General features: G+C 40.2%; 5 protein-coding genes across 9 annotated transcripts; 2 read left to right on the forward strand and 3 right to left on the reverse strand.

Moving 5' to 3' along the window:
- The first annotated feature begins 640 nt into the window (after positions 1-640).
- On the forward strand, positions 641-42699 carry LOC118778792 (transcriptional enhancer factor TEF-5-like). Of its 5 annotated transcripts, none has more exons than XM_036530511.1 (13): positions 641-803; positions 16112-16363; positions 27255-27319; positions 29021-29083; positions 31587-31598; positions 34504-34626; positions 35139-35182; positions 35435-35499; positions 35956-36092; positions 36997-37170; positions 38146-38289; positions 40067-40219; positions 40811-42699. In XM_036530511.1, the coding sequence occupies exons 2-13, from the start codon at positions 16240-16242 to the stop codon at positions 40922-40924; spliced, it is 1218 nt and encodes a 405-aa protein (XP_036386404.1). In that variant the 5' UTR covers positions 641-803; positions 16112-16239; the 3' UTR covers positions 40925-42699. The 5 variants fall into 5 exon arrangements, with proteins under 5 accessions (XP_036386404.1, XP_036386405.1, XP_036386407.1 ...); XM_036530512.1 differs by lacking the exon at positions 29021-29083 and adding an exon at positions 29212-29274; XM_036530513.1 differs by lacking the exon at positions 641-803 and adding an exon at positions 4438-4480.
- An 18129-nt stretch (positions 42700-60828) lies between these two features.
- LOC118778821 (plakophilin-1-like) lies at positions 60829-75257 on the forward strand. Its single transcript, XM_036530567.1, has 14 exons — positions 60829-61090; positions 66191-66309; positions 66761-67200; positions 67323-67464; positions 68062-68269; positions 68949-69117; positions 70293-70410; positions 70549-70728; positions 71759-71929; positions 72098-72251; positions 72597-72783; positions 72898-72982; positions 74177-74277; positions 74539-75257. Exons 1-13 carry the CDS (start codon positions 60910-60912, stop codon positions 74246-74248), a joined length of 2226 nt encoding a protein of 741 aa, XP_036386460.1. The 5' UTR covers positions 60829-60909; the 3' UTR covers positions 74249-74277; positions 74539-75257.
- Positions 75258-81177: 5920 nt separating this feature from the next.
- tnnt2b (troponin T type 2b (cardiac)) lies at positions 81178-92925 on the reverse strand. Its single transcript, XM_036530783.1, has 13 exons — positions 92897-92925; positions 92467-92477; positions 89671-89721; positions 88748-88774; positions 87819-87840; positions 87425-87488; positions 86867-86983; positions 86427-86504; positions 86011-86118; positions 85802-85911; positions 85626-85716; positions 83754-83794; positions 81178-81422 (listed from the first exon to the last, which is right to left on the reverse strand). Exons 1-13 carry the CDS (start codon positions 92923-92925, stop codon positions 81383-81385), a joined length of 789 nt encoding a protein of 262 aa, XP_036386676.1. The 3' UTR covers positions 81178-81382.
- A 4702-nt stretch (positions 92926-97627) lies between these two features.
- On the reverse strand, positions 97628-103944 carry LOC118778825 (troponin I, slow skeletal muscle-like). Its single transcript, XM_036530570.1, has 8 exons — positions 103913-103944; positions 101549-101582; positions 101149-101155; positions 100807-100848; positions 100154-100285; positions 99484-99573; positions 98849-99025; positions 97628-97747 (listed from the first exon to the last, which is right to left on the reverse strand). The coding sequence occupies exons 2-8, from the start codon at positions 101560-101562 to the stop codon at positions 97643-97645; spliced, it is 567 nt and encodes a 188-aa protein (XP_036386463.1). The 5' UTR covers positions 101563-101582; positions 103913-103944; the 3' UTR covers positions 97628-97642.
- An 8402-nt stretch (positions 103945-112346) lies between these two features.
- LOC118778824 (cysteine and glycine-rich protein 1) lies at positions 112347-118486 on the reverse strand. The gene is made up of 6 exons (XM_036530569.1): positions 118416-118486; positions 115794-115903; positions 114687-114855; positions 114205-114334; positions 113847-113940; positions 112347-113179 (listed from the first exon to the last, which is right to left on the reverse strand). Exons 2-6 carry the CDS (start codon positions 115900-115902, stop codon positions 113103-113105), a joined length of 579 nt encoding a protein of 192 aa, XP_036386462.1. The 5' UTR covers position 115903; positions 118416-118486; the 3' UTR covers positions 112347-113102.
- Between the last annotated feature and the right edge of the window lie 4498 nt (positions 118487-122984).

Consider the following 122984-nt stretch of genomic DNA (forward strand, 5'->3'; position numbering starts at 1 on the left):
ATTTCCTGTAGTAGGTAGGGAACAAGTTTCGTTTTCGTCTACATGAGAAAATATTATACTGTCAAAATAATAATTACAATCATAGTTTTAAGAACTACCAGACCACCAGGTTCAGTTTAAGTATTCTCAGTACAAGGTCTTTGGGCTCACTTCAAATGGCAGATACTTGAGTATGTTCATGTGAGCCCACCAACAGGAGTTGCTATTTCTGAGGTACTGTATCTAAATACTTTCGTGGTGTTCTATTGCGTTTGACCTTTGTGGTCATCACTACCAACACAAACGGTCAAATTTTAAACCTGAAGTAGAGCTGTATACATGACTAAACCTGACAGATTAAAACATACGAAAGGTAATGCAACAGCCCAGCATAATAGCCTAAATAGCAGTTTTATTCATTTTTATTTTAATGTATGGATTTATTTATTTATTATCTGCCGCAAATCCATCCAATATACTATTCTAGCTATTTAATAAGTGTTTGTAATTGTGGCAGAGCTCCTCCGCAGACCCTTTACTATTTACAGTATACCGAATATGAGTGGGTGGGGATTTCAAAAATGTTTCAACCCCCAGCTTTGTTGATTGACGTTTACCCGTAGCTCCGCCTTCAAAGTTTTTTTTCCTCGTTTTCCAGTGTCCTGCGTTGATTTCATACCAAACTCATACTTTACATTCCACCTTTACTGTCAAACCGGGAGAAATATTTATTTAAAATAATAAAGGAACCTTAAAAATAAGAGGCTGAAATAAGTTAACTTTTAACTTGAGCCTGACGCGGGAAAGTGAATACCCAACTAAAGGTGAGTGTTTGTAAGAACGTTTTCTTTGTCTAAAGAGGTTTTGGTGAAGTTTTCATTCAGCGCGCATGGTGAAGTATTCAGATCTTTGTCATATTTTGAATTTTTCCGTACAACTCCAATGGTCGGGAGGGAAGACAAGAAATTGGTATTCATCGTTTGTGTGCGCCGTTCTCTCTGTGTAAAGGGGGATGTTAATAAGGCGATGAACTAAATATAAAACATTGAATATTCATTCCTTAGTTTTGTCGGCAGTTTCCTCCTTTGTCAGTTGTAAAAGATGTTGAGCATTTGTCAGTTTCCATGCAGCAGGCTGGACTTGCAATTAAACTTTTTCAAATTCCCGAAAACTTTGTGGGGGTTAGCCGATGTATTGATCTTCCAATCGGAGTTGTCAGAAGAAGAAAACAAATACGAGGGGAAATGGAACGCGGAATTTTCAGACAATTCATTATTTAAGTAAGTGTGTTCTTTGGACATTGACACTGCACGTTTCAGTAAGTTACAGTTGCGTATTTACACCCTGTTTATTCTGGTATGATGAACACAATGACGATTTAAATATTAATGGATGTTGTAATGTTGCAATATTGATCATCGATGGTTGTGCTGCTTTAACAACTGTATTTCTGTTGTTACTGTAATTCCCGCTAGGCTGGACATCGGTTACCATATACTATATTGCAATCAGCAACGCGTGTAATTTTATCAATCCTAACGTGTTTTAGTGCCCATGCAATACTACTGCCGCTTGATAGCGAAAGTATTAGTAGAGTGGAATTGAATCAGTTAGTTGAACATGATAGAAACTTTCCATGAACACCCATAAATTAAATATTAAGTTATGATTATTTTATAGTAGTATCACACTTGTCACCATGTCTTGTCAATACGGACGATTGAGAACGAAGCACGACTTGAATTTGTAGAAATAACATTAACCCCAGGGTTACCTGATAATAGAATGAGATGGAGTGGAGCGTATGCCGTGTGCACAAATGGCCAGGATAGCGCTGTCATGTTGTCACAAGCGGAGTCCGTTCCCGGCCGTGGAGAAGTAACCGTTTCAAATTTCTCAAGAAGGCTCTATGAGTAGAAGGACACGAACTCTCTCGGATAAAAGCTCCGTGCCTAGCCTGAAATACTGTAGTCATAAGTGTAGCTGTTGTTAAATGTAGCCTGCGCTTGACATGGTGGTAGATTGGCGTTGTTATATCATTCTGCATTACTCTTAGACATCACTAAATAAACCTTTCATATTTTACAGAGCTGTCCTAATTAAATAAATCTGTTGGAAGGTATTCATATTAATATTAAGGAAAGATAAGGTTTTCACATCTTTAGATCATTAAGTATCAAAATGTGGATGTGGGGTCAGTCCAACAGCACTTGCGTTACCTGTAATTGTTAGTTCTGCCCAATCTAAACAATATTCCCTCAAAAGCTGCTGTGTTGTGTGCTACAACAGACTTATCTTTAATTACAACTATTCCTGACACTGTCACACCCCCTACCCTACAACCAGATAGCCTGTGTGTGTATGCATAGAGTGCTTTGGCCATAAAGACTTGCTCAACTACAGTGGTGACCTGTAGGAAAATAAAAGTTTGCTTTAGAACTTTGCTAAAATCCATGGGGATTAGGCTCAAAGAAAAACATACAAATTAGTATTTGTGTGATCCACTGTTTGCAAATATACTCCAAACTAAACAGGCAGAAGTCAGTCAGGAGGTTCAGACAGCACTGTCTTTAGTTTGAACTGGGATTGAACTGGGTCTCACTCCACCCCTCATCCTGCAAATACTGAAAATGTTGGAATATGCCTGCCCTTTCAAGGAACCATTTGTATCCTTATTCAGAGTGAAAATGTATTTGTAAAACTTATTTTTTTAATGCATTGATCTTATGCATTTTTTACCTAATTTTTGTATTTCTTTCACGTGTTGAAACTCTCCATGGATGTCTGTAATCTAATGTAAAGTCTTTCAGTGTTATATCACAGATTACCACAAAAAAATCTTGCACCAATCATTGCAAATAAATTGTTTTCAACATCCCTTTTTCTTTCCACATAAGAACACTCCTGTCGGGTTGGCTCAACAGGCAAGAACAGACAGGCTTTTCAAGTTTCAGAGAGTTTCGAGTAATAAATAGAAAATGCGCACAGTCTCGAACTGTGTGTTACAGTGACATCCTGGCAACCTTGTGAAAGAACTCAAAATAACAGTAAAATCACAGCAACAGGAGGGAACAGGTTTGTTCAGGCAGCTGAATGTGGTCTTTCAGGAAAGTGTCAGTGCAGGTAGTCAGTACTTCATATAGGCTTTTTCATGACCAAATTTGCTCAACATGAGAACATTTTACACTGTGTGAATGATGAAATCGGAGTAAGTAAATGTATATAGAGGAGTTAGTGCGTCATTATCACTGCCTTTATTCATTCACAGGGAAGATCTGTAAACCCAGTACTGATAAAAATCTTGCTAATTGGAGACTTTAACTGCAGCAGCTCTCTTGTGCAATATACAGTAGTGGTTGAGACAAGAAACTCAGACAAACCCTGTTGGGGTTTATCAATGATAAAATGGGTTGTAAAAGAGCTGGTCTGTTCTTTTGCATACAAGGGAAATGGCCAGTGGAACCTAGTTGTGCACACTTGTGGCTTTTAAATGGTTTGCCCTGATTGAGTCTGTCTTGTGACTGTTGGAGTTACATGTTGTCACTGGCACAAAATGTCTTCTTTTTTTCCCCAATAGCAATGTTCTATATATACAGTGTAAGTACATTGGTGAAACCCCTCTTCCTCACATTTAAAAAGAGAGATCTGTCCTGAAATAGTTTTCTTAAAAATGTTTTGCTCTAGAACAATTGTCATGTAGGTTTGCATATGCCCCCTCAGCCCTTTTTTTCTGTCATGGTATACCCCAAAGGTTAGTGACTGAAGTGTGTCTAGAGACATCTAGAGGCATTCAGTACAGTCTCCCATTTATCTCCAGACAGAGTTCTTTTCATTCAAATTGCTATCTGAAGACTGTAATATGTAAAGGGGCACTGCCTCACATACTATCCTCCCACACAACATAGACATACACAAACAATTTTTGTTGTCAGAATTTGTAGTTAAAAAAAATGAAAGATGCAGTGGTACATCTGTTTCTCTAAAGGGCTGGTATTTATGTTTCAAATAGGACTGCTAAGATAACTGGTGGTGTTATATTAATACTGTTGGTTGAAACTTGAATCTCAGTGATATGATACAACCCAGAGCTCCCCTTCCCCCCAAACACTGCCACTTGTTGTGACATAAATGACATTCGTTGCACAGCCTTGACACATTAATAAGTCTTACTTAATGTCTATCTGTTGATCCATCAGTCTATCAATCAGTCAGTCAGTATTTTTATATTATTATCTATTTTGTAGAGGATTTGTCACAGACTGCATTCCTCATGCAGAATATGAACAATTGTATAAACATTTCAAGCAGTAGCAGATGCAGCGTAAAGCCTTATGTCTTCTTATTTCCTCTGAGATATGAAAGCTTGAGTGGGTGACTGAGTCTAGCATGCTTGTTTCACCACAGGGAACCGTCACTGTCTCCATTGGAAATCCAGCAGAGGGCCTGTTAGTGTGGGCTGCAAATCCACTCGAGAGGCAAACACCTAACTGTGCAAAAGAGTGTAAGTTACAGAGACAAACACCCAGCTGTGCGAAAGAGTGTAAGTTACAGAGACAAACACCCAGCTGTGCGAAAGAGTGTAAGTTACAGAGACAAACACCCAGCTATGTGAAGCTTATCTCTAGTTAAGATAAGTTAAGATGATCTCTGCTGTGTGTCTCCTGAGTGGTTTTGGAAAAAAAACAGTTTACTACCTATTTGAATATAGATATTATGAGTAGGTATTATGAAGTATTTTGCAATATATGGTGCAGGATTTGTAGAGATTTGGGCTGGCAGTGAGCATTTATGTGATAAAATGTATTAAAAAGATTCTTAAAAGCTCACTGTACCAAGTTTGATAAACCGCTACCCCATAATTCTAACTAGATCAATTATATGATTTCACTATGTTTATGAGATTCAAACCTTTAAGCTTAAGCTCATAAGATATAGTCTGGAGTAAGACCAAAATGTTAAATTCATTTAAACTGCACAAATGTAAAGTACTTCTGTGACAGTTAACTGAAAAGATTTAAAGATAGATAGATATAAAGAGATAAAGATTTAACTCCAACACTGTTATGTGAAGACAGGTAATCAAATCAGAATCCTATACTGCCAACAGAATTCTGTTGCCAATACAAGAAGTATTACTCATTCAGCTGTGCGAGGGAATTTGACAAATAAAAGTACAGTTGCAATTGATGTTGAATTATTTTAAAATAATAATAAGGTTAGTAACAATAAGGAGAAACAACCTAGATACAAAGAAAGAGAGAAGCTTCTGCTTCCTGCAGTGATAATGCACTGAAACAATGGCCGCAAGACAACGCATCCTCAGCGAATCTGAAGCTCTTGAGGATTCTAATATTAGATGTTGATGGAGAGAACAGATCTGGAAGGAATTAACATTCTGCTGTTCTGGCAAATTCTCTTCAGTGCACACCATGTTAATGCAAAAAAGGCTCTCCTCTACACAGTCAGCATCCTCACTAAATTAGCCTGTTGTTGGTCTGCAGACCGTATTTCATTTAAAGCTTTACATTTAGACCATACAGTGTGGTTACTCTCAGGCTTGCGGTCATTTCGATTATCTGGACAATGTGTTCTTACAAACTTGTTTTGTACTCTGCTGGCCAGCTGTCAGCCTTTAGGCAACCGATTCCAACAATAATGTGATTAACCGGTTATGTCCCGGTTTACTGAAGTGTCTGTACCAATCTGTCTTGTAGCAGGATTTTTCATCTTGGCTGTCACCATTTTGGCCACATGTCTCTATGTTCTCCAGTGTTATCTTACTGAAACCATTTCCAGAGAAGGAAAAGAACAGAAACCAGCCAATAATGTGTTAGTATTAATAATCCAACAAAGTGGTTGTTGTTTTTATGATTAAAATTTGAATTGAATTTTATTTCTACAATTGTGTCTCCTTCCTTTGGGCAATAAAAGACTTTCAAGAAGCACATGTTTTATAGGTGTGGCCATTGCTATGTAATAGAAGCAGTGATGTTTTTATATTGGATGTCCAAGTGCCAATGCTTGTGGACATGAAGAACACATAACAAAAAGAGCAGTGTAAATGCACTGAATTTGCACTCTGCTGCAAAATATATATTTTGTCATTGACTCCATGTGAAAATCGTTAGTTTTCACAAACTATAGATTGGATACAGTTAGTAAGTGTCAGAAAAGTTGGATTGGTCTTTGACCAAGTGCATTTGCTGTTTTTAAGACACGCTGCTTGGATTAACCCAGATGCTTTCATAATCTACAGTGAAGAGACATGTGACTTTGCCTCTGTTTAGGGGCAGCAGTTTACCTTTATAAATGCTAGAGTTAAAGAACATTCTAAACAGTCTAAATTCCCTGACCTGTGGTGACCTTCAGTCGTTGCATACTCTCACGGTTATCATTAGAGAAATGGAATTTGATATTGAGAGCCTCGGGAGAGATGGAGGTATGTGATGTATGATAATGTGATGGTGTATATTAAAACAAGCAAGACCTCATTTCTTAAATGTTAAAACACATCATCGTGTACACCCCAATGATTGTTTTCCCCCCAAAACACTCCTTGCCATGGCTCCAGTTGCTGGCTTTATCATTTGATGGTTTCCACCAACCACTCTTTACAGAAAGGTACTCACATTCTGCTGCTTTCCTGAAGTCTCTCTTTCTCTCTCTCTCTCTCTCTCTCTCTGGATGTCACTCTACAGTGTGTTTTGCAGATGCAGGTTCATTGAGAGGAATTGAGATAATAGTTTTAGTGATCAAAACCTGTTGCAAATATCAGTTTTTGAATGTTTTGTTGAAAGGCACCAAAAGAGCAGGAAAGGAGTCTCTCCAGCCTGTTTGCTTAAAGCATTCATTTTTCTTCTTCTCCGTTTCAGAAGTGGTGCAAGTGAGTTGGTGCTCTTCCACGGTCAATGTCTGTATGACATTGATTGCTGATACAACTTTTCATTATGCACCTCTTGAGAGTTAATTATCCGTTGGTAGGTTTGTGTAATGGGATATTTTAAATAGATACATGGATATATTTGTGAATACCGAAGTGAGAGTGAGCTAGAGACAGGAATAAACAGATCGACTGGTAGACAGACAAGCAGCCTCAAAGCTGCAGAATCTGAAGTGTTTTCCCTGCTGTGGAACTTTGGTTTGTCTTTTGTATTTGAGTTTGTTGTCAAGTGGCCTTCTTCTGCTGTCCTGAGGACTTTCTAGCACAGTGGGAGTACGCATTGGTGGGCTGACCCCTGTGGTGGTGTGAGGAAGTTGTTTTTGATGAAAGATAAAACTGGAGGTGATCCGGGGTAGAGACACAGGGGCTTCCTGTTTTTCTTAAAGCTCTGTGATGGGTAAGGGGAACTTCCCCGCCCCCTAAAGATGGTTCTCACTCTTCTCCCTCACTCGCTGTGTAACACTGGTTTTCCATGTGCTCTGGAGTGAAGTGGTGGTTTCATTCTTTAAGCATGAATTCTCAGTGGCATTAATCATGTATGAAATTAGGCTTAACAGATTTTGGTTTCAGTCCTTCAGCAGTCACAGAAAGACCATCTCAGGTCATGCTTTAGAGGACTGCTTTGCAATTTACACTGTATGGGAAATAGACCTTGGAATAAGCATTTTGGCTTCAGTGTGGCTTTTTTTCTTTCCTTTGTTAGCTAGGTTATGGGTCAAACTGTATGAATTTGTGGCATTTGTGGGTGTGTGTGATACACTCATCACATTGTAACGTGAGAGAAACCAGTCTTTAAAGGACACAGTTAATCATCACAATGCCCTGAGGGGATTCATCCTGAACTTGGGGCAAAGTAATAAAGTTGTAAGTAACAGTGGATTGCACAGCCTACAGCAGGAGGGTACACAGATGGGAGCATGGATTCTGCTTTTGGCAGCTTCGCTTGTGTGTGTGTGTGTGTGTGCGTGCGTGTGTACATGTGTGCGGGAGTTTGTATGTAAACGCCTCTGTCACAGAGAGAGCAGCTGTCTCGCCTTCCTCTCTCTCCCTGCTTTGATTGTTTCCTGAGCAATGGGCCAGAGAGGAAGCAGGCGGAAGTCATTGGAGGGACTGGAGAGAATGTATCAGCCTAAAATAAGGCAGAGAAGTGTATGTGTGTGTGGGGGGGTTGGGGGGTGGAGTAAGACCTGGAGACCGATATTAGCCAGCTCCCCCCACTCTCTCCACAGGCTGGTTTCCATACTCTCATCCGCTGTCACCGCAGTGATAAACGTAACACGGCACCTGTGACAGAGCTGAGCACAAACTGGCCAGTGGTCCTCTGTCGTTCTGAGGCACAATGACAGATCTCACAATACCAAGTGAAGGAAGCTGTCACAACATCCTGTTCAGCAACAGTTATGCTGTTGAAATCTCACTTCATTCTTTAGCACCCAGTTGGAGAGTCTCAGCAGAGGCAGCTGGGGACAGGATGCATTTTTCTTTCTTGTATGAGGCGCTGTTGCCATTGCTGGTGCTGCCCCAGAAACCAGCTCATCTGGTTTGGGCCTGAAATGTCCTCCTTATCTGTAATCTGAGTGGAGACAGCAGCTGTTCCTCTGCTGTGAGTGGCCCTGCTGCTCAGCTTTGTCAAGTGTGTGTGTGTGTGTGTGTGTGTGTGTGTGTATTAAAGAGAGAGAGTAAGTGTATCACTTATATGGGTGTGGGTGCTTGTGAAGGATTTGCGCATGTGTTTGTGAAGGATGTGTGCGTGTGTGTGTGTGTGTGTGTGTGTGTGTGTGGTGTGTGATGGATGTGTGTTGGCAGTTGAATTGGAGGCTGGAGGGTGTAAGGAATCACCAATGTAGTATACTGTGAAGGGGGTCCAGCTGCAACAGCAGACCTGTAACAAAGAAGTCTTTACTGGAAGACAAACAGATGGAGAGCAACATTCATGCCTTTCTACAGAATAAGCTTGACTCTTCTGTTCCAGTTTATGTGCTAAAACTGTCCGGTTGCTCTAATTTTGCATACACTATTTATGAGGCAGTTGCACGATAAGACCTGACACCTCAATTCTCCCTTCAGACCTTTTGGCTGTCTTGGAGATCGCATGCATAGTTGCAGTTTAAGTGGATAATTAATCAGGGATACTTGCCTGTCAACAAGAGAGGAAACCACACAACCACATTATCCACACTTCTGGCTGAAATGAATGAGGGAGGACCCTGGGATAGAGCCATTTCTCAGAGGTGCAGGACTGTCACTGTAAACATGTTCTCTTTCTGTTAGACCAGGGCCCATTTTCAAATGGGCCGCTATACCCAAAAAAGTCCTGCAAGGTCAGGCCCGTCAGGGATGGCAGCTTCCACGAGGCCAGCCAGAGGTGAACCTCGATGACTTGACATCCTGTCTGTGGTGACAGTGTGAAGAGGCCATGCTGACTTTCAGCAGCATAGCCACATTACTGCACTCCCTTTCCCTTTTACCAGTTTCCCTTGTACCATAGTTACAAAGTTGAGTTATCAAATCTGAGGAAGGAAAAAAAACTCTTCCCTCAGCAGGGTTGAAGTATTTGAGATGTCAGAATGCCTTATTTCATACACATTTAAGAAGGTGAATTCCTTCACTTTGGACACCTAGTAAAATGCTTTCATTTGTATTTCAGGGTGAACTGTGAACTGAGCTAATGGTTAGGCAGCCCTTGAGCAATACTGCAACTGTGTTTCTGTCGATAATTAAATAAAACTCATTTCACATCACACTTGTGGTTCAAATGTGGAAAATGCCAAGGTTTCATTTCCATGGTTCATTTTTTGCAGGTTTGTTTTGTGAACTCATGAGTGAAGCAGTATTGTGGAAGACCAGATGCAGATGCATGTTGACAAGTGAATGAGCAGGTCTTTTGCGGTGCATGCTGTGGTCTTACTGCTGTGTGTACATGTGTTTTTTTTTTTTTTTTCATTTTGCATGGCGGCCACCTTTTTTCACTGGTTTTCCCGTTCCCTTTCACCGTGTCATTGTTTCGGCTCCTCGGTTTGTCCAAGGGATGTTTAGTCTCCACGAAACAGTGATTTGTTTCCAAAATCTATCCTGTTTGTTTCTGAATGAAACACGTATCTCAATCAAATGTCACTTTCCCACAGCAACAGTGAAAATGGTTGGCAGCGAACCATTTCTACAACTCCTTGCAGGAAGGTGATGTTGCAGGGTCTTTACCTGGACAATGGGAAAGGTCACGTGACCTTTAAATCAGACCTCACCGTGGCTATCCTGAAAAATCACTGGTAGTGCATTGCAGTTAAATGTATTTGTGTTAGTTATTCACTTTGCTTTACAATGATTATACATTTTAGACACAAGTAACAGAAGTGATCTGTTTGTGTTTTGCCAAGTTTCACCTCATTCATTTTGCTGAGCCGCTAAAATACTTTATGACACAAGGGTTTTTCTGTGACATCAAACTGGTTGAGAAAAATCAATACAATATTAGGACGATAACAGAGCAGGGCCATCACATCGAGCTCGCCCATAATTCTTTACATCTGCATCTGTAAACACAAGTCTTTACATTACTATAGTGCTGTAGCAACACAGCAACATTCTCCCAATATAGTAGCAATGTTTTTAAAACCATATGTTTTAACTGTGGAGACAAAAACGCTTTGATTAGACGCTGAAACAGTTAGTACTGGTGTAGTCACAATCGTGCTGCCAACTGCAGTTTCCTGAAATTACCATTGGAAATTTTTTTTTTCACTTTGCTTGCTAATTTCTTCTCTTTGCTGGCTGGGGTTAATCTCTTTGTGACATAACGGTTTTCCCATTTTGCTCAGCAAACGCGCACACCGGCTCCAGCACAGGATCTCTTACTCTGTTTAGGCCCAGAGTTTCCCAGCGAAGTAGTGATGGGAGAGACATAAACACAGAGCTGTGAGGTTGGACCGCAAGAGCACTGAGATCTCCTCTCCAGCACTGGACAGGATGCCCAAATGTAAGCTGCTCCGGTCACAAGGAAACCGATAACAGACTCAATAGCTACAGTCTACAGCGTTTGGAGACAAAGATGAACCGATAGGGTCCAGTCCGAGCGGCGTGCGTCAGTTACTGTGTTCGTGGCCTGGTCTGCTGAAGCTTGAGATGAGACAGTCACACCTAGTTAAATCGGTGCACACCGTGACATTTAATCAGTGACTTAATTTCCCATCTGGCCCGGAGGAAAAGAGAAGCTTTGACAGATGGTTGAAATGTTCTGCTAGGTGAGGTGGGCTTTTTCTTTCGTCCTCCTTGCCGCTCGTCACTGACGGCCTTCTCTCCATTTGTCTCCGAGACGAGAGTCAAAGGCTCTTTTCAACCTGCTGAGAACAGATAATTCGATTTATCCTCAGATTAAGTTTTCCTTTTTCCTCCGTGAAGCCTGTGGTGAATAGAAAATGAGTAAATAAAGTGCCGGAGGGTCTGAGTAAAACACTTTTTTGGAACTGAGCTTTTGCTCAGTATCTCATCGATCTGCTCTTACAAAATGTGAATCACGTTCAACCACCTCTTTCTTTGTTGCCTGTGCTATGTATGGAAAATGTCTCATTAATGCTAACCATACACTAGAAGACTTTGACAAGACTCTGGACACTTTTACAAGACTAAAGTCTGACACCCTCTCACATCTAAAGATAATGTGTCATTAGTCACAGAATTTTTAGTCATAGACTATGATTTTGACTGGGGGGTCAAACTATGATTTTGACAGGGTCACTATTTGCCAGACTGCAACTAGATTCCTTTTGAGATTATTTCCCATCATGCTCCTTGATATTATTGGTGTAGTCCCACATTACAGGTTGCAACCCTGTATGCTCTCTGCTCAAGGCTGTTGAAAGATAAAATAAAAGTACACGGAGCCAGCGTCACAGGTTTCAGCTCCGTATGCCCTCTCTCACTCATCAGAAGGGAAGAGAGTGGGATCACAAATCTGTATCTCAATAGCTACACAGTTACATATCACGTACAAAATAAAATACAAAAATATACTATTACAGTATATTAGATTTAGAAATACCCTTGCAGAGCCCAAATACATATTGCATATCACCACTATATGCATAATTAATCACCATTCACATATTTATAACATACGTGTGTATAATATAACATGTAAGTAATCTATCACGTTGCTACATATATATAAAATATATAATATTATATAATATAGCTAGATGTGTTCTATGCACACCGTAATGACTTAGAACATGCTCTGCTTAATTAACATAAATGCACTGCATAAACAGCGGTCACCATTTTATAACGAGACTCACACAAGCTATATGCAAGATAAATTCACAAACATTCCATAGAACAATTCATCTAAGAAATCATCATGCTTTGCTGTTTCCTGTTTGGTGCTGAGAGAGCTCACCTGTTCGTTGTTGATGTCCATGTCACTATTTGCATCAGCCAAGACTAAAAACGTCAAGACAAGAAAAAGACTGACTTAAAACAGCTCGGATTACCACCTTACACCAAACGATCAAGATCACGGGAACATGCCACAACTCTAGCAAAACTCTCATGATTTTATTCCGACATTGGAAATTTGTCTGCGACAGTGAAATTGCTTGAAAGTCATTTGGTGTAAGGTGGCACAAGCAATGTCTTTGACAGTTGTCTTATATGTAGTATGTAACTCCCTGTGCCTATTGAACAATTTTACATGGAAAGAGTAGCACTTTGTTACTGTTTATAGTGGTGTGACTACAGCTAAACAGTAGGGGTGGCAGTGTAGCATAGTGGTTAAGGAGCAGGACTCATGACTGAAAGGTCTGATGGTTTGATGGCTGGTTTGATTCCCCACTGGGGCACTGCTGCTGTACCCTTGGGCAAGGTATTTAACCCTGAAATGCCTCAGTAAAATATCCAGCTGTATAAATAGATAACATTGTAAGTCACTCTGGATAAGAGCGTCTACTAAATACCAATAATGTAATGTAAAAGATTTTTCAGCACTGAGTGAGTGAACAGTAGTGCTTAAACCTTGCCTGCATGTCATGAGGAGGAGGAAGCCAAGATTCAGGGGGAGAATTTGATTTAATTTAAGTTTGTTCTTACCTTTGGCTAACACATTTAGGCACATTTAATTCTGTTGTCACCAAAGTGAACTAGGAATATTGTTAGGATTAGTGAAAAAACATTTGCTTTTAAATGTTCTAGTCAATGTTAGGAAAACAACACCATAGCAGTTAGCTTGACAGTGTTTTTTAGGGCTTACAACACTCCTAAGCAGTTCATTTCAGGGAGTTTGTATAACCCAGGCTGTCTTGGGTAAAGTGCTGACTATTCATTCTAGCAGGAGTGATCCTGTGTATGTTTTGCAGGCTCGAGGTGGACACCTAAATTGGTCAAACCACTCCTCTCCGCCCCTTCCTCATCCCCTTGCCTCCACGTGACTCCCCTGGTCTCCCATCCTTATTTGGGCAGAGACCTTCTGAGTCAGGGGGGTGGGGGGTGGGGTGACACAAGGGAGCTTGTAGAGGCAGGAGAGAGCTCACCACTCTTTCTTAATAAGGACATGTCTGGAATGTCATTTCTGCTGTGAGAGCTGATAATTCACAGCACCCCACAAAACGTTTTAAAAAATGTTTTCTTGTTTTCCTCCTGGTTTTCTTCTTCCACTGTCTCTACCAGCCTGTGGAGTTTCGTAAAAATTCCGCTAGACAACTGTGTACAGTTTATTTTGTTAATATTTTGTGAATGAATGTGTGTAATTCTTTAATTCGTGATTCATGATTGCCACCTCATGCTATGGCTGTGCCTAAGCCTACTGCAGCAGGCCCTGTAACAAGACAGGTTTGCTGACTCGATAAAAAGGAATTTTCAAAAAAGGATGTGCCGTACGGTGTGCATTGATACTTCTACACCAGGTGTTAGATGTGACATATCATGTATGAGTTCGATTTTTTCAGATAATAGATATGTCACATTTCACTTTGACCCATCATAAAAATATTGGAAGACAGGTAGGGTATCTTTTTAGGTGGTAGACAAATAGGTGGTAGAAAACTTAATTAAATCAAGAACCTTAATGATGAAAGGGTCACAATGAACTTGTAGGTATAGAATTGCAATAGACTTTGAACAGATCAGTAATATTAAAATAAATGTAATCACATAGCCTGTTTCTGTAGTTGTAATTCACATCTCTTGAATTCATGAATGAATTGTTTAACTGCAGAATTTTAGCATCTGGTCTCTGGTGCTGTGAACAGAGACCTTACTGTAAGTGACTTTGTTGTTGCGTATCTGTCCGCCACAAAGCACTTCCCAGTGACAGTTTTACATGGGTGTGAAGTCTTTGTGAGATTGTGACAATGAAGAAGAAAGAGGAAGATGCTGAAAAACTAATGCTAGACGTCTATATCTTTCTCGTGTGATATATGCTTCCTTTTTAAATTACAATAGCTGCTGGTATGCTTTACTGTAAAACTATGGTGTACGATCACATTTCTATTAAGTAAACCTAGCACTCCGTCCTTATCCCTGAAAGAGACAGCGGAATTAAACAGTGTCTGCTCCATCATCAGAGCAGCCAAATATTCATATGTCATTAACCACTCTTGGCTTTTACCTCGGTAATAAAATGCTTACACGGTTTTTCTTGCCAATACTGTTTCTCTTCAACAAGCCATCAAAATATTACACTTTCCACCACAACTGAGTCCATCTTGAGGATACTGCAGTTCTGTCTGCATCTATTCAGTGTGGTATTTTTGTTAGTCAGCAAAATACGTAAAAAGGGATCTTGTAATAAGAATCCAGAAAAAAATGTTTACATTTGAGGCTTTTGTTTCAGAAATAATACCCCTGCTAAAGCAGCAGCTTGAAAATGACTTAAGTTCCCTAAGTGGTTTCAGCAGCGAAGTGACCGCATTGGGATGAAACACCACAACCACAGGAATTCATTACTCTCAGTGCTTATTAGTGAGGTTTTTAAGTGGCATTTTATTCCATTTTGCATCCGGTTCTGTTAAGGTATATCAATGTCAGATGTTGACACCAGAGAACTCATAATCATTACTGTTTGTGTCCCCTCTTTAATTACACAGAACACAAAGTTCTGCTTTGACTTTTAAGGAGGGAAAAGACAGTTTGTCACAGTATTCCAGTTGAAACTTAAGGTTATCACTGTGTTGCTCAGTTATTGAAACTCTGTGTTTCTGGATGGAATTATTCATTCCTGGTGCAAATTTGTCAAACCCAGTTGATTTAAAGGTGCAGTGATTTACTGTCAGTGTTCTATCAACAACACGCAGAAAGCCACAAGTCAATTAAAGTTGCATTGATGCAAAGATCTGCACCTCACCTGCAAATGCTGCATGTATATACAGCATGACACTCTATTTTGCTCATGACAGAGGGAACACTTTGTATGTAGTTCCAGTGGTGCAACCTGACTCTGGCTTTGGTTTCCAATGTTGAATTTATGAGCACTTCGTGGTGAATGCATATGATTGCGAAAGCACAGTTAATACCCCACATAAAAGAGCTATTTATATTGACTCATCCTGGCTACTGAACAAACCTTTGCACTGGATATTTCATCACCTACAGAAACTGCCACTGACTCTTGGGTCTATTGGGAGCCTTCAAAATACATCACTGCCCTGTAATGCTGGCAGCAGGGGCAGCCGCTCTCTTAAGATCAATAGACACAACATTATACACAGATTTACAGAGATTTTGAGAGGAGCTGGAGTCCATATTCAGTGCATAAGACTTGGCTTCGCTAAAATGTTGCTCAGTGTCTTCCTACTTAGCTCACCCACATAGAGCTGTGTCTCCTAAATACCCCCTAATGTCATGATTCTGTAAGTAAATGGATTAGCAGAGGTAATTTGGAAAAATGGCTGCATGTGCCAGGTATTCACAGAGTAGGTCAGAGGAATGTTGCCCCTTCAGGCCATTAACCACCTGTATTAGGAGAAGATTTGAACAGCTTTTAAAAAAATTACTTCAGTTAACCAATTAACCAATCACATTTTCAATCAGATTAACCAATTAAGGGGTGGAAACCAGATGACAGGTCCCCACCCCTTATTCAGAGAGAAAGGGGGAGTAGTGTTGTATTTCACCCTGTCAAGAACCATTGCGCAAAGTGCTAGTATCTCTGTGCATTGTGTAATATATCCGCCCTTCTGGTTTTGTGTTTTTTTTTTTCCCCAGAAGCCCACAGTTTGGGGGGCTAGCCACTGGGCACAGGGGGAACCGCCATCATTGCGTCCAACGAGTGGAGCGCTAACGGCAGCCCCGAGGGGGCGCTGGAGGATGGGAGTGACGAGCTGGACAAGGCCATGGACGGTGACGCTGAGGGTGTCTGGAGCCCGGACATCGAGCAGAGCTTCCAAGAGGCTCTGGCCATCTATCCCCCCTGCGGCCGACGGAAGATCATCCTTTCTGACGAGGGCAAGATGTACGGTGAGTGAAGTGGGCCCCAGGGAAGGTTTGGCTTACCTGCAATCAAGACTGTGACTCTTTTATTGAAGTGGCACACCTGCTGCAACAAAGTGGGCACGGCCTTTACAGTATACTGTCAGCTATCAAGTAGCTAAACAAGACAGACACAGAACAGAAGATAAAGCTGAAAAGTGCAGAGATGGGTTTTTATGTTCTGTATTATAGTTATCATGCCTCAAGTAAAGAGATGGACAGCATGAGCAGTGAACTGTTTGTAGCGTTGCTGTGGAAGGAACTGGCTTTCAAGATCTGCATATGTGTGTTGCATATGTGTATGTGTAAGCGAGAACTGCTGTAGAGTATTAGTGATTGCTGAGTCACTGGAAGTGTGACATAACTTTCTGCTGTATGAAACCAAAAGGAAAAGATCATTGTCACAGCCCTAGCAGTAGCTTCCCTGTCTGTGTGTGCATGCATGTCAAAGTATGTGTGTGCGTGGAATAATGACAGTACTGTGTGGGATACTGCCACTACTGTTGTGGTGGTTGTGGTGATAAGGGGTGGGTGGATGGGGTCAATTGGTTTTGTGTGTGTGTTTGTGTGTGTGTGTGTGTGTGTGTATGGGTGGGGCCATATTTTGACTTTTGACTTCTCTTGTCAAACCATGGAAAGAGGCCCACATTCCTGTTATTAACCCTTGGTAAGGTGCCTTTCCCACATCTGTGATGATTCCAGGACACTTGTTCCCAATAAAGGGGCAAACACAGAATCAGGTCATAATAATAATCAGAGGAGGGATGCAACACTGAATCATGGTGACATTTGCAAATTCTCTATTATGACAAGTTATTCAGTTTGTGAGTTTCCCCCGTCTTCCGTCTGGGAGGTTCCAGTGCTGTCTGCATTTCTATGCTGCGTTTTGAAGCCCAGGCCCCTTCAAAAGTATCATTAACAAGTGAATCAGAATGGGTGTAGCTTAAATAATGTCAGACAGAATATTAAATGTGACATGCACTGAGCTATATGTAGAAAATTTGTAGTACCTTGTTCACTGGGATGTACTTGGAACTACTTACTCAAAAAGGAGAGATTTAACATTTACCTTAAAACTGCCAAATACCTTGAAATGCTCTTTGATCATTTTTCCTTACCAAATGCATCAGCTGATTCCTCTATCATTTAGTTGAGTTGTTGAGCCTTTGACCTTTGTAACCTGTGTATTTCTCTTAATGAAACTTCAGTTAAGTTTTAATGAGAACAAAAAGATGAAAGATGATTTCCAGCTTCCGTCTTGTGATCAAAATTATACAGTGTAATGTCTTGTCTGTTCCTTATGTATATAAAATAATATAAAATAATGTAATATTAGGTTCAACCTGTCAATACTATCCTATGAGATGCAATCAAGGAAAGATGGCATCAGCTCCACATGGGTGATTCCACAGTAAAATGGTACGAAACAGTCAAAACCAGATGAAGGCTTTTCAGTTTCTATATTTCAAGCTCACGAGCCTTCACTGAGCTTAATGGACGCTTGCACAATCATCTACCTCGAGAGCTGAAACACTAGTTTCAACATGACTAACAGTCACCAGGGCTTACAAACTACTGACAGAGCCAAACTTGACTTACACATATTTACCAGCGCTGTAGCCAAAAAGAACCAGAGAAAAGCCTTGGGGCTCTTGCAGATTTTTGATCTTTTTTATTATATACAAACAAACACATTTCCAGGCATTTAATCCACTTAGCACCAGTATAAGGCCTTTAGGGTTTAATCAATAACTGGTAGCAGTAAATCACTCCCATGTTTCTGTTTAAAGCAGTTAATTCAATATTATTCTCATTCAGACTGACTCCAGGAACATACTGTCTTACATAGAGGGTTATATATTTTTTTTTACCTGTGATGTGTTGCCAGGCAGTCCTGTTATTCATACCTAGAACTCAGGTAATTTAATCTTAATGGGAACCATTTAAGTCATTGAGAAAAAAATCTTGTATATAGCTTGTAGAAATAACAGTATACTCTGTACTGAAACGTTACCTGAAAAGAATTTGGCTACAGTTTGACTGTGACAAAACCTTGTGTTCAAGTATCAGTATCTTAAGTCTGAGTTTTTATACCCATCATGGTTCCTGTCTTCTTCATTTTGATCTCCTTCCTTGCCTGGATTTTTGACTTAAATAACAGGGCAAAAATGTTATAACACACACACACACACACACACACACACACGACACCACTTTCAACTGCCTAGTCTTCTAAGAAATGTGTACAGAAGTGTGTGTGCATGTATGTACGTGTATGCTTATGTGTTTACAGGATGTGATATTTCTGTTTGTCTCCGTGCATATATGTGTTTTTGCCTTTGTTGCTATCAGTGTTGATTTGTGTGTGCCTCTGAGTATCTTTCTTTCATTCTCTTACTGAGTCCCCCCAGTCTTTCGCTCCCTCTCTTTTGGCCCTCTGTTTTGGCTCTGAGCGTTAGCTGGTTTGAGGTCGTTTGCAAGGATTTGCATTTCTAACCATACACGGTCTTCTCTGTTTGGAAAAGGAAAAAAAAACATATCTGAAAGTATGTGGTGGTGGTGGTAAACGGCAGATGACTTTAGCACAAAACGTCCCCTTTAAATTCTCAGTGAGGAATATGAAAATGCATTAATGTAGCTTATTTTAATTTACCTCTACAAAATCACTTCAGTACTCTTTTCTTAACCTGCAGTACTATGGTATAATATCAGACTGATGAATGACACTTATAATCCGTTAACCTCAAATTATGTTATACAAAGAGAGCTGTATTAATCGTTTTGTAGATGTCAGTGCTGTTAGCTAAATAAGCAACATTGCCAGTTTATTTGAAGGTGTATCCATTTTTAATCACAACTGGGTAATTTATATGTCTAAATTGTCAGTAAAATGTAAAATGACACTGATATTTATAATCTAAAGCCACTCAACTTTAACCCTGCTGCTCATTTCTTTCATTTTCTTCTCCCTCTGGCCTTTTTCCTGTGAGTATGGCTACTCTGACACCTCTGCCATTCTAAAAATTTTTTTACCACTCTCAGTGCCTATAGTAAGCAAATACGTCAGCATTTGCTCATCCCTCATATATTGGATATGTTGTATGTATATCAAGACTTGTATGGTGGTTCATTTTGAATTGTTTTTAAGTGTTTAATTTATCAGCTGTTTAATCACATCAAGTTAATGTCCTGAAAAAATAAACATATTTATCAGTGCTTGGTGCATCCAGCCAAACACTTTTCCTGTTTTTTCGGCTATTACCCTGAACCACTCAGTTTGTTATGTAATTTAAAGTCCCAGCCGAGTTAGGTCTTGCTTGGTTTGTTAATACCAAGCAGTAGTTTACTGTGTTTTGTAACACCTCCAAAGCTGAGACCCAGGTGAGTGTGTCGGGTGGCAGGTGGTGCGAGCAGAGAAACCTTCATCACTATGTATGTCTGCTCCACTGTTCCCCTTCGCCAGCTGGTGAGGAAGCGTGTTTGGTTTGAATTAGACCGGGGAATTTTCCAAGCATTTAAACCAGATCGGGGTGTGTGGAAGCAATGGACAGGAAGCTCTTCTCATTCACAGCTGGAGGGGGGTTCACTTCAGGTTGCCCTGTGTAGTGTCCTTACGAGACCTCCGATCAAGCCTGGCCTTCTGCTTTGGTGCCCAATTTAAAAGGCTTAAAGGGGGAAATAGCAGAAATATTATTGTGGGTTGGAACCTTCTAAAAACATAGATGAATTGTGTTGCAAAAGTTTTTGTTAACATCTCCATCGCAGGAACACTCTTGTACATGTGTGCAATTGACAGAACAATCTTGTGTCGAAAGTGTTTTGTTTGCGAAAAATTCCAAAAGTCTGTATTTCATGCCCTGCTGCTCGAAACTCGTAAGCGGCATGCGTTTCGTTTTGTTTATTTTTGTTTCTGTCTGCCTCTGTATGCATCCTTGTCTTGGATGCCAAGAATTTCCCCGGCATGAATCATCCGAGAATCTCTTTCTGTTCTGAAATAGAATTGGACAGAGTCTGGCGTGTGCATACCTGAAATGATTAACCCGGCCCATGTTTTGAGAAGGGGGAGGGGGGTGGGACTGGCGTGTAAAAAAGAGACACCCTTATAAACACATCTAAAAAAACACAAGGCTACATCAAAGAGCCCTGCAAAGCAGACTGATGAGTCTACTCCCAAGGCCAAGGGCTGGATCAAAATGGACTGATCTTGTCTGGAGTGTATAATTCAAACACATCACCAGGTCTGGGGATCTGAAGGCCTTGCTGATGCTTCGCTGATTAGTTATGCTATAATCGTCACAAGCAACTGGAGCTTGTAGGTTGAGGTCTGAATTCTGATTTGCTGCTACATCTGGGTTTGGCCCACTTCAGCGTGTGTAAAGCAGATGAGTTGCTTTTGTTTAGGAACTTAGGTGCTATAGTGGAAACTCTTACTATTGTTTTTTTTTTTCTATTAGTTCTAAAAAATGAGTGGGACTGGTTTTGCAAAGGGGCTGAACCCCTCCCACCAGTCCTTTGTCACTCCCCTCCACAGTCAGAAAACATGGCCAGTTTTTATTACGTTTGGCAAAACCTCACTTGAAATGGAATCTCATTGTCAAAGATGATTGGATAAACCACATGTACAAAAATAAAGCCAGGTCAATGTTAGTCATGTAGACTTGTGGTCTGACACTGCTTGTAAGCAATGTAAGATGAATCTGAACATGAATGTGCCTCTGAAAGGACACATCAAACATACATCTTTGTCACAGCATTGTGTGATAGTTGATAGGTCAGCCTGTCACACACCTGTTTAGAGTATGCAGGAATAAGAGTGCATGGACAGGAGTAACTCTAACTGAATGAATGGGGTAGAATCGCTTCGGTGGTTCAGGTGAAGTTGCCTGTACCTGTAACTCTAACTGAATGAATGGGGTAGAATCGCTTCGGTGGTTCAGGTGAAGTTGCCTGTACCTGTATTGCACATGTGACACTCAAGTTTGGTGGCTTTCAAAGAGGTTGTCTCTCCTTGCCAGAAAAAGAAGGCTGTGCAGGTGTGTATATATATATGTACGAGAGGGAGAGAGAGCGAGAGAGAGAGGGAGAGGGAGAGGGAGAGAGAGAGAGAGAGAGAGAGAGAGAGAGAGAGACAGGGGTAGTGTGAACATGTATGTCTGTTTTTTAGGTGGTGTCTGATGATGCGTGTGCATGTATTGTTATTTGCATTTGCCAAGTGTCTTACTTATTCAAATAGCTAGCTAACCTTTAGCTATAAATTAGCATATGATATATTCAGACTTGGAATAAAAGTTTTCTTGGTCAATAAGTATTTTAACATTTACCTCAGGGTAAGTATTCACTTTCCAAACTGAGCATGCATAAAGCCAATGAGCCTAACAAGGATACAACTATACAAATACATGGTGCACCCAACCAAATACAGTCCCTTTGTTTTGACTGTAGTACAACCATGTTGTGAATCTTACAAAAACAGTAATGTAGATTTGCTTTTGCATTAAAGTGATGAGACAGATTTCTCAACATCAGTACTTTTGCTGGGAAAATGTCAGTGAAGTTTCAGTCAGTCCAGCTGGCTTTTCCACCTCATAGCCGGCAGGACCACCCCCATCTCCCTGTGCAGAGGGGTTTTTTTTTCCCTGGGTCATAAACGCCACCGTCTATTTCTGGGACGTCTCCAAGGCTCTCCGACGCAGCCAAGACGTGCTCCTGAAGAAGTTGCTCGCAAGGCGATGACCTCAGCTCCCGATCCGCCCATGACGTGAGGCCAGGGGTATTCCAGCAATGCCCCTTCCTACTTCCATGTCTGCGGCTCTGGTTCAAAGAGGCCATTCTTAAAACTGGTTGAACTGTGTTCTGTATGGTTCAACAGACACTGGCTCACATTTTCTGAGTTGAGTGAGAATTTCTATTGTTGCACTGTCAACCAGAGTCTAACCTTGAGTTGTATGCTTTGAAAATACTCTGTAGAACTATGCATACAATTTCAGGTGAAACATTGTTTTCGGGAACAACCTCAGGAATGCTTTGAAGAGTCTGCTTAAGAGGATGTTTCCGCAATACCATGTGATAAGAAGTATGCTGGTGTAATTTTAGTAAAGGAAGAAATCGGAGGTACTGCCTGGTCCCTGGGGGTATGAGGTGTTTTGTCACCTGCAGGCCCTGGGGCGTTCTGATGGAGGCTCACTAGAGTCGGGGGCTCTTTTTAGGGGAACAGCGGTATGCAGTCTTATCCAGAATGATCTTGTCTTGTCCACTGATGGAGCATCCCTAATCCCAGAACTCCTGGAGAGCTGTGTGCAAATTGCTTCACTGCTCTTAATTTCTTAAATGGTCTTAATTGGCCTGCTCTGCTCTTAAGTACGTAATAATTTGCTTGCTTTGACCATTCATATATATTGAGTCAAGACTACAAATGCCTCTGTATTGAAATATTTTACTGCTGTGTATTTTGAGGAAGGCCTTAGTTTAAATGTATATAGCTAGTTAGTTTTCTGTGCCAGTTAAATCCTGTGAACTGGCTGGAACAAAAAGAAGCGCACACAGGACTGTCACAGCCCTTCCGTTAACTTCAACCTGGACACTAACGCTAAACTTACCATATGAAGAATAATCTACAAAGGACACTCATGCTGACCATCTACATACAAAACCTTTTGCCACATGTAAAACCTAAAACCCACCTAGATTATAACTGTTGATTGTATGGTGTCTTTAATGACCTGACTTGACTCTTCATGTCGCTGTGTGCTATATCGATACAGCCATCATTGCAGTCAAATGACAGTTTTCCTGTCATTTTTATGGTGTTCAGCTCCAGGTCTGGATGTCATTAAAAAACGGAACTTGTTCTTAGTCATTTCTTGGGTTCAGTGAAACGTAGTCTCTGTACAGTTGCCATGTGCAAAATAGATTTCAGCATTTTCAGGCAATCCCTTTTATCAAATATTGAAATGGCGTCTCTGGCTGTGGAAAGTGACATTGCAGTTATATTACAAGTGATGTTATCATTGCAGTGATTACCACTGTTATCATTAAATGTGTATAACTAATTGGAACATAAACCTAACAGCAATCAGTCAGTCGTGCTTACAAGGTGGGTTTGTAAATGCAGGGCACACTCAGCCAAACCCTATAACAATGCTGTGTAAGTGTAAGCAAGCCTTAGTCCAATGCCAGGAAGCTGAGCCAATAAGTTGCACTGATTGTGTTTGCTGAATACGTGTCTGAGACACATTGTGATTGAACAGAGCCACACTAAACTCCATGAGCTCCATCCAAACTGTGGAAAACCCTTCAGATTGCTGCAGAAGAGGATAGACTCTTCAGCGTCATTCCATCCACGTCCCCACCCCCCTCATGCCTGGGGAGTGGAAAACTCCACCTTGTTGGCGGTAAGGTAAGGGAGTCAGGTTAGGGGCATGTGTCTGTCTGTCTGCCTTTGTGTGTATTTGTGCACAGAAAGAGTTAAGCATGATCGCAGGGACTAAGAGTCAGCCTGCGGGTTCCCGGAAATTGGAGCTGGAGTTGAGCAATCTGTGGTGCTGTTGTTTCAGAGAACGGCGGGGGGGGGGGGGGGGGGATTATGTTAGGAAAAAAGAATCATTGAGGGAGGGAGAGGATGAGAAAAGGACATTGAGGAAATAGGTAGATAGGGAGAGAGACTGACAGAGACAGAGAGAAGACAAGAGAGAGTGTTTGGCAGATGGAGAGAGCGAGCCAGAGGGTGTGGGCGACACTGTAGTGTGCTAATCCACCCTGCACTGCACCTGTCTGTCTTCCTTGACTCTTCACCTTGGAGTGGGATGGGCCGCGCTGATGTCCACTTGCACTCTCCATGTGTTCCCTCTCCCAGCCTGGTACTCAGGCTGGGTGCTAGGAGAAAATACAGAGGGGTGCAACTGCAATACACAGAGAGGCACAAAAAGTCATAAATACTGCATAGATATTGGGATATAAGGAGACAACTGGGGGTGCCCTGAGGATCCTCTGGGGGCGCAATGTACCCCTAAGCACCCCCATAGCCCAGGCCTGCTGGTACTCATGGCTCCCTGTTCTGGCTGCCTTTCTCAACTCATCTGCTAATGTTTATTTTTCCTTTTTCCTGTTCCATTTTTTTCATCGCAATTACCATTGTTCTTTATTTTTTTCCCACACAGCCTTTTTTTTGAATCCTGATGTTTCTGCTTAAAAAAGGAATAGGTTCTGATTGTATTCTTCTGTATATCAGAGGATTTTTTTTTAAATTAGCCATTTATGGAAGCACTGTTTCAACGCTATGTAAAATGATTGTCAAAAGAAAAATGGCTCTGGCTGACGGTTTTATCTGCAATAACAGCTGCGTTCCCTTTGAGAACAGTTGTGTCCATTTGCAGCCGCAGCTGTTGAAGACACTCGAATGCTCCACAGACACACACTGGTCTGATCTCAGGCCTGAGGAAGTACACTGAACTATTGTGCTGTTGTTGGCACAGGTCAGTGAGGGGTCACTCATTCTAACCCTGGTACTAAGTAATTTTTAATATGCTGTCCGGTAGCAGAATGCACTCTTCATATCTCATACAAACTCTTACTTCATTTTACTTTTATGTGTAACACTACAACAACACATTTTGGCAAAACAGAGCCCTGCCCTAAGACTGGTGTTAGTCTCAGTTTTTCCCTGGAAGTGGAGCCTCAGTTTTAGATTTAACTGGCAAAAGGACTCAGGGTACATAGCCCTAAAATGTTTCTATTTACATGTTTTAACTCTCAAGACCTCAGCAAAGACCAGGATGTTGCTTAATTTCTCAGCTTTCTGTGCGGTAGCACGTAACAAAATACTGAAGCAGTACAATCCTCCTTGCATGCTATACAGGCTAAACAAAAGAAAAATGTGTTTAAAAATCTGACAAAACAGTGATATTTTGCGTGACTATGATATGGATTCTGATAATGGAGAGCAAACAATGACACTGCATTAAAATCCAGTGGATTCTGTAAGACAACAAAAACTCAAGAAAGTGTTTGGTAAGACACAACAAGCACTCTTCTTTGTAAGAATCATTGATTTGGTGTGAGCTTGGTATGACCAACTGAACACCATTCCTTTTCGTTTTGAAATACTATTTCCAGAGAAATTTACGTGAACTTTAGGTGAACTTCAGATCACGCTTAAAATCAATTTCAAGCTCTATTCTGATACACATGGACCTGAATGTTTGTCTGTGTGTGTGTGTGTGTGTGTGTGTGTGTGTGTGTGTGTGTGTGTGTGTCTGTGTGTGTCTGTGTGTGGCAGAGTAGTGTGAGGTATATGTGTCAAGTACATTTTGTGTGTGTGTGTGTGTCTGTGTGTGGGTTTGTTTGTTATTCTTTCTCACTTCCAGGACAGATCAGGGCAGGTGTTCCTGGCTGTGGGTGAGCTCTGGGTATGAAGTGAAGCATGAGGGCTGTGGGGGGCCATGCTGATGCAGTTGTTGGCAGACAGTAAGCACTTTGTGTCTCTAAAGAGTTACTGCTCCAGCTGCTTCTCCCTCACAAAGGTGTGTGTGTGTGTGTGTGTTTCTGTGTGTGTTGCCAGCGGCTGTGCGTTCCTGACCAATCAGACTGGTTTGTGCAGACTCGATGGGCTGTGTGGAATGAATGGAATGTGGAGGCGCAGAGGCAGGCGTGTCTGTCCTGGGGCTGGGGGCGGGAATACAAGGAGGTGGTGCACGAGGGGTACAAGGGGTGGGGGGTGGGGGTGGGGGTTCTGTAGGTAGTCAGCAGTTAGTGATGGTAGAGTTGAGTAAAACATAAGGAATATTAGTTGGTAGTAAGAGGTTGCGTACTGTTAAAACCTTCAATTTCCCTATTTGAACTCTTTCTGTGTCCAAGCAGAGCAGGCAATGATGCGGTTAGAGGGTGGGTTCTGAGTCAGAGGTGGCGTTGTGTGGAGGGCAAGGGAAGAAACACACACACACACACACACACACACACACACACACACACCACTCTCTGTTTCTCTCTCACTTACACACATACAAACACTCTCTCTCTATTGTTTAGTATGTTGTCTAAACAGCTGACCCCTGTTCCCACTCTGAAAGCATGCTTGTCTGGATGAGTGTGTGGCAGACACCACTCCTGTAGCCTTAGATGTCAAGCGCATTCTTCAGAAAGGATCTAAAACTACACATTCATGTAGTGACAAAACTCATAGTTGTGGTTCACCTCAGTTGCCATTATGTATGTATTTTTTGAAACTGTTCCATCCCATTGACAGATACACCTGTTGCATAATATCATCTGTTTGAATGTGCATCAGCGTTAATTTTTATACTTATGTTTTTTCCTCTGGAGAATGTAATCATATTGAGAATATCTGCCTTTTGAATGAACATCTCTCCTGAGGGAGCTGAATGCCTGTAGTGTCAATTGATTACATAAGTGTAATATTGTGGCTCCATCTAGTGAAAGTTGAGTAGAATAGCACAATTTATTTATGGCTGTAATTCTTTCGCTGTCAAACTACCATTGAAACCATTCCAATACTCTGCAATTAAAAGACACTGAGGTGAATTTTATGAGAAAATAAAACTCAAAGAAAGTATTGTAATGGCTGTTGACTTAGTCTGTTACTAGTGTTTCCCCTGAGACATTTTTTTCTGACGCTTTTTTTTTCACAAAATCTAAACATTTAAAAAAAAAAGAAAAATATTTATACGTATGTAATATGTAAGTACCTTTGTACTTTCAGTCTACTGTCCGTTAAAATGGTAACACTTTAATATACCCTAGTTCTATAACAAAGAGGCCCTGAGTAACAACAAGCCACAAACAGAAACCATTTCACATGTTACCTTCTATCTGGTCCTGTAGGCATTCTTCTTTTCTGACTGTGTCCAAATCATCTGTTTTACAGGTCGCAACGAACTGATAGCCAGGTACATAAAGCTCCGGACAGGCAAAACCCGTACAAGAAAGCAGGTAACTGATATTCATTTCTCTTTGTTATATCTGCTAAAACCTGACAACATTCAACACACTCATCTAAGAATGATGAAATGTGTGTTCTCATTTTTTAAAAATTGCTAGGCTTGTTTTTACTGCTTGAACGATACAGACTACCTATTCAGCACTTAAGTGTGAGAGAATTATTTTAACCTGGTTTCTTCTTTTAGTAACAATTCCAAAAAAAGAAAACAGGCAGCCATTGTAAGATAGCAACAATTAAGAAACTCTATGTACTTGTATATGAGAACAGCATCAAGTAGACAAGTGCCTGTTCTGGAAAGTGTACATGAGGCAGTGCTGTTCCAGGTGGTCATGGGAAATGTAACCTAGAGTTCTGAGGTGTCAGAAGGTGACTGATCACCTGTGCCAAATACCACAGCTGTATGGAAGGGCTCAATGTATGATTTACTCACAATATCCCGTTATGATCTCATATACCTTGTTTAACACTAATACAGTGTTAAGGTACTTGAAAGTTTATTTTAAGTGAGGTGAATTTGAAATTTCTGTCTCTAAATATAATGCCCAAATGCTGCATTTATTTAGAAATATATTTCACAGTGAACATTATACAGTATTATGCACCTCATCTATAGAACATGCATGTCATTAATAATCCTTAAAGGTAGTGATATAGCATATAATTCAATGGAACACTAAAACGATAGTGATTGGACTATGTGTAAAAGGAGAAATTATAAATGATGTATTTGGTTCTTTAATGCCATGCTGTTAAGGTGTCCCAGAATTAATTCATGTTTATTCAGTTTTCAGTTGTTGTACCTCATTGTTGTCCATAACTCATTTTTGCGCCTTCAAAGTCCTTTATCTTGTTTACTCATTGTTCTACAACCCAAATTACATTGAATCATTCCTCCTCCTCAGCTTCATAATGGATGCTTGATTTCCCAGTTTATTATATCATAAATTCTTAGTAGATGCCCTTATACATGGACACATGTATGTTGTAGCATACCACTGCAACCTTGTCATGGCATTCAGAAATGCTCTGCAGAAAGGGGACACTGCCATTTTATTTGTTCATCACTGTAAGAAAATGTTACAGGGTGCTGATGAGACAACAAAAATAGGATTATTTGTCTTTTCATAACAGTAAATTAATGAATAATTTACACACAGTCATGCTGGAGTTAGGGATTTTATTAGACGTGAAGAACTGTTTCAGCACTACAACATAAATTTCTTGTTCTTTTCCCTGACCTGATTCTAGTTCAATTTGCAGTTCACTGGTTTCAGTTCCAGTGTCTCCAAGTATGCAGTTCCTCCTAGGGATGTATTAATGGTCTATGCATTACAATGACTATGAGTTAGGTCATTAATTACATTAGGGATTAGGTCATTAATAACGTTCATTTAAAAATAAATTTTAAAAGCCCTTGGAAAATGCAAATTAAGATGCTGAAAGAGAGATTAAAATTAAAATTTTGAAAGAGACATTAAAATTTTGGCATGTAGTATCTTGTAAGTTGGTTCTATCAGGAAAAGTAAGGCTGGTGCATCCACCTAATGGATTGTTTTTTCCAAATGGTTGTGGAGATGTTTTGAGAAGTTACACAGTGGCTATGTGAACCAGTAATCTATATGGCGACACTGTGTCGTGTGTGTCTATGCATGCACGTGCTTGTGAGTTTAAAACTCTTCCACACTCTTTAGGTGTCTAGTCACATACAGGTCTTAGCACGGAAGAAGGTTCGAGAGTTCCAAGCGGGCATCAAGGTAGGTGTAACCCACCAGTCTCGCTGCTAGGGTGTCGGGCATCTCTTTCCTCCTTGGTTACGGCTTTCTTCTCTCCTCTCTGTTTTTTTTTTTATTTCCCTCTTCCTTTCATGCTCATTTTTCTGCAGGTTTCTAGCCACTTGCAGGTTCTTGCCCGGAGAAAATCTCGCGAGATACAGTCAAAGCTGAAGGTATGCGCTTTTTCACTGGGCTGGGCTGGGGCTTGCAAAAGCTTGGCTTCAAGCTAACCAATCGGAGACCCTGACGGAATGACATCAGCTGTCGCTACATCTACATTTGTTCATGCTTTCATTTACACCACACTAATACAGTACAGCAGCTGGTTGCTGACTTTATGCATCTAATTTAGGAATGCCTTGTTCAGAAGCCAGGAGGGAGATGAAAAACAATTTGAAGTGGTGAAAAGAGGCAAAATGAAGCATGTAGTTTATCCAAATTCTAAATCTAAGGCGGATATCAAAGCTACTGATCATGATCATGTGGTACCGGTATGTTGAAGCTGTGCTGCTAGTTCTAATTTAGACCAGAAGAGGGCAGCAGAGGTGGGGTTTCCAGGGACTGTCTCTGCACAAAACGTTGTAGAGAGGAAAGATGACTGAAAAGTGACCCTGGTTTCATATTCATTTTCCCTTTGGGATTTAGTGATAGGACTGCAAAAGGAATGGGCGTATGTGAGAGAGATGGCACAAAGGTAGGAAAGTGCACACATGTGTGCGCGCATGTGTGTGTGTGTGTAATGGGGGAGGCAGCTACAGCTCTTTCTGAACAACAATACGCAGAGTTGTAGAATTTGTAGATCACTATTACTGAGCCAAGCTACATATAGCAGGCCACATTATTGAGATGTGACATAGTTTCTAAATTCACTGACATCGCCGCTGGCACTATGAAGCACAACACCCTGTAACATGTACTTATACTGTAACTGACCTGAGCTTTGAGCATTTCTTACACTCCTGGAATTGTGCTGGCACACGATTGCGCTGCCCGTGCTGGTGCTACGTCTCTGTCGCTAACCCGCTAAAGCTGCTGCCAGCAGGCACTCCTGCACTTCTCTCCATTTCTCATCTTTCCTCCTGTCCTCCTCCATCCCACCAGCCCGCATCAACCCCCACCTATTCTGCCAAACAGGTGACCTCAACACTGTACAAATGGGCACAGGTCCCAGATCAGCAAGAGAGGGACTCTTAGTTTACATTATGATTTATAATTAAATACATTTTATGCTTCATATGTGTAAACATGTTTTCTTAAAGTGTATTGTCTAACTAATGATGTATTTCAAATGCATTGGAATACAGTACATTATGTGGGGAGGCACCGTTGAGTATGGTATAAGACTCGGTGAAACAATCTTTTTATTATTTTTATATTGTAAAATACACACTGGCAGCTATGGTCCATTCTAAAGATTGTTCAAAATAAACACAAACAGGTGTATCTTACCTATTGGATTCTTTTTGAATGTTTTCTAATGTGTGGAATCATTTTGTGCAGAATTCCTATGATGTGTGTATAATTCTCAGTGGAGGCAAAATATGAAATCAGTACATCATGCCCCTCTCCATTTGTATTCACGAAAACCACCACTGCATTGTGTTGCAGTGAGCTTGAGGAAGCCACATGGTCCTGTAACAGATCTAACAGGAGGTATATGTATCTGTTCCCATGTTTGTCACTCAGAGTTCATTCACAGCCTTCCCCAAATCATAAACTTGTATGGTGTCTCTGAGGTGTGACAGTGACCTTGCCGTAATGGCGTGCTGTGTTCGCCATGGTTCTTGTGCTGTGATTGGGCAGCTTCATGTCATGTGGTCCTTTTCTGATCCTTCTGTGATATCTGCGGTTCTGCTTTCACAGTACTATTGGCCTCTCTTAAGTTTAGCTGAAACTAGCTCCTACCGCATTACATTTTGGAACCATGTTCAAACTGTGATTGTTTCACAGGAGTAGGTATTTGATATAAATGAGAAGTGGACTGGACGTTACTGTTGGAAAAATGTTCTTGTGAACTACAGGGTTTCAAACATCATACCATGATGAGCTGATTGATGAAGTTTAAGTCAATGTTGTCACTCTGGTTATCCCCACTATTCACATAGTTATATCTGGAAAAGTTCCCTGGAGACAAGATGTAGATGATTGCCTTTGGCATGCACATGGACATGGATAGTGAGTACGTGTGAGGTGTCACTCACTCAATAACTGCATAGGCATAAATTACGTTAGAAGCATGTACTTCACTGAACCAAATTTTCCTCTATTTGTAATGAGAGACCGCTTTCCCCATTTTGACCTATTGAACGCCAAAGACAACATATCCTACAATGTAAACAGACCACTGCTTGGAGAGCAAAACTATGACCTTTTTTTGCTGTATTTTTGCTGTTTTTTATAACAGGCAACAAATGGTAACGCTGTCTTTATCAGTTGTTCACATTCCTTTGAAGAACACTAATGGTTTCTCTTTCTTTTGATTCAGGCCATGAATTTGGTAAGTGTATGTTTGACCTTTTGCAACCTGCTTCGCCTGCTTGGCTGTGACAAGTTGCCACCCGCTGTACTGCCCATCACATGACCCGCACTGGTCCTTTTCCCGTGCCACCCCTCCCAACCCCGTACTTCCTCTCCAAATTCCCACAATGACTTTCTTCAATGCACTAATGTCCATGTAGTTGCTTGAAGTCCCAAACCAAGGAAGGCTATAAGGGGGTGCATCCATCTACACATTGACAGACTGTGTAAGGCTTTAATGTCTTGTCAGTTAGAAATATCTGGTTTTGACACCCTAGATTACGAGCAGAAGTGCACTAACTTTGCCTTCCAACATGGCCTCTGACAGCACAGAGACTTTTTCTCATGGCTAGCTAACATATTACAAGTTTTCCAAATTGCAAGTGAATATGACACTATATGACTGGTGTGCAATCAGACCTAACACACCACGCTATTGGAAATCATGTATCCCTACAGTCAGCACCTCAGAACTTAACAATAATTGCTGAGCCATATGGTGCCAGTCATTGGCGGTGCTGCCTTATAAAGCCATGAAGCACTGACCATAATTCCAGGAGGCTCAATGTCAACAAACATTGCTATCAGACTACCTTCCTTCCACTTATTTATTTTGTCTCTGTTTTTTGTAGTGGTAGGTGTCTGCTGAAGGATCTGGTAGTCTTGTGTTTTTCACAGCTCAGCATATTTCCACATCTTCTTCTCATATCCAGCATTTTTTTTTTTTTTTTTGGCCAGCTTAGCGCTTGCATCCATTTTGTTGCCACTTTATTGTTCTTTTTCAACAGCTGTCTTCCTGCTTTATTGTAGTTCTATAGGTAACAGCTTACAACAGGAGCTGTTTTCTGTTTGTTGCATTACCTTATTGAATGCTCATTTTTCATTGGCTGTTGGCAGTCCCCTGTGAAACCTGATACTGAACAAGAATAGTTTGCCAGAAATACTATATGATCTATATCTCTATCTATATCTATATCTATATTTAAGGTATTAAGCATAGGTATAATTTGAGTTTGTCCCCATCAAATTTCTAAAGGGATCATGGCAAATTTGTAACAACCATCAAGAGCTAAAACATAATCAGGCTTAAGTGGGACATATTGGTTCCTATTTATTTTTCTTTCTTAATTTTCAGTGGGCTTTAAATTCCATAGGTTAAATCTCTTCATTACCTGTAGTCAGTCACCTCAAGCACAATGGAAAATAACTCAGGGGTCAGTCATGAATTTACTGTTTTGTATAGTTCAGAGAAAAGAAAATGAAAGCTGTTATATCTTGTCTTGAATGTAGCCTTTTGTGCAAAATCGCATGCATGTAGGTAAAAATGGAAATCAAGCTACATTTTAATGACTGTAATCAAAGGGAAGCATATAAAAATTATGTGGTGCCTAACCCAACTGGATACAGTGCTTCTTTACGCTGTGCCTTATGGTTTTAGTAAGCCCCATTCAGGCACTTTGAAAGATTTGCAGTTACCTGCTTTATCATTTTTTCAGCAGTTATGATTACCTGTGGTCATCTCTTCTTATGCATGTGTCCCCAAATGAATTGTGCAATGATGTCAAACAAGTAGCACCTGCAACAGAGTTATCAACTTGGCTACATGTACCTGGAATAGTCTAAAGTCTATAACAGGGTCTGTAAGTTCCCAAGGGAATTTAACCACCAAAGAAAGCAACAACTGAAATAGCTATTTCTTATCTTCCTGGAGCTAATTTTTTCCATCTAAAAATGATTTGAAACAGAGCAAGACTCAATGCCTGTTCCACGGCCTGGTCTCCAAAGCACAAAGTGTTTCACCCTGTCTGTTTTTCACCTATTCAGCTTGTTCACATTGACACAAGGGATATGAGCAATGACTTTCAGTGGACCACAAAATATGCTTGTGGAGCAACATAACAGTCGGGGGATGTCTCAGAGAAGTGTACCACAGGTTGTGTGACTTCCTGCCATGCCCGAAAGTGCACTTAAAGCTTTCACAAAAGGATATTAATAAGAAATTAGTATTCTCCCTCTCACTCTTCTCTCAAATCGCTTTAAGCCTGCTCTGCTCTGCTGCTCCTCTGGATTCAACCTCCTCTCCTTCTGTATCACACCACTGTCATCGCCTCACTCACCAGGAGCACAGATCCGAGGACAGATGATCTCATGCTGAGTTTTGCATCTTGTCATTATAAGCCATCTTGGCCCAACGTCTTCTGGTGTAACAATAAACTATATAAACTCCATAAATTCAACTCTCCCTTATGGCTTCCACAAGCAACTCATTTTAGAGTAATCGCATTGCTGTAGTTTTTCTCATGTATATGATTAGGTGTTTCAATAGAGGGTTAAATGGAGAAGAGCAGTCATCATAATAACCAATAAGCTACCATTTTAACATGTTTTTAATGAAAAAGACAGCTTACAGTCAAGCCATGTGTGTGAGTATTTGAGAGAGCCATGTGTTGAGAAATGACAGCACATCTTATGCGCCGTGCAAAATTAACCCCATGCCCGCAATGCCAGGAATGTTCTCTGCTGAATTTACAAGAATTGTACCAAGCCAGCAAAATGTGCTGATTGCTGGAATTCAGAAAGAATTTATGGTATGTGCAGTTGCCATGTCCTTCACAGTGTGTCATATTGGATTACATATAGTTACATTAATTTCAGTTTATCCAGAACAGACACTTGACAAGATATCTGATTTGAGGCTAAGGCAAATGGAAAGGCCAGCATCAGTGGAATGGCCTTGAATTATAACTCCACCTTCCACTTTAACTGTTAGCTTTCTGTAGAGAAATGTGCCACGTGTGATTGCAGAGAAGAAACCATCATCCCACTGAATAGGTCTGGGAACAGCATTTCGAACTGTCCTCTTTCCCTCTTTCACTTTGTCCCAGGATCAGGCCTCCAAAGACAAGGCCCTCCAGAACATGGCAGCTTTGTCGTCAGCGCAGATTGTGTCCCCCAGCATCATCATGAAGAGCCCCCTGCCTCAGCCAACCTACCCCGCTACTGCCAGGGTAAGCCCACCATTCACCACTGGCAACTCACAGTCCTGTGGGAGAGAAGCTACAGTCTCTGTCTGTAAGGGACAAACATGCACTGCACTGGTGTAACAACAGTGTCTTTCACTTCTGGGTGATTTATACTATATGACAGTATATTATAACATATTCTTTATATATTTCGTTCTTTCCTGGCCTTGATGTGGCATGAATTAACATCTTTAGAGCCTGCACTGTCAGAATTTCACGATGATTGCACTAGAGTACCTAGAGTGTCATTTGACCACCTTCAGTGTTTCCCAAATGACACAATATACCACATTTTAGTAAACCAAACAAAATGTCAGACAAATTAGCAGAAGGAAAGAGATACATGTGTTATCAAACACTGAAGTCAGACAGACCCTTGTTAATTAACAGGAAAAGACATTGTATTGCTGCTGATACTAGCCCAAAAACATGACAGGTTTGAGTTAGAGTTTGGGCACGCTTGTCTTGCTGTACTGATTCCGATCTCTCCTCCACAGTTCTGGCCCGGCCACATCCCAGGAGATCCTGGACCTTCCCAGGAGTGAGTACCATGCTCTTGGGTAATCTGCAGGGTAGTGTGGGGCATATACAGGGAAGCAATGTCTGATTCCGAAGCACTGTGGGAATTGGAGGCTGCCATCCAGGAAAGAAGCTGCATGATTTTGGATGAACATGGCAAAGATTTATTTTAATTTTGCACAACTCTTATCTGCAAGATTTTGGTTCATTCCATATTCAGAATTGTCGCAGATCAATGCAATGGGATAATGCAACCTAAACCACTCCCTTTCAGTATCAAACCATTTGCACAGACCCAGTACCCCAGTTTCCAAGGCCCAGTGCCCACCCCTATTTCATGTAAGTATAAAATACAGTATTAATCTGTCTAAGATGAGCCGTCTGTCTGTGGAATTTCACTGACAATACGGTGAATTGTTTGCATAACCGTTTATTTTCAGATCATCATAATTCTCCAAAATACATAAGAGATAACACAGATTTTCCCTTATGTATGGTTTCTATATAGCACAGGAGAGATGGTTACATCTTTTTTTTTTACATTTTTTGCAGGACTAAGTTATGCTATTGGGAGGTTTTCACGTTTATCCTCCAACCAGCACATCATAAATATATCAATTTGTTTTAAATAATCTATTATTGTTGCTTTGATGTTATAATATAATTTTGCCATCCTCATCATGTTTTAGTTACACATTCTGTGAAGAGTCATTTAGAACACACTAAAATGTCATGTAGTTTGCATGTTTGATTAGATTCATTACACTATCTGTCCCCCGCCCTGCTTCTCTCTAGCCTATGAGTCCCTGGCCGCCCCTCTTGGCCCGTCTGCCACGGCAGTGCCTGTGTGGCAAGACCGCACCATTGCCTCATCCAAACTGAGAATGCTGGAGTACTCCGCCTTCATGGAGGTACAGAGGGACCCCGATACGGTGAGTGTGTGACCAGGCAAATCGGATTGCTTGTTTTGATAATTATCCAAGGTGCCTCTTTGAAACAGTGAAACCCATTTCAGTTTCCAAATTTCACTTTCCAATTGCTGACACCAATTTCCAATTCCAGTTCCATTTCAAATCCAAGTATATACAAGAAGGTTTAATGAAAAGTGTAGTTTTACACTTACATTGTAAAATGTATTTTACAATACATGTGTTTCTATCAGTTATTTAAGTATACACAACATGACAGACACAAAACTGATCTACTTTGTTCTGTTTAAAAATTATGTTTTGTCATATCTGTTGGGTACATAGATTGCAGACTTCTTAGTACATTTAGTACAAGCTCTCTTCTATTTCAGTTCCATCCTGAATTTCAATTCCTGTTGCAATTCTTAATTTTAATTTCAGTTCCTACTCCTACTGTGTGAGGTAGACGCCGCCCAGACATTGCTCAGACGTTGGCCAGGACACCTGTTAGTCTAACTAGATCGAAAAAGCCTACATACGTCAAAACCATCCAAATCCCACCACATTGTTGAGGATTTTCAATGAAATCCCACCGCACCTAGCAATAAATGATTCTCAGTGTGTTGGATATATTTGTTTGTATTTTATGTGGATTGCACCTAAGATTTTCCTGTCTTTTTGTTGCAGTGAAATGTTGCAGTTGCAGTTAAATTCTTTTGATATAATTTCATGAATATAGCCTGTTCATTCTTGGGAGTGGGTTTGAATAGGGTATAGCTCCTTGTCTGGGTCATGTTTAGGAGTGAAATCCTTTTAAATCTCTTCATTTCGGGGCCACTTCCTCTTTATCCCAATGGATTGCAGCACCTTCTTTAGCCAGCTTTCCTGACTGCCCTCCTCCACACCTCCTTCCCTGTCCCCACTACAGTACAGCAAGCACCTGTTTGTCCACATCGGGCAGACCAACCCATCCTACAGCGACCCGCTCCTGGAGGCCGTGGACATTCGGCAGATCTACGATAAGTTCCCGGAGAAGAAGGGAGGGTTGAAGGACCTGTACGAGAAAGGCCCCCCCAACGCCTTCTTCCTCGTCAAGTTCTGGGTGAGTGTGCACATCTGACCACATAGCACAGATACCATGTCCCTGGTACCATATGGATGGCAGTGTAGCATTGAGGTAAGGAGGAGTGCTCGTAACTGAAATTTTGCTGGTTCGATTCCCCGCTGGGGTATTGCTTCTGTACCCTTGGGCAAGGTACTCAACCCACAATTGCCTCAGTTAATATCGAGCTGTATAAATGGATAACATGTAAAAATTGTAACCCATGTAAGTCCCTCAGGGTGACAGAGCCTGCTAAATGACAATAATGTAATGTAATGTCGTATAATCAGATGAACATTAACATCAGAAACTGAATTTACAAGAGCAACATACGCGTGGACATTTAGGTGCTTAACCATCAAATTTAGCTAATAGTTTTTTATATGTCAAAAGATGGTGCACACGATAGAAAAAATCAATTATTACCCCTTTTGAGTGTAAAATGTTTTATATCTTACAATTCAAAAGATGAAGTAGAAAAATGCATAGAAATATCACATATACACTATATGGACAAATGTATTTGGCCACACCTGTTTTTAAGGGTTTGGGCTAGGCCCTTTATCTCCAGTGAAGGGCAATCTTAATGCTTCAGCATACCAAGACATTTTGGACAATGCTATGTTTCCAACTTTGTGGAAACAGTTTGGAGAAGGCCCTTTGCTATTCCATCATGACTGTGCCCCAGTGCACAAAGCAAGGACTATAAAATCTTGTGGAAAGCCTTCCAAGAAGAGCGGAAGCTATTATAGCTGCAAAAGGGGGACCAACTCCATATTAAAGTATATGTATTTGAATGCAATGTCATTACAATGTAATGGTCAGGTGTCCAAATACTTTTGTCCATATAGTGTATTTAATGATAGATGCTGTATATTTGGGTGGAAAGTTGTGTCTGTGAAGTGAGTTGTGCGGTGATGTTGTGTAGTAATGTTGTGTGGTGACGTGGTGTATTAACATGGTTTCCCCCCTCAGGCGGACCTGAACATCAGTGGCATGCAGGATGGGCCTGGGTCATTCTATGGCGTGAGCAGTCAGTACAGCAGCTCAGAGAGCATGACCATCACCGTGTCCACCAAAGTCTGCTCCTTCGGCAAACAGGTTGTGGAGAAAGTCGAGGTGAGGTCACTTCCTGCTTCCTCATTACATTATTGGCATTTAGCAGACACTCTTATCCAGAGCGACTTACATAAGAACATAAGAACATATGATGACGAGAACAGGCCATTCGGACCAACTAAGCTCGCCATTTCTTAATTAAAGAGTATCCAAAACTGCATCAAGTCTAGACTTCAACACAGCAAGGGTCTCTGCCTCAACTACATGACCTGGCAACCTATTCCATGTATTGATAACTCTTTGTGTAAAATAATATTTCCTTATATCAGTGCGGAACTTGCTCTTAACTAGTTTCCATTTATATCCTCTTGTTTTACAGACTGAACTCACCCTAAAGAATCTATTATGTTTAACCTTATTGATTCCTTTTATAAATTTAAATACCTCAATTAAATCACCCCTAAGCCTCCTCTCGTTTAGTCTAAATAGGTTAAGTAACTTGAATCTTTCCTCGTAGCTTTTATATTTCATGCCAGGAACTAATTTAGTTGCCCTTCTTTGAACCTTTTCTAGAGCTTCGATATCTTTTTTATAGTGTCTATAGTGTATATAGTTTTTATAGTGAATGTCATCTGCCCACTTTTGGATGCTGTTTAGGTCTTCCTGTATTACCTTGGTTGATTCTATACTGTTCGCTAGACCCCCTAGTTTTGTATCATCTGCAAATTTTACTATTTTACTACTAACCTCTGCATCAAGATCATTTATGTATATAAGAAATAGCAAAGGCCCCAACACCGATCCCTGCGGGACTCCACTTCGTACAGGGCCCTGCTCTGATACAATTCCTCCCACAGTTACAGTCTGCTTTCTATTAGACAACCAACTTCGAACCCACTCAGTGATAGCTCCTATAATTCCTGCAGATTTCATTTTCAATATGAGCCTCTCGAGCAGTACTTTGTCAAATGCCTTTTGAAAGTCCAAATAGATAATATCATAAGCTTGATTTGAGTGCAGACATGCTGTAGCTTCCTCAAAGAAGTCCAGGAGGTTTTTTAAGCACGACCTCCCTCTGCGAAAACCGTGTTGGCTATCATTTAGAACACCATTTTGTTCAAGGAATAATTCCAAATTATCACTAATGATGGATTCCAGTATTTTGCATGCGATACAGATTACTGTTACCGATTACATCGGTTACAGTGCTTTTTTTTTTCTTTTTTTTTTTTACAATGTTATCCATTTATACAGCTGGATGTTTTACTGAGGCAATTGTGGGTTAAGTACCTTGCCCAAGGATACAACAGCAGTGGCCCAGCGGGGAATTGAACCAGCAACCTTTCAGTTACGAGTCTAACTCCTTAACTTAAACTACTTGAATTTTATTTTCAATTACGATTTCGGCAGGTGCCAAAGTGTTTTTGGCATCGTCCATTGGCCCAACCCTAGTTTCTACTAGTCTTTTTAATGGCTTAACAGCAGATGTCATTGGTAAAATGAATACTGCTGAAGTTAGTATGTATTTTCTGAGTTAGAGTGTATGAGTGGATTGAACTTTTTCATGCATTTGGGATTTTACACGCACTAAAGTGGCCCTATGAGGTTTCTTTCTCAAATATTGTTGCTATATGCATTTTGTTATATGATCTGACACAGTCTTAGTGTTTCCCGTGTTGAAGCATGGTATTAAAATGGCAATGTCGTAGATTTAAATGAAAGCGTGTGGCCTATAAAGAAATAGAAAGGCGGACTGCAGGCAAAAAAAAAAAAAAACACACAGCACAGGGCCCATAGTGAATAAAACCTGCTCTGCGTCTGACCCTTGTCCTTGCAGACAGAGTACGCAAGCTCAGAGGGGGGGAGGTACATGTTCCGCATCCACCGCTCCCCCATGTGCGAGTACATGATCAACTTCATCCACAAGCTGAAGCACCTGCCCGAGAAGTACATGATGAACAGCGTGCTGGAGAACTTCACCATCCTGCAGGTGATGTCACCTCTCTGAGCCGGCGTAGTGCAGGGCTGCATCATTAAAAGGCGTCACAATATATGATGACATAGTAGCTATGAGGTTTATAAGGCAACCCAGGTGGGTTGGTATGGTCAAGTGTCTGATATGGTGCACCAAGAGTTTACTCATCTGCTGTGTGAGGACTATCCACTCGGTGTGTCCATGGTACATGAATATCTGAAAAAAAGACATTAGTATCATTTTTGGAAAAAATAACAGTCACTTGAGTGTAAAACATATTGCATTTCAAATTACAATGTGGTTGTGTTAAATGATCACTGTAGTTAAACTGCTGGTCACCTTTTTAAGAACAGTTCTGTGTCCCCTCTATTTGCACAGTAGAGAACAACACATACAATGCAGTGAATTATACAGAGCCCAGCTAGACATTCCCAACTCCATTATATATCTGCAGTCTATAGGATAAGAACAATCACTACATTTAACCAATTGCAGTTAGAAACCATTTCCATGGAATTACCTCAGGGGTCATGGCTTAATTGTCCTTTATTTTTGGCTGACTGTTTTTTTCCATTGTTCCTAACTGATTTTTTTTACCCCCCCCAGGTTGTGACAAATAGGGAGACTCAGGAGACATTGCTGTGCATTGCGTTCGTCTTCGAGGTGTCAACAAGTGAACATGGGGCACAATACCACGTCTACCGGCTAATCAAGGATTAGAGGTCCTGTAGGGAGGACTGGTTGGCACGCAAACTGTCCTCACACTGCCTGCCTACAAATAATAAAGAAAAAGAAATACACACAAACCCCCTCAGACTTCAGACAAAGCAAATTTTACAGTAATACGCATAATATCAAAGTGGATAATCTTTATTTCTGTGTTTTTCTTATTTTTATAGGAAATGTATGATCTTTAAACAAAAATACAAAACAAAGAATGGTGCACCACTACTTTGTGTAAGGGCAGTATTCAACATATATTTAAAAATGGCAGGTTGCATTCATTGTGTTCCTTAAATATATATTTTTTCAGGGATATTTTTTTTTCCTGTGTTTAGGGGATAAGGATGTTTAACTAACGTATTGGTGATGTGTATCAGAAATGTGCCTTACAGGAGCTCTGAATCTCTCCGGTGAACAAGGCCCTGGTAGCATGGTAGACTCAACAATTAGAAAGGTGCAAAAGCAAGGACTATAGACGTAAGAGTGAAGAAAAGACTACACAAAAAAGCATATTGGATGGGAACCTGGGATATCAAATTGTCAACTTGAAAATAGTGGTCACTTGGACTCGGTCTCTTTGAAGTGCCTCACAACACTGATGACTACCTCTTGCCTTGAATAAACAAAAACTACAGGGAGAAGATGTGGAGCCATAGGTTAAAAGCAGACCTTGGCTTAGCATTCTGCATTCTTAACTCCCAAAGCACCCTTTTTGTGGCACATGTTATTCAAAATAAAACAAAAAGAACAGACTTGTCAGTCTCTTAGGAAGCAACAGGCTTCAACGGATTGTCCTGCCCTCTCCTCTCTTCACCAGTTGAGTCGGCTATGGAACTGGACAGAAATACTGTTTGGATGTGTGTTTGTTGGTTTGCTGGTATTTTCTTAACTTGTTAGTCAAAGCCATAACAAATTGTGGCTGAATGTTTCTACCTCCTGGTACTTTGTGACAAATGTTTTTTTTTTTCCTTCGAAAGCTTTAAAAAAAATATTTGGAAACCCAGGAGAGGTACCAGTGGCCCAACCTAAAGCCCAAAGACTCCCAGCACTTCCCAGATCCAGTACAGGTTGTGGGGGTCTTACTGTGCAATTGAATCCAGGGTATACAAAAAAGAAAATGTTCAATGTTATGTTTTGTAAGCTGCATTAAAACAAAATGAGGGATTTCTTTATTGTGTTGCTGTGGGAGGATACCTTCCAAGAGGGTAGTCCGGGGGGAAGATCTGTGTGTTTGCCTTGATCACATTCTTGGAACTGAAGTGGAGCACCCTTGTATTTTTGTGAGAGAGCGTCCGAGCTTTGTCTCCAGTGGACGGAGGGTGGAGGCAAAGGGTGAGGACGAGACCAGCATGACCCCTGCATCAAGTCATCTGTCTAAGGGGTCTGGAGAGACCTTGGGGGATGTCAGTTGGCCCAGCAGACTGCAGCAGTGCCTTTCACTGACTACCTTTTTATTCAGCTTTTTAAAAGAGACACTTGTACTTATTTGAATGATTTTTGTTGTTTTATTTGACTTGACAATACAAGCCATGTGCTTCTGTTGAAAATTACGTGTGTTAATGTCAACACTGATGTTGTTTGTCTGTTTAATGTATTTTAAATTGAAGGTGGGGGCAAGTTTTTCTTTTTTTTAATTTGCTAATACACTCTAGCCTTGGTTGCCAATAGTGCATTGCACTATTGTATACTCTATTGTCCACAAGCTGATGGGTTGTATCATGTAATCTGTGTATAACACATAATCTACCAATAAAAAAGAACAGGCATGGTGCCCCAGGAGCCATTATATTTTTCAGAAAACAAGTGAAATGTGTCCATGGACTGTGTCTTTATTCTACTGTCTTCGAATGTGTGGCATTACCTTAATAGAGGCAAAGATTTTGAAATGTGTCCTTGCCCACTTCATGGCAATGACAGTGTGGAAATGTGCCGCCTCGATCGAGATGTGGTGACAGAGGACTGGTGTTCTTTTACTCTTACATTACAAAGCAGTTTTCATTAGAAATGAATGGTTCAAAAACAGAATTGACACAGGGATATATACAGACATATTTGAACATGGCTTTATGACAATAAACTGTGTGCAGAATGGCTCCTTTACTCAACAGTGTACTCCGCACATGAATTAGTTTATATATATATATATATATATATATATATATATATATATATATATATATATATATATGTATATGTGTGTGTGTAGGCTCAATTCTAATGAGCGTTTTACAAAAGCCATATCACAAAATGTAGAATGGTTGTTACATTTCGCATGCATTACACAGAATTTATGAGCTGATGGCCCAGAAAGGCAGGTACACTATCCTGCATCCTCCCTTGGACACATGAAAATTTTATGGTCTGCTAGAAGTGTGGTATATCACCGCATTCAGAAGGAATGCATGCAGGCTAATTAATTTAGAGCTAAGCTGGGGAAAAGAGGAACACATCAGAGTCTTTGACACCTGGGGCCTCATTTATAAAAAAAGTTGCATAGAAACCATCCTACATTTGATCTAAGATCATTTCTGAAATGTGATTCAGAGAAAATGACGTAAAAAAAAATGTGCATACGCCACTCTCCCAGATGTGAAATCTATAAATTCACTTTTTTAGATCTCCACTTTGTAAATGCCCCCTAATTAATTTCATTAGCATATGAAGGAGCTTGAATCAAAACCCAAATCCTCTACTTGATAATGGCGAGCTTCAAAGAAAAAATGTTTAGTGAGGCCGAAATCGAGGTCCTGTTGGCGGAGGTGCAGATGCGTGCAGGGGTGCTGTTTGGGAGCCTTTTCAGTAACGTTACCATGAAAACCAAGTACATGATCTATGCAAAAGGTGACATGGATCTTTTAAACGATGCAGCTTCAGAAGGTACGCTGGTGTGTGGTTAAAACCAAGTAAAGTCTAGTATAAATAATGAAACTTGCAATGTTGTTGTAATTGTGCAATTTTATTAATGCAGATGAAGAACCGATCCAGCAAAAAACAGCACCTGGTAGACCCGTCTCCCAAACAGCAGCAGCAGCAAGAGACCGCTCCCGCACAGGAGAAATCTCCCGGCCCTCACCAGCATCCACTTCAGGCTATCCCAGTCAGGGGAGGGTCCTATCTTAGGCCGTCCTAACGTCACAAAGGGATCTTATTCAGTCAGTTGGTGAAGTAGTTGTCAAACTTAGGCAGGTGCAACAGGCTCTGGTTCAGATGAACCAGACTCTTGTCAGCTCTTGTAGGCTGCATGAGTAAACGTGTGTGTGAATAAAATATTTTGGGAAAAAGTGAATTTATAGTTTGATTTTTATCCAATAACATTCTTACCTGTTGGAATAACATGCGAATCAACTGCCATCTTCTCATGAGCGCAGCGGCATGTGTATTCCAGTCAGCGGGTAGTGGAGGGGGATCTTCTACATCCATGTGCATTTCACCTTCTCGCATCTGAAGCCCATGGCTCACAGAGATATTGTGAAGCACACAACAGGCCAAGATCATTTGGCACACCTTGTTGGGCTCATACAGCAGTTTCCCTCCTTCCATCCAGACACTGCCACCTTCCCTTTAACATCCTGATAGTGCGCTCCACTACTGACCATGCGCGGGCATGAGCCGTGTTAAAGTGGGCTTCTTCGGCTGTCTGTTTGTTTTCCTCGAGTAGCCTAGCTTATGTTGTTTTAATTTATTAATAACTTAATTGTGCAAACCATTACGTATAGCCTAAGCAATGTGTTCAATCTGGCAATAAAACTACAACAGCATCTACTACTACTACTACTACTACTAATAATAATGATAATAATAATAATGAGGAAACAGGCAGCAGACAACATTGTCAGGGCTCTGCTCCCTTAAGCCACGGTGTTTTTGTTTTTCCCCGTCCTCGTGCTTTTGTTTTCCTTGTGTTCCAGCCCCGCCCTGCTCCCTGCCTGGTCCCCGCCCACCTGATTTCCTCATTGCCTGCACCTGCCTGCCTGCTCACCTGCATCCCATCTCCTCGTCACCCCAGCCCTACATCTTCCCTGCGTGTCTCTGTCGTGTTGCTAGTTCGTTTCAGTGTTTATTCCTGTCTCGTCCCCGCATTACTTTCCTTGATCGCTTGCTGAATTGCCGTTCCTGCCTGATTCCCGACTTCGATCTCTGCCTGCCGCTTCGGATCTGATTGACACCTCTCTCCTGCCTGCCCCGACTCCCGATTCTGGATCTGCCCCTGGACTGCTACCTCGTGTTTCAAACCCTGCCTGTCCCTGAACTACAAACCGCCTGCCGATTCTTATAAACGCCTGGAACCGTAAAATACTGTGGTACGCGTTTGTGTCCCGACCACCGATCCTGACAAACATGTTGGCACCCTTTCCGAGATTTCCGAGTACCTGCAACATTGCCACATTGCCACAAGGAAATGTGCGTACGACAAGTTGGAACCTGACGTGGAGCTAGGTACTTCAAAGAACTACCACGTCAAAGAACATTTTTATAAATCTGAACTCTAGTGTGGCTTTGAGCGTACACACATTCTAAGATCAAATCTATGTGTAAGAACATTTTATAAATGAGGCCCCAGGACTGGGGAGTCTTAAAATTTTCAGAAGGATTCATCATGAATGTTTATTCCAAGTATGGTGTGCCAAGCAAAAGCAAATCTATGGTGTGTAAGGTCTATGAGATCTATGGCCCAGGTTCAAAACCCAGCCACATCATCAGCCAATGATGACAGGGGGGAACAAATTAGCTTTGTTCCACCATTGACATTGGTTGTTCCCCTCACCACTGTAGTGTGCTGTGTAAAAAATAGCCATTGCCTACAGGTGAGTGTATCGGAGGGTTGCGGTCACCTGTCCAAAGCACACCTGTGCGAGTGCAGTGGCCCAGTATACAGCTGACAATTCCATAATGGAGTTAAATAAAGGGGAAAAAGTATAAGCTCACTGACCTACCAGAGCTAAAAAAAAATGTAACTAATGGGATGACATCATATCAGAAATGTGTGTGAGTTTCAGTTCAGTTTCAGTTTTATTTCAACAGGAAAAAGGTTTAAAAACAACTGCAATACAACAGTAATCCAGTTATTCATTAGTAATACAGTAGTTTAAAACCTAGGCCCAGCTCAATTATACAACTGTTTTTCAGTGAGTTTTCAGTCCTACGATGATAGGATAGAAAGAGAAAGTAAGGAAATAATAACAATACAGATTATTGAAAGAAAACAAGTGCTGTTGAAAAGTTTAAGCCATAGAGATAAAGGAAATTCTAAAAAGGGGAACATCACGGGAAGCAGAGAATAGTCAAAGTACGCAAATGTAGAGAGTAAAAGAAGCTGAAAATATGAATCTGTGTGTGTGTGTGTGCTTATATTTGTGTGACTGCATATACGTGTGTATGTCAGGGTTTCTGTTATCTGGTAATTATCGGTTTTTGCCTGGTAAAACTGATAAAAAACCACTCCGGTCAAAATGTCCAGTAATAATGCTCATACAAAACATAGCTATAAGGAAGGCTATCCCTAAACAGGACATTTGTGTTTTCACAGCGAAACATACTTATTTAAGAGTTCAGCGAGCTGTACCCCGACTGGGCTACACTGGCTAAAATTGCCTGTGTTCTGCCCATGTCAAGCGTGCCAGCAGAGAGGGGCTTCTCTCTGCAGATTCGAATTAAGACGGCACTGTCGTCTGGAGGAGGAGAGAGTCACACGGCTTATGCGCATTGCAAGCTGCAAAGACACACTGGACACATTTGATTTCAAGTCGGCAGCAGAGGACTTTGCCGCAATGAAAAAAAGGAGAAAAGAAAATGTTACCTGGTAGCCTATAGGCTACATTTGATGTCATGTAGGCCTAGCCTTTTTTAAAAACAGGCTACAGATGTTACAGGTTACAGACGTTTCATAATAGCCTACATTTTAGCGGCTAATGTTGTGGTTTTGCTCAATCGTTACTGTTTGTTTTGCTTAATTGTTACTGTTCATTAAATAGTCAAATTGATTTGAGGTTGTTGTCATTTTTTCGTCAACGTAGGTGCACTCTATATTTGTAACACAGACTGTTATTGAAACGTCACCGGTAAGTTTCAAATTTGTCCAGTAAAATAAATTCTTTCCAGACACCAGACCAGCAAGAAAAAATCCTAGCGGAAACCCTGGTGTGCGTGTGTGTGTTTGCACGTGCGCACATACACATGTATATGTGTTTCAACATATTTATTTCAAAAGAGCCTGTACTTGCCAGGTCCCCATGCTCCTCCATTTCAACATAACCCACTTTTTGTAACATCCCTTGATAATGAAGCCACTTGCTTGGTTCGTGTGGTGCACTGAAGGTCACTGCAGGTCACCAGCGCACATATTGGGATTCAAGAAGCAGATACAAGAGCCAATTACTTGCACACTCCTGTAAATAAATGATGACAGGTAATGACATAAAAGAATAAGGAATAGGGACTTTGCTCTAATAGATGTTTTGTATGTGTGTGCTATGTTTTGTGTGCACACAAACCTCTGTATGAAAGCATATTCAGTAATAAAACTTAAATTTGGTTAACTATCCATGGAGGTGTATATGTGATTTCAGGATTCTCTCTCTGTAGCTACCCAAACAGACATGTGACAGAGAGCACCATGACATAAAACTGCAGCAGAAGTTGGATAGAGCAAGACTGACAATTCGACGCATGACCTTTGGCTAAAGACCTGGTTGCTAAGCAACTAACTGGTTACCACTGGTCCCTTAATAGGAAAGTTAACTGGCTGATAACGATATGACTGAATTTGCCCTACAAGCGCTGTTCTCATGACTGTGTGGCGTATGGGTATCTGACATTTTAAACAAACAGTTATGTTTCAGACCTTTTGTCAGCAACAGACAACCACCATGACAGCAGCAAGCAGTCAGTGTCATTTCTCAGTGCCTGCAACCCTTAAAAAAACACTCTCACTCTACCCGAAAACAGAGTGCAGTAACTTTCTTCTGTCTATGGTTGACAATGGAGGTATTTTTTAGCAGACAGTTCACAGTACAGGGTTCATTGTAGTTTGCCTTTGATTTAAGGAGTCTGTGGCTGCCTCAAGACTGTGAGCTAAGACTCAGCTATTACTTCTTGTTTATATTAGTAGGAAAAGAACCATAAAATTGTTTGTGTGAATGATCATCATGTTGCTTAATTTACAGTAATATGGCTACATTGATATGTTAAGATGACTGTCTCTTTGTAGAAAATATCTGTTTGCTGTTGTAGGTGGTGCAAAAAGAAGGAACCAGCTGCATTGCTTAATAGGATTACAGAATAGGAAGGAAGCTTCACTAAAATAAAACCTGCTCTCACCTAATTCAGCAAAGGTTGATCCTGCTCAAGTTTTACCTTTCTCTCAGTGATGGAGCTCTTTCTAATCCTGGCTCTTCTATCAGGTAAATGGAGGCTTTTCCCTATGTTTGTATCTCACTTACCATCTGCACAGGTTCAGTGAGATTAATTGCTGTTTGTTGAATTTATTAAATCTGTGCTGGTCCCCTGAAACACTGTGTAATTTTGCTTAATCATTATCAAGCACTTAATCACTTAATCATTCTGCTTAAGTTTATCACTCACCAGTTTTATTGGAGCTTGAAATTCATTTTAAGATTCCATTCCAACGTTGTAGTATTTTAAAAACGAGCCCCAGGGAGAGTAAGTGGCTGCTCATAAAAGGCACACAGAGTGAATTGCCTTTTAAGAGCAATTTCTCATGTGCTATTTCCTCCTCTCAGTCTTAAGTTATAAGCCAGCATGGTCTCTGTTCTCTGTTGTTCCTAGGGGTCCAATCCCAGGACATATGGGGTCCGAGCGAGGTCCAAGGCCGAGAGCATGGGACTTTAACCATTGAATGCAGTTATGCTGCGTACTACGAAGACCATGTAAAGTACTGGTGTTATGGAGAGAACTTTAAATCGTGCACCACCTTGGCAAAAAGCAATGCTGTGATCAGGAGCAGGATGTCTCTCAGGGAGGACAAAAGGAAAAGGGCTTTCTATATCACCATGAAGGACCTTGCAGTGCAAGACAGTGGGAAGTACTGGTGCGCCATATCAATATTTTGGGGATCCGATAAACGAGTCGCTGTGAAAGTCAGTGTTGAAAAAGGTAAGGCCAGACTAATGTCGCCTTCAATTTTGATAGGCAATAATAAGAATCATCTTTGCTGTAGCTGTTTGCTTCATTTGATGAGATCATGTCTCATTAATACCCATGTTGTGTCAAATCACAACAGATATAAACCAGAATTTCACTAGCTGCAAATGTTTTTTTTTTTTTTTTTTCAAAGTGCCAAAAAAGTGACACATTTTAAAATTTTCCTCTGAATGTTAGTATGACATTTTGTGTGAGTTTACATTAGCAATCAAGCATGGAAAGTCTGATCATTGTCTTTAATGATGTCAAACACTAGAAGTATATTACTGACAATTGTGCGTAAGTGACAGAAGGCAATCTGTAGCATCAGGGTTCAAGTGCTGGAAAGAGCATTCAGCTCATAGCTGTGTTCAGGTCTTAGTGCAGGGGTAGGAAGGGGTGGTAGTCTTGGTGGTCTCAATCTGACCTCTTCTGCACCGAAACAGTTATTCCAGTGGTCCCAACAAAGCCAAGAACAGAAATGCCTACAACCACAGCAGCAACAAAGGTCACAAACACACCTTCCAAGGAGCCCACAGTGATCAGCACACATACCTCAGAGAAACCAGACCATGATATACTCCCTACAAAGGACACAGAAATCAGGTGAAACAGACATATGCCTGCCCACTTCCTCAGATCACTAAAACCCTCCACACACAACACAAACAGGAAGCAACCTTGTGGTCAAAGAATGCTTTACACCGTTGGGACATCATGCTAATATTCATTTCGTCACTGTCCCCAGTTTGAAATTTCCTGTATGAGATAAATTCATCACAATTACTCATCAAGACTTCCTGAAAGTATAACAAACTGTTCTGTTTGTACAAGTTGTGCAAGCGATCTTGTTTATTGTAAGTATTTTCTCATATACAGCTATAATGTTGCAATGGTGTACTGCTTTGTCACAGTTAGACAGTGGTTGCATCTTTTCGTGAAGTTCCTGATACAAGCAGTCACTCACCCTGTCAAGCTTATATTCCACATCTGGCCACTTATGCGGGCCACAGTGTCTTTATTTTGTGTGATCACATTGTGTTTCAGTTGTGAGGGAAGGCAGTCACTCACGGCTCACCACTTCCTCTTTAATCTCTGGTTATTCACACTGACCCTGTTTCAGCTCACCAACAATGACCAGGCTGGGCATCACCGCAGGCCTCCTGCTGCTGATCCTCTGTCTGGCCATCATCATCATCATTGCATGGAGGAGGTTGGGATGTGAGTGTCTGGGAAGAAAGGCTTACATGAATTACATGAGAACTACATGAACTCAAGCTGTGTTGAAATTCTTGCTTGTTAGTGTGCAACCATCTTGATTCCAGCTTGAATTTATGTCAGTTTAAGTCATTGTCATTAGGTGTTTTTTTTTTTTAATAAATTTTAAAAATTCCATCTTACAAAAAAGTATAGATTTCTATAACCAAGAAGTGATACATCATTTAATATTACCTATAATGTTGTCATAATGTATTATTCATGAAATACATTTCAAAGAAGTTCAGTCACTTAACCAGCCAGCACATCTTTATTTCAGCTCTTACTTATACTTTTATCTATTTTCTATTCTTCAAACTGTTATGTTTTGTTCTTATGTAATCAATGAGATTTAATGTATAATATGATATGTATTGTGTGGATTATAGTTGTGTATTACAATACTAATAATTATAATAATAATAATAATAATAATGATAATACGTAATTTCTACAAGGGACGCAGCCACGCATAAATATCTAAACCATAGGGAACCAAAGCAGTGTGATGCTTTATAAGCCTTTGTTCTCTATTCTCCTTACAGCCAAAAGAAGGAGGCAGGCTGCACATGACATTTTACAGGTACTGTAGCGACCACGAGCTCTCTTGCTTCCAGGCACCACTATTTCAGTTTAGAATTTCAATATCACTTCCTCACTGAAGCATATTTACTGTCTTTCTGGCTCTTATGTACCTACTATATACTGACATTCAAGCTGTTTTGGTGAGAAGTGTTTCATTTATCATGTCATATTAGCCTTGTTGGTTTCTGTCCATAAGTGTGAGTTTTTTATGTACTGTACATTCAGTAAATCCATCATATCATTACATGACACTAGTGTCTTCACAGACCTAACAATAATGATTTGACTGCTGACACTTTTGCAATGAATTTACTATCACACATCTAGTACCACAGATGTTAAGACAGAATTTCCAGGCTAAAATATTCTCCTTTCTTGTAGACCTCTGAGGAAGCCACTGAGATAACCTATAGTGTGGTGACTGCCAGGCAAAGAAGCCAGCCCCTGTGTGACTTCAACACCTATGCAAACTTGAGTTTTGACACAAGAACTCCTCAACTCTATGCAGCAGAGGGCAGTGTAGAGTATGCATGTATCAGGTACTAAAGAGGACAGCAGATGTGGAAACATGGAAGACAACATGGGAGAGGAACTTGCATAGGCTTGTATAGCACGCTTTCATGTCCACCTTTTATAAAATAATAAATTAATCACAAATGTAAATAATTCTTTCATTATTGTAAATAAATTGAATATAACCCACATGTTGTGTCCTTTTTTCATTTATATAAATCCCTTTACAAAGCCCCAGAGACTGAATACACATACCTAGCAGTACCTTTTGTAATTTAAACCGCTAACCAACAGGAAAAGGTGGGTGTTGCCTGAATGCCATTGATGCAGCACGATGGCTACTTGAACTGCCAGAAAGGCCAGGCCTTCTCCAGAGGGCCACAGTGACAACTAGTTGTGATTTCCATGTGCATTGCTTTTGCATTGCTAATCTAAATAACTAAAATCATCAGGGATCCAACACACTTACAAAGCAAAAGATAGCACTAAATGCATGCTGCATTTAACAGTAATTCAATCTGCAGTCCATTATCCTGCTCTCACTAAATGCAGCCTTGGTTTAATCACCTGAATAGACTGTGGCCAACATTCAGAGCGCAAAAAGACAAACCACAAACACTTACCTCACTATAATAACAGAACTGCAGCTCTGAAAGGTGCAGTAAACATATATATATATGGAAGTGTATATGTGTACACATATGCAAATATATATGCACAAAAGATGACATGTAAATGCCTCTTAACCCTAAAAGCACAAAGCTGTTTCTGAGAGAGGGGGTGATGATGGACCTGTGGAAATCGTTCCTCATAGCTGGTGAGTAGAAAAGTGATGAATAGGTTTCAAATGTTGTTTTTTATATAATTGCTGTAGTTTATCAGTATATTATGTTAATTGTCATAGTAATAGCAAGTTATTAAGTATTAATCTGTCAGACACTCTTATCCAGTGATATGCTTACACAGCATGAGATCATTTAAATGTGGACTTATTCTGATAAGGAAGTTTTTTTCTTGCAGCCAATTGACTTTGGGCCCAAGTTTCAATCATGACCTATGATGTTTAGTTTCATTAATTTTATTTTTATTCTCTTTTTCCTCAGTTCTGACCAGTTTGATTTACTTCACACACAATGCAGGTAATACTGAAATGCACATGTAAATGTATTTACAGTACCAGTCAAAAGTTTTGGACACGTGGTTAAGATAATGAAAAATGCATTCAAAGACATTTTGATGTAAACACTTATGCTTAAATGCTTGAAATTTGTTTCCTAGACAAATATAAATACTTAGGTTGATGCATATGATTGAATTTCTCTCCAAAAAATATTTTTTGGCTACGACAATCTAAAATTTAATATAGTGTTGATTGTAGTGTTATTTGATAGTTTTGATGTCTTTACTATTATTCCAAAATATGGAGAAGAATAAAGAAAGATGCTATGAGTATGTGTGTCCGAACGTTGATTATTCAGAGATCTCTTGGTGTGCCACTGTGCCATATTCTTCAAGCACTCTGAAAATGCAGCACTGGATTAATATTTGTATTTAAAAGTGTACAAACCAAGTGAAATCCTTTCAGTCAGTCCTGCATGTGATTTGGTCTTGTACTGGCAGCTCCCCCACGTGCTGTGCTGACCATGCACCCGAGATGGAGGGTGTTCTACCTCAATGAGACTGTGACGCTGAGCTGTGAGATTCTGAGCACTCCGGCTGAGTGGACATATCACTGGTACAGAGGTGGAGCCCCTCTCTCCAACAGTGTCACCAGTGGTACAAATACATACACAATCCTGGCTATAGATCAGTCACACAATGGACATTATACCTGCAGAGGCAAAAGACCAGGACAAGATTTTTACACTGAAACCAGCAACAAAGTTACAATAACAGTAGATGGTGAGTACCGTCAAGTATACTGGATGTCCCAGGGGCTTCTGAGTGGTTAGGTTAGTTAATCCATCTGTTCCAAGGTGCAAATTTGAGCCTGGATTGTGTATTTTTCTGACAACCTAGAGTTCACAGCAAAAAAACACAATTTGCTTTGTTCTATCAAGGGTAGTGTCTGTTGGCCAGGGTTCTCTCATCTCACCACTCATTAGCACCCTCTAATGACTCTGGAGGCAGCTGGGAGTTACTCAGTCAGCAGCTATCAGTCAGTGCCCATCCTCCAATCAGCATTTGCTCCACTGTGGGACATCTAGAGCAAAAAATAGCCATTGGCTGCATGAAGGCATCTCAGAGAATTGCACAGGTCATACTCCAGTGCTCCTGCAGGTGAGTAGAGGATACTGAGGGAAGGCAAGGTTCATGTACAAATGGCAAATCCAGAAGCGTGAAAAAGCATAAAAGAAAAACAAAATAAAGAAAAGTATATTCTCCTCTGACATTGGCTCCATAGAAATGTGCCATAAATACATAGAAATTACATTATTTTATTAAATTCACAGATTGATATGCATCATGCAGATGCCATTTTAACCATTATAGCTTTTGAATTTCTGTTTTGCATATTCTTCGTTTTGATGTACATATTTATAAATGTTTATTTGATAAAGCTGTACTTTTTTAGTAAAGGCTCTCTAACACTGTCTGTTCCATTCCTAAATATTTTCTCTGTGTCCTGGTATCTTCAGCTGTTCCACAGGCGGTGCTGACACTGCTGTCTGAATGGACAGAGATCTTTGAAACAGAGAGAGTGACTCTGAGCTGTGACATTCAGAGCACATCTCCTGTGTGGACATTTAAATGGTACAGAGGTGGGCAGGAACTTCCAGTTGAGAAGTCTGCAGACAGGTATACAATATGGTCTGCTGTTAAGTCAGATACTGGAACATACACCTGCAGAGGACAATATAGGAGAAGAAGAATATGCACTGACCACAGCAAAGCTCTTGAAATCAAGGTTTTTGGTAATTTCTTTATTTTTTTATTTTCAAATAGATTACTTACAATATAAAATGTTATGTCTGTGAAAATCCTATATTTAAAAGGCAACATTTCATAAAGTGCAAATACACATATAGCACATATAAGTATTTATTAATTTATGATTAAGGATATCCTAGACACATGAGTATTAATTTTTTTGACACATGCATTACTACTGATGTGTGAATATTGGCTTGCTGTGCATCACTGGAGTCTAAGGTGTTTTCAGTGACCTACAACCACAAATTATTTTGAGTAGCTGAAATTTGGAGTTATGGTTCATTTAAAGTTTTAATGCTTAATAAACATGTTTGTAGACATGATCCCTAAACCAGTGCTGACCCAGTATCCCCCCAGTGGAGAGATCTTCACAGGAGACAGAGTGACCCTGAGCTGTGGGGTTGGGACACATGCTGCTGGCTGGAAGTATCTCTGGTACAAAGACACACAGAGATCAGCGCCGCCCAACACTGACCACAGCAGCACTGATGGGTCCACTTACACCATCAGCTCTGCTGCTCTGTCCCACAGTGGAGAGTACCGCTGTCAAGCTGGGAGAGGGACAGAACCTTTTTACTCATACTACAGTGAATCTCAGACCTTGAGGATAACTGGTAAGATGATGAACCTGTTCTTCAGAAACTCAACATAACTAGTAAACAATACTCATTTGTTACTTTTAGAAATTCATTCCAACTAAATATTTTAGAAAATACACCACTGTCTTGCTCAATGTTTTTAATCAGTAATCTGAACACTGATAAAATAGTAAAAGGTTAATAACATATATATGAATATCATTATCTAATATATGTTTGACATAATCTGTTGACATAAGGCAGTCTCATGTTAAAATTTCTATTTAGGACCCACTCCAATTCCTCCTCAAGCTGTCGTGATCCTGGAGACAGGATGGATGGAGATCTTGAGGACAGACAGTTTGACCCTGAGGTGTGATGTTGAGGGGAGCTCACCTGAGTGGAACTACACCTTGGCTGAGTGGAACTACACCTGGTACAGAGACGGACAGCAGCTCCAGCAGGACAGCGGCGGGGAAAGATACACAGTGATATCTGGAAACGGCTCCTACCAGAGTGAATACAGATGTAGAGGGAACAGGATGGGGGAGCCATCTTACACAGAGATCAGCAAGGGATTTGTACCTGCAAAAGAAAGTGAGTTAGTAGTGATGACACCACAGCCATGTCAAAAATGTTATCCAGGCAGCTTTCTGACATAATTAGACTCATTTATTACAAATATTAAGTTTATGAGAGTTTACAGTACTCTTCTGTGACACCCATGATAAGAGTATAAATAAACATTAACAAAATGGCTTACGTCAAACACTACACACCACATCGATTAACACTGAGTTGCACGACCCTGTGACCATCCTCTGTGTTTGCCTCAATCCCACAGTTTCCTGTGCAGTTGAGAATCTGTTGCGGATTGGTGTGGGTGTGGCTGCTCTACTCTTCCTGTCCGTCATTGTGACTAACGCCTTCTGGAGGAGGGTGAGGAAGACAAAGTTCTGCTGCACATCACCCAGCAATGGAGAAAACCACAACTGACAATCAGTCAAAGGTCAGTTAAAGGTCACTCAGGGATGTTCTTAAATAAATCATCTTATTGTATAGATACCATAATATGCGTACATTTCTATGGTAGGATAATCTTTAATTTGATTTTGAAATTTAAGTCTTCTGTTAAAGGTTTGATAAATATCGAAAATTTTCTCTAGAGAAAGTGGTCCATTGTACTGTAAGTAATTATTTGTGAATCAAAATGTGGAATTTCCCTGTTGACAGTTGTATACAATGTAATGTTAAAAATGGAATCAGTGGGGACTCTTGGGTGTATTTTAAATTCTTTCAAAAATGACTTGCTTGTTAAAGCTGCTTTGAAACTGTCTACTTTCTTCATGCCCACTTTCTTCAGTTCTTATTCATTGTATTCACTGTATTATCTTTACTATTATTTTTCAAAAGAATTTGTTTTGTAAAAAATTCTCCTCATGACTGGTTCAAAATGAATAGCAATGCATTTGTGGTTTGTGCTTTTCTTTGTGTGTGTGAATCCTAACTAATATAAGATAACTGAATTTAACTGGTCTGAATAAATATCACTCATGTGTATTTGGAATTTTGGCTTCATTCTTTGTTTTATGACTCCACAGCCATCCAATCAGTTACATAATGACTTCTATACATGAGTTATTATATGGACAGATCACGTGCTTAAATCTATTTTCAGGGATCTTGCAGCATTTATTGAAGAACTTTTAGTGTGATTTAATATTATTAATCAATGGGTTTCAACAGAGTGATCACACTTGTCAAACGAACTGGACTTTGGGGGTCAAACGTGCTCAGGCACGGTATGGATCTCCTAGTGAGTACACCCTGAAACTGGGATAGTGCTGAAATTAGTGCCATTGTCAGTGTTGAACTGTAATAATTCAATATCATTAAACTTAAGTAGCCTGTATTTCTTTTTACCTCCTTGCATTTTCTGTTTTTTTTTTCTTGTGCAGGACCTGTTTTATTAAATTTAGATGAGTATAATTAATTTTGCAATGGTACAATATGAAACAAAAAAAACTAACTAACAATAAAGATAGAGAAAGACAGAAAAAGGGGTAAAATGATAATGTTCTGCATCTAACTGAGCATTTTGGAGCCATCGTGTGGCATTGTATTGTATTGTCTGCTACACTGAGCCAGTTTATTGGTGCTACGGTTATGCTAAACCTTGACCTTATCCAATATCAAGAAGCATTTCACTGTTCTTGCGGAGAAACTAGCTGACACTTCTCACAAAAAAATGAAATAGAAGGAAAAAAACTTACAGAAACAAATAATTTCTTTTAAAAATCCATAAAAAGGTAACATGCTTTGGGCACACAGTCAAATCCCAACTCAAACTGCTTCTTTGCTATGCAGCCACACACCTGTATTTAATAAGCCTTAATTGAATGAAATGAAACTGACTGGCACAGGTTCTGTTTTTGACAAGGTTGTAAACTGAAAGAGAATTGAGAGGTTGTAAACTTTTGAGCAATTAACAATTAAACCACAGTATTGGGGGGCAGGTGATGGTTTGCCTTCACAGTTCTGCATTAGAAGAGTACATGGGTAAGACTCTAAATTTTTACTGCCTTTGCTGGTTTCCATCCACCTCTGTTCTACCTTAGAAATCACTTTCTGTAAGTATATGGTACAAAGTTTTTTGTTTTTTTTTTTGTAGTTTTCATTAACACTAGTTAAAATACTGTCAACCTGGCTTTAAATATGTTCTTTATGATCCTTAGCAGTGCTGTGTAGATGAACAGCATCATTAGCACTCAGCCCTCATTGGCTCTGTGTACAGCTAGCTTTAGCTGTATATAGCCCCTGACGCTACCCATTAGAAATCTACAATTTAAACATGCATTAATTTGTTATTGTCATTGAGTATTGTACTGTATGTTTCAGTTTTACTCAATTTCATTTTCTGCATGCCTGTGTTAACAAATAAACACTGGAGCAAAGATGGTCATCCCGTGTCCCATGCCGTCTATGAAAATAGTGTGGGTTTCTGCAAAGCTGTTTAGGGGAACACATACTGAGGACAACAGATAACATTTATAATGGGTACTTTTCAAACACCAATTGTAACTTGTAACTGTAACAATTTGAAATAAGAAATTGTATACATTCAACATTTCTGAACACAGCAATGTTGTACTGTATGCTCATTGTTAAATATAAAAACACTGGCTTTAAGTATTGTCTGGTGGTTAAAGGTGTCACACCATCATGCAGTTTAGAAAACTGCAGTCCCAATTTGTTCCACAAGGTGTCAGCCTTTTATTTACTTAAGGCAAAACAATATTTGTTTGAACAGACTGGATCATACGTTTTTGATCCAGGACTGTCTGTGGTTTGGGTATTGGCCTCACAATGATCAGGAATCCACTCCAGGAGATTTACACTAACTACATATTTAGTCATTTAGCAGACTCTATTATCCTGAGTGACTTCAAAAGTGCATAGGAGATAGCAGATGAACAGCAGTTTAGGCATAATCTAGGTCCACATACAGTCAGTGGATAACACAGTGGTAGGATACACAGACTGTTATGGCTAAATGCTACAGGGAAGGGAGTTACAAGCCAAGTCTGCTCCAGTGCATGGCCAATTCTGTTCTGAATGTCACAGATGGCCTTTTCTACCATGGCAGAGTAGGGATCAGAGACAGACTAGGCTGCATCATATGCAGGGTCAGGGTAAGGTGACATTAGCCACCATACATAGGAGCACAGAAAGGTCTGCCACAGGTGGAGAATTTAATGATGGACTGTAAGTATATGGGAGCCATCCACTTTGCTGCCCTGTAGGCTGGAACCAAAGACTTCAATTTAATTTGAGACTTGACCGAAAGCCAGTAGAGGAAGATGAGCAGCAGGGAAACTTGAATTTTAATTTGACTGTAGACAAATTGAGCCACAGCCCTCTGTATGAGCTGGAGAGGCACATGCAGGAAGGCAAGACATGTATGGATTGAATGGAGGCCGAGAAGGATGAATTGGCAGCTCTGAATCACTGATGCAATATTCTTATATGAACGTGAGAGTGTAACGAATTCAATGACGAGAACTGGTCGTTCAACCCAACGAGGCTCGTCAAAGAGCAGCGTGGTGTCTAGTGTCACATCGAGATTCTTGGTGCACTGAGATACAAACACTCTGAAAATCAGAGAACCAAGAAATCTTGTATAAAAGGGAAAAAGAAGGAGATCAATCAATGCTTTCTTGGTGAAGTCCTGTCAAAAGGCTGTGTGACACTGAGACAAAACCTCTCTAAGTCACCTGGTAGGGGCATTCAGAGCAATATGATGAGATCCAGCTGACAGCAACGTCTGAGATATCCATCTCTGCTGAAGTAGATGATGGGGTCTGATTATCAACTTTATCCAATGCAGGAGGATCAGGACCAAGAACAGCAGGGCCACTTTAGCCAAGTAGAGTGCTTCAGTGGGACAGACAGGAGGACAATTTCAGTTGATTGGCCAGCCTTGTAGTCAGATTGGCTTGGGCCAAGTAGATTGTTTTGTACAAGCAGGTATGACAGTTGGTGGAATACTGCACGTTCAAGAGTTTTAGAGAGCTACTGGTAAACCATATGGAGACACCTATGTGCCCACATCCTCGTCAAAAGGACAAGGATGTGAGTTAAATAGAGGAATTAAATGGTTTCAGGAGGAGTTGTTGAGGAAGAGGCTTAAATAGATCAAGGCTCCCCCCTGCTAAATAAGCTTTAATTGGGTTATAATTATACCCAGAATACCTGAATACATATTATAACTAATATGTGTTATTCCACATATCTGACATTGCGAATCCCATTTAGCACACAGCAATCAATCACGAACACAGAGGTACATGCCAGCAATATATATAGTGGCCAAACAAGGTAGAACACAACGACAGTGATTTTTGTAAATTTTTATCAATCGACACTGCATTAAATGGTTTGTGGATTACAGTGGACATAAACAGTCTACACACCCTTATGAAATTGCAGGTTTAGACAGACAGAAATAACAACAATGTAAATGTAGTTTTTATTATTTAAAATGTTCCTAATAATTAACTATTTTTTTCTCTGGATTTTTGCTTGTTGGAAGATCACATTACAGATGGGAAAAGTCTGACATTTAGCCTACATTGTTGTTATTTCTGTCTTTACATTTCAAAAACCTCAATTTCATGAGGGTGTGTAGACTTACTACAGTGTGTAGATCCACTGTAGATACTAAAGTAGTTAGTTCCGTCCATTTTGGTTGGTAATTTATCTGTATGCTTGTTGCTTCACAACTCATTTGTTTTCAAACAGGAGCTGACAATAATTGTCTTTTTATGAATAAAGTATTTTATTTCAGTATGCGTGTCATAAAAAAAAAATTTTACTTCAGCTTCCATATTGTAGAATATTTCTAAGCAAACGTTCTATCGACGTAAATACAGTACCGACGCTTACAAGCCTCCTTTTGAAAGCGATTTTTAATAGTTTATTAATTTTCATAGCTTACGTCAATCTAACTTGTGGCTGTGCAGATAAATGTTTAGAGAATGGAAGCTACTGCGAAGAAAATACATTCGGGAAGGGAAGGAACACTTTTTTTAATTAACGCGCATATCTCAATCTGATCTAAAGGAGTTTCAAGAAAGTGTGCTTACCTTTTCCCTCCCGGTATGTACAGTATGGCCATATATTAGTTTATTACAACTCGCTTAGGTTTTTTTTTTTTTTTTTTTTTTTAATCGTTACCCACCTTTCCGTTGAGGCCTCCCCTACACATACATGCGTTTCACCGGAGCGTGCTGTGTGATGAACTCACCTTAGGCGTGGTGTGGTATAGGTGTGGTCCACAGGATAGGGCAGGGCAGGGCAAGGCGTAGCTCAGTTCATCTACACTGTCGCCGCGAAAAGAAGTCAAAACTGCTGGCAAGCACGGTTTTGAAAACGCAGTTACAGATACGAAGAAGAAGTTGAGCTAAAACCTTCACGATGACCCTGGAGCCGTTACGGTCGACTACGTACATCAGACAAGTAGAGGAAACGTCCCTTGCTGTCCCGTCGGATAACAAGTTGCGTTCCGGACAGCAACGCGTCCAGGAACAAGTTCACACCATGAACAGAAGCAGGTCTAGGTACAGCAAAAGTGGATCAGGATCACTTTCTCCAACAAGTAAGAGTATAATACTTTGCAGAGCTAGATAATGCGGCCATATTATGTATAATGTCTGAAAATGTTGTGCCACCCAGCACATAGGTTTAACGCAACAATCGTACGCACAACAGCAATAATAATACAAAATAGTGTTGTTCAGCAGGTTTAGGCCATTTTTGTGACGCGGTTGCAAACAATGGGTTTCCTGTCAGATAGCACTGGATTAATAAAATGATTAGGAATAGTAACCTTGTGAAACCACAAAATGTACTATCAATAGTTTCACAGACTTGTAGTTCTGCATCAGGTAAGCGTTGTTGATGTTTCCGTTTCCACATAATGCAATTATTATTATTGTTGTTATGCAGCCTTCATTTACATGCAAACAGTTGGCATGTTTTTACATGAGTTTGCGTGAAATTATTTTGATGGAATATAAAGCAAGCTGTAGGAAAAATAATTCAGTACAATATATAGCAATGGCACAAATGCTCATTTCATGCTCAATTCAACGTTAGATCAGGTGATGGGACAGATAATGTGTACCGAGTTATATAAGCATGTGCCTAGTCAGATCTGAATTAATTATTACCTTAAGTATATTTATGATAGGCTTCAGACAAACCCTCGCATTTTCGACAGAAAGTGATATTTAGATACAGTGCCTAAATACAATGACAGTCCGGTGTGAAATACACAGACGCGTTCCAGTAGCAAATGGAATAACTCCTGTTGTTTTTTTTAAACAGGACCAACATGTGCACACGTCAATTTTTCAACTATGGAGCTCATCGCACAAGAAGTTGAATTTAAGACGAAACTGCAAAGACCGCTGCGGGTTAGCTATATTAACGCGAAATGGCCATTTTAACAAAGTCAACTCCATTCGGCAACGGCGCTTCGAATGCGTTGATTTTATCAAGTGTCAGGAATATGAGCGCAATTGATTCAATGGACAGGCTGCACCGCAAGGGCAATGTGCGATAAAGAAAATACTAATAATTCGTGGCTTTTCCAGTAGCATTATTGGGACCATCCAACGAGACAAAAAAAAAGAACCAAAAAAAAAAAAAAAAACATGGCCACGTCGCTTTTTTGGACGGTTTGACAAATAAGAACCAGGAGTTTGTTGAATGAGCATGCTCATTTAACAATCTCTAACACTAAATTTAGAGTAGAATAAAAACATGAAATATGTGTAAACAGATGATAGCCAGCTTTGGCCAGTTATGCTTCCATAATTTGTAATGTTCATTTTTACAGAATACCTCTGACAGACAATAGATTGGTCATACGAAAAATATCCCAACACATGCGTAACGATTATATATTGTTAATTATAACAATAACCAAAGCTTGTGTAATAAAATATATACCACATATTTTCTGGTAAAAAGATAAAACATTAAAACTTACACACGGGTCAACATATTTCTCTTTATATAATCATAGACCCATGACTTACATTTCACATCGACTCTAATACGTGAGAATCTTAGCATACTGCAGTCTGAAGATCTTACCAGGGTTCCTGCGCAGTTCTGGAAAGTTTAAAAAACGTGACAAAATACTGATAATTTCCAGTTCTGTAAAGTCTGGAAGAAGCATGCAAAGGTCTGGGAAAACATTTGATTCCATATCATTGCCATATCCTGGCCGCATTCCACTTAGTATTCAGCATTTGCATTTATTGTCCTAGGATGCTACTAATACAAATATAGATGTATATAAATTAGTTATGTTAGTTAGTTACGTTTCTCATAATGGGGGCATTCGAGGCAGAAAGGGGGAAAAACGTGAGTCCGAATTCTCAGCTCTCGGACAATCTCTGCTTTTGATCAGAGTCGAGGTATCGCTTTCAAGCTGAACATTTCCTCGAACAAACATATAATGAATTGTAGCTCCAGTCGCCCAAGCACAAACCAAAAAACGTCTGAACATGTCTACAAATTGAGGTGAAAAACTCTGGAATTTTTCAATGGGAAATGTGCAGGAACCCTATCTTCTAGATCTATCTTTAAATATTTCTTTGCATGACAGATGCGTGTCATGAGCAGTAGAGTAATTGAGTGGATGTGACTGTATGAAAATAACATAAAGGAATATGCATACTGTATGTAAAATATGACTAACAAGCTAAAAAAATTCAGTTAAACTCAATTAAATATATGTTTATGTGTTTATGTATGAATAAATTCAATTAAATATGTACTTTTTTAAAGCACATATACATACATATCTAATTAAAATGAGTGGCAAGCAGTATTCAAGGTTTTTGAACCTTGATTATTTCAGTTTGATTAATTGATCAATCATGGTGTGACTTTAACCTGTTCAATCTAAGTCTTTTGAATCAAGAAATCAGGAAATAGAAATGCAGGAAAGAAAAAAAACGCTGATTCAATGCTATAGTTATGTCAGAGGTTAGACAAAGTCTCTGTTCTCTCTCTTGGGATGACCTTAGCCACTGTCGTCTAAGCTGGCAAGATGTTACAACCCAAGAATGTATCACTGATAAGCGGCAGTCTGACAGACAGTGATTCACAACAAACTCATCAGGAGTGAGACTGTTCTTCAACTTCAAGGTCACCTTCGCACTGGCAGGTCCACCGCATTGGAAAAGTCATAAGCACTTCAGCGGGGATGAGGCGATTGCACAATGTGCAGGCCAGACAACCACACAGGCCCGGGGTTCGCCTGTGTTCATGGGTGCACCGAGGCTGGGCCAGCAGCGATCCAAGCTAATGGATGAGATGCGCTAATTGTTGAGAACGACTGACCGGTTCATGATGGACAATGTGTGACGGTGTGTAGAGGAGTAACTAGTCTTTCCTGAACTCTGTTTCTAAGTGTCTGATTGTATCCTGACAGCACAGAGCTCATTGATGAAGCCCTGCGACCTCATATGCTGCTCTGCCCATGGGCTTATTCTGACATGAGCGCATTCCAGCAAGACAGTAGACGTCCTCATGTTGCTGGTGTGCTAGTGCCTTTCCTGTGAGTGGAGAATTTTACTGTTATATGATAGAAGTTCTATACATCAGCAACCAACCATCCTACGCAACTGCTGAAGTAGCTGTCTTTGCATTTGCTTTCTCATGGAGGTTTGCAGCCACTGTGCTTCAGTGTAAGGGCAGATTTTACGTTATCTCAGTGGCCAGGCTGTTTTTGCATTTAAGACAGATGACTTGGTTTAGAGCATTAAGGATTATTTAAACGTTTGTTGTCACACAGACAGCAATCAGGCACAGAATCAATTACCAAAATATGGCAATTTCCGATAACATCTTTGGCATTGGGATTGAGACACACCTGGTGTTAGACATTAATCAGGCACAGGATCAATCAACAACATGGCTGCTTCTTGCAGTGTTTACTTTTCTTTACAGTGTTTGAATACTTTGAAAAGTAACACCTCATTATATAGGCCTATAAGACAATGGCTTTACATAAGGATGAATTTGTTTTGATACTGTTCTATTTTTGTCTCAACTGCTTGTCATAGACATGTAGGTTTGAACAGCTTTTCTGGGTGATTAACTACAAGCCTGTCTAGAGTGGGACGTTTTATGACTTTGAGAAGTACACATCACTCATTACATTGACAAATTCACCCTTTTTTGTGAGAATTACAGTAATCACTGGGGAGCTCTTCCCAATTTCACTGAGTCTTGTCAACAATCTTCCGCTTCTCAATAATGTGCAGAGTTGCTTGCAACCATAGCCATTGTCCTGTCCCGATAGCTAGTGCTGTTTCTACAGCTTGTCAACATACGATAAAAAAAAAAGTGAATCAGGAGACACATTGCATATTGTTACAGCGTGATGAAGAAAATTTACTTTACTGGGCATACCTGTAGCTGAAAAAGTGCTGAGTTAGCGTCATGCATGAAAGATAGAGCGTCTTAGATGTTGAAAAAAACCACACTGATTTGTAGGCTTACACAAGAATTCATTCTTTGATCTGTGCCATCCCCTGAGAAGGCTTTGAAATGATTTATCATCAGAGCTTTAGGCTGCTTTTCAAGATAGACAGTATGGAAACAGCACAGTTTAGTTTAACAGTTGTGAGACCCAGTTCTCCATACTGCATTTTGACAGAATTATGAGGTCTGACAGCAGTTGGAAAAATAGACGTTCAAAGCCATCATTTCTGTCTGCAGATTCGCACATCTGCAGCAATAAAAATCTACCTTACATTAGACATACAAGAGTGCTGCTTTGTGGAAACAAATAAATAAATAAATAAATAAAACATCTGTGTGATAGAAAGTGATTCCAGGGAGTGTCAAGCCCAAGGCAGTAATATGAATACTGTATACACACTTAGCTTGGGATGCTGTAAATCCATGCTTATATGAGGTAATGGGTTTGGCATATGTCTAGTTTAGTGTGATCTTTCACTCCACACGTTTTATGTTCTTTACAAAGATAATTAAATTCATTACTCATGGTGAATAACAAAGCATATTGTGTTCAATATCGAGCAGTTCTGAGGCACAACATTGTGATAGACTTGTCTTTCTATGTCAAAATGGATTGTACAACTAACTACTTTCAGTTGGCTTCAAATGGCTATCTGCCATTGTTGGAGGCAATATTTGCAGGGACTGGCCAAGCCATGAGTTAAATATAAATTCTTCTCTGAAAGTAACATTATATGAAAGGAAAAGGAATTTATTTGCATTTTTTAACCAGTCCTACTATTGAAGCATTTGGGCTTTGTTTCTGGAGGAAAATGCATACACAGATAAATAAACTAGGAAAGGTGATTAAAAAACTCTAAAAAGATAAAAACTAAAAAAGATGTAGTGGGACCAAGGATGTAACACTATCTTACCACACTGTGTGTCTCTGTGCTGTAGGGTAGTGTCAACTCTACGGCTTAAACACAGAAAAATGTAGATAATGCTTCTATTAATATATTGATATATATATATTATTTTTAAATGTAGTTATAGTGATAGATTACTTAGATTATACATTCTTTAATAAAGTACTAAAAGTAATTGAGCATTTTCTTGGAATTCACATTTTAGAAACTAAAACTAAATGCCTTGTTATTTTCCATCACCCAGTAGTTCTACAGGAAATACTGTCTTCTTGTGTCTTCCACAGGTCCTCAGAGCCAAAGTGTGTTCAGTGAATTTCGGGCCTTCAAGTTCTCTCCAGCCACACTCAATGGAAGCATCTTTTCTAGGGGAAGTTCCAGTGGAATGAATGGCTACATGAAATCGGTACTGAACTGATGCTGAAATCATTTTACATGAATGCTGTATAGACAGAGAATGCCATTTGCCTGGCATTGACCTTAATATTTTTGTGTCTCTGTCATTGTGGTACTTAATAGTAGTTTAATAAATTCCTTGTTCCTCCTCCAATGACTTTCTCTTACCAGCACTACAAATATTTATGTTTATAAGCAGCACAGGAGTCAAAATTACTTATATCTTTTCATCAGATTTTACCAGAGAACAAAGCCTTTGCACTTTTAGGAAAATGTTTAATTCATGGACATATTTATGAATTCAGCCTTCCTGACAATGGGAACGTTTTGATCAAGGGTGTTTCTGCAGCAATCAGGTTTTATGGTGACTGCGTTCATGTTGGGCTTGCTTGGGGTTCAAATCTGCCCAAGGTTGTGATGTGGGGGCAGTAAGCTGATCTGTACTCTGATGTCATTTCCAGGTCCGCCCCCAGCAGAGCTTTCCTCCTAGCTCATTCCCTGGGAAGGGCAACACCATCAGAAGAACCATTAGCACATCCAGCCAATGGGAGAAGAGATTCTTTCCTGTCAGCCCTGGTCCTGGTGGAGCCCCTGGTGGCCGACCGCCAGCCCGCGCCAACGGCCTGAAGCCCAGCCGCAGCGAACCGGACCTGGTCCCTGTTTCCATAGTAATGCAACCGAGCTTCTCCAACCACCGCTCCCAACACAAAAGGTTAAGCAATGGCATCAGCCAGGTCCTGGGCAACAGCTCTGGCCAGTTTGTCAGGAATGGCTCCCAATTTGTCAAGAATGGCTTCTCCCAATACGTCACTAGCCAAACTCCTGTCACTGGGGCACCATCCAACCTCTGCAACACAGAGTCTAAGCTATCCATTCCCAAATTAAAGAGTGAGCCTATTGGGTGAGTGAAGCAGCTAATGCACATATTCCATCAATACCACGTCTTGTCCTCTTTGTGGTTTCCAATGAAGCACTCTGTCGACTCTGAGGCACATCTGTCGATGGCTTTGTTTGTTTGGTCAGAGTGAACTCAGATGGAAAAAATGCTGACATCACCATGAAGGAGGCGGTGGAGTATCTGTCCAGCCAGGATGAAAACTACCAGCACTGTGGGGCATCCTTCATCCAGCACAGCGCCTTTAAAGACAGCAGTGCCAAGCAAGAGGTGGGACATCCCCCACCTGCATTTCCAGTTGTCCCTCACATACTCTTTAGGGGTCATTGTGTGACCCCCATGTGCTGTAGAATGAGCTACTTTCTTTAGGTTACCAGCAATTAATGCCATGATTTTTTTTTATCTTTTGGATAGCAACAGTTAAACACAATGTTACAGTAACTGGCATGACAGCTAAGAATTTTTTCAGTCACTTAACCAGATGTTAAGATTTGCCCGTGAACAGGAGAAAGACTGCCTCCTCCCAGTTTTAAGCCACTGTATTGTCAGTGATTCAATGAGTCCCTGTAGAGGCACTGTAGAATCACTGTAGAAACACCACAGAGGAGGCTCTGTAGATTGAGTTCACCTTAGTACAAATGACAGAGTAAGATAAGCCTACTCAGATAAGCCTGCAGGCTGCACTGGTTTAGTGTCCTCATTCCACGTCTTTTTGCCTAATTGAAGGTTTACTGCAGGTCTGCCTTTGTAATTTGCCTTTAAAGCATTAGAACCCTGAGGGTGTGGGTGGGGGGGTGAGGGTTGCGTAGAAGGTTGGAATGGCTGCCTCAGAGCTCACATTGCGTGCATTTCGGACACGTCTCCCAGGTGTTCCGACTGAAGGGGATCCCCGCACTGGTGGCCCTTCTCCGGAGCCCCAGCGCCCAGGTTCAGGAGACGGCCTCTGCCGCCCTCCGCAACCTGGTGTTCAAAGATGACAGCAACAAGCAGGAAGTGCAGCGCTGTGGCGGCATCGCTGAGGCCTTGTTACTCCTTAAGGAAGCTGACTCCTCCGAGACGCAAAAGCAGCTGACAGGTAGAGTGAATGGTTAAAGGGGAGGAGAAACATTGAAAGGGACTTTAGCTTAATCCTCTCAAATCCCATTGTGACATTTGGAGTGACGTGTCTGAGTGTTTCATTGACCCGGCCAGTCATCACGGCAGCCTTTCTTTGTGCTGTTAACTGTTGCACAAAGGAACTGTTAAATAAAACATTAATCAGCATTGAACATATTGACTCTTAACATACTGAGAGCAACCACACTTATCCTTTTTCCATTACTGATGATGGCTTCACTTTCCAGCTGCTTGCTAGTCAGGGTTCATGCCCAGAGCGTGTGAGAAAAGGACAGAAGTTGAACCACACAGTGTGTCTTTATGTCCTTTGCACTACACATGATCAGAATTCTCACAGTGTTTCCAGGGACTGTTACTCACTTCTGAGACTTGCCTGAACAGCAAATATTCATCAGTCAGTGGCCCTGGAATTTCTTTTGAACTTGTTTCTGTTGGCTGTGAGATTGAGTCTGGCCACAACCAGTGGGATTAGTAACAAAATAAACAAAACAGTCTCACTGCTAATGAACTTTCCTGAGCACCTGATTCCAATGCAAGTCTGTGGGACAGGAGTTTCAGTGTGAGGCATGTGGAGTTTGATGTCTCGGCCACTTGCAGCGTTGTCATGGGGACCATCGGGCTATGTCACTCCTCCCCAGGTCTCCTGTGGAACCTGTCCGCAGAGGACAGCCTGAAGCCAGAGCTGGTCGGGAGTGCCCTGCCGGTCCTCACAGAGAGCATCGTGGTGCCCTTCACTGGCTCGGCAGAGCAGAGGGCCAACAACAACCTGGACCCTGAAGCCTTCTACAATGCCACTGCCTGCCTGCGGTGAGGGCCCTGGCTAACATGTTACGATCTGTCATTCCGGTGGAGACGCAGAGCCCCACAGCAAAGCCTTATGGGGGAAATATTACATGCATTTTTTGAGTATTTTATTTGACCATGACATAACCAATTGATTACTTGGGTCTGTTTTCAAATGTTTGTTAATTGAGGGAAAATGAAGACAAATCCTGTGTTGCTTTCTTTCCCATCAACATCCTTGAACTCTGTATAAAAATATTGATAATCCTTTAATATTCATTCTTCATTCTGAAAGACATTTGAACAGTGAGCCAGTTACTACAATATCATACATATAGAGTTTCATATAGTATATTGGGAAAGAAACAGGAATAGTTATTACAATATTCAAGCTTATCAGTCATAGTATGTAAATATAAAATATATCAAAATGCACATCCCTAATTATGTGTAACCGATCTTATACTTCTTAATTTCTATCAATATTACAAAGGTTTATACAGTGCTTACAAGTATACTTAAGTTAGTGTAAATTACTGTAAGTACTTTAATTTTCTGTAAGTACTCTAGAAGGATTACAGAAGGATTCTCACTGTTTGGACTCCTGAAAACCTAAAGGCAAATATGCTGAGCAGCTTCATACAACCGGCTGTCATATGCCTGCTAACATATGACTTCCCTGACCCTACAGATTCTGGTCCATTGTTATTTCTCAGTGGTAGATGAAGATTAATCAGTGTAGTATGCGCTGAATTGCCATTATTTCATTTGACATACTATTTAGAATTGCTACCTTTCATGGGTGTGCCAACATACGTGCTGCAAAGAGAACATTGTGGAGATTTTTATTATCAATCTCTCATCTTGCAAACCCTTTTAGTAAAGAATGGGTTCCAGCTCGTTAACAATGAAACTTCTGTGTTTTGTTTGAACAGCTGCTCTCTTACCTGATGCTTCCAAGTTAAACATTTTAAAGAAACAGTCCTTTATGAGTTTTGATTTAATGAGCCAGTTTATGTGTTATGTGTCAGTCCTCCCTCATTAAAGTGCAAAATAGATTCTCTTCCCTTTTTTTGGTTGTTTCTGAGTCTTTTAACGCAGCATGCCCTGTGTATTGTGTCTGTGTGCTTTTGTAGTCGAGCTTTCTGTTGTGTGAAAATGGGGTAAAAGTAAGTGGTCCAATTTATTTTCCACAACAGAAACCTAAGCTGTGCGAAGAAGGGCAATCGGCAGGCCCTGAGGAACTGCCGTGGGCTAATCGATTCCCTGGTCAGCTATGTCCAGGCATGCGTGGCTGCGGACCGACCAGATGACAAGGTGGGGGCATGCCACAGACTGTCACCATGACACTGGAAAATAGGGTCAAGGATAGAGAGAAAGAGAGAGAGAGACTGAGTGCAATTCCTGAGTAATCACCCTTTCCCTGCCCCCTCCCCCTTTGCCTCCCTAAAACAGTCGGTGGAGAACTGTGTTTGCGTGCTGCACAACCTGACATACCAGCTGGAGACGGAGGCGCCCTCCCACTTCAGCAAGATCACGGCCCTGGCAGGGTCTCCCGCCAGGAGCTGTGCCCGCAGGCCGTCTTCGTCCTCGGTGGGCTGCTTCAGTCAGCAGAGCAGCAAGGTCCCGCAGGAGGTGGGGCACCCAACGTCCAACATCATGCAACAGCAACATCCGATCTGAGATCACGCAATAGCAACGGCCTCAGAAACGCCAATGAGCCACATGCAGGAGTGAACACCTGGCTGCTTTTGGTCTTTTTTTCTGTCTTATTTCTTTCTTACTGTGCTCCTTTCTGTGTTTATAAATATGTAGAGTGGATATATTTACGAGGGTTGACTTACTGTGTTTGCATTGGTGGTATGCATTACTTTACATTGCATTTAACAATTTGGCAGACACTTGAATCCAGAGCAACTTAAAAAGTATATACTACAAGGACGGGCTAAGAGCAGCGGTGATATGGCATCATCAGTGCTAATAGTAGGAGTCAACACATACCATAAAGTAAATACATCATTTAATGTCCCATTTATGTTTTTTTTTTCGTTGCTTCTTGTGCTTGTTTTATCATAGATCTTTTTCTGTCAGCTTCTTTCCTTGTGCTGGCAATTAGTGATGTGCTGTAAATCTCCCTTTAAGTCATAATTTGATGTGCATATCAAATTGTGCATCGCTGGATGGAAAACATCTGCCTTCATCTTTTTTTTCTTATGAGAAATTAATCTCATTAATTTATCTCATATTGAATTTAATCGATTAATTTCGAGTACCAATTTGATGTTAAGTATGTGGTAAATGATTATTCTTCATACAAGTTGTTCGTCTTTAAGAATAGCCCTTAACCCTTTCGCACGTACAGTCACACCAGTGTGATTAGCCCTTTCGTGCGTACAGTCAAACCGGTGTGATTACAACACTAGACTGGAAAAATTCTAGCTAACGTTAGCTTTGAGGAAACAGTGATTTAACGTTACAAAGTTTAGCAAATGCGGCGGTGAAGGCTTAATAACACTAATGAAAAGATAATGAACCATGTAACGTGACACTCACACTACTTAGCATAGAATAAGTCATGTACGAAATGGTTAAAAGTGATAATTTTGACTTGTACATGGGACCAAATGCCATGATCCTTCCCCTTTTTCCATCATTTCCCCTGCAGACCCACTTTGACTATCCAGTGATTGAGGACAGTAACCCCAAAGGCTTGGGCTGGCTGTTCCACTCCAAAACCATGCAGACCTACCTTTCTCTCCTGAGCTCCAGCCAAAAGAACGATACACTGGAAGCCTGTGTAGGGGCTCTGCAGAACCTGACCACCAACAAGGGAATAGTAAGCAGGACCCATGCTCATACACTTAGACCCAAAGCCTGTGTTCACTCAGCCGGGCTTCCCCAGGAAAACTGGTGGTAGGGAATGACCCTTATGGGAGCGTTGTTTTATGTCCTTTGGCTGTGATTAGTCATTGTCTGGCTCTGATGTCACTCCCGTTGTCCGCAGGTGTCCAACGTGATGAGCCAGACCATAGTCCAGAAGCTGAATGGCCTGCAGCACATCTCGCCCCTCCTGCAGGCCTCCAACAGAAGCCTCCAGAGCAAGGCCACGGGATTGGTGGGGAACCTCTCCAGGAACTCACAGCTCCACAGCAGCATGGGTGAGTCCAGTCACTTCTGTTCACATCAGATTCAGTTTTCCTGTACTTCATTTCTACTCAGCAGCCTGTAACTTGTACAAACATTGTATTTTTGCAGTCAGCTAGCACTTCCCCTTACCTGCTGTATTCTTACTGCATGCCACTAGAGTCAACAAATAGCTAGTGAGATAAAACAAGTGGGATCTAAATAAATAATTATCAGCCTAGCTTACTATATTTTTTAATAGTGTGCACTATTGGAAAAGGCTGCCTTGATTTGATTTAGTGAAACCCTTTGCAATGCATTAATGTCCTGTAAAAGGAACTGGCCCAGTTGACTTCTTTGTTTTTGGTTGCACTTGGCAGCCCGGCAAGTGCTCCCACAACTCGTCGGCTTCCTTAATTCGGCGGCTAAGAACCAGCCGGATTCTGACGATGCCATGGCGACGGCCTGCAAGACTGTGGGCACCCTCCTGGTGGCAGAGCCTGACATGGGCAAGAAAGTGGTTAACAACACCTTCATTAACTTGCTCAATGAAATCAGCAGAAACATGTAAGGCCTTTTCTACTTGGCTCCAAGACTTCACAAAAGAGAGTTGTAAGTTAAAATCTATGAAGGAAAATGCCATAATACTGATTCATTTGTCTCCTTCTCTTCTCCTCTCAGTTACTTCCCACAGGCCAGCAAAGCTGCAGCCCTCCTGCTCTATGGTCTCTGGGCAGAGAAGAATTTTCAAGGTTTTCTAAAAAAGGTACGGACCTGGTGATGTGTTATTCAGAGGTTGTCCAGGAGGTGTTGAGACATTGCAAATGATTTCTAACTAAATTTGCAAATGATTTCTAAATTTAAAATGAGCCTGTTATTCCAATACTGATTTGGGAATGGGAAAAGAAAGTAGTACACGTGAGTGATTCTGGACTGAATACAAATTTTCACCCACATCTGAATGAGATTGCACAAAGAGCAGGTTTTTGTTTACGATGGAACCGATGAGGCAAAATGAAACTACAGCTTTCATCTCTAGGATGATGTTTTGTTATTTGAGAGTGAGGATTTACCCCAGGTGCACCCATTGAATGACTGGTTTTCAAATCCTAACATAAATGAACCAGGATCACATTACCCTCTCCACACATCCTGTCCCCTTCATGGGGAATAAAAGGGATCCTTTGGGATTAGGCAGGAGTCAGGATGGGTGGGTTGTGTTGTCAGTAGTCTGAGCCGAAGGCACCACACCCTGGCGAGATATTTTGGAAAGAATGGAGAGCCGGGGCAAGTGTGCAGTGTCATTTTTAGCTCACATACACCTGTGTGTTTGAGAGAGAGATAGAAATGTGTGTGTGTGTGTGTGTGTGTGTGTGGGCATGCATATCTGTGTGTGTGCGCATGTGTGTGCATGTATATGTACAGCAGACTCTGTGAAACTGAATAGTCCAAGAATCCAGCAGAACCAGTTCACAATGCAACTGTCAGGCTGTCTGTGGCTTGCCGAGCACTCCAACTGTTGTCTCACAGCCCCAGCACATGTGGGGGGATCTGCCTGTCCTGTAGCCCAGGCCCCTGTGGCCCCAAAAATAGCCTAGTGGTAAAGGTGGCATTCCTCAGAGCTGATGTCTGTCATGGGCAGCCTAGACGTGTGATGAACGTCCACTCTGAGAAGAACTGAAAAATCCCAAACTCTACAGGAAGTGAGGCCCCACTTCCGCGCCCTGCTTTGGCCACGCCCCATGTTTATGCAGCAACTCCTTTCCCCTGTGGGTGATCTCGCGGTGACTGCAGTCTCGGCACAGGTGTGCAAAGTTTTACTCAGGCTTAGTCATCGGTCTCTGGGTGTTTGGCGTTAAGTGCACGTAATAGTTAGTCACCACGAAACTGGGAAACCAGATGTTGGTCACTTCTCACTTTTCATAGGGTAGAGCTGACTCTGGCATTTGTTGTCTTACAGCAAGGAATGCAAAAGGGCTCCTTTGTGAATGACATCACCACGTCTGCCCACAAGTCAGTGCAGGTCATTTAGTGGAAAAGATGCCTGAGACAATGCTGAAGGTAATGGTAGTATTTATATCTTTGTTCCTGGCAAACTTACCATGATAGTCTGATATGTCTTTGTCTGTGTGTCTTTTTGAATCTTTGAATCTTAGTAAATAAAATATCAGTCATAATCAGAGTGAAAGTAAAGAGTGCCTTTTTTTTGCTTTTAGAATGGTAAACTGTGTGACAATATTTTTCACTATTGATCTGTAATAACGGATCAAATTGAAATCCTTTCTGGTGTGCTTTTAAAAGACACTGCACCTTCTCTTGCAGACCGGGAGCCGACATATTGAGACACTGACACAAAGAGCGGGATACACAGCCATGGCAGGAGATCCAATAGCACTGTAGTATTTCTACGTACGAGCTGAATGTATTTTTTTATGTTTTTGAGGTTTGTTGTAGTATTTTCTGTGTTCTTGCACTTTGTTACCTGACAAAACATTTTTATCTGACATTCTTTTAAAATACCTTAAACTACAGAAGATTTCTGAAAATGTTTTTAAGATGGCAAAGGTGATTTTAAGATGTAGGTTAAAGTGTTATTAAGGTTAAATAGCAACTGCAGTGACTGTCAAAGTTGATTAAATAGTCTTTCTGGCTGTTTAATTCTTGTATGCGACCAAATGAAGACATGATTAGCACAATTCTTCAACAAGAGATCATGTGTATCACAATTGCTAAAACATTATTTTTCTTTCCTGCCGTATATCACTCTCCAGTGTTAATTGTTTGCACAATATTCATTTTCCTAAAAGTAAAATGCAACTTGATATCACCAAAACTAAAAATATACTTTTTTAAGCCAGTTTCTGGGAACTTGTGTTAAACATGAATGGGCTAAAGGTCATTGAATCTGGCTCACTACTTCATGGAAACACAACTCACAATATCAACCCAATGACGTTTCAGACAAGCAGCATTAACCTCCTGACATTTTTAGGAGCATCTACTGTTGCTGTTTGGCAGTTGTTTTAGTTTGATTTGCTTACTCAGACCCTTCCCTAAAGACTACTTTAGGAAAGGAACTGATTAAATTTTCTGTATTTATCAAGATTTGTCACTTTCCATTGAATGTATGCTTCATTGGGTACAGTTTTTCCACTTTCAGTGTATAACATTGAACAGTAAACACATCAGTTGGCAGTAAGTACTTATTTCTCTTTTGTTCCTGGAAAAGAATTTTAAATCTTTGTGCAAAGACATGGTGTGGTTCAGAAGTAGGGTGCAGTATTTTTGGCTTAGCAATACATTAACAGACATTATTTTATGTATTTCACTTCATAGAAACTTTTGAAATTGCTGTTCAGTTTGAGGGCGAGGGGCAGTTTCCACAGCATGTTCTTTTTATTCTCATTTGCAACTGTATTACCTTACAATGATTTTACAAAACATGCATAACACCTAACCCACTCATAAGCATTGCAGTACTTAGACGTATGATGTACAGCAGATTGTATACCACACATTGAAAAAAAGTAAACTGTTTAACACACATATCAACTGTCTGAAAGCTCTGTTTGGTCACATTTGCTTCATAATGTGTATAGGTATCTACACTGAGGTGTTACTATACTATATATTTGTTTTATTGAAGATTGCAGGTTGAGGTAAGCTCTTTTTGCTGTTGATATGTCAAGCCTGAAAGCACAACACCCCCCCCCCCCCCATTGCCATATATATCACCTTTTTAATGACAAATGTGTAATATCGTTCAATGATCAAATAAATACTAATACCATAAAATGTGTCTGTGGTTTGTAGGGGATCTTCTTTCTGTGCATTGTAACTTGAAAAAACTGAGAGCTGGAGTGCAGAAAAACATACACTGATGGTCCTAATGGATGTTCTGATAATACTGTATATGCTCTTTTGGAAGACATCCCAAGTAGTTAATGATGTACTCAGGGTATAGCATGCATTATTATAATATCTTGAATAGTTTGTTAGAATTTACTTGCAAGGTCCTGATAAATATTCACTCTGCTGAGCAGGTTATGCTACTCCACATTTTGTTCAAAAGGACTGATATGGGGCGGTGCTAACAGACTTCAATTAGGCAACAGAATAATGAAACAGCAAATGGTGAGCAAATGGCATACAAAACTAGGAAAGGGTGTCATCACAAAGACTACACAAGTTACAAACTTGACGTTGATTTAAAATGTCCGGAGCACATTTATTGTAAAGGAAAAAAAAGTTAAGTTAATATTTGACTCAAAATGCACAGTTAAGTGTGAGATTTCTGTGAATGGCAGGGCTGTCAGACTATCTCTAAGAAGGTTAATCAGTTGCATAGGTCAATATCTACAGTTATACAGCTCATCTCAATCAGCATTTGAAAGGCACTGAAACCTCCACTGCAGTCTCCAATAAATCAGCTGCAGTGAGTTCTGATTGACAGATAAGAAACGTAACTGACTTGGTTAAGGTTTGATGTTTGTATGACTATTTTGTATGGGACAGAGGTTCATCCACTTTCACCCAACATGCTTGAATGTGGTGAACTGAATACAAATGTCATGTGTCAGATGTTTCAGGCACATTTGGCCAATGGCACTATTCTCAAGACACCATGAGAAGCAGTGAGTTACACCCTGATTATCAGGAAAACACAATAGGGCTGTCATCGGTGTCTCTTGGTAACTGCCACAGGGCAGACAAAACAGTGACAAACCACACTGTATTGCTTTGTTTTGTGAGCCAGAAAACAAGTGATTTCACCAGATTCAAGTATGTCAACAGGACAAATGTATACAGCAAATGGTAGGCACAGAACTATTGAACATGAGACCTGGAAAACACAGCACACCAGTAGAGCCTGTATTTGGCTCATGGCACATGTTTAGCAGTTCAGAGAAAGCACAGTATCCATCCCATGAGCCAACCGATAATTGTACTCCACACCCCACTGTCTAAAGAAAATGACAGTCATAAACCTGGCCTCAATGCTGACAAAGTGCTGCCACACCCTTCTTCACTCATGTCTCTCACACAAAGAAATACAGCACTGTGGTTATGTAACTTGGGGTACTGCATATCAAGGTCATTCTTTGAGGTCACTGATGAATGGATGAACAGCCATGCCATTTTTTTTTCAGTCCCACAGATCATGAGTCATTGTTTTATTCATGCGTTGATGATGTTTCTGTCTGGTAGAGTATCACATTATGGGTGTACCGTATGTGCATGTATGTGAGCGTACACAATATTATAAATGTGGTTATTGTATTATTAGCAGTTTCAAATATTTGATATCTTTAAATGTTGAGGAAAATCTGAAAAGATGGAAGTTGTAAAATGAATTTCAAGGTCAAATAATCTGTATCAACTGCCATTTTAGGGTATTAATAACTCAAGAGCATATCATTCATATTTTTTTCTGTTTTTAAGCCTTTAAAGATTGCATTCAAAACAATTATTCCCACATTAAATTACTTTCACCTAGTTCACACCCCACACAGAGCAGTGCTTTTCTGATGCATTTAATTGTATGATTCCTGTGACTCTGGACTAAAGCACTCTGGCAGCTAGCAGCTAGCAGATGCACCTCTCAAGCTATTACTGCTGAGATGCCGTGATGTGGGAGGATAAATCTTGCATGAGAGGTTCCCATCCCTGCGCTTCAAGTCCAGACTTAGCCCAACTGTGAACACCCATGGTGCCTCTTTACCCCGTGCCCCACCCAGCCGCTTGGCACTGGCAGCTTTGGGCTGTTTTATGACTTGGCAATGTGGCTCCTCATTTACCACACCTTTCCACTTATGTTGTTCTCTTTACAATTCCATGCATGGCCCACATGATCACATGAACAGTGATCAACAGTGGTCATTTGTTGAGATGCATACTTTGTGCAGCAGAGGTTGATACATTCCTTGTGTTTCATTATATTTTTTTGACTTGAGGAAAACTTCCATTGCCACCAGTTTCTTTGGTCTTTAAATAAACATATTTTATGCAATGTATGTATGTAATGTGATTTACAGTATGTCAAGTTTGAATCATAACTAAATGTTGAAAGAATATACAAATGACATTGACTTCAGTGTTCAATTCACTGTTGCGCAATAAATGAAAAATTTAATCCTTGCTTAAATTTGTTAGAGTTCGAGTTGGAGAATTGGTTCTTGATCCAACTACACTGGAGATAATTATTTCTCTCCAGTGAAATTTTCTCGCCAACCTTCAGACAAAAAACCTAAACGTGTCCTTACCATTTTAATCTTTAGCAACCTCTTGTTTGTTTGCCTTAACATCCTGATTAATTCAAACCTTTACCATTGTACTTTTTTAAAGAATTGTAACTGTACTGCTATCATTAATTTTAGCATGAGATAATCAGTAATTAGTAAAATTTATTAATTAGTAATTAATAAAAAAAAAATCTGACTGTCAGCGATGCAAATTTAGCAATTTAGCAGTGGTAGATATGAAGACTGCATGCAAAGAGCAATCACATTGTTAAGACTTTTATGGTCACAAACTTTCAACCCTGACAGTATAACTAGCAGATATTCTAAAGGTTATTTATCTTTCGCTGGTTTTATTCTTTATGTAAAAGGAAGGATCAAGGGCTATTTCACAGAAAATAAATTTGCAGTTATTTGTTGATGAAAAAAATAAGTATAATTTGTGTTTTTTATATATATATATATATATATATATATATATATATATATACTGTATATATGAATAGACTTTGCTTTTTTCCATATTTTAGAATAATAATATAGTGAAAAATATATTTTTTACAGTAAAGAAATAAAATTAAAAAATGGAAATAAATTTGTGCATAGGCATCAACTTCACAATTTATATTTGGCTAAGGAACAAATTTCAAGCATTTAAGCATAAGTCTTTAGATCAAAATGTCTTTAAATGCAGATGCGTCAAAACTTTTGAGTCAATTGGCCTAATGAGTTAATTAGTTCTGAGACTTTACAACTGGAGGGGTGGCCAAACTTTTGAACATGCCACAATTACTATTTTATACTTTTTTTTTCTTTCACATTTTTATTTTATATATTTTTTTACAGATCTCTCTTGTGTATTTTACTTCCTTTGGTGTGATGTTTTAGTCCTACATAACAATGGTGTGCAGACTTACTTTTGTATCCTGAATAATTTTTGGAGCCCTTCAACTGTTCACAGACTGTAGCCTAATTCCATTATCCTTCTGTTAATCAAAAAGAAAGTATTCTTAACACTTTACTTTGCTTGTTGGCTAAAACAAATACTACAGCAGAGTTACTGTACATTTGTTTAAAAGTTTTGAATTTGAGTCAAGTTCACATATAAAATTCTCTGTGTGTCTTTGGATTGTGAACCACAGGAGATTAATTCTCACCACATTCCCTTCTACAGCAGATTTACTTGACTGTCTCTGGATTTGAATGTGGGTGCGTGACGTATGTGCCACATCATCTTCAGGCGGAAATAAGGAGCTGAAAAGGTGCCACTCCGTGCAGTTTTCTAATCATGCTAAAAATCAAGCGTTTTTTGTATTGTGATGTCTGATGCTAAATTTCATGATTGTACTTATTGATGATTGACACATATGATTGTCACACCTACTAAACATAAAGTTTTGTGTACGTTCAAGGTGCGTGCTCCAGACCTATATCCTCCGACACAAAGGCAGGTCAGGGGATTTCATGTCCTGTATGCAGTGTGAGTGGTACGTCAACTCGCAAAGTTGCCTTTCACCTTTACGTTTGATGAAATTTGTTGGTAGAGGTAATTTTGCAGAATTCAGAGATGGATGAGTAATCGCTGTAACCAAGAAAATTATTACCGTATATGTAAACACACCCAAATAAATAGTCTCATGAATGACACACAAAGAGGCAGCGTCATGTGTGAAACTGAGTCCTGTTGAGAAAACAGGGTGTGAGTCACCACTGTGAGATTCACACCTGCATGGAGGTCTTGACCAGCTTGTTCTCTCTGTTACTGATGCCTGCATTTGATGGTATAATTGTAAGCGTGTCCTTGTCTGGTCTCACTGTGTGTATTCAATTCACAACCTTGGTGGCACTCAGATACTCTTTCTTCCCCCTTCATAAAATTGTGAAAGTATATGTAGACTACATAAGGTAAAGCATTATCTCTCTGTGGATAATTTCTCTTTTCTGATTGTTTTTGCTAGTATCTTTGAACACATATCTTCACATTGCAGCCTAAAGATAATTAAACTGTTTCCTCAATTTCCACCATGGTGTTAAAACTGCTTCTGATTCCAGGTGGTTGCAATTGCATGCTCTATTTTGCATGGGGTATTTCCTGTTGTCTAAGTTCTTTGGTGGATTCCTTTTTATGTTTATGTTTATGTTTTATGAAAATCTTTGTCATTCGAACTTAGGTGAGATTTGTGGTTTGATGGTAATTAGTGCATGATCTGGTGGTAAGACAACAATGATAATGTAGCATATTCACTGTGTCCCAAATTGCATACTATGTAGTCCACTTAGCAAGTATGCTTGGCCGTCAGTTAAGTTCACACATGCAAATAGTGTAGTACACTTGAAAGTACCAGAGTGGCATACTACAATTGCCAGAAAAAAGGATGCATCGGCTGCACACTATCTAGAAAGTGCTTAGCGTATCCCAAAATTCATTGCAACATAATAGGGGTGTGGCTGAATTCAAAATGAAGAAAAAACATCCTCATTTCTTGTTGGCAAAGAGTCTTAACTTACCATAACTATTAGTCATGTGATGCAAATATATTATACTGATGTATATGCAGTATTATTAGTGTATTCCCATACACTTCTGTGAGGGGGTGGGGTGAACACAAATAAATGACCAACTTTAGACTTTTTTTCTACAAAAATGACTGAAAGGAATGCAATTACATTCTTCAATTGTGTTATTTTATTGCTTTAAACATGTATTTTTATGAGCACGCGAGGGCAGAGCAGTTAAAGGACACAAAGTAAGAATGTTACGCATCATGTTTGAAACAAGTCTGGCTCACAGCTGACACGTTTGTCCCTGCCCTTAAGCAAGAAATGGGGTTATTAGCAGAAAAGGGGGACATTCACATGGTCTGGCAGACATACATGCACCAGAACTGTGTTGAATATGAACATCCACATATTTAAATGCCATCCTTTTACTTCCGTAAGCCTCTCTTGGTTCTTGTTCCCTTTGTGCTGTATAGGAGGAAAACAGAAACAAAGAGAATTAAATCATGAGAGAAATTACAGGTAATTATACTTGAATAAGCACATACAGTATACATACATAATCTAGCCAATTTACCCGTTTGCTTCCATAGTTAGCTAAGCACATAGCTAAGAAGCTACATAAGTCAGTGCGCTGGCAAGTTAATTCTACTAGAAAGTCATAGCTAGCCAGCTGGTCAGCATAACAAGGTTCCATTTTTATCTGTTGGAATATAGCTATCAGAAATATTACTTAATGTACTATTTGTGATGTTCTGGTAGTTAGATAGCTATGTTTACAGAAAAGAAAAACCTAACCCACTGACACCCATCTGCATTTCCATTTCCAATTATTTACCATCTTCAACACTTTCTCTAAATAATGTTTTTTTTTCCCCTGGTTATTTACATGTAGTGTGTTTGGCCTTTCTTTGTTTCATCTAATCTACTGCCTTGTCCTAGGTAGATCCTTTTAAGTAATTATCCATAATGTTTACATGTTCTCCATAATGTTATTTATCATAAGCATTTGTTTATATTCATGGTTTATGTCAAACAATATGAAGCATTATGAATGCATATATGCTTCACACTTGATGCGCTTCAAGTTGTACCCACTGATATCCCGCAGCCCTGGACAGTGTGATCCACTTACAATCCTGTGCCTATTTTCATGCCCCCGTGTGTTACCCAGATGTATATGGCTCCAACAAGGCGGTCGCTTTGACGAAGGTGACAGCTGGCACGACCAGCGACCGCAGCACCTCTCAGGGTGGAGACAAATTTGTTCTTGATCCTGTGAGCTGTGCCATGGTGTTGACACTGGGCTTAAGCCTGTGGCATTCACAGCAGCCTTCAGAGGAATGCTCTAAGTCCAGCAGAGTACAGGCGAGCGTAACACCCCTTAAGGGCCACGGCCTGAAAGCTGCGGAAAGCGGTCTGCCGCTGGAGAAGGATTTGTGAGCTGATGGCCAACACGCCTGGCAGAATTTTCTGGGTTGCCTGTTTTATTATGTGTCACCAAGCAACTCTTTTGAAGAGTTGTTTTGCTGAACGCTAATGTGCTGAAATGCATGCCTCAATTAGCCTCCACATTCAACATTACATACAGGCAGGGCCCTGGCGCTCCGGCTAATGGTGAGGCAAATTCTAGAATGTATTAATGCTGTTCCCACTTGCAATATCTGTACAGTATCTATACAGTGTCACCTGAGTCTACCTACCCTTTACTGAAATGCCTTAATGATCCTCTGACTTTTTTTTCTGCTGTAGGCAATGGACAATTAGGGACAATTAGCCCCCTTCCCTGAGCGAAACCAATCATGGTATGTCCACACAGACAGGTGCATTGACAAACCGTAGGTGTAATCAACAAGTGGTTGCAAGCCTAGAATAAAACCTGAAAGCCTTGGGACAAGATTATCACAAGGAAATGTTGGTGATTCAACAGAGGAGAAACCCTTCCAAACCATGGTGAGGCCACGGCTTTTAATCACCGGGTGCATTATATGGCATACAGATACAGATACAGATACAGCACAACAACCCTGCATACTACCTATAAAACTATTCAGCTCATGAGTGCACATGCTTTTACTAATAAATGTATCGCCATAAGGGAACGTGAGTGGAAATGACAAAAAAAAAAAAAACCCAGATTCCTCTTGCAATGTGACAATGGGTTCCTGGAGTGTATTTTAAGGAATTCCACGAAGAACTGCACAATTTTTCAGCCCTGTGCACCATAAGCCATTGACTCCCAGAGCTGGCATTCGCGCGCTGCAGCTGTCAGGCTGTTACTGTATCCCCGAGTTATGTGAGCAGACTTGCAGGAGCTCCACAGTGCACTCTGAGACACCTTTACTTAACTCTGTCCTTTGTTTTTGCCATCCGGAGGGGTCTGATCCACCCAAACACAGATCCACTGAAGGTCAGTCAACAGCTGTCCATAAAACCGATTCAAACAGCTCTGCCTGATACACCGTGGAAAGTTCTGGGGGCTTGGAAACTCAGTAAGCCCCCAGAGTGACAGGGTATTACTAGTGCGACTAGGGCATTACCAGTGGCAGGTCTGCGATATGGTGAAAAATAAGGCTAAACAGAAGATTTTATTTTTAAAAAACAAGACTTTGAGAGATTATTTGCCATCTGTACAGCAATCATAAAGTTGTGAAGTATGTTGTTATGAGGAACAGAACATAAAAGAGTTGAAAAAAATCTGACCTATTCACCTGACATAACATAAAGCTGTGCATTTCACTTGCTGTAATAAGAGATAGTTTTAGGACATTCAGAGGACAGGACCACGATGATACTCACATTTTCTGATGATCGCTGACCCTGTTCCTCAGGACAATGACCTGCACATTAGAGGGCATTGAGAGTAATGGTGATGGGTCTTTTCGAAACATTATGGATAACAGCCATTGCTATTGGTGTATACCACAGACTTTTTGCTTTTTTATGAACCTGGACCCCCCCTCCCCCTTTGGAAAGAGCCAAAAGTATTGTTTTGATCTGTGTAAACAGTTTTGTAACATGACAAGTTCCTTATTTAAATATATTCTCATTAGATAGTCAAAGATATAATAACATTCTTCTATCTTTATTTTTCCTTTTCTCAGTCCAGGGGACCTTTACCCAGGGGATTTTCATGAATTCCTCTGTCTTAAAAACCTTGCTGTAGCCGATTGCTAAATATGATCAGTCTCTATAGCTAAAGATAAGACATTTATTAACCTTTGCTAAATGGCCCTAATGCATAATATTTTACAATCAAATCAATCATAAGTGGTGAATGCCGCTCAATTATTTGTTTTTAGGGAGCTCTGATTGGCCGCCGTCTTCTTCTTCCTCTTTTTGACTGCTGCTGGATAGCACTTCTGCATATCAGAAAATGTTTGCTTAGTTGGGTGTGGAAGCACTCTGTTCAGCTTCCTTCAAACCATACCATTGTGGGCAAGTCAGAACAAGATAAACAGTCCCCAGAAATCAAAGACACATTTCATTTGATATGTTGTACTGAAGGCATTTTGTCAACAAAGGTAAAGAGGACCCTAACCCAGAAAATCCCATAATCCTGACTGGATGCTGTTTGTCTGTCATCATAGCTATTTGTGTATAATATTTGTTTTGCTGTGCTTCACACAGAGGGAAAAATAGAAATCACTGCACTTGACAGGAAAAACTGTAAAGAGTTTCTTTGAATCAGTCCAGTCAACATTTCTGTCATTGTTCCATTAAATCAGCTCCTACACAATATTTTTTCTTCTATTTTTTACTTTATAACAAAAAAAAAACACATTGTTTTCAAACACTTCACTTTTCTAGAATAGGAAGTAGATATTGTACACCTGTTTCAGTTACACTGTGTGCTTTGGTATAATCTGATTGAATTAAAATAGATTGAATATTGATAAACCGTATAGACTTTTACAGGTATAAAGTCATTTATAATGAACTTTGTCATTTACCTACTTTGTATCTTTAGGTGAAACACCTTGCTCGTTTTTGTTTCTGAAATAGCACTGTGCCTAATTTTCACAGTGAGACTGGTCAATTATTTTATGAATTCCCTCTTTTAAATGGATGGGTAATAAATTTGATAGCTAGATACCTAGATACAACAGCATTTAATGCATATGCCATGTTGTATTTGCAAATTGCATGTTAGCTGAAGAAAACCCACATGCTATCAAAACAATAACAGAAATTATAAAACAATCTTATACACAACTTCTAAAACCAAATGTACTCTTGAAGCAACATTTAGTTTGACTTAAATTCCAGCTGTATATTTTATAGTGGTTGCCAACCTTGTTCTGTGTTTTTCAACATCCAGTGTGTTTTGAATTAAAATAAAGCCATTCATTGAAGAATGCAGAGCTCATAGATCTTTGTAGTTTTTTTTTTTTTTTTTTTACAAATAATTTTAAGATGAGGGGTTAATACAGAGCATACTCAATGCACATAAATCTTCCATAATGTGTGCTAAGTTCCTCTTAGTCCAGCTATTAATTCATCAAATTAATGATTATTAAAAGTGCAAAAGTTGTCCAGTTCATTTTTACCCCTTAGGTGACACTTAGGAGACACTCTTATCTAGACTGAATGATCATATAATATAAACATATACCGCAACCTCCACATAAAGTAATCGCGCAAACTAGACATCAGGTGTGCAGACTATACCTCATACTTTTGCCGTGCGACCTGGTACTGAAGTTCAAATTTCTCTGCCTCCAGCTGATGTATCTGCTGCCAGAGCTCCGTGGCCTTCTCCCTGCAGCAGAACAGGAGACGCTTAGTGTCCACCTTGTTTTGCGTCTCTGACCTCCAAGGCAGCCAGCGAAGTAGATCCGCCTTACTTCAACTTGTTCTCATTCAGACCATCGATGTTCAGCTCCTTGCGGCGTTCACTCAGGATCCTCCTTTTCTTCTCTCGCTCTGTCTGTCTCTTGCCGCCTCGCTTCTCTGTCTGCAAAGGCGAGAGATTCACCATGAGGACGATTCAAACAGACATGACTGGATCATTTGCATTGCTTTTCCATGACTTTTACAATAGCTGTAACTTTACCTTTTGCACATAGCCGCTGTAATGCAGGCTGGTGAGCACCTTCTTCTTCTTTGCATCATCATCTGCCTTCTTCTTTGCCTCCTCCTCCTCCTTTCGCGCCTTCTCCTCCTTTAAACAGGAAAGTGATGGATCTGTTTGAAGTTCTGCTTTTTTGTGTGCATTGTGTTTCACCTTGATTGTGTGTGTTTTACATTAAAAGCTTGCCATGCATTCTAGAATCCCTTGCATTTTCCTTTTGTATTTTGGTTCCTTAGGTGGTGACAGTGCCAAGAGGTCCAATGGCAAACAAACAAGTTTTCCAACTCAATAAATGTAACAGAATACGCTCTGATGGTGACTCAGAAAATGTGTATAGCCATTCTTAGCTGTGGCACAGATATTGCCACAGACTCGCACGGTGTGATGAAGTCACTTACCGCCAACCTGGTCTGACGTTCCTTTTCTCTCTCTGTGCGGATTCTAAGCTGCTCCGCACGTTCAGAGCGCCGTTTCTCCTGGAATTCAGAGTGGGAAACTGTGGCCAGTAAAAAGTAATCCTAAATAGTTAGCCGTAAACCTAATTCGTAGTATCAAAGTAAAGCTTGAGGCACTCCTCTGTCTGTCCAAGAAGTATATAAAATGTTCAAATGTTGATAACGTCCATACTCCTGTCTCCAAACACACAGCATTATGCATGGTAACCCACATGGCTCATGTTCTTATGCATACCGCTGAATATGTACAAACCCAGTTCAGGGCCAGTACTATGGTCAAGGGTATAACAACAGTGACCTACTTGAGAGTCAAATTGAAAAGCTACTGGTTATATATCAAGCTCCTTAATTGTTGCTCTACGTTGATGAATCACAGAACCCACAATCCTGTCTTTGAGGTTCAGGAGTTCCTCCTCTTCCTTCTTCCGGCTCTCAAAGTGGGCTTCAATTAGTGTTTGCAGCTCATTCAGGTCCTTCTCCATACGCTTGCGGTGGATGTCCTGCGGGGGACAGAGGGGACACCTGGTACAGCTGTGGTGTCTGGTGATCATCACTTATGTTTGGATGTGTTAAGAAAAAATATCAAGCCATATTTAATATGTCAAAAATATTAATTTATCATCATTTATTGGCATTTATCACTGATCAGAACTTTTTTTTGTTGTTGTTGTTTTTGTATTTTTATCCATTTTCACCCAACATTTTAACACAATAATTAGATACACACACATGCAAGCCACAACTGTTTTTTCACACTAGAAGTCCCAAAGGGCAGCAGGAAGCAGATGCCATGTTTTTGGTGTGAACTTAGCACCCTCAACCAACCAAGCCATTCAAGAGCTGCAATTCAGAATATGTAAAAAGAATGTATCATAAGTTAATTTTGTGATACATGATTCTTTAAAATATATGCAACAGCACATAATCAGAGGATCACTCACATCAAAGTCGACTTTCTCTCCATCTGGGATCTTGGGAGCTCCGAGGTTGGGTACGAAAGTTGGTCTGAGGAGAACATATCAGACAGGACTCATGAGCTTGAAATAGAGACTCAAAAACATACACTTTTTACCTCACCCGAAAAATGTAATTATAATTATTTTAAAAAATTCAATTATAAAAAAGGGTGTACTCTCTCATTGAGACTGGTTTCTAATTATTATTTTCTCATTTTTATTTTTTCCTTAAAATTAAAATGATTTTACAATTTAACATATTTAATCTGGACACAGATAGATCACATTAGATAATGACATTAGTAGTGATGTGAAGGGGAACTTTTGTTATACTTGACACACTCATGTGTCAAGTCACATTGATCCACCCATCACTTACTTCGGTTTGGGCTTAGCTTCTTCTATTTTTCCCAGAATATGAAAAAAAAAGAGAACCGGGAAAATCCTTTGTCACAAACAAATTGTTAAGGACACTCATAGAGCATAAAACATTTAAGACCAGCCAAAATAAAAAAAATCTGCAGCTTAAGTAGAGGTTTTTATGTTGCGACAATGGTTGTTTCTTTCTGGAATTGTAATCGATTTCATTTTCATTAGATTTTATTTATCTTTTATGTTTTCTGTTATTTTGAAATTTGGTGGAGAAAGTGGTGAAGCTATTCTCCTAGCCTGTAAGATTCACTGCACTGTAGCTTATCCCAATGGGATTCAGGTCTAACCCTAACCCCGACGTGAAACCTACAATACCAACCCTAACCTTCCCTTTGAATGTCAACCCTACCACTAGCCCACAGCCACAAATCAGTTTCTGTAGCTAACACAGTAACAACATACTAGCTGTACACAAATGTGTTAATAAAAGTAATATGACTACAGTTTCAAAAATCTGGCTCCTGCTTATGAATCATATTGGCAGTGTATACACTGACATAAATATATAGACAAGAATAAATTCAAAAAGACCCAAATCTGTTGGATAAATACAATCAGACAAATACAATGATATATTTTAGCTTGTGTTTAGTTCAAAAATACCCAGAGAGTAATAGATCAGACACAGCAATTACCAAAGCAGACATTCAATTATTCAAATAAAATGAAATCCTCTAATAATTAAGGAAGGGTTATGTTTTGTAATTACACATGAAACCTTAGTAAAATGATCAATCCTCCCCTGACCACAAACACACACATATGCATACAGTGCACACATACATACATACAGACACATACATACATATACACACCCACACAGACACAACTACTGCATGCACACATTTCTCAGGTGCACTGCAATTTTGCAATTACCTTCATCCTCTCGTTCCTCTCCAGCTCCTACAATTAGGGAACAGAGTGAAAAACATAGTGAGAGGTGTATCAGTGAGTGACAAGACCAAATTTTAAACAGCTAATAGATGGGACAAACAGCACTCAGAGGTGAGAGTGCAGAGTCCGATCAGACAGGGAGATATTGCTGTTGCGTCACTAAGAGGTTTCAGAAGTCCAGCCATGTGCTTGCCCTATAGGCTAAATGCCTTTCGCTTGATCGTATCTCATTCCAAAACATGAAACAGGGTGACAGGAAACAGTAGTTTGTAATGTATGTAATCAAAGCAGTTGAGTGTGCACTGTATTCTGTAAGTGCTTCAAACCCTCAGTTACGTTGTGGGCTGTTTTTTTTTTCTGCAATTATCTCTAAGTCACTCAGTGTTAAAAATAGAACAATAAAAAACAGAAAATAAAACAAAACAATGCATTTTAAATTGACTCACCAAGAATTTTTTATAACTCATCTATTGTACTTAGTGTGCACATAGTTCATTCAATTAAATCCTCAGATTTTTTTTTTTGTGAGGATGAATGCACATTGAATGCACATGCAACATTAAACAATGGTAGTATCAATGACAACAATATGTTTAAACATGGATATGATATAAATGCTGATTGTGGGTGTAGCATGGGTGGCATAGGAGAAGGCAAAATCATGTTGATGCCTCAACTGTCATTTTGGTCAGCTCTCATTATGTCTCATTCCAGTTCATAGTTTATGCAGTTACGTTTACATACATTATATGGAGAAGAACAAGACAGACATATGTTAACATACTTTTTCCATACAAACTAGATGCTGCTAATAGATATGAGGCAGAGGCATGCTTCTTTGTGCCTGTAGGCTGAGTTTGCCCTGGGTTACTCCAGGTGATTGATGAGCACATTTGTCACTTTACCTGCCTCCTGAGCATCATCTTTTTCCTCTCCCTCAGTCCCCTCCTGGACTCCTTAAACAGAGGGATTCCATCACTCACTGAATCATTTGTTCTCTTGTTCACTCACTTGTATATTCACTCCAGTTCTCATTAACTCCCTCACTTATTCACTCACTCTCTTCTTGATGCACCAGTTCACTCCCAGACTGTCTCACTGATTTGCTTTCTGTCTCATTCACTCACTCACTAACTATCTCACCAATTCTCTAAAACTCACTGATTTACTCACCCGCTTTCTCACTCATTGTTTCACCCTCTCACTGACTCAGGCACTGTTTTGATTATATGTACATTTTAAAATTTATGACTACCCCACATTTTGTGCCTCCACCCTTAAAAAGGACCCTGATCTTCTGGTGTCTGACAATCATGAGACACTTGAGATGATATTATCTCAGGAAAACAGCTCTGCTGTTTTCTGCCCATTGGCATCTTTGATGATAAAGCCTGGGTGTGGCTGTTCTAGGTAACACATTCCTCTTGGAAAGGAGCCGCCCTTGGCTTACAGCAGACCAAGTTCTGACAGACAAAAATTTCTTGCTATGAGGCTATACTGGGCTCCTGCAGACTGTTCAGCTATGACCTTAACTGATATTTTTCTATTTTATATTTACTTATGTGTGTGTGTGTGTGTGTGTGTGTGTGTGTGTGTGTGTGTGCGCGCACATATGCATGTCTGTGCATGTCTCCATTCCTGCAGCCTGCTTTACCTTGCTCATGGCCCTAGGTCTACAATAACTTGTATAAGTCATGTAACTGCCTGCTTACAGAACGTATGGGTACCCAGTTGCAACAGCACTGTTACTGACATCCAGCTGACACAGCAAAGCAGCCTAAGTGACGTTAGCGCTTCTCAGCCCTAAAGAGCAACACTTTCCCCTGGCACAACAACCCAAGCAGTACTACCTTCCTCTTCCACTGTCACCTCTGCCTTCAGCTCTGCCTCTTCTACCTCTTCTAATGCATCTTCCACCTCCTCCTCCACCTCCTTCAGGTCCTCCACCTCTTCTTTGCCAAGCAGCAGCGTGTGGTGAGGCAGTCATTGGCCAGGCAGGATCCAAGTGTGGCGGCCACAGCACAATGGAGAGGGCAAGCACAACAGCACAACCAGACAGCAAAGCTTTACAGCCATGCAAACCACTGCCAAACGCAACAGGAATGACATCTGGAATGAGCGATGGGGAGGCTGCTGCCAAAGTGTGGGTAAAAAAACCTCAGGTTTTAATACTGATGTGGTGATAAACTGGAAAAAGTCATGATAAAGATAATCAACATTTTTACCCTAAGTTGAAAAAAGGTTCCCTTTGTGGCTCCATGAGGAAGGGAAATCCAAGTGTCTGGTTTGGCAGGACCAGGTGTATATCAATCGTGCCAGAATTGAGCTATTGATGTTTTGACACCTTAAGTCAAACCAAATGTTTTTCCTGGGGGGAATTTTTTCATATAAATATTGACTTCCCAAAACCTTATTGGTAATTGTAATGATGATCTTTTTTCTTGAGAACAGTCAAAGGCACTTTTTACTGTGCCTCTGTCATCTTGTCAAGGCCGAATCTCCAATCATAGAATGATTGTTGGTCACACGTTCCTTCTGTTTCATGCTGGTATTGTTGATTACTGTTGACTATTATTACACAGAGGATTAACCCATTCAGAGGAGCTGAGCCAATTTTGCAATGCCAGGAGCACGTCTGTCCTGAATGTGTGGTGCTTTCGAGATGTCCCAGCAGACAGACAGCAATCAGAAGGGAAAGCTATCAATGTCGTTTAAGTAATTGAAACCCGCAAGTGACTGGACCGCTATATCTCAGCATGGCATCTGTGAAACTCTACCATAAAAAAAACCAGATACACCATTGGGAGTGATCTGGCCTGCCTTAATTAGAAATTAATTGGGAGAATGATGTATCATTATGGCCAGTAGTAGATATTGATGCTCAAGGAGCTGGAATGCTTTAAGCACCAGTGTCGGTGCCAAGCACAATGGCGAACAGGTGTGATAAAGTCAGGGACAGCTAGGGTGGCCCTTGGGGAAGCTTCAGAGTGGGGACAGAAATAGGGTTGGAACGCTGGTTTGATCCTGTCCCTCCACCCATGGGTAATGCTGCCCTTCGCATTTCCCGGGCAAAGCTAACACACACACAAGTGCTCCTGCATGCCGCACTCCTCCTTCCACACAGCATGAAGTCATATGAAGACCACGCTCTATGTGAGCATGCAGCCTGGATTATGGTTCACCCATGACTGGAATTCTAACACTGCAGCTACTGCTACCAATTTAGCGTTTATTAGTTGCATTACTACTACTACGTAATACTTCTACAATTCTGCCTATTGTTAGTGGTACATCTACCAATGATAGCAAAGGACTGGATACACACCACTGAAATAAGTGAAACTATGTACTTACAACCAGAATCTTACATAGTTATTTTCCTATCATTGTAATGTTCAGGTATCAAACTCTCAGTAATCTCTTGGTTTACTTAAGGCAAGAATTCAGTTTTGCATTATTAAAAGCCTGCAGGTACTTTTCTTAGGAAGTTGTCAGCTCAGATTTGATGGGGCCAAAGCCACTTTTCAGAAAGTCAGTAACAAACCCTTTTATCATGTGAAAACCACACCTATGTGAACACTTACTAAATATGCCACCATATAAAAAAACATGTAATTTTCTTCTAAAATGTCTGTACGTAACACTTCACCACATTAACCAAAATCCTTTTGCAATAATAATGATTTAACACAATTTCTTACCTTCCTGTTCCCTGAAAAATGAACAAATATATGATTATTTTGGAAACATTTGAAAACCAGTGGTATTTGTCTATCTCTGTTAATGTCTTTCTTGATTGTACTGGTATAAACCAGCTCTAATGCATGCACACACACACACACACGCACACACACACGCACACACACACTCCTGCAATTCTTGTAATTCCTGTAATTCCTGAGTAATTCTTTAGATTCAATATTTATTCAATATATTTTACAGGTTCACATAAACCCATCAAATATATTCTCACATGTCACATTAAAAAGCAAGAATATGTAATAATAATATGTTAGTGGAACCCCTTCTAGATATGCTTCTCTTTGTGTAAGTAGATGAAGCACAAATTCCCCATATGGTTAGATGTTATCAAAATTCCTGTGAACAGGCAGAATGTTAACATTAACTTACTCATATTCAACTTCCTCTGTGTCTGACATATTCAGATCTCAGCCTGTACAACAATAAGAGAGCTCAGGGCAGGAAAAGATACTTTTTCTGTAAGCACATTTTTACATAAAATCCAACCAATCAATCTATAATGCAATCCATCCAACGAATCAATCCAATAAATCAATACAATGTTAAATATTAAGGACATTGTAGGATTGTACTAAAGCAACTTCTTGTGACTTCATTTGTTATTAATTAGTAAAACTGTGTACAAATATTATTCAGAGGTTTACATCTTAGGATAAATAAGTGACAATATAGTAAAAACGTGGTAACGTTGCAATATGAATATGCCTTAATGTAAGTCCTCAAGTCTGTTGGTCATTACACAGACATAGAGAGCAAAGTAATAATTAGTAATACTGAAAATAAGTGCCTTCAGAGCTCTAATGTGTTTCTGACCATTTAATAAATGAAACACATTGACAGAAATGTGTTCTATTGGTTGTATTTTGGATTAAATTGCAGTATTTCACAGTAATTATTCTAACAGGTATGTCCGTAAATGCATAAAATTATTACTGTAAGTAAGCAATACATTCACCTATTCCAGTTATTAGCATTACATTTATATAACCCGATAAAGCAGAGTTGACTATTACTGTATATGTATTACAATACAGCACTCCTGTATTGGGTATAATTATTAACATAACATTTCTCCTCTTTATGATAAAAACAAACCCATTTTAAATCATTATCATGCATTAAACGCAACAATGGTCCAAAAAACTGCCTCTGCCTCCATTTAGTTTGTTTTCCTTTTGTGAGATCAGACTTACCTGGAGTGTGACTTCAGATGGTCAAGGGGATCTATGAGACAGCTCTGCAAAGCGTCCCCTTTCTGTGAAAGCATCACTTTTTAAATGGTCCAGATGGTCACGTGACTGCTCCCTGGGGCTACACTTGGGGGTCTGCAATGCCATTGTCAATGAAATAGAGAGGGGAGACACAAAGAATTCTCCACTGGTTCCTACTGCGTCTATTTTTAATCCAACAGGCAGAGTGTACCTCCTCCCTCATATCACTACCTCAAGGAAAGTGGTTCTTTGTTTCAGCAGGGGAAGGGAGAGGTGCCAGGTTAGTCTTGCTATTCTGAATGGATGAACAGTAATGGACACCCTTGGGCTTGTGGCCACAGATGCAGCACAGGCTGTGAGGTGTTTTGTAGGTTAGCCTTCTTGCTGGGATAGCTTTCTGCCTTTCTGCCTTAGCTGGCTAAAGCAATCACACACCCTGGCACAGATCTCTGTTCAGCATTAATACAAGGCCTTGATTCATATAAGGCACAACATAACATCTGTCCTCAGCTTTCATTAAGGGATTTAGACAAGCATCATGCATTTTCATTTCAAAGACTCATTTTCAATGAATCCAGGTGAGTCTCAGTTTTGATTTGGAATACAGCTGGACTCTGAATAAGCGTATTCTCTATTTTTACACTATCTAAAAGTTTGGTCTTCTGCACAGCTGTTGCCAGACACTTCCCTGATCACACCCAACAGTGTGACAGCGATATCCTTTAATACCATGCCACATCTATTAATAATCAGGCTACTGTGTTAACACATGGATACAGCTAAGACACTACTGTCACAGGGCCAAGACAAATGCACAAACACTGATTTTTTTTTTAATATTCTTTTCTTAAAGGTTACTGCTACATGAAGAGACATACGGCCCACGGCTTCTGAGTGGTTTGGACTGTTAAGGAATTTGTTCCAGGCAAAGCACTATGGTCTGGGTTTAAGCCCATACCACAAACTGGATTCATTCCATTGGGTTAAGGGTTTGTTACTTTTAGCCATGGTTCTCTCGTCGCACCACTCTCAGAAGCCTGCAACACACTCATCCATGCACCTATGACGTCTGGCAGATGCATACTTTGAAACTCCTCATGTGTGAAACAGTCACATTGGCTTGGCGTGGGCGCATCGGAAGATTGTGCTCCCATGCGAGTGCAGAGGTGAGATAAGCCTGTCGTACAGTTGCCCATCAACAGAGCTGGGTGTAAAGTGAGGAAATAATAAAAAGGAACATGGAGCACAGCAATGGAAGCTGAGCATCTGTACTGATCCCTCAGTGGTGGAATGAACTCCCCATGGGGGTCAGGACAGTGGAATCCGTGGCCATCTTCTGTCACAGCCTGAAGACCCACCCTGTTTTTTTTTTTTTTTTTTGTGCTGGAAGTCTCTCTGGATAGAGCGTATGCTAAATGCATAAAATGTAATGTCTGGATTTGACTCTGGAGAGTGAAAAATGCATGGCCTTTTTTATTTCATCATAGACTGTTATTAATGTCATATTTGTTATGTCCTTCTATAAGCCAGTTTAATTTCAGTCCGGAACATGTATGTGATATTAAGAGACAAGCTAAAACCTGCAGGTCTCTGTAACATAGACAGAAGCTGAGACATAGCAAGTTGCATTTGATCCCAGCATTGGAGCAATACTGCCATCTAGCCCACATTACCTGAGCTACACTTTGTTGAGCAGGAATTTTACACACACAGTAGATACCAGTGATTTTCTGCCACTTGCTAGTCTTTCTACTTTCTAGCTAACAGGTCCTATGAACATTTAGGCCCACACAAGTATGAACAAGACTGGCTAAACAACCACTATTGTTTAAAAAAAAAAAAAAAAAACAGACACACCCAGTAATAGTCACATCAAATTTTAATGACACATCTTTTTGACACATCTTTTTAAAGTGGAAAAATATGTGGCACCTTAATCTTTATAGCCTACACTGTTATTTCATGGAGATCTTGGAATTCAGATGTGTCGGTCTGAGATCACCACTCCAAAAAATTATTATATTGATTATATTGACAGCTGCTATGGTGCACAAAGCATGTCATTTTGCATGTAGGTGTTCAGTCTTGTTCTTGCAGTCTGGCACCCTGCAAACTAATTGGAGTGCAACACATATTATGCATTTTGTTTTCACAGAAATTATAATGAGCTCCATCAACTAGTTGATTCATATTTTCACAGAACAAATACATGATGTCATTTCACAATATTGCAGTATAATGGCATCTTTGCAGAAAAGACTGATCCTGTTTGTTTCAAAAATGTCAAAACCTGACAAGTTAATTCCAGTATTAATAAGTCCAGATTGGCAAACGAAGTTGGCTTCATCTGACACTGATAAACCCTGAAGATTGGTACATGTATTCCCTATAGGATTTGGACAATCCATTTTAGTGCTTATTCATGTTGTCAATATAGGAAATTTTAAGATGATATATGCACGTTATAAAAAGTCTTCCTCCTTAGCAACTATTACTCAACAATAACAGACACTTCTGGGTAGAAAACAGAACCTGTTTAGAACCTGTTTTTATTTCAGTGGAAATGTCTTGGGTTTCTCTTCGGTGTGCTGTGCTGATGTGGTTTGCGGCATTTCTTCTGACCTTCCCATTTCGAAACACTCATAAGTGTAACTCTCTTATTCAATTAAGATCAGAGTAAAAGAAAAGACATGATAAAGAAAAGCAGGGTAGAAAACTGTTTCACAACTATCAAAAACAAATAGAGTCCATATAGTCCAGACATTCTTACTTTTTGCAATGCTGTGCGATGCTATATCATATTAGAATACTGAATGAGTTCTCATTTCAGGAGTACCATTGTGTCAACCACCTAACACTCACCATGTAATATTCATGGAATATATATTTTTATATATATATATATATATATATATATATATTTTTTTTTTTTTTTTTTTTTTTTTTTTAAAGTAGACTGCAATCACATCTTGATTTTGTCATGCAAAGCCTCTCATAGCTTTCTCTTGGTTGCAAAGAAAATACAGTAGTATGTGAGCTTGAGGGAGACCCCTTATTCTCAGGTCAAAAGGAACCCTCTCACACCTCACTGAAAAGAAGTGGGATTTTGACAGTTTGATTGCAATGCTTCACCACTAAGTGGTGCTGATGTTTAAAAAACACGTGTGCACGAAATCATATCCTGGAGCAGATGATTAAAAATTGTAATTCATTCATTTCATTTTTGAATTGTTAATGAATTCAAAATAATTTATTCAAAAAATTCATATCACAGCATACGAGTTCCAGGTATATACTGTGTAGAGAGGCAAAGGAAAACTGCCATTAAAAGGTAAACATCAGAGCCTTTATTAATAGATGGAAACATTAACACATTTTAACTAATTGCTTGAGAATACCAAACACAAATGCATAAGTAGAGATGATTGCCACATCCTCACATTCCTTACTTTCTGTGAAACAAGAAGAAGAAGAAAAGAAGAAAAAAAGAGCATGAAATTAATAGACCACAAAGAATGTACTATTTGTATATGTATATTGTATATGTATATGTATATTTGTATGTAAAGTCTTCTGGCATACAGTAGTGTGCTGATAATGATGTTATGATGTTGGATTCATTTAAGTTCATATCCATATCATTTCTTTCACCACTTTGCTTATGTGTATTCATATGGCTTATATATATATATATATATATATATATATATATATATATATATATAGTTTTATCAATTTGTGCAGCCCCTGTATGTTCTTAAACTACTGTTTTGGTAGATCATGGTGGAGCAACACACATCCTTAAATCACCATTTGGGGCCCCTGTATATTCTAACGTCAGTGCATGGCTCATGGCTCATCTATATTCTTACATTTCGATTTTCAGCCCCTATATTTTCTGATCTCATTGTGTAGGGCCCTTAGCAGCATCGAACATCTTCTTCCTGCCCTCCATGCCAGACATGGCCTCCACGTTCTTCCTCCAGTCGCTGACCTCCACGGGCCTCTCCTGAAGAGTATAGGGAAGGATGTGTGAGAAGAACGAGGTGGAGCCAGAGGTGACAGAATACCTCTCCACATGGCCATAGTTTCGAGCACTCCATTTGGATTCACTCAGTTTTGAACTTGACTGTGTCCAGATTTGTGTAGATGTGTGTTATCTTTCCCTATTTTTTTTGGTTTGGGAAAAAGTAAGCATCCTGCTCTGTATAATTAGCCATCTGATGATTTGTCTACTTATACTTCAGGAACTTAAACTTTATTCAGGTATCCCTTTTATTCATTTTTTTTCTTTTTGCATAATAAAAATATGTACAGAACATCTTGGTCAAAGGCAGGATCAGGGGCACCAGTGTCTGGCATTAGTTGTGTGCAAAGCAAGCATAGAGTGATAAGAGACGCATTCATGCTGAAGCGGTTTGGCTGAACCCATTGGCTGAACAAAAGCCTTGCCACAGACACAATGCTGTCAGTGTGAACAAACATGGATCACACACACATTAACAATTCACATTCAGAAACCTGAGTGTTAGCACCTGTCACTCCCTATCTTCCATACTTCAATCAAAGAGGTTTAGACAAGAAAAGAACATAGCCCAAACCATCCACCTATGTTTGGGAAGCATGTTTGAATTGAGCAGGTGCTACGACATATGACACACACACACTCACACACACACACACACACACACACACACACACGCACACACACACACACACACACACACACACACACACACACACACACACACACACACACGCACGCACACACACACTCAAATAGGAAAAAAATCCAAAATCTAAGGAATATATTATCAGACAAAGCAAAATTCATACATTAGCAAAACACTATCAAACACTAACAAAATATGTCTGATATCCCCTTTTACTTAAGCATCAGATGTGGAATATGCTGTATCTGACAATACTATCATTGATTCCCAGGTGTGACTGCTCTATTGCACCCTTCAGTAACCATCTAGCTGTATTAATGGATATCATGTAGAGTCTTATGTAAGTTGCTCTGGAAAAGGCACGAGCAGATAAGTAGAAATAACAATCAAAAGAGTATTGTAAGTTCTGATTTTTTTGTCAGGTCAAGGACGTTTACCTTCTCAGTGTCCTCCTTCTTGACAGACTTGAGGTTGGCGCGTAGGTCCATCGACACCTTGTGCTTGGAGCCCAGCAGCGATCGCAGGATAGCGTCGGCAGACACCCTTACCCTCCGCAAATTAGGACGCTTGAACTTTCCCCTCAGGTCCAGAACTTTAATGTTCAAGTCCTTGATCTTGGGTTGGAGTAAAAGGCAGTGCCCAGTCAGATATTTCCCATGGTACTCAGTACACACCACCCTGGGCACAACCTGAGTAGTGCAGTACCCCTGTATAGTGGTGGTGTCCACAAGTTACTGTACATACAGGGGAGGGAGAGAACTCACTTTTTTGTGTGCTTTCAATTGCTCAACCTGGTCAACAAGCACGCCAATGTAAATCTGAGTCACTCATCAAAAGCTTTGTTGCCTTAAATGTGGCAGCTGTTGTTAGCCATGTTTTTTATTTATTTTTTGAGTTGTGTTCTGCACTAATCATCCCCATAGCTCCCCAGTTTGCATCTCGTTCTGAGGTGATACATGGGGAGTTGGCAACTAAAAAAAAAGGCACATGCCACAGTTCCCAGGTGCGGGAAACACAGAGGGGATAGATGGCTCCCCTTACAGTGGAGTGCTCTGATGTTTCAGTGGTTTACCTCTCTGGTGTTGTGCAGGACTTTTGCCTCAATGTCATATCGCTCCTCATCCACCACGTCAATCTTGGCGTGCAGCTCTCGACAAAGCTCCTGCAGAAAGGGACCATAGACATAAAGCTGCTGCTAAGACCCCTCACAAACAAACACAGGTGCTGGTAAGACCCCACACACTTCAAAGTGTGATTTGCGGGTCTTAAATGTGGAAGATGCATAAACCGCCTTTTTTGGTGGTTATTTCAAATGAATACATATGGGAAAGGGCAAAACAGTAGGAGGAGAAAATGCTAACAGATGATTGTGAAATAACTAATACTATATAACTGCGTTCCTAAGCTATTGACAGAAAGGTAATCGCATGTGTTGGGGAGGCAGGTGTTAACCTCACCACTGATATAAGTTTTGTAATGGCTGCTATCATTGTTGCATGAAAGAGGCTTCACACAAAATCTTGCTACCTTCTTATTACATCGAGCACACTTTTTGTTTTGTGAGTTTAAATGGCAGCATGAAGCCACCAAGTTCCACCTAGTCACTAATTTTGAATCAGTTTAAGCATTGCTCAGTTGGAATTGTGGCTGCATGTACTGATCCTAGAACCTGATTGTTTTTTTTGGCACCAAGAGTGAAGCTGACAGGAGAGGACAGAGGTGCCTTTAAGGACCATGCTCACCTGGAGCTCAGAGAATGACATGCCACTGGTACTCAGAGGGGGTGCCCTCTCTGCCAGGTATCTCTGTTTCTCCTCCTCCTTCTCCATACTCTCCTGTTCCAGTTCCTCTTTCGCTTTGGCCACCATTAAGCTCTGAACATTCATGTGCAGACAAGAGACACACAGAGTTTATGAGTTTGTTCATTAGAATTAAATGGGATGCCATATACACTGATAGACACAAGTCATGGGCACAAGAGCTGGGCAGGAAACAGCCTGTTTCACATTTACAGTGAGCTGTTTTGACCCTATTTCAGTTAAAACTACACATATCAAAATTACGAGTTCCATCACGAGGTGATGCACAGTTTGGTAAGAGTTATTCACCCTGTAGCCTTCCTGAAACTACAGTCATAAAACTGTCCAAAGCAGAGGACACTATATTTATGTACTATATTCAACCATTAACCAGTTGGTGTAGGGCAGTGGTATTAAAGTTATTAAGGTGACCAAAGAGGGATGATCAGCATTACAATTGAGCAGCTCTAAATATCGCCACAGGCTAGGTGATAAAGCTTATTCATTACATTACATTATTGTCATTTACACTATTCATGTTCAGGTGTGGAGCTGAGTACATGAGGTGACATCAGCTGCAATACAGGTAGACTCACCTTGAGCATAAGCTTTCGGGAAGCTGAGATCTTGGACTTTCTCTAGGAAAAGAATAATGTTTTCACGTTTCTGAGTGACTGTTTTGACATTGCTATCATGCTGTTATAATTTAAGTGGTGCTTTTTCATTGAATTCAGATACACAAGTCAAGATCTGAAAAGACGCTCAACACAAGTGTCCCATCCAATTTAAAGCTGATGAAAAGAATTGACCTGTGTCACCTTGTGCTTTGATCATGTACACTGTTTTAATACTGTAGTACATATCTGAGCAGATTGGGTGACATCCCCCGTTACAACTTTTAGCAGCCAGTACAACTGTGGAATAAATGTAAATCTTACCTCTTGCCTGAAAGAAGAAAAACAACAGAGTGATATTGGGATGATTAATAATTATATCAAGAAATTTATCTTCTGAAAACATTATGATTCACTCAGTCATGGGCAGATGTTTTTTTTTCTTTTTTGTGAAAAGCCTCATTTATATTTGAAACTTATTAAATCCCAGCAATGATAAGTTAAATGCAGCTCAAAACAGCTGTGATTTTTAAAATACATTTTTTCCAGTTGATGTTCTGACAAGGCTACTGGCTGAAGTTACAGATCTGTCTTTCTATAAAGTGTGACTAAGCACACTGTCTCTGATTGTGAGGGCCTGACACATGACACCTGTTATGCCACGCTGCTTAGGGGGGTCAGAAGTGGGTAATGGGCACACAAATCCGGAACACAGTATACTTACGCCTGTTCGGGCATCTTGGCAGCACAGGTCTGCTCTGAAAGACAAAAACAAGTTCTTGGGTTTCTCATCTGCCTCGGCGGAGAGATTGGCTTTGTTTGCCAAGCTGTTGGTTCATCAGCTGCTGAAAGTATGTGCAATCAGTAGAGCTCATATCAGTTTTTGCGTCAGCTTCATATATCAGCTGGCATTGCTTGGTGGATGTGCTGTGAAAGCATTTGCGAGCAATGAAGCATTTGGAAGGTGAATGGATTTCAAGCTCTGTGTCTAATAGGCTGTGAGAAGTGCGAGAGTGAGAATTGGACTTCCGTGCTTTAGTTCCTCATGATCAGCTCTGCACACAATACATACAAGTCCACAGTTACACAGGCAACTTGATGTAAACAGACTTACTGCTACAGTTATTATTCATGCTACACTCAGCATTATAACATGAAATGCCATCAAGAACATATCTCTAATCTGTGTCCTAATAATATATACCAGTTACTGCTGCATAGTAATCCCCTTCCATATGTATAAGTACTGGCATTTATATTACAATATATAATTCGTATTATTCTTTCTTACATAAATTGCATTAAATGTAGGTTACAATACAGTTTATCTCATTTATCATTTTAAAATGTGTGCCATATACTGGGGTTTTCAAGAAAATGTACACTAGAAGAAAAATCTTTTGGATTCCATGTTTTGCCATATATTGAGAGTGCAGCCAGATCCTTATAATTGCTTAAGCTCAGGACTGCTGCAATTGAAAATACTTGGGCATGGCAAGGCCACACGGCAGTCAAGGCCAATCTAATGCCTGCCACTCTGAGAAGGGGGAGGGCACGTTATCGTAGACCGCTTGTCCTCTCTGGTCTTTGTCCCTCTGCCACTTCCCGGCAGTGACAGCCGGGCGGCCAAAATAAGAAGGCGATGGCGGACGGGATGAGGTGCTGGAGGGGTGACGATGACCTTCTGAGAATTTCAGATGGACAGCCGTCCCTGCTTTCTCCAGTCGCATTCCAGGGGCTCTAAGTGGCTGAGTGGCTTGGCTCTGCAAATAGTCTCGCTCATGAAAAAAAGGGCACACAAAGCCCCCTTCTGACTTCTGATGGGGACCTGGCTCAAAATTTAAAAACTCAGGAGGAAGTCTGAGACCTGGGTCTAGATTTAAAACCTCCACAAGGAAGTCTGAGGGCTGTAGTTAGAGACAAGAAGGAATGACCTAATGTGTATGGGGCATCAACAGTGTCAGCTGGTTGAATAATCAAAACAAAATATAATAAAGAAATACCAATACAAAATCAATCAAAATTCTTTGCTTGTGAGAACCCACCACTAACAAGAGCAAGCAAAATTAGTTCATAGAACGCTGCCTTGTGCCTTTGGAGAAAATTCTTCTGATGTATTTATTTCTATCAATGCATGGAAATATGATTTTTAAATATGTTAGTAAAGAAACAGCTTTCAAAAACAAGGCTGATTGCCTTCCAAATTGATATGAGAGAATGTACCTGAGTCAGTTGCTGTTGCTTTGGTAAGTTGTGTTGTGCAGTTGTGTAATGGTAAAAATCACTGTAATATAGAATCAATAAAACAAAGTAACAGTTTCTGGAATGAATGGTGATTTAAGCAGTTCTGAGTGGATTGGTTTTGGGGAGTGGTGATGGATTTAGCTACAGATCAATCAGTCAACTCACTTTTATATGATGAAGGAAAAGCCTCATTCTGATAGTTGTAGAATGTAGATAGAAATACTCATTATTTTAGAAATATATTTTACAGCAAAAGTCACTGACAAATATGAAAGTAGTTTTTGAATTAACCAAATAACTATGTCAAAGGAAGCCTTAAGAAAACACAACTGGTTTGATTACTTCATTTCCATTTAAAAGATATGCACGATTAATTTATTTATTACAACAACCTTTGAATATACTGGCATAGTATCATAATAAATATACTCCTGATTATAATATGAATATATTCTTGGCACTTCAAAGCAAATATGGAACAAATTAGATTCATTACATTTACTGGACATAATATTCATCAGATATCAGCTCCACACTATGAGCTGTGTATATTATTAGCTATTTCTCCCATTTTTTCATATTGGAAAGGAAATCAATATCACAGTGTTTATGAAGAGAAATAATAACGATTATAAGGTTACAATACAACTGTATGTATAAAATATCCTGTGCCTAGTGATATGCTAAAATATTCAAAATTGATCATTGTCATTATCATCATCATCATCATCATCATCATCATCGTCATCATCATCATTATCATCATCAGGGATTGTAGGTTTCAGGGCCTCGGGCTGTACAGCCCTCTGCAGAAACACCCCCACCCCCCTGTGCAGAGTCCTACCTTTCTCTGGTGCTATTGGTGTGGGAGGCGGCGAGAATGAAGATGCAGGGAAAGAATGTGCCCAATATATAACCAGGCCTCCTATTGTCTCCCTCATCTGTTACTGGGCGATATTAATAGAACACACACACACACACACACACACACATACACACAGGGACACACACACACACACGCACACGCATACGCATACGTGCACACACACATACACACACGCACACACACACGCACACACACACACACACACACACACACACACACAAACAGATCCTTCATTATCTGACACTTAAAATGCTGAACCTTTCATGTGCCCTTGGAGCCGGCCTCTCCACTCAATGCTTCTCACTTTCTGATTGTTTGATTGTGGAGAGTTGGAGAGCTGAGGGGTTGGGTGTCTCTCTAGCAAGTTTCACTGACCAAGGGTCAGTACTTGAGCAAAGTCAGTAGAGGAAGAGCAGAGTTTTCCCATCATGTCATCCATGAAGGAGCTTTTATCTCCCTTTATTTGCATGGAAAAAACTGTCACTAGCATGTTGGTCTACCAGTAGGAGTAAAACTAATGCTCCAATACAGTGATAGAGACACTGTACTGTAGAAGATGCTGAGATGGGGTCCTGATGGAGTAGGTTTCCCCATTCCTGAGCACCTAAGAAAACATGCAGAGCAAATGCTCCATGGACCAATGTGAGGCAAATCTCAAACTGTCTGAAGGAAATCCATGTATGCTCTGAAACGGGTGCTAACCTACATGGTGACAGAGCAAAGCACACAGAGGCTAGGGTATTGGGCTGCCACAAGTTGTCATAGTGTCAACAAACTGTTACCTCCCCTTCTAATGGTATTTGCCAGCAATGGGGCACAAATAAAGAGGAGATTTGACCAATTATCTTAGGGGTCACTCCAATGAGCTGCAAATATATATTCCTCTTCCCCAGACAACTGCGATTGGCAGTTGACTAAGTGGCTGTGTAGGGGGCATTACAGAGTGCCCGAGGTGAGTATTCTCTCCCTCAGAGAACAAAATCCCCCCAGCGCTGATTATTATATTATCGGCCAGGGAGCTGATGAAAGGAAAGGAATGCCACGCCCTGTGCCCTGAACCCTGAGCCCAGTGGCAGCTGCAATTGTCAATCCTTCAGATCGTGCATTCGTGCATGCATGTGTACACACGTGTGAGCGTGTGCATATGTGTGTGGGTATGCATGTGTGCATATTCAGTCTGTTGTAATTGGGGGGAGGTGTTTAATGTTTGTTTTCCTTTACTAAATAAATAACTTTAATGGATTAATGCACTAGTGTCTCTACCAGCTAGATTGTACCTTGTCTGACCGATTATTGAAACTTGGTCATGCAGCACCTCTGATATTGTTGACTCCTTACATGGGTTTTACTTGTGTTGTACTTTGCCTCACTTGTAAGTCTCTTTGCATAAACATGTCTGCCAAATGAATAAATGTAAATGTAATGCAAATGTAGTGTGGCCAGTCTATGTCAATAAGTTTATTCAGCATTAGCAGGGGCTTCTCTACCTGCAGCAGAGCCAGGATGCCCTGCTGTTTAGTTTTACTATGTGTTTTGATCTGTCACACTCTCACTTGAATGTCTTCCAGTGACCTTTCTGGGACTGTCAGCCCGCCTTGGATTCCAGCCATTCATGTGTCTGAAAGTTTGCTGTACATCCGAGCAATTTAATTATTTTTTTATTGTATTTGCCACACATAGTGAACCGTTAGGGACTGGTAATGAAAAAAGCATGGAAAAACAGTATGGAATTTTAAATTTAACTTACTATTCATCAGAAGTTGATGAGATAGTGACACAAAGTGTCACCTTCTTACTGTAATAGGGTTATACATAGTGCAACTGTTGGCAAATTGTGTTCACTAAGTAACCAGGGAACCTCTGGCAGCTGCTTATAATTCTCATTTATAAAGAGCAATATGATCCAAATTCAATACATAGCTGACTAGTAATTACAATAAATGTTTTATGTTATTGTAATGGATAACTGAGTTGGTTCAGGAAGCAAACAAATGAAAAGGAAGGGTATTCTGGGTATTCTGGGACCTGCTCTGTGGACTTCCCCCAAAAGAGTTTACTGCCAGTAAACAAGCCCTCATGGATGGGAATCGAGCCTAAGGCCAGTTGGCCTTCTGATTCACATTTTATCAGGAGTGTGCATTACACAACTTTTCCAACTATAATAACATAAACTAATTTTATCGTGGCTATTTTAATCATTCCTGAGGAAAGTCCACCAAGGATATTCTATTCCAACACCTCAATACCAGCAGTGTAGTGGTACAAAAGAAGGCACACTGTAAGAAGATCAGTGGAGGTAAAGTTCAGTTCCATAGACCTATATGGATAAAATGTAAGGAAAAAATATACTGGTGTTTAATAAAAACTAATATCTATCTATCTATCTATCTATCTATCTATCTATCTATGTACTCAAGATGCTAAACAAATAATGTAACACACAATAATACTGTTTCCCCTTTGAAAAACAAGACAATTTAGAAATAATTATATTAACACATTCTTAAATAAACATTGTTTTCACAGCAGAAACAAATGTTCTTTGTATAGAATGACATCACTGCCATCTCAAATTGCATTCCAATAAAGAGAATCAGTGTCAATTTGGAGTCCAGTGTTCTAGAAGCCTCTGTGTGGAACACCAATCACAGAAGGCTGCTGTTTCCCAGCAAGTCTCTGACATTGCTGTGTAACCACAGGGGTTTTCATCTGCATTAAAGGAAAGCAAACACAACAGCAGAATGCTGCTGCCCAGTCTGTACCAAATCATCATCCTTTGTGTCCAGGGAAAAAATAAAGGTCAGGTAGAGTTGAACAGTTCTGATCTTGGGAGCTGAACAAAAGAAATTCAAATTAAAATATAAAACAGACTAATACATTCATTCTGATAGTTTTCTTGTTAGATTTATAATGATCCTGTTCAGCTGGCTATTTATTGTATGTTAACTGGAATGATGCCAAATCCTAGAGCTCAGAAAACAGTGTTTTTTTAATTAGTTTTTTTTTTTTTTCAATGTTCATGCTACAGCGTCTGTCACAGACAGTTCCAGACTCTTTTAATTATTACCGGCTTTGTGATAATAATTGATAATCCTAGTCTGTCTAGGGTAACAGGGTCAGAGGCTTAAAGAAGAGAAGAGAAAATGACTGACAAAAAGCATTGTGAACATTTATGCAGCTTCAAGGACCCCTTAAAAACAACCTCCCAGAAACATATCCAAAAACTCTAGAACCAAGGTTCCACCATTTTTTTCCTTTATATTCACCATATATCCCATATATTCATTTCCATTGGCAATCCATGATTATCTAAGATTGAGCAGAGACCATTCCATCCCATTCATGTGAATGCTTGGCAAACCGCTGTGTGTCACGCCAATCACATGGTGTTTCTTACACTTCCAAACAAGATTCTGCTTAAACAGTTTGACAGAGAGAGGCAATCAGAGCAAAGGGATTCTTTGGGATTAGCACGGGCCAGACCATTCTCTCCATGGCTGAGCTATTCTGAGACGCCACGCGCACAACTCAGATAACACCAAATAATTATGCTAAATTAAAGCTCTCGTCATCGACAACAGTATTTTCAGAGCTGGGGTTATACTTTGTATGCCTTAAAAAAAATAAAGGTTCCATAAGTTGTAAGATACAATGGTACACAAAATTATTTTAGCATGTCTATGAGAGGGAAGATTCTTCATAACTCAAAGGTGATTTGATGAACAGATTGTGCCCTCTGCTGGCCATGTCCCCAGATTTATTACAGTTAATATCCAGAAAGTTTCATGATTTGGTCAAAATATAACTGCTGAATTACTGACTGGCATTGCCCTGATAATCTGTCTCAGAATTCAAGAATGAACGGAGACATTGTAGCAGCGGTAATGTGAACTTAATTATTCAGGTCATTCAGTTTGAAATGAAAGATAATAAATCAGATTTTTTTGTTTGTTAGTTTTTTGTTTTGTTTTGTTTTTCTTTTTTTTTGTGGATCATAGGCACTGACCTGAAGATAACCTGCCAAACTGAGAATATAAGGGGTGAGAGAGATCATTGATAAAGGACAGTGCTTTTCTGTTTCTTTTTGAACTGAGATTTACATTTACATTTTACAGCTACATTTTACATATACTAGAGCTTTGAGTTTCATCATGAGATCAATAAATTGTTTTTTTCCTAACACCCAAAGCTTAAAGATTTGCATCTGCCTGTGTTGAATGGTGACTGGTCCACCATTGTGGTCTAAATGTAGGCTCTTGAGCTTGAAGAGCTACATGTAGACACGATCCAGCTGACACATACGCACAAGCTCTTGCTCAGTTCCATTTATAGAGAGATGTCACTTTACCCATGATGCTAGCAAATGAAAACTCTGGAAATGCAGGCCCCATGTGGGACCCTCCCTGCCACAGCAGAGTTACCATGGTTTGCAACATTCACATTGTTACAGTGAATCTAGTGATGTTCTTTGATTATCACTAATTTGTCTCAGATACCTTTAAGATCCTTAATGTATTGGAACATGAAGTGTACGTATGTGTGTGTGAGCACTAATTTTTATCTGAGAGGTATATTGTGATCATTTCACAAAAATTGAATCCGTTTTACACAATGAACAAAATTATGTGTGAAATGACTACCATGTCATAAGATAGTGGGACACACATGGCAAAGGGAGATTACAGGGAAATACACAGTGTGAAACTACACTAACAATGGTAATCATTCATTCAATGGGAAACGGAAAAGAAAAAAAGCAATAATAAAAAAAAAACAGCTCACACAACTGAGCAGACTTACAGTCTCAGGCTTATTGCAGTGTTAGGGTTCATCCATCTCCCCTAGTTTTGCAAAGTGCGTGGCTTATATACCCTTTGCGTCACAGGTTTCCCCGACATACCACCTTGCATATAGGTAAATTGCTGTCTGGAAATCACACATTTAAAATCATGCAATTCTCCACATCACAGCAACACCTGGCCGAATGCATAAAGAAACAGACAGTCTCATTTAAATCTACACAGAAGATACATGGACTGAAATCTGATCACCAGTGTTTTAAGCACTCCTCGTAAGGTTCATTGGTTGTCTTACCTCATGTCTATATAAGGGTACGTGAATGGGCACGCGCCCTTTCTCTGTAACCGCACCCTATACGCTGAGTGCGCTGAGAGGGAAGTTACCTGCTGCCACTGTTAATGTTTAAATCCAGCTACACAAAATGTGGAGTAAAAGTTATTGCAAAGTCCAGCTTTACATTATTAATGACGGATTGCACGAGCCGACTCGATGCAAAGGGACGTGCACTTTTCTCTCGACATGCGAGGAAAGCCGGCATTTCACGGTTACATAGGAAATATCCGCGCTGATTCATCAAGAATGTACAATAGTGCCGTGAACGGAACTCAACGGAAATCCATATGATCACATATGCTTTTTATCTCCCATATTTTGTTAAAGTGAACAGTTCAATCCATACGGGATGTTAAAATGAAATGTGGCGGCAAAGAGGTACGCTGCATCCTCACATGCCATAATTACATTTCACACAGGATATGCATAGCGTATTCCACTGATATACTGTACCTAATTCCAAAGACAGTATTGACTGAGGCCGGTATGACTTTTGTTGAAGGCAGACTTGCGGTTTCAAGTCACGTTCACTATAGCACATTTTTCTTCCATCCCATCCTCCACACATTTTATTGAATATGTACTTGATTCCAACTAGAGTTAAGGCAACTCTACCCATTAGACACATGACCACCCAGTTTTAACTAAGATTGTTTATCTCCAAGACAAAGTTCAGAGAGTGATCAGGAAAGTGCTGTGCTCTGCAGTGGTTTCCTCAGTTATCACCAAACTTAAAATCTTAAGCAACAAATCACATATTGAAAGGACCTTGCTGCACAAGTGCTGTATCAAGAAAAATGATGTATGCAGTAATAAAATAGCTCATCAAAAGGGTAAGCATTCCTTTGCAAACAATCATCATATGGATTCCATACAGCTTATCACTGAGGAAAAGGAAATAAGACTGGAAGATCTAGGCCCCAAAGTTCTTTGGTACAACTGACTAAATAAATTCAATATAACCCAGACCACATAAATAAAGTTAATATTCTAAAATACCTAAATTATCAATATTATACATTTGTCAAGATTGTGTCAGTATTGTATATTGTTGTTGAATTGCATGTCAATATATTGACAAAAACGTTTTGTGAAAGGCAGGTGGATAGTTACTTCAAGGGTAAGATGGTTGCCTGTGTCAGTCCTTTGAGCTCCAGTTGGTGTGATTTGATGTTGAACATGTTTCTACACATCCCCAGTAGCTCCACTCTAGGTACTGGGTGAAAGAGCATGGAGAAATATAGATAAAAGATGTTACTCATTAGAGCTCACATGAAAGGTTTGCTCAGTTAAATATGCTGTAGTCTGGAGGTAGCTTTATGTCACAGCTAAGCCCATTCATTTTTTAACTCTCAGCAAATATAATGCAATTGTTGTAAGAAGATGTATGGATCCCCATCAGGTTTGTGGGACAAGGCAAACACACCCTTCTACTTGTGTAATGGCAACACTAACTAGCGCCATGGTTGGGGGAACACTGACAGAGCCATAGTGTTGAATATATCGTAAATATATCGTACTCCACTCCTCACCAGGTTTCTGGGATAGCATTTCCAAGGTAGTAATACAGCTTGTCCACTAGAGGGTGGACAGTAATCATGGATTCAGCATAGGCCTGCTAGTAATCAGTGTAAGGAACCTTTATGCAAGATTGATGTTCAAAAAGGAATCTTTGCAACATTGTTGGTATAAACTGGGGATGAGTGAATGTGAGGGGGAAACACTTATAGGCTTAGAAAGGTTCAGAACAGATGGATCTTGTCAGTATTTCCATGCTCAGCATTCCAGTTTGATTTGTATAATTTTTTCTGGCATCCATTTTCAGTAGTTTTCTATGTTGACTAAATGTCCTTAATAGGTAGGTACTTTCACAGATGTTGATATCAACAGGGATGATCAGCAAATGAAAGATAAAGTCTAAATTGTACATTGTAGAATCACATGAAAGAATTCTTCTTGTGTGTTTAATACTGTAATTTATTGCTGCATTAACTCCAACATAAGGCATGCAAATTATATGAGCTATCTGGTAGATCAGAACACATTGCCTTTGAAAAGAATACATTGCACAAAGAGTCATGGACTTGCAGTTTTGTGTTCATATTTTAAAGAACTGCATTGCTGCTGCAGAAAGGAAAAAAAAAACATGCTTACTTCAAATCTTGTGTGCCTCTCATGTGAAAATCAGCTCTATAAAAAAAGTAATTTCCTCTTTCTGGCAGCATAAGTAGAAGGGGGTTCCAGTTTCAATGGAGAAATTTGGCCCAGAACCCTTTACTCTCTGTCTCAGATTTGACAAGAGAGCTTTGGGTGAGGTTCATTCGTAATAACCAACTCTAGTATGTTGCTTTTCCCATGTCAGCTTCCTCAACTCACAGCTCGCAAATAAGCTGTGACTGCATCTTCTGTACCTTAAGCATTGTGCTGCAGTGCCTGTATTCTTTCCCCCTACACAAATGCCTGACATATGCTCTTTCATCTATTGAAGGTTGTACGTGGCCTCCTTTCCTGATATCTCCCTCTCCCTGACATAGACACAGCCAAGGCTCTCAGGGCTCTCCCAGACAGCAGTGCATTGGTTAATCCAGATGTTTGGTTGGCGTGAAAGCTGCCAACTCCATTGTTGTCAGTGCCAGCTGGGGAGAGATATTCCGCTGCCACCCACCACAACCCCCCCCCCAGCTGCTTCCTGTTATCACCAAAGCACTGCCCCACCAAAAGAGAGGAGCCCCGCTGCTGCAAAGACAAGGCCCCATTGTCTGTCTGAGAGGTGGGGCTTTTGTTGTTGTTAAATGCTGTTTATGTTCTGTTTATGTCCATAAACCACCAGTCAGATTGATCAAGGGTGTTAGCAACTTCTGACTTTCTTCTAAAGTAGTCCATCTAAATGGACTTACACTGTATGTAAAGCCATCTATTAGATGTTAAATCCTATACTCAGAAAAGGGTTGGGATGCTCCCCTGTAAAAATTTGCATTTATACACAGTATAAAAGAGTTGAGGTCAGTGCAAAGTGCATTGGGACTAAGTGATATTTGTTCCAGCATTGCTGGAGTAATTTAACCTTGTAATTAACCAGAAACCATCCATCACTTGAGCAAATATTTCTCTTCTTAGTGTTTGTGGACCCCTAGGGAGGTACTGCTGTAAATTCAAACAAATATGCAAAGCTAAATGCAAAACTATCTGTAAAACCATTATACTGGGCAAAGAGGCTGTGAAAACAAAGACTGCTGAAAATAATTTACACTGTGTTTATTTTTCCATCATTATGGTATATGTACATTGAGAGGGGAATCTGGTTTCTGCATGCCTGAATGATAAAAAACACACTATTTAAGTAAAGGTGACAACCCAGCTAAAAGCGTAAAAAGGCACTGGAACATGCACACCCCAGAGAGTTGTATTCAAAGCTGTGAGAAATCTATGGAAATCCACATTATACAGTATCTAAAAAGCTGTTAAGATAAGAGCTCTGAGCCTCTGAATAGCTCAGTGATGCAGCAGTACTCCAGTTCTGAACTGAGGGTAAACTGTGTAACGCATGTCTTTCACTTTACATATACTCACTGAGGGTTGACTTTTCTTGTCATATAGGTTTTCCATGAACAGAAACACTATGGAGTGTTGAGTTTGGTATTGGATATACCAACTTGAAATGCGCATGTAGAATGCTAACCGAGTAGTCACGATAAATGTTATAAATATTTCATATTTCATAAATGTTTCAAATTACTTGATGCATTGATGTGCATCAAGTAATTTGTCATGGCAGGCTGTTTGTTGTTTTTGAATCTGCAGAAGTTGACACTCATTTGCCGTCTTCATTTGATTGTGAGTGACTAACATTCTCATTTCAGTAATTTTATCTATGACCAGTAGGTCTACTGCAGCGACCCAGAGCTCTTATGCTTTTATCTGGTGTGACATCATAGTACAGAGGAATGTTGGGAGTGACTGAAGGCAGCTAAATCCAAGTGGGCCAGGTGTCTGTGGTGTTCCATTGATCAGGGTCCTACTGGGCATGTGCTAGTGCTCCTGCACCCTGGCCAAACCCGAATCCTTTAGGACCAAAATTCTTGGCGTAACATCCTGTGGATGCATAGATAATTACAGAATTAATGTCAAATACAGACAGTAGCTGATAGAAATCATCACTGAGCATGTATGGCTAACTAACAGATATACCAGCCAAAGACCTTTATGAAGCCCATTTATAAGCGCATAGTATGTCCAATCAAACACTTCCCCTGGGTTTTGTTTTATTGTAGTGTAACCACAGATATTTGTTGTTATCAGATATTCAGCCCCTGCATTCCTTCTGCTCTCTGTCAAGGAGGTTCTGGTCAGTAATGGGAGGTTCCAGTGTTGTCTGTGTTCCTGTGCTAGCTATGGATGTTCTGTTTTTAGGCCATATCCCCTCAAAAATGTTTATAAGAAACCAGCAAAACAGGCCACTTTGACAGTAGCAGAGAGGGAGCTTTTGATGTGAGGTCCACTGAGCTGACTGTGGATATATTGCATGTAATTAATGGTGAAATATCCCTGTGTGCCTATTACCAATATGTTTACTAATCCACTGACAAAAACACAGAGAAGAATAGCAGCATAATTGTGATATTTCCAGTATCTGATAGATTTAAGTGAGCTAGATTATATTCTTCCTCTGTAGCAATGTCAGACACTTAGCATTAACAGAAACATAAGATGCACAGAATGAAAGCCAGCTGTGTCTTCTGCAGCATAGCAGGGCAGACACCTTTGCAGTAGATTTCTCCATCCTTGTCAGCTAGAGTGGTGGACTCCAGCCCCTTTCCACACTTTGCACAGCGGAAGCAGCTCTTGTGCCAGGCCTGACGGAGGGAGGGGGAGAGAACAAAACCAGTGTCACACGTAGGTTGTGTTTGTGTGTGTGTATGTGTATGTGTGGGGAGGTTGGGGGTTATTGGAGGTTCATCCAGGGAGATAACTGTTGGTGTTCAGTCACTGGTATTGTTGGGTGTGCCCCATGATTTCTGACTAGGTGGTTTCTTAACAGATCTTCTCCTAAGTGACACAAACTCTCAGCCTGTTGTTCATATTAATACCAGACAAGGCCGTCCATCTGTATTGCTTACATTTCCACCCCCCACCACCTTCTCTGCTGCGTAGACCGCCTTGTCACAGCGGGGGCACACATCGGAGCTGCCAGACTTCTGGGCGAACTTGGAGAGGTTAGTGTTGGTGGTTGGACGGTGGGGGGCTTGTCTGTCGAGGAAAACGGGAGTGATGAGTCTAACTGCACAGGGTTACACAGGGTAGGCATTTGAAAAGAAAAGCTTTAAAAGAATTTCATCTCATTTTTTACACTCATTTTTATCCACACTTTTTGTTCATTTCTTCTGCATATAATAAAAAATGAAAAATGAGCTACTTTTATGTCTAAATCTGAAAGAACATTTTAGTTTTCAGTTGAAATTAATCTGAAAATGAGAACTAATTTCTTTCAAGGAGTTTTTTTGAAGTGTGGTTCCCAGTCTGTAAAAGCTCTTCATTTATATTCGCTTGTGGACAGCTAGATGAGCTGGAATTTTTATGAAAAGCGTGGTTATGCTCTTACTCTTCATGTCTGATTCCGAGGGATTCACCCTTATCCATGCTCAGGGTCCCTGCTCCTCCACCGAAGCCATAGCCTTTTGGCCCGTACTTCTTGCCATAGCAGGACTTGCAGAAGATCTCATCCATGTGGACTGCCACCGTTGTGCTGTCCAGGTTCTTCTTACATACCACTAAAAGCAAGCAGGGTCACATGACATTTATTAGAGTGCCAAATGGACATAAAGGTCAATGAACTCTGGTATACCACCCTGGAGCTATGCAGAAGACGCTCCAGGTGTAGAAAATACCATTGAGGGGACATGTTGGTAATGAATTCCTTTAAACTCTTCATTCCTCCCACTTGTTATCCTTTTAAAATAATACAGGTGGAGTTCTTCTATCAGTTACAACTGTTATGCAGCATTCAGTTTCTTTCACTGAATATCTTGTAAACTGCCATGATGCCTTATCAATGCATCATTGTGCTCACATTTCCCATGTGGTATCATGTCAATGAATTTGCCTGTTTTCTACATGCAGTACTAATACTTAGTGTCTCATTTGTGCTCATGAACAATAATGGGGAAAAATACAATAATTGCATTCTTAGAAGTTGTTAAGCCTGGTTTAACAAAGTCTAAATGCATCTTTCAACACATTTCATTTGGCAGTATAATACTTCTTATCTTGCTGCTGTATCAGGGCTCTTGTCTCGGAGAGGCTTTTGGATTGCATGTATGATTTAATTTGAATGACATCCTTCAGTCCCGGGATATTTTTAAAATATTTACCACGGGCTTACTTTAGAAGGCCAAAAACATAACTCAATGTCTCAAAGTGCATGAATGTTCTTGCCTCCCAAACATTCTACCAACACAGTCAAAACACCCTGACGTCAAACAAATGAGGAAACAGAGTGGGAACCCCCCCGCCCCCTCTGGGACGTTTAGGATCAGGTTGTTATGTAACCAGTCACAAGGACAGCTAGAGGAAGGGATAACACCTCGTGAGGCCCCACGGGGAGGGTTTCACCCACTGCTGTGCACGCTAGGCTAAGCCACATGACTGTGATTCCCCAGCAGATCCATCACACCGCTGCAGGAGAGTGTGGCGTCAGGCGCTGACTTACTGCACAGGAAGCAGGACTTGTGGAAGCTCTTCCCCTCGCACTGCACCTCCTCTGCGAAGTACACTGTCTTTTGACAGCAGCCACACTTGTTTCCCCCTCCGAAAGGCATCCTGCCGAAACACAGGGATGGACGCGTTACAGGGCCTTCAGAGTCTCAGGAGGTGGAGCCAGTCAGACTCTGTGCTGAGATATCTGTGTATGTATCAGATGATATTCTCTGGCAATCAGAAACCCAGGGAAAGTAAGTGCACATGCAGTACCAAGAGAGCTTGGTTTGGTTGTCACTTGAAAGGCAAGGAAAAAATAGTGAAAGTTTTTGAGAGAACACCCCTACTTCCCCCTGATTTCCCAGCAGGCTGTTGTGCTAGTCATACACATTGGTCCTGATGCCATGTACTAGCTGCTCTGGTCCCTCCCAGTTCCATCCCCCTCCTCTTCCCACCAAGTCCCACTACACTGCCTCTTTTAGGAGAGCATCCACACCACACCACTGCTGGTCTGGCCTTATATGGAACAGGCTGCTGTTGCCAAGGGAAACTACTCTCCCTGCGCAAGCAATTGAAGCTCTGGACAAGCTTCATCACAATTAAAATATATTCTGTGGCTAAAAAAATATGTTTTATAGAATAAGTAAATGACTTGCTATGTTGTATTGGATTGTAATAGGGCCAAATCCTTTAGTAAAGGGGCTATGCAAAGGATGTTTCATAATGTCTGTTCTGCTACTGGATTATTTCAGTTTTTAATGCCATGCCTTTCACCATGTCTGACATGAAAGGCTCAGCTATGAGAGGCTGTGGAGCAAATGTTCACATTTTGACTTGGATGCAGACCAAACACAGACATTGTCCAACATTCAGGGCTCTGAAATGCTGTGCTCCTGTCACAGAAAATACCCCGCGTGGAAGATGCAGCATATGGAGGCACAGCAGAAAAAAAGCAATGCTGTGATAATGAGCCCACAAAGCAGGTTCAACAACAACTGACCAAGAGGTCACAATGGTGTGTGCTGTTGCATCATCTTCTGCATGATTCCCTGGGTCCTTTTGCCTGAGAAGCATAGTGTATGAACAGTGAGCATCTGCATGGGCCATGCTGTTGATACGCATCTTGTATGATAACTGCTCTAAAGAATGACTCGTGCTTGCTTCAACAAGCTGCAGATAAGAACCGTGAAACTGTGTGGCCACAGTGATATGGTAAGCCAAAATGATCCTTCTCGGGTGGAAAACTTTAACATATACTGTTGAAGAGGTATGCAACAATAGTTCTGGTCACTGTGTGTTTCCTGTATATGTGCAGGAAATGGCTTCATGCACACCACTCCCAGTTCTGCCAGGTCTGGAAGCTCTCTCTGTCTTTAATGGCCTTGTTTGGATCACGCTGTTCTCAATGGCAGACTGCTATAAAAGGGAAGGTATTTATCTCCTCAAACGTAATAATGAATAACACTGGAATTCTTCTGCAGTTTGACTGTCCACAACAGTAGCAAGGCATTTTTTTGTTCTTTGACGAAAGGAGCCATGGTCAAATCTACTCTACTGGGAAACTCCTGGAGATAAAAAGCATTAATTCACATAGAACATTTGCTCTGACAATGTTGACCCCAACCACCAGGGAGACTCACCCACAAGGTATAAGTTACCTGGAGTGACTAAGCACTGCACTAAGCTGAAGCCATTGGTTGTACTGCTGCAGCATGAATTAGATTCATTAGCATGTTTTGTTGGCATGACATTTAAGATCACTCAGACTGTGATGGAGAGACATCCTGACAAAACCTTCATTTTATGGGCAGTGGAGATTTTTTACTTGCATGGATTTGGACAGCCATGCTACACGCATGGGCAAAGGATATTGCTTTTAAAATTTTTAAAAGGTCGTATTGCTTATGTCAAGGTATTGAATAGGTGGCATTCTCAAGCAACACACTTCTCACCTGGTGAACAGATGGAGTATTCGCTACCTGCTGCTAATGTTATTGCGATTTCCCTCCAGATCAAATTTTACTCCTGAACTGAGCCAACTTTGAATGCTTCCTTTTTATCAACATGCTTAGTCTTTGAGCATTGTATCTGAGAAACAGAGAGGCTAGACTCAGGAAAGCTCCCTGTCTGTATAAGGCCATTGTTACTGTGTCAGGTGAGCCAACATTGTTAAGCTTTATGGGGAACACATTTATGCTACACCAATTAAGTGGGTTACAACCCAATCAGAAATTCCAGCAAAAGGCTTAAAACTTTGTTTTTTCCTACCTTGAGCACATACATATATCTGCCTCAATAGAGGATGAGAACACTTATTTCAGACAGCCTACAAATAAATTAGAAACATCAAATCATAATCATAGTTTAACTGGTATTTGAATGCATACTCTTACAGCACATCAGTAGTAAATCAGTTAAGATACGCTACGCTTATTGTTCTTTATTATTATAGATATTCCTTTAGGCATTCCCTCAAATTTATTGTCTCATTATGGACTGCAACTTCATTCTTTTTAAGCTTCACGAACCCCATGAACTTCAATTTCATGGAGCGATATGTAAGTGGCTGCTGTTAAGCTGTCACCTGCCTGTGTGTGAGAGAGAGGTGAAGCTATGGATAACGCTGCTCTCTTACCTGTAGTGCTGTGCGAGATGGGGGTCCTGAGCCTCACTGGGGTCCAGATGTGTGTAGGAATGGCACCTCAGGGTTGCTGCACATCTCAGTTTAATAGAGAGAGGCACTGAGAGCAGCCCCGAGGGCTGGGCTGAGGGAGGGAGCGAGAGAGAGAGAGAGAGAGAGGGAGGGAGGGAGGGAGATAGAGAGAGAGAGATGGGCAGGAGGAGCTTTGAACTTTGCAGTACCAGAGCTTAATTTTCCCTAGTTTGTGAGCAAATGTTATCACATTTTATTTCTATCTTCTATTTCTCTCTCTGTCTTCCTCTCTCCCTTTCTCTCTCACACACAAATGTTTTTTTTAAAAAAAACTCTATTGTCTGCAGTGTCTCCAAGTTATGCAAACTGTCAATAGGTGGCTTTGTTTTGGGCTTCCTTGAGCTTACGCTCTAAAATTTCTGTACGCTTTAGAAATTACATCATTCCACATGTAATTCACAGAGTTCACAGCACGTAAACATGGCAGCAGCTAGGTGGCATCATCTTTTTTAGATTGGTTAGCTTCAGTGTATATGATGGTGACCCAGTGACACAGCCACAGATGAGGATCACGGAAATGTTATGCGTGTGCATCGTATGAAATGAAATATGTTAAATAACAGTAACTGCTAATGGAGTATCTTAGGCAGGACTAGACGGTTTCAAACAGTACCCATAAATCTCCATGATGCAGTGATTCCATCTAGGGCCATGTTCGGTGTGGATGTCTCCTCACTGGTACTTCGACTATAAAATAGAAAGGCCCTTTCCCTCGCGGTGACCCAGGCGAGAAAATCCAATGAACAGTTTAAAACATTGTCTGCCACACCACATAAACTGAGAAGGCCTCATGAACTGAAAGGTCAAGTGAGCCATCCCGCCTAAACTGCCAAGATGCTCTTTTCATAGCCCTCATGATCCTCCCAAGATGTTGGTTATTACAGACTTTCAATTTCCCATTACACAGTTTTGCAACAAAGCACCACTGGTCAGACAAGTAAAGTCACTGTCAAGTGATATCACTTTTCCCCTAAATTTATCTCTCTCAAAAACAACGACAAAAAGAGATGATCTCATCATCATATTTCAGTTAAATATTCAGCTGGATAAAACTTCATCTATTAAATTATGTGGGTGTATGTTATTTTGTCATCTCACAGCAACACTTATCAGCAACAACAAAAAAAAAACACATTGAAGTGGTTTATTTGCGCATTCTAACAATATGTACAAATATAGATACAAGCATATATAAACATACAATTACTGTGTTAAACAAAAATGCATAAAATTTGTGCATCCTCTGTTATTTATGGGGTGATAATGTGTCTCCTGCTCTTCTGTCTGTAGCCCACAGCAGAGCTGGGGAACTGGGCTTTGGTAGAATAAGACAGGTCTTTGCGTGATCTATAAGGCAACAAATCGTCCTGGAATGACTCCTCAGCCCATGGCCACTTGGGAGGTTAGTTTCTCTTCCTTACAAGGTGTTTGTTATGATGAGTTAAGTGTGTGTTTCCACCATGGATTACTCACTTTCTCCTGGGAGGGGACATCCAAGAGTGACGTATTTTACTCGCAGGAACTGTGCAAGGGGTGGGTGTCAAACCACTGTGCAAAACCTCTTCCTGGATTCTAACACACTGTACTCCATGTTTGAAGTTAAAGGTGTCAAATGTTGCCATCATGTGGTAATTTGTAAAATTGCAACCCTTAAGATGTCTGTGGCTTTATTCAAGGAAAGTCTATAACTTCATATATAGTGTCTCAGACAGTCTTATAAATTAGTGTGAGAGCATGCATGTTTTAATGGTGAACAACTTCTACATTATAGTGAATGCTACAGGATGGGAAAATACATTGATCATTTTCTTGATTTGATTTCAAGTTTTATTTTGTAAACAGAATTTAAGTGACTACAGTTCCAGAAAACATGTTCTTTTTTAGTGGTTAGTATTGACAATGCATACAGTAACATAGAAACAGAGGCAGAAACAAATGCAGTTAAATCTTGATGAAGAAATACCAAGAGATATAGACCAAGCAAAGATATTATTAAAGAGAAGTATAAGACTGTTTTTTTCTTATTGCATGTAGTCCTTTCATTTTTTGGATGGTTGCATATGCACTTGTATGTATCGTCTGCAAAATGATGCAGAACACAATTAACTCAAAAACCACATTTATAAAGTTTAAACAGTGCGTTCTATAATATCTTGAAAAAAGCATTCTATTCTGTACTGTAAAAAATTCCATTTTATTTCACCTTTATTTTCACGAGCAAAGTAAAGTTCAGCCCCTTCTGAGTTTTCCAGTAGTTGTCAAGCAGCTGCATCGTTGGATGTCCTTGTCATTCACAGCCATTAGTGTCCATGTCCTTCAATCACTTCCTGTATGGGATATTGCAGCTCATAGATGCCTTCAAACAACTATTGGATACTCACTTAAATCAACCAAAGAGATTGATGAATTTATTTAAATGAAAGTGCTTATGAGTGTTATACAAATATCCGTATGTTCTTCTCATTATAACTCATTGTAACACTGGCGGGCGGCAGTGTAGCATAGTGGTTAAGGAGCAGGACTCGTAACTAAAAGGTTGCCGGTTCGATCCCCGCTGGGACAGTGCTGCTCTACCCTTGGGCAAGGTACTTAACCCACAATTACCTCAGTAAATATCCAGCTGTATAAATGGATAACATTGTGAAGAACTGTAACCTATGTAATTTGCTTTGGATAAACGCATCTGCTAAATAAATAAATGTAAATAAAATACTTAAAAATTAATGTGAACAGAAACTTTGAACCAATCACGCTGTGATATAATTTTTTCTGATTACAGAAAATATTTGATATTTACAATTTTTTAACTTTTGCAATTATTTGCAAACACACTGAAAACATTGCTTGCCTCAGCTCTACATCTATCTACATGTATCATAAATATTTTTATGTTTTTGTTGATATTTAGATACGTTGATTTGGATGCATTCTCGATTTTGAATGATTCTGGTCCGATGGATAAACAGGTCTGTCAGTAACATCTGTCTGCCTATCTTCCTGCTGTGTTCCCATCTCTCTCTCTCTCTCTCTCTCTCTCTCTCTCTCTCTCTCTCTCTCTGTCCCCCTTTCTCTCCAGTCTAACCAGTGGTAATGTTGATTACCGGAAAAGTGAAAGCGCCTCTTTGTTACAGTAATTGTTTAGGAATAAGACAGAGATTTATAGGACAGGATCAATAAGCAATTGTGAGGAGGGTACACTGGCAGTGGGTCAAAGTCTCAGAGGACCAATAACCATTATGGCTGAAATGGGAAATCAATTCATTTTCAATGATCCCTCAAGTGCTCCGAGCAATTGCACTACTTAGCACAGACAGAGGCCCATGCAAGTGTAGACCGCTGCTCAAAATAGTGACATCTAAATAAGGACATGAAAATAGCTAATAATAAGCTTTTAATTAATTTCTGCATGCTGCAACTCAAATCAGACATAATCACGAAAAGGTTGCACTCGAGAAACTGTATGTTATCATGCTAAGACTTATTGTAATATTATACAGCACAAAAGGAAGGTGACAGAAAAACAAAAGTGATGCAAAGCTGTAATAGAACAAAATTAAACCTAATTCCACAGAAAGGGAGAGTTGAGATATAAGAACTATTTCCTGAAATACTATTATGATTAGGTTGTCACTTTACTTCAGACAGAAATGGATATTGCAAATATTTTTTTTGATTTACTCAGTGCTGAAAAGACAACTATACATTTTTATTGGCTTCATCACCATACTACAGCAAGATGTACTTCTAGTCGCAGGATACAAATGTCCAACTTTGTATTGTAATTGGATTCCTAGCTAGCTAGGCTTTGAAAACAAAAGGAGTTGGTAGCAAGTGATGAAAAAGTTTTAACCAAATTAATCAGGTTTCATTCATTTTCCTGTAGAAAAGAATGCGTGTATGCCTATTTATACAGGGATGTGTCTGTACAGTACATACACGTTGAGCTCACACAGCATAGGGCTATGGGGGTACTTAGGGGTGTATTGCACCCTCAGACGGACCTCAGTGCACCCCCAGTTGTCTCCTTATGTCCCGATGTCTACATAGTAGCCTATTTATGACTTTTTGTGCATCCTTCTTTTGTTGAAATGTTGAATGGTCACGGAGTGAGGGGAGACGAGAGGGATGGTCACACAAAGCCACAACAAGGTCTTAAACCGAAAAGCTGGGATTCCTTTTGCGTCCCCTCCCCCCAACCACCCGAATCACGCTGTGTGCGCGCAACACCGCCACGGTCGTGTGTCAGGTGCGTGGTCGTTTTGCCTACACTGCATCATGAAATCGGCAAATCAGTAAAACAAGAGTTTTTTTTATTATTTTTTGCGGAAAATATAAACCTGTCTATCAACTTTTGCTTGGAATACCACAAACTGCAGAGACAAATTAGAGTGTTTACTTAACGAGAAATGTTTTTTTTTTTTTTGTCGTATGAATAAAAAAGCGCTGCGTGTACTCATTACTTTTAATCCCGATAATAAATAATTCTAGAGA

The sequence above is a fragment of the Megalops cyprinoides genome, chromosome 6 (assembly GCF_013368585.1).
Source record: "Megalops cyprinoides isolate fMegCyp1 chromosome 6, fMegCyp1.pri, whole genome shotgun sequence".
In the NCBI taxonomy this organism is placed as follows: Eukaryota; Metazoa; Chordata; class Actinopteri; order Elopiformes; family Megalopidae; genus Megalops; species Megalops cyprinoides.

Coding starts and splice junctions, on each gene's coding strand:
- LOC118778792 (XM_036530511.1), top strand. CDS start 16,240: ATGGACGGTGACGCTGAGGGTGTCTGGAGCCCGGACATCGAGCAGAGC. Junction 27,320..29,020: donor AAACCCGTACAAGAAAGCAG/GTAACTGATATT, acceptor CACACTCTTTAG/GTGTCTAGTCACATACAGGT. Junction 38,290..40,066: donor AGGTTGTGGAGAAAGTCGAG/GTGAGGTCACTT, acceptor TTGTCCTTGCAG/ACAGAGTACGCAAGCTCAGA.
- LOC118778821 (XM_036530567.1), top strand. CDS start 60,910: ATGACCCTGGAGCCGTTACGGTCGACTACGTACATCAGACAAGTAGAG. Junction 61,091..66,190: donor AGGATCACTTTCTCCAACAA/GTAAGAGTATAA, acceptor TGTCTTCCACAG/GTCCTCAGAGCCAAAGTGTG. Junction 66,310..66,760: donor TGAATGGCTACATGAAATCG/GTACTGAACTGA, acceptor TGTCATTTCCAG/GTCCGCCCCCAGCAGAGCTT.
- tnnt2b (XM_036530783.1), bottom strand. CDS start 92,925: ATGTCAGACACAGAGGAAGTTGAATATGA. Junction 86,119..86,426: donor AACGTCAGACCAGGTTGGCG/GTAAGTGACTTC, acceptor TCCTGTTTAAAG/GAGGAGAAGGCGCGAAAGGA. Junction 85,717..85,801: donor CTGAATGAGAACAAGTTGAA/GTAAGGCGGATC, acceptor GTTCTGCTGCAG/GGAGAAGGCCACGGAGCTCT.
- LOC118778825 (XM_036530570.1), bottom strand. Junction 99,026..99,483: donor TCCTGCACAACACCAGAGAG/GTAAACCACTGA, acceptor CTCCAACCCAAG/ATCAAGGACTTGAACATTAA. Junction 97,748..98,848: donor AGAAGGAGGACACTGAGAAG/GTAAACGTCCTT, acceptor TATACTCTTCAG/GAGAGGCCCGTGGAGGTCAG.
- LOC118778824 (XM_036530569.1), bottom strand. CDS start 115,902: ATGCCTTTCGGAGGGGGAAACAAGTGTGGCTGCTGTCAAAAGACAGTG. Junction 113,941..114,204: donor AGGTGGTGGGGGGTGGAAAT/GTAAGCAATACA, acceptor TCCCTCCGTCAG/GCCTGGCACAAGAGCTGCTT. Junction 113,180..113,846: donor TGGAGAAATCTACTGCAAAG/GTGTCTGCCCTG, acceptor ATGCATCCACAG/GATGTTACGCCAAGAATTTT.